Source organism: Paramacrobiotus metropolitanus, unplaced genomic scaffold (assembly GCF_019649055.1).
Source record: "Paramacrobiotus metropolitanus isolate TYO unplaced genomic scaffold, Prichtersi_v1.0 Parri_scaffold0000027, whole genome shotgun sequence".
NCBI lineage: Eukaryota > Metazoa > Tardigrada > Eutardigrada > Parachela > Macrobiotidae > Paramacrobiotus > Paramacrobiotus metropolitanus.
The window spans coordinates 768,279-910,433 of NW_026570247.1; the positions used below are offsets into that span (position 1 = coordinate 768,279).

Here is a 142,155-nt window from a genome sequence, read left to right on the forward strand (position 1 = left end):
TGCTGAGTCTTCGAGATTTGATTGTGAAAAATATGCGAGCAGTGCTTCCAAAGAGTGTAAAATGGACTCCAGCAAATTATACGTATGCTCAGCAAAACGCACTTCAAACGTTTCCGGAAAATTCTGAAATTGTAATTGCAATGCGTCACTTACGTTGCTGTGCATAATTAACATTTGAATACAGTATAACAATAGTACGAAGTATTTTAAAATTTAGGATCAAGTAGTTTAGTACCGATACAGTTCTTACTTTTAATCCTAAGTTCTTCGCCTTAGCCAAACTCTTTAATTCGCCACTACGGAGCCCCGAATGATGGAAGAAGCTGGCTAAATCGGTGCACAGCTGGAGAATTGACTTGACTTCCGGAACTGATTTGGCAACAGATTTAAAGGCCAAATTAGCCCGATGAGCAGCGCACCAAATGGTCAGCAAAGGCAGATCGCGTGTATTCGCTGTTTTTGACCTTTCGTTACGAAGAAGACCCCACAAGCCGCCCTTTTCGCCGGTATTCATGCTTTCTCCATCAGTTACCAGAGACGTCATTATGGCTGATAGAACGTCCCACGAAATCACTGGCGAGCATGCGCTTTTGATGGCTTCAAAGTAGCCTGTGCAACAAGTGAAAAAACTCTGATTCCCATGTGTGTGCACTTCCGGCTACTATACGGTATATCCTGAATGAATTCCAGCCACTATATTATCATATTAATGTTGATACATACAGTATACAAGCACGCACGTACCTTTTGCTTTGCGCTCTTTTGGCTGATCGTATCCTAGGAAAATTAACTCAGAATTTCCGGAAGACGTAATGATTTTCAACATTACGAATTTATTGTCTGACTGAGTTTTGTCAACGCTTCCATCTACGCGCATCGACACTGCCAAAGACTGGTGCAGCTTCTCTTGAAGTTGTGGCAAGTCAGCTTTTACAATAATTTCCAATAAATACTGATGTTCCTTAGGGTTAACATACTGCAGTGGTTTGTCGGGCGCGTATGGAACAAATGGCTTGTCCAGTTCAAGTGAACTTCCAACAATCTGTGCAACTTTACGAGAAGGCCAAGAATGGGCGGATAATGTACCTCGTTTCGCATCATTGTAAACATCCATCATATGGCCTGCAACTCTTTCTGCCGCTTCCTTCATTTTCGCACTTACGAAAATTCCAATTGGGCCTTCAGCCAAACGTTGCGATGACGGAAGCAACGAGATCTGGTACGCTTTAATACATTCGCGATGGTATTCGGTCTGGAGGTGGAGATCAACGATGGACTGAGTGAACTTCTCGCCAGCCTCCGTGCATATTCCGGGAATTTTACCGTTATACACATTTTTACCTTTCTTCACAATCGTTGGAAATCGGTAACAATATTTACAACGGGTCATTCTCCTGCCCACTGCCCCAACCTTCTCAAAATCTTCATGCAAATCTGTTTTCGCCTTTTTAAGCGGGGGCCCTTTAGAGGCCATTATAAGCAGAAATCGCGCCGGTCAATTTTTAAATCATCATATACAGATAAATTTACTGGTAAACATGGTAGGAAAAACGCACTACCTGTATTTCATGCAGGACTGACGAAAACGGAGTTGTGTTAATTTGTAGGTTAAACGATTTTTAATAAAACCCGGAATATTCTCCGAACTAACAGTCCCATATTTTGTCCGCTGTGTGCTTTTCAGTAACACATAAGGAACAGGCGCGGATACTAACACACTGCCGTCTGCCTTCTTTATAACTTAAGATAGCTGACAGGCGGCAGACAACACGGAACACGGATGCAGTTAGGCGCTTAATCACATCGTGAGGTCTGATCGGCAGTAGTTATTTAGTTGCCGGCTTTACATTTTTATCAATAAATAAATCATTATATAAAAATTTTTTTGCCTGACAGACCCCCCTTAATGTTTCTCATTTTTTTTGAATTTTACAAAGATGGACACTGTTTTGATCAATAATGGACAAAACTTTTTCAATGATGGACACAGTGTCCATTAATGGACGCTATTTCAGTCTTTGAAGGCTTTGGCAGCCGTAAGTTTAAAATGTCGTTTTTGGACGGCAGGGGATAAAAGGTGGCAGTGGCACCTGCCACTGGCAATTGCCACTGGCAGTGGCAGCTCACTGGCAAGCGATGAAACATGGCAGTTGCCACAAACACGAAATTCCAATAAACTGATTCGGGACACCGATTTAGACATTACTGTAACTTAAACCGTGTCATCTCATGGCCAGAAAAGGTTCAAAAATTGCTTGGCTATATTGCCGAACCCAAGTCGTGTATAACCGACCAGTAGACTTCCGCGCGGAATAAATCACGGATTTTTAATGAATGAAACCAACTCAAAGTCATTGGTAACTGTAATTTACAAATATAGGGAGGTTATACCGGGTGGCCCAGCAAAATGGCGGCCTCGGTTTTTTGTTGCTGTTCGTGAACCGGTTGTCGTACATCAATGGTTTTGTATTCATTAAATTACAAATTTTGTTAGCTAGTAAACGTACAAAAACGTTTTAGGAAAAGTTGGGACACGCTCGCAAAAAGCTGCGCCAACTGAAATCGTGGAGAAGCGTACTGTGACCCAGCTTTTGAACTCTAAAATTTTGTGTCATTTATTATCCATATGAACTATTTTAATTTTTTTAACTGTTTCATGTAGAAAATGACGTACTCTATCAGCATACAAAATTGGTTTCCATAGTGCTCGCAGTGGAGGAGCAATGCACTCGACTCACTTTTGGCAAAAATGCCGATTTTGTTTATTAATTTTTGAGCATTTTTACTAATTATTTTTTGCTGCATGGCAGGCTGCAACAAAACAAGATAATTTAGGTGTTATGTGTAGCTGAGATATTACTCTTATAAAAGCAAGTTTAATTTAGATCCATGTTTGCAGCGTTGGTGAGAAATTGATTTTTGAAAATGCTGGTGGGGGATTTCACGAAAATTAAATGTCCGACGCTCCAGCTCTCCAGTTTCTGGACCGAACGCAGTGACCGGAATATCGTGTCTCTTTACAGTAAAAAAACAAGAAACAATCCCTCTACCTGAAATATCAAAGCGACAAATTTTAATCTACCAAGCTGAATAATAGCAAATTTTAAATTGTTAAGAGGGAGAATCAAATTTTCGATTCTGGGTCACCGCCAAATTATACCTATTTTATTAAAATAATTCACTAAAAAGTTAAATCTTTGTTTACGTTTAATATGATTAAGCAGTTATATGTTTGAAGCATTTCTCTTTCGAATGAAACTAATGCGAAGTGAATCGGACGTTGGGCGGGGCCAATTTACAATGAAAAGCTAGCCCGCCATTTTGTTGAGCCACCCGGTAATTTTGATGAACGGACCGTAGAGCAATAATAATTTAATTTTTCTGGCAAATACTTTATAATTTTTGATCTTTTTGAATATTTACGTTAATTACACTGTAGTGCTTGTGGCTTATCGTGCTTCTGACAGCTCGAATTATCAAAAGTTGCTGTCCATAACTGTGGTGCCGGTTTTAAGTGTCTTCGCTTTAAAACTTAGAAAAGGGATACAGTAACTGTCGGTCAACGTTTGACATTAGGTAGAGCTGTTATCGAAACCTATTTTTTGTTACGAATCGTAAAGAAATTCTCTTTTGGATACAATTCTGAATGCCACCAATCGAGCTAAAAAATTTAAACGGTTACGTAAAAGCCGGTTATACCTTTAAGTTTCTCCTCAGAACGTTACAAGCTAAAAATTGAAAGGCCTGACGAAACCTCCACCTAATTCGAAAAACAGAAAATTAAAGACTGAATACATAGTAGCAGTACGAGGCAAGCGACAACTCTTTCCCATCGCTTTAGTAAATTTTATCACTTTCCCTGCTGCATCTTACCGTGTGCAGGCGCTCACGTGATACTTGATTTCAGCCGTTTCACGTCGGTTTGCAGCTATAGTTGATTGTGCAAACTGATAAAGAATACAGAGAAGAGCACGGCAGGCGAGATTTTATCGCCGGCTCATTAAGCGCTGATTGCAATGGATACGATATCAGTATCACGTGAGCGCCTGCACACGGGTAAGATGCAGCAGGGAAAGTGATAAAATTTACTAAAGCGATGGGAAAGAGTTGTCGCTTGCCTCGTACCATAATCTCTTCCAATCCCATTGCCCTATCGGTACCAGCACTACTCAGTTTACCACTACAGGCACGGTGTACCTACCAGCACTATTACCAACACCATTTACTAGGATAACGGTTACCCCTTTCTTAGTTTTGTCAAATTTCTTGGTCTCAACTTTTCGTATTACTTTTCGTAAAAAGTACGCATAACTGTTTTTGGCAATTGCCACGTTTTATCGTTTGCCAGAAGCATAATGGCCGATGCCATTGCCAGTGGCAATTGCCAGTGGCAGGTGCCACTGCCACTATTTATCCCCTGCCTTTTTGGACAGGAGCCGCTACTCAGATCAGAAGCGGCTAATCCACAAGCGATCCGTGTGAAGGGATGATCGATTAAAGTCATTAAACTGACGCAATTGTGCGACCGACACTACTGTATATCGTCCTTTGTATATGATATCTTTATGTTCAAGGTTTCTGTGCCGAGGCCATGTTTAGTACAGTGTACTACTGTCTGCATTTTCAGTAAGGTCAAAATTAGACCTGATATGCTCCCAAATGCGGCCCAACCCGTTATGGTTGGTGTTTAAATTCGTTGCAATGGAGTACTTTAGGCTTGTTGCTCTGAACGAAAAAAATCACCCTTCACTTTGAAAGCTCTCGCGGTCTAACTGCAGTTAACGGTCACGCAAGCTTGAGGGAATAGATTGATGTCAAGTCTATTCCGCAGACGTTTAACATGAATGGCAAGTTGAATTGGCAGCTGTAGTTTACCACCGCTAAACTACAGTCTCAAATAAAAATTTAAAAAAAATTATTGAGTGTGAGCAAAACAACACTGCTGTGCAGTTTCATTTATTAGCCCCGGCTTGTGCTCTACGCGTCGCAAAAATTATCATTCTTAAGTAGCAAATCAAACTAGGCTCGCTCTCGACCGGTTGTTGAAAATCCGCTGTTGCCACTCCATCGAGAACGAACTTTTTATGCGCTTTGTGTCTGTTTATTTGTTTTCTTTTATGTAATTTTCACCAGCCACACAACTGTAGGTTGAACATTGTCAAGTAGTGACAGTGCTCTGCCTTTCCCAGACGCCTGCGTACTCTGTACAGGCCGTGCAACATACGTACTGTACTTGCTGACGCTGTTGTTGTTGTTAAAATTATTACTTCTATACAGTGTAGTTCTTATAATGACCATTGTTTCAACTAACTATGATGAAACATAATTAGAATCGTCAAGGTAACAAAGAGGGCATGTAACAGCACACCAATTATCCTGGATTCGTAGTTCGCTGTTTCCATCAAAACAGGTACAACAATAAAACATGAACACAGTCTAATAAGAAAATATGAGCACAACCAAAACAGATTTTCTGTTACGCAACAAGCTGTGCAGTGTGTTGTACATAATTGAAACAGAAGAAAAATCAATGTGTTCTAACTGTTCTGTTTTGAAAACAGAAAAATATTTCCTATGCCGAGGAAAACATTATCAGAGTGAATACTAATCACTGAAATCCCATAGAAAACCCCAAAACTTTAAAAAGCAGTGGGAACAGTCTTTTTCCGTTAAGGATTCCTATGTGCAAGGTGGCCGTATGTACTCCAACCCCCCTTGTCACTCGTGCATGGTGTCCGCAAGCGCGCAAGTGTGGATTCCCGTACATTTGAGAAGGTCGGGAGGCAATAAATCTGGAATGATTGATGATCATTGATCCCTTTGAATGAGTGATCCATTCACACATCCCGACAGCGAGTGCGTGCCGGCGCAGTTGCTTTCAATTAGCTGCTCCTATTAGTCCGGGCATCTGAACGGGAAGGAATTAATGCCATATTTTTCGCTGTGCAGGGTGACGACTGCCACAGTATTGCCATTCGCCTTGATTGCGTGACCATATGCAGCGCCTGCTACGGGCCGTAGCCAAGTACCTGCTCGTGGTCGGGGTGTGCTGTCCTGCGGCTGTCCACGGCCTGGAGTGCATGGTGGGCATACAGGAATGCCACTGCGGATGGGCTTGTACCGGCGGTTTGGATGAAGCCGCCTCCAGGGACCTTGACGCGGCGCACAGGAACCAGACGTGCCAGCGTGCCCTACCGCTACTGGCTTATCCCCCGGCGCGGACGTGCCCGGGTAACGCGGACGTGTGCCTGTACTATACCGATATACAGCTGGCGCCCTACCTTAACGGCACCGTCGTGGGACGGGCGCGCTTCGGGAACTGCTACCGTCCGGGCACCGGCACACCGGCCAACCAGTCCACCTACTACCCGGTCTTCACGCTACCGGACACGGTCCGCCACATCGACGGCATAGGCGCGCGCGTGGGCCCGCAGGGCTTCGCCGGACAGAACTTTCTGTGCAGCCGTGTGGATTATGAGCGACGTCCTAGCGGCGAGGATGAGTACGCGGTGTACTGCCTGTGCCGGCTGAACAAGTGCAACCTGGACCTGCAGACCATGGGCGCGCTGCCGGTGGATCCCGGTAAGGATGTTGATGCCCGTATCGTGGACCTGTACAAGAACCCTAATACCAGTGCACCGACGCTGACGCCGGTGGAGATCAACAACACACCAGCAGCGAATGCCACGCGGCGTCCGGATACGATGGACGCCGCGTGCGGAACACATCCCGACAGCGAGGACTGCAATTCACCGGCTACACGTTCCGGGGCGACGCAGCTGCGCCATCAAGCTGGGCGTCTGTGGTGTGTGCTTGCTGGATGGACTTTACACCGCGTAATATTATGTAAGCAGTCTTTCCCTTGTCATTTTATGTAATCCTTTATGCGCCGCGCTTTTTGGAGCTTATAATGAGGAGTTATGCAGGCCTTAGTGTGATGGCTGCACTGCCGCTCTAGAATACGTAGTTTATCCGGAGTACTTAAAAATACTATTAAATTTAACAACAGTATAATATAAAATTTTAGTATCGTATCTTATTTTAGCACTGTACTGTAATCACTTATATATGTAAAATCAGCAAATAAAAAAAATATAAAAAAAAAACAGGAAACGGTATTTAGCGCGAATTCTTCGCAATGCACGATTGCTACTACACTACGTCTACCACAGTGACAAATAAACTCCTCTGAGTCCTCTCCACATTTAAGGAATGTTCAAACTACAGATCTGTACTTATAAAAAAAGAAAATACGAGTATTTTATTATTTACATTTATAGTTTCTAATTTAGATCGATATTTGATATGCGTTTGTTAAGCGTGTAACGCGTAAATGTGGCGTGGCGCGACGTAGCATGCAGTTTGGCGTAACCCGTGAATTTATATTGTCGCTTTGTTCATGTGTCAAGAATTACGGGGCACTCTTGTAACCATGCTGCAAGTTTACTGTTAGAACTAAAAGGACAACAACAATTCCAGCTTGTCATACGTACACAATAGTTAAGTAAGTCATAATAATAAAAATCAAAACATCACAGGATATAACAAAAGCACTTCTGCTGTGTATTCCTAATCCGGCAAAGTGGCCATAATATACAGCGGATCCTCACTGAATTTGGATGGGAAAACACCACCAGAAAACTCTTTTAAACTTGGCTGGCCAGGAAAAGAAGCCTTTCCAGTAGTCGCACCGGCCGGTATATTCACATTTTACCTCACTGGAACTGTGAGCGGCAAGCCATGGGCCACGTTAAATATCAACGCCGACCATAAGGCCTACGACCTGAAAATGCATAGGTGCACATTAATTTATCAAGTAGCTCTCCGACAGTGCATATTGCGTGCACAACCGCAACTCACCGAGCTTAAAAACCGTAGAATGCTGTTCCGAAAACTGAGTCACCGTTGACGCTAGCGTTGGGGTGGTTGTGGGCAGCGACGAGACAGACGGCGTTTCCACGTATGCCTGTGCAGCGGTGATCACAGTGAAATTGACGGTCGTCTGGGCACTGGGTGCTGGTGTGGGTGAATCTACGGCCAATGTTCCTGGTAGTGTGGTTGTGGGCAGCGACGAGACGGACGCCGTTTCTACGTATGCCTGTGCAGCGGCGATCACAGTGAAATTGACGGTCGTCTGAGCACTGGGTGCTGGTGTGGGTGAATCTACGGCCAATGTTGCTGGTAGTGTGGTTGTGGGCAGCAACGAGACAGACGGCGTTTCCACGTATGCCTGTGCAGCGGCGATCACAGTGAAATTGACGGTCGTCTGGGCACTGGGTGCTGGTGTGGGTGAATCTACGGCCAATGTTGCTGGTAGGGTGGTTGTGGGCAGCGACGAGACAGACGGCGTTTCCACGTATGCCTGTGCAGCGGCGATCACAGTGAAATTGACGGTCGTCTGGGCACTGGGTGCTGGTGTGGGTGAATCTACGGCCAATGTTGCTGGTAGGGTGGTTGTGGGCAGCGACGAGACAGACGGCGTTTCCACGTATGCCTGTGCAGCGGCGATCACAGTGAAATTGACGGTCGTCTGGGCACTGGGTGCTGGTGTGGGTGAATCTACGGCCAATGTTGCTGGTAGGGTGGTTGTGGGCAGCGACGAGACAGACGGCGTTTCCACGTATGCCTGTGCAGCGGCGATCACAGTGAAATTGACGGTCGTCTGGGCACTGGGTGCTGGTGTGGGTGAATCTACGGCCAATGTTGCTGGTAGGGTGGTTGTGGGCAGCGACGAGACAGACGGCGTTTCCACGTATGCCTGTGCAGCGGCGATCACAGTGAAATTGACGGTCGTCTGGGCACTGGGTGCTGGTGTGGGTGAATCTACGGCCAATGTTGCTGGTAGGGTGGTTTTGGGCAGCGACGAGACAGACGGCGTTTCCACGTATGCCTGTGCAGCGGCGATCACAGTGAAATTGACGGTCGTCTGGGCACTGGGTGCTGGTGTGGGTGAATCTACGGCCAATGTTGCTGGTAGGGTGGTTGTGGGCAGCGACGAGACAGACGGCGTTTCCACGTATGCCTGTGCAGCGGCGATCTGGTGAAATTGACGGTCGTCTGGGCACTGGGTGCTGGTGTGGGTGAATCTACGGCCAATGTTGCTGGTAGGGTGGTTGTGGGCAGCGACGAGACAGACGGCGTTTCCACGTATGCCTGTGCAGCGGCGATCACAGTGAAATTGACGGTCGTCTGGGCACTGGGTGCTGGTGTGGGTGAATCTACGGCCAATGTTGCTGGTAGGGTGGTTGTGGGCAGCGACGAGACAGACGGCGTTTCCACGTATGCCTGTGCAGCGGCGATCACAGTGAAATTGACGGTCGTCTGGGCACTGGGTGCTGGTGTGGGTGAATCTACGGCCAATGTTGCTGGTAGGGTGGTTGTGGGCAGCGACGAGACAGACGGCGTTTCCACGTATGCCTGTGCAGCGGCGATCACAGTGAAATTGACGGTCGTCTGGGCACTGGGTGCTGGTGTGGGTGAATCTACGGCCAATGTTGCTGGTAGGGTGGTTGTGGGCAGCGAGACAGACGGCGTTTCCACGTATGCCTGTGCAGCGGCGATCACAGTGAAATTGACGGTCGTCTGGGCACTGGGTGCTGGTGTGGGTGAATCTACGGCCAATGTTGCTGGTAGGGTGGTTTTGGGCAGCGACGAGACAGACGGCGTTTCCATGCCTGTGCAGCGGCGATCACAGTGAAATTGACGGTCGTCTGGGCACTGGGTGCTGGTGTGGGTGAATCTACGGCCAATGTTGCTGGTAGGGTGGTTGTGGGCAGCGACGAGACAGACGGCGTTTCCACGTATGCCTGTGCAGCGGCGATCACAGTGAAATTGACGGTCGTCTGGGCACTGGGTGCTGGTGTGGGTGAATCTACGGCCAATGTTGCTGGTAGGGTGGTTGTGGGCAGCGACGAGACAGACGGCGTTTCCACGTATGCCTCGTGCAGCGGCGATCACAGTGAAATTGACGGTCGTCTGGGCACTGGGTGCTGGTGTGGGTGAATCTACGGCCAATGTTGCTGGTAGGGTGGTTGTGGGCAGCGACGAGACAGACGGCGTTTCCACGTATGCCTGTGCAGCGGCGATCACAGTGAAATTGACGGTCGTCTGGGCACTGGGTGCTGGTGTGGGTGAATCTACGGCCAATGTTGCTGGTAGGGTGGTTTTGGGCAGCGACGAGACAGACGGCGTTTCCACGTATGCCTGTGCAGCGGCGATCACAGTGAAATTGACGGTCGTCTGGGCACTGGGTGCTGGTGTGGGTGAATCTACGGCCAATGTTGCTGGTAGGGTGGTTGTGGGCAGCGACGAGACAGACGGCGTTTCCACGTATGCCTGTGCAGCGGCGATCACAGTGAAATTGACGGTCGTCTGGGCACTGGGTGCTGGTGTGGGTGAATCTACGGCCAATGTTGCTGGTAGGGTGGTTTTGGGCAGCGACGAGACAGACGGCGTTTCCACGTATGCCTGTGCAGCGGCGATCACAGTGAAATTGACGGTCGTCTGGGCACTGGGTGCTGGTGTGGGTGAATCTACGGCCAATGTTGCTGGTAGGGTGGTTGTGGGCAGCGACGAGACAGACGGCGTTTCCACGTATGCCTGTGCAGCGGCGATCACAGTGAAATTGACGGTCGTCTGGGCACTGGGTGCTGGTGTGGGTGAATCTACGGCCAATGTTGCTGGTAGGGTGGTTGTGGGCAGCGACGAGACAGACGGCGTTTCCACGTATGCCTGTGCAGCGGCGATCACAGTGAAATTGACGGTCGTCTGGGCACTGGGTGCTGGTGTGGGTGAATCTACGGCCAATGTTGCTGGTAGGGTGGTTGTGGGAAGCGGCTCTTCTCCGGCTGTAGTGAAAGTGTTAACGGCCCATGTACCTGGAATAGTTTCGGTCGTTAAAAATGGGTTTCGAGCTGTGGCCGAACCGTTGGAGAGGAGACCGCTTAATCCGATGCCGGCTGAAACTGATGTTGTCAGTATAACCAGCACGATGACGACCAGGATGGCGGCCCATAACAGTTGGCGCTTTGCCATGACCCCTTCTGTTTTCAATAAGAATCTCCACAGTGCGTTCATTGTATACTTTCGCAAAGTAACTATTGTAGCCAAACAACTAAAACCAATTAACAAGATACAGGTACGTCCTTAAGTAAACAAGTAATCGGAATTCGCGAAAACAGTAAAACATTTTGCATAAAATGAACGGTTGACTGTGTACAGGTAAAGACTAGTCGGCATACAGTACTTCCGCATTGTGCAATCGACAATTGAACCGCTGTGCCGAACTATGACTTATGTTTGATCTGCATCTGTGGTTGCATATATTCTCCATGGACCACAGCGCTTAATGCGGAAAGCGGAATCGGGTACAGTACTGTACTTGTTGATAACTGTAATGGTGCATCCGTGCGGAACGTTCCATTAGGTACTGTAGCCGCCCGCACAAGTTGCCCCACAGAGTGAGGTATACGGATATTTGGCCTCACATTGCTCGCTGTTCAGCGCAGTGTGTGCAGGGCGAAGGCAGCGGCCGGATCTGCCAATGGAGCAACTTGTGCGGGCGGCTACAGTATCTAAAGCATTCGACAACCGACATGAATTCTGATGATTTAAGTATGATCATCAGGAGAAACGGCATGCGAACATACCTCATTGACTGCCGACAGTGCCGTGATTACAAATTAACTGCGTATGTGGACGCTGTAATAAGTGTAATTCAGAAGAAAAATAGCGGCTGAATTGGTTCCGGTACCTCGTACCAAATTCGTGTACACACACATTCACGGAAAATTTCACTTTCGCGCACTTACATACTCGTTTCCGCTTTGTTTTGCGATATTTGTAGCCAGATGATTTGTATGTATTGGATTTAAAACCGTTCTGCGCGCAACATTCGGTTCGCGAGTTGAGGTTGTAAGAAAATTCTGAAAACCTTAAATGCATTCAGTTGTACCAAAAGTCTTATTAAGGACCAGTCTCCTTCGGATTTCGCCTGGAAACGCACAAAAGCATGAAGATCGTTCTTACACCGATCCAGTATTATAGGATGTCTAGTAAATTTTAAAACGAATTTTTAATTTTAAAAAGAAAATTTTAATATTTCTTTAAAAATTTGAAAAAAATCGTGGAATTCTGTTTTTTTTTTTTATTTTGAATGTCGTTATACATACGTTGTAATTATATACGTTATCGAGTTATACGTACTGCAAAGTCTCGTTGACAGACGTGAGAACATCCTTCTGCATAATTTGTATGCGATACTTAATACTTCTAAAGTAGAGTAGATAACGGCGTCATAATTTAAAATGCATCAGACCTGCCAACACTTTCTGGCACACCGCGGAGTGTAGAAACCATGCAGCCTATCCCCGCTGATGGGATAAGCTGACGGCGTCAACTCTCAAAGTATTGGATTTGTTGGTGATATCGGCGCTGTTCGTGTTGCATCAAACCGGGAATCGTCACCATTCTTATTTTCGCTTATGATATTCGGCCAAATTTATTTCCGCTTCGGATTTGCGGCCTCAAGATAAACGCACAGTTTGTGCAACATTAATAGCAAACCAATACATACTTGAAAGACAATAATTACTTAATTTTAATTATTCAGTACATTCTGAGGAACCTCTCCTGTACTGGGGAGATCCTCTGCTATACGATCTACCGGAAATGAGAACAACATGACGATTAAAAGGAACGTTGTATCCGAAAAATAACCGCAAACATAACACCAAAATGTCCAAACATGACAACTGACAAAATCTATGACTGCCGATAATCCTGCGCTAAGGCTGCTCTCGCATAAGCCACATGCGTAAGCCTACCGTAATCGCCGAATCGAAGCGCCGTTGGCGGATGAGAGCGGAAGGGGCGGATCGTAATACTGCGATCAGGTACACACGATCCTAGGGTGTCAGTCACTGCACTGCATCAGAGCTGCTGAGACAAGGGCGTGAGTCCCTCTCGTGGTAGCAGATGGTCTTTCTCTGGTTATCTCGACGATGGGTATGAGTTCGGTACGCTGTGCGGTTCCGCTTAAGAGTCTTATGTTGTATGTGTTGCATAGTATACAACCGCGCGCGTAGTGTGCTCAGGCGTGAGGAGGTAAAGTCGATTGAGAGACCTCGCGATTTTGCGATATGTGAGGAGTATGGTATGTGAGGAGCGGCGCGCGGTCATTAAGCGTTTAGGCGTATAAAATCTTGACCGTTATACCGCTAAATGTCCAACGTGGTCTGGCTGTAAGTGGTTCGCATTAAAGCCTGGTGGACGAGGTATCGATTCCTGCGTTAGCAAAATTTTTCGGAATAATGATCAGATTTCAGGCTTTTCAGGCTCAGACCGCCGCCGTTAGGCGTACTCCCCTTACAACATTTGTTTCGTCTTATGCTAAACCGGAGACGCTGCTACCGCAGACCAAGCGGTACGAATGGACCCCGCTACCGATGCCAGTCTTCTGCCAGTTCGTTGATGCTGCACATTAGCGTTGAACCGCTGATTCCCTGGATTTATACTGATACCATGTTATGAAAAGAGCAATAGAGTATTGTACATTTGCATCTGAATCAAAGACAACGTAGGGGCTATGCAACGGCTGATCTCCGAACGACGTCGTTGTGCCAGTAGACGCGCGCTAGAAGAGACTGCCGGAAAATCACGCCCGAAAAATACGACCTCACAGTGAAAGCGTTCCACAGTTATTCTTTCCGCATGAACACGTGTCGGCCGTTGGCGCGTTTGTGCTGGACATTTTCCGCATTCCATTCCGACAACGGACGCTCAGCATCCAGCGTTAACACCCGGATACAGCGCAATGTATCACTGCAGGCAATCACGGCCGTCTGTAGGCTACCATAATATTAATGCGAAATGATGCGTGTAACCATGTTATGCCAGAGCTAAATTCTGTGAAGAACACATTACAAAGATGCCGGCAGGCGTCTGATCAGCCGCTCACACTAGCTACTGGCATTGCGCTAGCACGTTACCACAATTGAGCTGCTGCATTTTACATGCATTCGAGCTCATTTCTGTATACTTATAATTATAAGTACTTTACGCATTGGCTTGTCTCGTGATTCGTAGCAGTGTGCAGCCGCTTTCATAAACAACATCTGCGAGAATGCCGTGCATTTCTGGACTTATTCCAGGGATTGATTCACTTGGCGCTGCTCATCCACTGCACGTCCATCGAAACTGCGTTTACACCGAAATTTGTGTCAGCTGCCCAACAGACTCGCGCACTTGGCGAAGTGTTCGTCGCATTTCCACTGTTCGCGACGCAGCTGATGACGCGCGGCCAGTGCATGCGGCAGTTCACGGCCAACTGCCGCCCGCCGGGGTTCTCCGTCCACAACTGCAGCGAGCAACAAGGCCTGCTCTTGAAATGCGACAAACAAGTAAATTCACGCGAGGTACAGCAACTGGCCGTGGCTTTATCCAAGCCACCCCTTAAGGCGGTCCGCGTCGACCTCTTCGACGGGGAGGCAGTGACCTTTGACAACCTCTCCCCGGTGCGGGAATTAACCGTGACATTCCGGCTCAGTCACTGTATTACTGCGCGCGCCATCAGCAAACTGTCCAAACTGCGTTTCCCGAATTTGCTGGAGTTCACAGCGGCCGACTGCTTTGATTTGGACATCCGACGCGGCGACCTCTGGCACTCCGCCAAGCTCCGACTGATCCAGTTCGTCAATTTCGCGCTGCATTCCTTGGAAGCTGGCACTTTCACGGACCTTCCCGCGTTGCGGTTGTTGACGCTGGAGAGCGGTTGGCGAGAAAGTGACTGTTATTAGGGACGCGTGCGGGATTACCTGTCGCGACTGCACTGCGGCTGTCAATACCGATGGTTCCGCCAGCGGTGGGCTGTCAACGGCTTAAAGCGTAACGCTGGCGAAGGGGAAGTGTACGAGATCCAGTACGCTTCTTGGGCCAATGCCAAATTTACCAAAGAAGACGTCTTCGTGCCCGTTAACTGCGCCGCTCCTTTCCTTAACGGATCCGCCTCCGTCGACTTCGCACAAGAAATGTACTCTATCAACGAAGAACACTGTAAGTGGAAAACAGCGAAATGCTGCGACTTGAGCCAGTCACATATCTACACAACTGGGATAGGGTAACTGTGGGCAGACTGATGCAGTAGAGTGTGTTTGCACTCGCTGCTTCTATTGTATTACAACACAGTACTGTAGCCGCTGCACTACAAGCCGCTTTCAACGTTATTATACGGAGCTTATGAATCGCTGGTTTAGTGTTCGCTCGCCTTGTGGGGTTGTGTATCGGCGGAAAGGAATACTGTTCTTAATGTTCAGCTTAAACTCTAGACTTCCTAAATAACACGATGTGGTTGCAGTTGCCAAAAATTGGCATCCCGAATGCAAGAACGACAACAGCGTCAAGCGCAGTTTCCCGGTGTGGTCCAGCGACCCACCCACCGACGAGGTCTGCCGCGTGGCGTCCGATCAAGTGCTGGGACGCGCTGGGCCTGCCGTACGGCGAGTGTGACCATGGACGCTTCAATTTCACGAATGACTCGGACAACGATCATTACTGCGCCACGCCCGACGGGATTGTTCAGGAACTGCGGGAAGTGGCGCCCGCCATCGCCCGGATACGGCCGCTACCCCTCCGTCTTGGTCTGACCGGCGTCCAGGCCGCCGCCGTAACTGCGCCCGACCTGGAGCCCATGCGCCACCTAATCACCTGGTTCTGGAGCGTTGAATGCGTCGACGACCGTATCACACACAAGCTGAACGAATACGACCTCTACAACACGTTGGCGCACTGGGTGGGCGACTGCAAGGACCTTGACGTCCGCCGCGAGGACTACCAGCGCTCGCCGCTGCTGCGCGATATCGTCTTCCGCCGCAGCATCATCCGCACGCTGGAAACGAACGCCTTCAGTGACCTGCCGCAGTTGCGGATGGTGAGCTTGGAGTACGGCATCTTCCACCCGAGCGGGGAGTGGCACCAGCCCGAGACGACGGTCTTCACGAAGCCCGTGCGCGACTACCTGTTTGCCGTGCACTGCGGCTGCGAGTTCGCCTGGTTCCGGCGGTGGCGCAGCAGCGCGGCGCTGGTCAACGGCTCCGAGCACGATTACTGCCTGACTTACAAATTTAAAACCGCCTGGGGCGGCGTCTGCTTCCCGGTGCCGGACCTGTACGTGCCCATCGACTGCGCGCGGGGGATGCCCACCGGCGCAGCGAGTGTGGACCTCAACCAGACCGCGTTCTCGCGCAACGAAGGCGACTGTGGACCCATGACGGCATGAACAGCTGATGCCCGGGAGTCAAGGGCCTGAACGGTTGCCCATAGCTTTTTTATATGCAGTTAGTTTTCTCTGACCTGAAAAACGAAGCACTACTGCCTGCAGTAGTAATAGAAGGACGCCGCAATTAGCGAATTTCATACTTTTTCGTTCAGCTTCACATTTTACGAGATAAAAGTTACCCAACTTACTCAGTACTCAGTAGGTATCGAACCCAGGACATACTCGTACAATCTTAAAGCCTGGCGTGTTGTACTACAAATTACCATACCTTACTTAGTAATAATAGTACTGATTCTATACATGATACGAGGATACGCAAATAGAATTACCTATATGCAAAATGCGTGAATATAACTGGAGAATGGCGTTTCCTTTCCTCAGCAGCGCTTCAGTTTGATTGTAATTTGTAATTAAAGGAAACGCTACGCTACGAGTGCATCACCTTTTAATCCACGGAGGATGGGGATTTTGATGTTTTTGAACGTTGAAATTAAACCGTAGTACAGTGTGTCTGCGTTTACACTTTTCGCTATTTGATGGGCTTTTGCCGAATAAAGTGAAGTAGTTTTATACATTGGTAATATTTGTAAGTACAGACTGTACTTAAACTAAAGAAATTGTGACCAAGAAGTTGCGGAAGATTATCAAGTGTGTTTATGGTTCGTTTTCGAGCGAGAAAAAAAAACAGGGAAAACTTAAGTGGAGTGAAAAATGTCTAAACCAAGAGCGTCGCCACTCGCCAGTTGGTTTTCCGTTGCGAATTATGGTTACTGTGGAGGTAGCTGTACTCACACTGGCGACTGATATGCATACGCGGACACGCCAGAGTTTAATATGGAACCAGTGGAAGCACATTCAATCAAGCCGCGGCTGTAGTGGTACGAGAATTAAACAGCGGTACATGAAACCCGAAGGCGCATGGGGAGGTAAGGGCCGGAGTGGAAGAGCGTAGTGGAAGCGGGCTGGGCTGTTGCTGGGTCAACCGTTACGACCAGATCCACGTCGTCTAGTGGTCGTTGTCGTTGTGGTTGTTGGCGTCGGCTTCTTTCTGCAGCAGCCGTATCCACCAAGACAGCTCTGGAACAAGTTGCAGTGATAACGGTTTGGGTCATTGCCACAGTAGCTGTCGTTTCGGCAAGGATAACCATCCCCGTAACTGTAATGTGCGCAGGCATGCATTATATATCCGTAACCATACCTAGCCGCTAGTGGGTGTGTCAGCACGCAGCGAACATACTTACTTTCACTTTTTCAGCCGCAACAGCTTGAGCAGCGGGTTGTTTCGCTGCACCATTGGTGTAATGCAACACGGACACTCCTAGGACTGCAATGGTAACCCAATAATACATTTTTACAGACACCAGTGAAAGTGAAACTAACTCGCCCAACATATGCAGAGCACTCTGTAGAATAACAATGGCAATGGACACAACTCACGGAATACAATTTCTGTAACACTCGCTTTTATGGGCTGGTCGTTTTATCCTTGTAAGCGGTATTTTATCAATTTTCATTTGAAGTGCATAGTGCCGACTCGTGCAGCCTGGGAATTCCAAAAGCAGCCGCTGCAGATGCGGCAACGCAAGTTTACCTAGGTTTCATGAGACTCTCTGCAACTTCTCGGGAAAAGGTCCGCATTTGCGCGGACGATAGGCAGCTCTTTGAGGGCATGTATGAAGAAAATGAAGACAACTTTCAATGGAAACTCTCCAAAAATAATGACACAGCACCATAATATTACCGGCAAAGCACTCCAAACGATGAATGTGGTGAGTCACTGGTGACGATGAATCAATGCCCATAAACTGAATTGCCAGTAGGCAACGGCTACTGAAACCACGTTGATTCGAGAAAATCAAACCGCCACTAGATTGTGTACAAAGCACTGTGTGAGTGTGTGCTTTATCCCACCAGCAACCGCCTTTCCCTCACCGTATATATGGAATATCGTCAAAGTCCATGCGGTGGAATTTCCAAACACCCTTCGAATTTCAAACTGGTTAACAAATTAAGCCAATCAAGTACTAAGCGAGTGTCAATTCATTTTTTGGCACTGAATTAAACTGGAAACGTTTGCCATTGTTAGCCGACATGGCACAGTACATCTACGAAATAATTAACGCTGTAATAGTCGATCAATTAACTAATAGTCCGGTACTAAGATGATCATTAAATAGTATTAATTTATAATACTGGCTATAAGCAAGCACGCCGCCAACACAGATAATGCTTTCTGTTGCGAACTGAGGCGAAACGCTTAACAACCTGTTTGCTGGGTTCGTCTGCAACATCAACATGTTGGCACACGATCGTAACACTTGCAGCAGGGACAGACAGTCACAGACCACGGCCTTTTTAGAAATATTGGTGGTAAATTTGATTAGAAAAGATTGATGCAGTTCTTTTAAAATAAATTACTTTAGAGGGCTCGTGAAACTACGAATTATGTAGCTGATCTACTGATTCTGCTGCGATAAAACCCATGGCAGCTAATCAGACTTTTTGTGCCGGCAGCTTGCATGGGTTTGTCGTTGTGCGGTGGTTTATAACTTTATGTAGGCGGTTTGTCGGTTATATTCAAACAGCGATGCCGACTCGATGTAGTCCCAGATTACCACAAAGAGCAGCGAAAACCGCTCCAAAACAGGTTTACTTTGAACGTTCGCTGTTTGCCACCAGCTTTCCTTTCCTTCTTCATACAAAGTGAGATAATCATTTATTACGATTCCTAAATCACGCGGCTACAACCAGATACTAAGCCGTCCTTAAAATTTGAATTACCAGGTACATAAAACCAAATCATTTACATCAATATCGCCTTTAGCATTATCGAGCGGTTTTAACACGTAGCAGATCAGTGACACTAATGAATGGCTGTTCGAAGAACGAACCTAAACGCGCTTCCCCTCAAAACCTTTACAACCGGCTAACTTCAAAAGTTCCTCTGTCGAATCGCTTTCATTAGCATTCCCAGGATCGCTATACGTACAACAGGATAAGAAGAAAACAGTGATTTTAAGTCTGTAAGAAACGGTTTATGAATTTCTGCTGCATGTGCCGCTGAGCTAATGCGTCTAACCGACAGGAAGGTGGGTTAGTACATAGTGGACGTTCATTGAAACAACATCCAGCTGCCTGCCGAACTTCGGCAGAGTGATAGATGAGTCGTCCGCCTGTCTACCGGACAGCATCCACCTTCCTGCGGAAATAAGCCAGAATGGTGGACGACTCGTCCACCAATCGGCCGAGCTAACCCGTCGGTGTCGTGTCGTCAAACACGTATTACAAAATAATAGCGATGTTTAAGGGAAGTAGCCCGTTACATGGTAACAAATTCGTGTACATGCACGAAAACTTTCAGTGTCTCGCAGTCTCTAACAGATTTTTGTTTTGTTTTGTGTTCTTCTGTAGCTAGACGACTAGCATGCACTGGCGTGAAAACCGTTTGTGCGCGCAACATCCGGTTCGGGAGTTATGGCTGTAAGAAAATTCCAAAAAGTTTAAATGCATTCAGGTGTACCAAAAGTCCCATTATGGACCGATCTCTTTTAAATTTTGCACGTAAATGCATATGGTCATGAAGTTTTTACACGTATTATTCATGACGTATTATTCGGTTTGACCAAAGGAGCACTTTTTAACCCTCGAGCATTATTTTATGATAGCCAAGCTATGCAAATAAGCATTCCGGGAAAATGCAAAACACGATGTGTTCCACGGCTTCGCTCGTATTCGTAAACCCTTGCGCACTTCGTACGTAGCTACAGGTTCGACTTTGGTTTGACAAAACTGCTCTTCGTTTTCTATTGAAAAAATAAGGACACAGTCATTCTCCATGAATTACACAGGGCACCGCGACATTTCGCCGCGGACAACTAGTCGCGGGACGTTTGGTCGCAGACATTTCACCGCAAGGCCATCTCGCCGCGCGACGTTTCGTCGCAGGACATTTCGTCGGTAGGACCTTACGCCGCGAGACTTTTCGTCGCATAGCCGTTTCGAAGCAAAGCAATTTCGCCGCAAGGATATCTCGACGAAGCGACTATCAGATAAACAATTTACTAAGATAACTAAAAGAGTCAGGAAATGGAAAACTGAAAAACAAAACCAAACGAACAACCTAAGAATCCCAAGAAACTTAAGAAACCTTAGAAACTTAAAAAATCTACGAAATTTAAGAAAATTAAAGAAGACCTAAGAAAAAATCAGAAAACCTAAGAAAACCTAAGAAACCTAAAAAATCTAAGAGACCTAAGAAACCTATAAAACCAAATAAAATTTATGAAAGCATAAGAAGACCTAAGAAAGTCTAAGAAAGACTAAGAAAACCTAAGAAAAACTAAGAACAAGGCTAAAAAACTGAAAAATTTGTGAGAATTAAGAGCGGTGAATTATTTTGCGGTGATTAGTCGCATCGTTCGAAAAGTCCCAAGACGAACTGTCCGCAACCAGACGTCTTGTGTCGAAATGTCGCAAGGTAAAATGTCTCAAAGCATAACGTCCCCAACCGAAGTGTCCCAGCGTCCGAATGTCCGGCGGCGAAATGTCTGCGCGGCGAAAAGTCGCGCGTCGAGTTTGAGTGCGGCGAAATGTCACACTCCCAATTGTCCGGGTGCGATTACACAGGCAGCTCTTTGATTTTGTTTTCTTATGTTTTCGCTTTACAGTCCTGTCTCTTCACAGTTGACTCTTAACCGTTAACTAGCTTCTGTTCAGTCAGAAGACTCAGAACGCATATCTGTAGCTAGGTAAGAAAGAAGCTTAGTTAGGACAAAATTGTTTTTTCAATGTGTAAATTCGAACTTTTTAATTAGTGTCTTTTGGCGCAGGCTTTTTGTTACAAAAGAGAAGATCGTTGCTATGAAGACGGAAAAAACTCAATAAAAAAGGAGAGAAAATTCAAGAGAAGCCAGAAGCCATACATCCCAAATGACAAAGTACTGCCCCAACATGCGAAATGGGTTCGTCAGTGAACTGCTGAATTGTTCCCTACGGCTACAGCTGTGAATCAAGCCATCGACTTTCTGCAACCGCCAGTCGTGTTGTCCATCAGCCGCCGTTTCGAACGGTTGTACTGCCCATCAGCTCACAATTATCCTCGTTGCGCGAGAACTCAGTCTGGTTCAGGTCAACAGCCGCTGCGCCCGTAGGCATATCCACCGCACAATCAATTGGCACGTATACGTCCCCGGGCAGGAACAAGCCCGCTATCCAGGATATCTTGAATTTGAATACAATGTTGAAGTCCTCCCATCCCTCGCGCAGCAGCGCGGAATTCCTCCACCAGTGACGGAATCCGGCGAACTCGCAGCCGCAGTGAAGGCGTCTCAAGTAACTGCGATATCGTTCCGAGAACACCGGGTTCTCCACCCCGACTTCCTTGTGATAGATGCCGTACTCTAAGCTCAGCACGCGCAGGTCCGGCAGGTCACTGAAGGCATCCGCCTCCAACGCGCGAATCGTCGTCTTTACAAAGGAGATATCGCGCAGTTGCAAGGAACGCTGGAAGTCCTCCCGGCGGACGTCCAGATCGTCGCAGTGTTCCACCCACATTTGCAGCGCGTTGAAGAGGTCGTATTTGTGGATTTTGTTGGTGCTGCGATTGTTGACACAAGACACTATACTGAAGGACGTGATCAAGTGGCGTACGGGATCCAGGTCCGCCGCGGTGACCACAGCCGTCTGGTTCCCGGTCAAAGTGAGTTCTATGGGTCGTGGCAGCAGCCGCGCTAGGGCATGCGCTTTTCGTCTCAGCTCCTGCACAATTCCATCGGGCGTAAAGCAGACTCCGAAGGCCGCTTCCTCGTCTCGCGTGACATTGTCGCAGTGGCCGTAATTCAGATTGACGTTCTCCCAGCATTTCATCTTGGTCACGACGCGGCACACTTCCTCCGTCGCCGGATCACTCGTCCACACCGGGTAGCTTCGTTGCGCGCCGCTGTCGTTCTTGCATTCGGGATGCCACTTTTCGCCAACTGCGAAGAACTCGCATAAACTAGACAGTTAAGAGTTAGCGCTGTAACCGGTGCACTTGGCGAAGTGATCGTCGACACAGATGAGGGCAGACAACCGGCTGGTTCAGTGTTTGTAGCCTTCCCGCCCTTCGTGACACAGCTGATGACGCGCGACCAGTGCATGCGGCAGTTCACGGCCAACTGCCGCCCGCCGGGGTTCTCCGTGCACAACTGCAGCGAGCAACAAGGCCTGCTCTTGAAATGCGACAAACAAGTAATTTCACGCGAAGTGCATCAGTTGGCCCTGTCTCTATCCAAGCCGCCCCTCAAGGCGGTCCGTGTGGACCCCTTCGACGGGGAAGCGGTGACCTTTGACAACCTCTCGCCGGTGCGCGAACTCACGGTAGCATTCCGACTAAGCTATTGTCGTTCTCCGCGCGCCACCAGCAAACTGTCCAAACTGCGTTTCCCGAATTTGCTGGAGTTCACAGCGGCCGACTGCTTTGATTTGGACGTGCGACGCGACGATTTCTGGCACTCCGCCAAGCTCCGACTCATCCAGTTCGTCAATTCAACGCTGCGATCATTGGAAACTGGCACTTTCACGGACCTTCCCGTGTTGCGGTTGTTGACGCTGGAGAGCGGTTGGCGAGAAAGTGACTGTTATTAGGGACGCGTGCGGGATTACCTGTCGCGACTGCACTGCGGCTGTCAATACCGATGGTTCCGCCAGCGGTGGGCTGTCAACGGCTTAAAGCGTAACGCTGGCGAAGGGGAAGTGTACGAGATCCAGTACGCTTCCTGGGCCAATGCCAAATTTACCAAAGAAGACGTCTTCGTGCCCGTTAACTGCGCCGCTCCTTTCCCCAACGGATCCGCCTCCGTCGACTTTGCACAGGAGATGTACTCCCTCAACGAGGAACGCTGTAAGGGGCTGCATAATCTATAGAAGTATAAACAATTCAGTTATGTTTAATATAAAGTTATTATACGGTCACGTATTGAAAGATCACATGAAATGCAAACTACTCCTTGGGCAAGTTGTTTATTAATAATACGAGTACATTAACGCTAATGTATCGAGAAACGCTAACGAGGTGTTGGGACATTGGCCAACCCAATGCTCAACTGCAAGGTCTCAAGGTAGCTGCAGAACATGCTCGACCACCGGAAGGAATGCTTGCTGGCAAAGAATGCGGATTTGGGGTATGCAGAATGCACCTGGTGCGCGCTCGCTCCAGGAACCCTGATTCGTGGCCAGGGTGTATATGAGAATGCGAATGCTTGCTGCGTTTCCTTCCGGTGCGGTTCCGTGCGTACCGTGGCGGGAGAGAGCAGTGAGATGGGTTGTGCCTTTAATCAATGTACAAGTTGCTAAAGGGTGGGATGGTGGGTAAAGAAACACACCAAAGGTCACTCACAAATATTGCAGGTGGAAAAAACAGAAAAGAAATTTACCGTACAAATTCTTCAGCAAGAAGAAAAGAAACCACAATTATCAGACGCGACAAAATGACTTCAAATCGCAACTCTGCTATAAAGAGAGATATATGCACAACAGCAACAGCGTGATGAACAAAGGCAAGATGGCGTCTGGCAAGAGGTCAGCCAATCACTTGCATTGGGAATGGCTTTGCGGATATTTTGGGAACTTTCTATAGGCCAGCGTTTCTCTCAACAGCGTTAACCTAAGTTAGCGATATAATCGCTAACTTCTATTAACGCTAATGTATCGAGAAACGCTAACGAGGTGTTGGGACATTGGCCAACCCAATGCTCAACTGCAAGGTCTCAAGGTAGCTGCAGAACATGCTCGACCACCGGAAGGAATGCTTGCTGGCAAAGAATGCGGATTTGGGGTATGCAGAATGCACCTGGTGCGCGCTCGCTCCAGGAACCCTGATTCGTGGCCAGGGTGTATATGAGAATGCGAATGCTTGCTGCGTTTCCTTCCGGTGCGGTTCCGTGCGTACCGTGGCGGGAGAGAGCAGTGAGATGGGTTGTGCCCCAAACAGTCAGGTATTGGGAAAGGGCCGAATGTAGCGTTGAAACGATGCGGATTTCCATCGTCCTTTCTTGCAAATGGCATCCACTGGTTGACCGTCCGCTGCTGCCGCAGTCGCGCCGCCAATGCGAAAACTGTGAGATGAATAACGCATGCGGTCACAGCTGTCCGGCAAACATTTTTTCAGCGCTTCGGTAACATCGGAGCGAGTGAGGAATCGTCCGGATGCATGCATGAAAAAAGGAAAATTGGCAGGGTAGAGGAGGCGGCGAATTTCACTATAACCGGTGCAAACGTCATGAACAAAAGGAGATTCGGCACGCTGCATCGTCAGGGTGACTCCGTTCCGTCGCTGATCCGTTTTCGACTGCTTGATAGTGCAACGAAGCATGGTGCGATCATAATGCACATCGTCCAAACACAACGTGGCGTCCGGATTAAATCTGGCTGGCGAAATGCTCGTGTATTCGCTTACACGTAGGAGAAAATGATGGGCTAACGTAAAAGCGGCCCCAAACATGCGTTGGTCGATGTGTTGATTCGACGTAAGATGAAGGCGCGAGTGTAACTGCCGTAGGAGATCTGGCGTTATGGGTAGCCGTTGATCTTGGTGCACTCCGTTCATTCTGCGAGCACCTTCAAGAATCGCTTTCAAACGAGCTGACTGCGTGGGATCCGGCCAGTTGTGCATCACATGGTAACGTGCAATAGCGGACAGATACACTGATAAGGTGGAGGAGGCGATGCCAGTGTTAAATAGATGCGTCACGTAATCCTCCACTAAATCTGACGAAGCCGGCCACGGCGAGCGATTCATGGATTGGCAGTAGCAGGTAAAGCTGCGCTCTCCGGTTGCATAAGCTCGTCTGGTAGAAGGAGCCATTCCGGCTGCGAAAAGGTCATCGGGAGTGAAAACGGACTTGGATTGAGCCCCTGCAGGAGCGGTTGGAAGCGGCTTAGCAGGTCCGGTAACTTGAGTCCTTCCGGCTGAGCAGTTGGAAGCAACTGTCTGAATCGGTGCTGCTGAAAACGAGAAAGCGCACCAGCTAGTTCATTTTTTACTCCGGGAATGTGCACTATCTTAATAGCAAAATTAAAATGCGACGTAACGAAATGAATGCGGCGCACCAACTCCATCACAGCCGTGTTTCTACATTTACCACGCGACCATACCTCAACAGTACCCGTATTGTCGCTATGCACAACGATTCTTCGCGTACTCAATCGTTTTTCCCATACAACGCATGCTACGTAAATTGGGTAAAGCTCAAGAAACGTTATCGAAACTCGTAACGTTAACAACCACCTTGGCCAAACACCCTGAAACCACTCACTTCCAAAAACGCCTGCATAACCGATAGAACCCGCCGCATCAGTATATAAATGCAAAGATTCTGCTTCTTGCCACACCGGTGTGAGAAAACTAGCCGAACCATTCCATAAAGGCAGGAACTCTTGCCACCAGTAAACGTCTCGCCGAAACTCAGTTGACAAATGTATCGTGTGATGAAGCTTTACTGCAGTACAGCTCAGTTCAATCATGCGTCTGAGAAATATTCGACTTGCAGGGATGCATTTCGTAACAAATGACAAACAACCAACCAAACTCAACAAGTCCCTTTTCTGACACTGCTTCCGATCTGCAAATGACTGCAGTAATAAACTCAGTTCATCCATACGGCTGTTTGATACCGACAAGGTAAAGTTAACGCTGTCTAAAACTATACCCAGAAATTCAATTTTTGTGTCCGGCCAAACTAACTTTTTTGTATTTACCGGAACGCCAAGGTAATTGCAAACAGAAACACACTGCATGACACCCCTCCTACAGCTATCACTTCCTGGCTTATCCACTTTAAAAAAGTCATCCAAATAATGCAAAAACGAATCATTGCCCGTACACTTACGAAAAATATACTCTAATGCTGTAGCGAAAATGTCAAACAAACGCGGACCTGACCTTAAACCGAATGACACCACTGTATCGAAATAATAATGACTTTCCCAGAAATATCCTAACAGATGCCACTCGTCTGGTCTAACGGGCAAATTACGAAAAGCGCTATCAATATCAATTTTAGCCATCAAGGCGCCTCTTCCTGTCTGAATTATTAACTGAACTGGGTCATCAATTCCTATATAAGCCATAGAATACTTATCTTTCGGTATAAAGTCGTTCACGCTGAATCCAAAAGGCTGGGATAAATCCATAATGATACGATGGCCAATGGGCTTTTTTGGTCGCAAGCCGAGAGCATTGGTTACAAAATCCGGATGCGGCGGCTCAGTGAACGGACCGAGACAATGGTGCGCGGCTAATTCTTTTTCTATCATGGATGAAATGACGGATGGGTTTGCCAAAGACGATTGTGCATTAGAGGTAAACCGCCGGATCTGCGGGCCTTCGTAACCAATGCTAAAGCCGTACGTGAAACCCTGCAAAAGGAAGTGCATAGCATCAGTATCTTGATACTCTACCAATAGCTCCGCCAATCTATCGACGTTGACTGGTGTTGTTATGCGCGGATCCGGTCCCGGACACAGTGCTCGCGCCGGCATTTGCGTTGCGTTGTCCACAATGCTCGAAAGAAGTGTGATCGGTAGCCCGGCACTCCCCGCACCGATGCTTGAAACGGCAGCTGGCTCCTTTTGTGCAATTCCCGTAACTCCAGTTCCTGCACACGTCTGGCGGGATGTGTCGAAAGGGCCGACCCGCAGTCGCCGTGTCGGCGTGACCGAGTGCAGGTAACTGAAGAGTCTTCGGGCACTCTTGCACAGTATGATCCGCCAGTGGGCAGGTGTGGCATAGAGGAAGATGGGCACGATTAGGCAGACGGGCAGCACAACGGTCGAGCAAGCTGCGGTCTAATCTGCTCCATTCGTCATGGTTTGTGGTATCACGGATCCGGTTGGCCCGAAAAGTCTTGTCGTACTCAAGCCAAACGACTGTAGAATAGACACCAGCCAGCTCATTTACAATGGTCTGATAAGCATCCAGCGGGTCTCGTAGTCCAGGATAATAGAAAGAGCGCACACGTCGAAACACGATAAACGCTTCGTTTCATTGGTTCAGCGACGTGATGGTGACCTTTCGAGGCTTTGAATCGGATAACACGTAACTTCCATCCTTGATCTCAATCTTTGCTTCTCCTTGAATGGGAGACATGATACTGTTTGCCCGCAACAGTTTGTCGAGATCCACATTGACCGTCAGGTCATACAACTCTTCAAGGCACTTATCATTCACAAACGGGAAGCTGGCTGGCAATGGCGGAGGTTTCTTGGCCTGTGCTCTAACAGCATTCGCTGATCCAGACAGTTCTGGCTCCATAACCTTCTGGGTTAACTGCATCAGCTGGTTCTGTTGATTCAACATCAATTGCATCAACAGATTTGCGTCAATCTGCGGCGATATCTGAGCAACGGTAGCGGGAGGTAACATCACCACATCTGGCTCCGAGCGGGTCACCGCATCTCTACGGGCGATCAGTTCTTTAAGGTTTCGCTGGGCCGCTGCAATCTCGTCTTCAACACTCCCTGCCGAGGGCACCGATGATGCAGGCGACTTCTGAACTGGGCTGCTACGTGCTGCAGGCTGAACTGCCATAGGAGCCTCCACAATCTCCGCCGGATTACCCGCATTTCTGGAACGCGTTACTCGCTTGGTACGTGGCACCGCAGCCCTTCGCGCCGCTCGCTTTGGCGGCATTCTCACGCACAGAGTCTTCAGAAAGAAAACACACCAAAGGTCACTCACAAATATTGCAGGTGGAAAAAACAGACAAGAAATTTACCGTACAAATTCTTCAGCAACAAGAAAAGAAACCACAATTATCAGACGCAACAAAATGACTTCAAAGTGCAACTCTGCTATAAAGAGAGATATATGCACAACAGCGTGATGAACAAAGGCAAGATGGCGTCTGGCAAGAGGTCAGCCAATCACTTGCATTGGGAATGGCTTTGCGGATATTTAGGGAACTTTCTATAGGCCAGCGTTTCTCTCAACAGCGTTAACCTAAGTTAGCGATATAATCGCTAACTTCTATTAATAATCACTAATAAGTAAAATACAAAAATGGTACGAGTATATTTGGTAGATAGGTAGGACGCTTCATCGCAGACGGTTACAATTCGCGGCCGCTACTAAGCAAATCTTCCTCTACCGTTCAAATCACTTCAAAAACTTTGGAAAGCGAATTGCGCAGCCCATTGGACATTTTAGCGCATACTAACTGTAGTGAGGGTGGTTGTGTGCACGCTCTACTACCGCTGCTTACTGGTTTTAAAACTGAATGGATCGAATCAGTTGTGACCGCACAGCGCCTTACAAGCTTCGATTTCTGTAAGGCTGTGTATAAGCCACACCCATTGTGTTCACCTCTGCGCTAAAAATTTCTGAAGGAACTGTAATTGCACTGCCGAGCAGAATTTGTTGGTCGTCTAATCAAATCGGGTCGTTGCAGTTGGCGAAAAGTGGCATCCCGAATGCAAGAACGACAGCAGCGCGCAACGATGCTACCCGGTGTGGACGAGGGATCCGGCGACGGAGGCTTTCCTTGCAACTGCGCGATATCACCTTCGCTAAGACGACGATTCGCGCGTGGGAGGCGGATGCCTTCAGTGACCTGCCGGAGCTGCGTGTGCTGAGCTTAGAGTACGGCATCTATTACCAGCAGATCGGGGAGAAGAATCCGGTGTTCTCAGAACGCTATCGCAGTTACTTGCGACACCTGCACTGCGGCTGCCAGTTCGCCGGGTTCCGACGCTGGTGGAAGAATTCCGCGCTATTGCGCGAGTGGAATAACTTTCACATTGTATTCAAATTCAAGATATCGTGGGGTGCCGGCTTGTTTCTGCCCGGAGACGTTTTCGTGCCAATTGATTGTGCAGCTGAGATGCCTGTCGGCGCAACGACCGTTAACCTTAACCAGACTGAGTTTTCGCGCAACGAGGATAACTGTGAAGTGATGAATAAGACGACTGTCTGATGGTCTTATCCACAATGGTCTTATCCACAGCCATAGCTGTTATGCACACACACAATTCGGAAATACAGTAACGATCCCAGTTTGCACGTTGCAGTTGCACGCCTGCGGTTTGAACCTGCAACAGAAACATCACACTCATATTTTGCGCGGACATCCAGAAAACCCAACTGTTTTAAAAAGGCATAGTGATGAATGAATGAGTACATGTCATTCGAAGGAAAATGTTTGCTGCGAATCAAAATTTATAATAGTGCCATTGCGGCTTTTATGTCCGAAGAACTGGGGAGTGGTTTGGCCTGATTCGCCTGAATATATTGAATGTAGGAGCATATACGCAAATTGTGGGAAGAAACGCAAGTAGCTAAGAAAAGAACTGGCGAATAAGAAGCCACAATTATTTACCGGACGGGTTAACTGTTTCTAAGCGAGAGAAAGCCATTAAAAAAGAGACAAATAGCTAATGTAAACTGACTGTAAGAGATGCGCATGCACGGTAGAGTATTTATATAGATGTGGACCTAAGGGATGCACTGTCAAATCGATTAAGCAATGGCAGAAACTGGAAAGACGTTACAGGAAAAAACGTGAAAACTGCGAAGCGGAGGGCCATGTTGGAGCAGACGGCTGGAGTGGTGGGTCAATAGTCAGTAGTATCAGCTCACTGGTGGCCTGCTGCACGTCGTCTGGTTGGTTGTCGTTGTTGGAGTCCGTTTGGGTGGCTGGAGCCCGGGGGAATGACTGGAGTCCGTTTGGTGGTCGTGGTAGTACGCAGACGCGATGCTGTCCCGAATTCCATAAAAAGGGGCAAGAAAGGCTCGAAAACAAGTCTACCTTGTTGGATCTTCCGCTGTTTGCCACGAGACGTTTCCTGAAACTTTGCTGTTACGCGTCGTTGAATTACTGCTGATAGTATGCAGTTTCTGGAGAGCATGCGTGCAAACGATGAGAGCGACATTTAATGGAAGCTCTCTAACAGTACTGACACGAGGCCCGTTATCGGGAAAGAATTCTGCTGAACACTCCAAAACGGTTGTGTTACTGGAAGCGGCTACTCAATAACATACCGTAAAACTGCGTTCTGACTCAGCTTTCGCAAACTTGTCCATGCAAGTGGAGACGAAATTCTCGATAATCCGTGTCTGCAGACGAAGAACGATGAGCTCGCTCTTCAGCACTATACGACTCCGTGGCACTTCAATTCTGTCATCGGTTCATTCCTTAATCCATTTTATTCCTACGCCGTTGTTTTTTAGACCGCTTCGTGATATGCAGGTCGGCTTGGCTTTATTTTTGCGGTGCCAAAATGTTGCCTTGTTGATAATTACGTTGCGTTAAAATTTGCTTTGATCGTTTTCGTGAAACTGTGAACTACATGTATTGACGATCTTGTACTGTACAAACCAATAGGACAATAAAGGCTGAAACACATGTTTCTCTCTACGAAGGGCATACCGAAAGTAAATTTCCCTATTTTGCCTCCTCGCCGTTTGACGTAATACACCAGTGACGGGTGTCTTTTAGCAGAATCGTTCTTTACGTAAACCAGTGAAACAAAAATCAGAAGGTTCCATGAAGAACTGGAATAATAAACAAAAACAGCTGGGCGTAAACGACTTAAAGTGTGAACCGGAAGTATTGTTGTATTATGTTCCTTTTATGATCAACTAAGCACACCGTAGGTTTCGATAAAGTTTGTACTGCACGGACAAGGACAATTCGTTGTACCGAATGTCGACCGCAATACCTCCACGAATGCGACGACAAAGAACATGAGAAAACATTGAATACTGTATATACATAAGAAAACATAGGAAAACAAAGACAATTTAGCTAAATAGTAAACTCTAGCTCCACGTCGTGGCGGGTCGGCATCGTGTGGGTTCGAAGGAATGGCGGAAAGTTTTGTGTTTTTTGCCGTCCGGATACTGATTGGGCTGCTTTCGATTATTTGTGAAACCTAGTTCAAACAGGTTCCTAATTTTCTGAGAAAGTGTTTTGAGAAGGGCATTTTCTTGAGCAATTTATATTGCTAGAGGAGACAAAGTAGGGAAATTGAGGCAACTGAGGAAAGTTTACCTTCGGAATGCCCTTTGTAAAAAGAAGCAAGGGAATTAAGGAAAGAAACGATGACAGCACTGCAGTGAAATGGTCTCGTATAGTACTGAAAAGGGAGCTCATCGTTCTCCCTTAGCAGACACGAATTGGCGGGGATTTCATCCCAACTTGCGCAGATAAGTCTGTGAAGATAAGTCAGAACGCTACTTTTTCAGCAGGCTATGAGCAACCGATTCCAGTAACTCAGCCTTTTTGGAGTACTCAGCAGAATTCTTTCCCGCTAACGGGCCTTCTATCAGCCCTTTTGGAGAGCTTCCTTTCAATGTTTTTTGGAGAGCTTCCATTAAATGTTCATCTCATTTTCACCACGCTTGCTCTCAAGAAACTGCGTACCGTCAGCTGCAATTCAGCGCTTTAATAACTGCGGAGTCTCAGCAAAGGTCTCATGACAAACAGCGGAAGGTCCGAGATCAACTTGCTTCAGACCGGTTTTTGTGGCTCTTTGTGGAATTCTGAGACTGCGTCGAGTCTGCGCCAGTCCTTCGACAAAACTAAAACTAGAAAAGTGCACTCGCTTTTGGCGGACACTGTATGAACGAAGCGTAGCAGGAATATACGATAAAAATAATATTATTTTATATTTACATGGTTGCCGGTACCATTATATGATGTTTACAGTTATCGTATTAATTGTAGTAGTACAATGTACCGTAGTTAATCTTTTACAGAGCAGCGCTGCAGCAGCACATTTCGCTGTTCTGAGAACTGCGTAAAATTTGCTTGGCCAGTTTCTTCAGCTGTGGAGGGCAGGGAGTAAAACGTGGCAGTGGCACCTGCCATTGGCACTGCCAATGGCATGGCAAGCGATAAAACCTGGAGACTCTGGCAACTGGCAATCGATAAAACCTGGCAGCCACATAAAGTGTGGCATCACATATAAGAAGCAGATTCGGAGTATTTGGTCAACTATAGTTGCTGGAAGCGTTGCCAGCATACGGTCAGTTTCACATGTATAGATTTAACAGCACTGACCATTCGCGAAGTGCGTATGTAATCGCCGGCATAAAAACTTCAAAGGTCACATATTGACCTTTAGAAGTTTTCGTACCGGCAAAACTCCATGTGATTTTATTTTGCCGTCTGCACAAAGTGCCGCAGTATAAAGAATGAGAGGACGTGTTAAAAAGACAATCGCCGCACTTTCAAAAGGCCTCCGCCCGAATGTGCCAACTGCGAACAACGTGCTTTAATCGGTAATACCGGTAAATGCGGTTGGTTAATACACAAAGAGATACGCCACAGGCAATACGCATGTTGAAGGTGCTTTTCTTAAATTTTCAAAATTTGCATATATTCGTTGAATTTTCATGTGCAAATCGCTACCGTAAGTTAACGCCACCAATGAAGCATTTATTTATTAAATCTGCCAACCGAACCCGAAATACAACTAGCAGGATCCTTCATGAAAACAGCTAGGAATGAAAAAGTTTAGAACAGTTTTACCAATTTATCAAGTTAATTTTACCTATTATCTTTTGGATGGCCGCACTGCGGCACAATAGCATCAGCAGACTACATAATATAATTAAAACACTTTGTGGGCAGCATTTACAGCATGTACTTGCAGTATGTCATGAACTCAGCTGTACTCTAGGGGTTAACCCCCAGAATACAGTCTTGACTAAACAGATCGTTTGTTAACTGTAAATAGGTAACAGAATTATTCATTTATGACGGTACCGGTACTGGATAATTACCAATCAAAACCAATAATTGTTAGACTAACGATACTTCTGGTACTGGACCACTAATTCACATACCTTTCTTGTCATATAATTCATTTATTGATAATATTAATCGTAAGCAGTGTAATGCTAATTCGACATATCTGTACACAGAGTAGTACTCCACCTCATGCCCAGTTTTGAACGCCAAACAATTTCTGAGGAAAAAGACTGAGCAGTTATAGTGTCATGATTGCTTGTAAAACATTACGAAATCATCTCTGCAGAGAAAATGGCCGTTCTCGTGTGGAACAACGCTTTTCTGTCATGCTCTACAGTCGTGTTTTGACTACAGGGTCAACTACTACAGGCTAGGTCCGGCGTCGAGAGCTTCTTGTTTGGTGCCGGTTCGGCTCGGTTGCTCGTTATAATGTGAACTTTGATGCTATTCCAAAAAAACCGGCGCCTTGTTTACACATCTTTACATTCACAGGGTACTGGTAGCTCCACAAACACCTACCCTTATCTTCTTGTTTTGGTAGCTTATTATTTGACCCGTTTAATTGCCCACAACGGCGAAAACAAAATAATATACTAGTACTACGACAGAAGCAGATGAGCTCGAGCGGTAGAAGTTAGCATACTGTAGTAGTATTCCGCTGGGCGGTGTGTGACAGTGCTGTTTGTGTGCACTGTGCAGTACTTACATACTAGTCACTAAGTCAGTAGCCAACTAGTCAGTTGCGTTGATCCGTTTTACCATCTGAACCTGGGTGCGACCTTATTCTTTGTGAACCGAACAATTCCGGCACCTGCCGTTACCGTCGAGTTTATGAAAATTACGGATTCCAGCAGGTTGGATGGGACCGCAACGGGACGGGCTACGGAGAATTATTTCGTCTTAGTCTATATAATAATTTTTACATTCTCAGCATTCGACTATTATGCCAATTTACGTAAGTAATAAGTATGTACTTTGTACTATGCACTACATAGTTTAATGATTAATCTGCATTCTGCACCTCTTTTAGTATTATGTGATTATTATTGAATTTCAGTTTTTCAGCCTGGCGTTTACGTCTTACGATAAGCTTAAAGATATCTTATTTTATATTTTCAATTCACTATATTTAAGACAACATATTTTAATATTTTTATAAGATATAAATATGTGTATTTTTAAAATACCTATCATAGCCTCAGTAAGAGTACACAGTTATGTTAATTAACTACTCAGTTAAAAGGTTCTATGCCCAATAAATTTTGAAAACATTTTGCGAATTATGCGTACTCCTACTTGTACAATCGCCCTGATATTTGCTGTACATTAACAGCGGCTTTATTATGAATCCATAACTTTAAAATAATAGCTATGGCATTTATGATTTTAGTCGCAGCACTGTACAACATTAACTGAATACAAAAAGTACGGTATTACTGTAATTAACGTAGAGAACTTGTTTGTAATAATCTTTGCACTGACCGCAGCGAGATCCTCTGGTTAGCAACCGCCCGCTAGTTATTACGTAAGTAGTATTATTTTAGTATTTATACTGGTAACACCAACTGACGCGCAGTAACACTTTTAAATGACCTTTATATTCTATGGTGTGTAGTCACAGTGTACACAATAGATTCTTATCGCAACACAAAATGGACCTACGATAGACGGTACGATATACGGTAGGCTCTTCTACGTCATCACGGCGTACCCTTACCGGACCGTTTGACGGTAGGATTGACGGTAGAAGGCTGAGATATCGTAATGCCTACCGTCGACATCTGCGATATAGCAACCACCTCAGTGGCAGTGGCATGAAGCACAACGTGCAGCTGCCAAATCATGCAACTTTAAAATTGTTCTGGTAGATTTTAATTGTTTTGATTCATCAGAAAAGATATTATAAGATAAATAAAATTCTAAGAAATTTTTGATACCAAGCGAGTGCAGTTTATCTGAAAACGAACTATTCTGCAGCCATGCGAATTTAGCATGCAAAGCTTACGGAGCCGTTGGTGTACCCTGCGCGAGCTGTTACTTACTTAAACTCCATAGGCGCCTGTGTTAAAATTTAAATGCTCGTAGAAAGATTCATGGGCTGTTAAATCTGGCCGTTTTGGTATTGAAAAATAGTTTAGCATTTTAGTTTTCATCGAGTTTTAACCTGAACGATTGTTACCATCTGCCAAAGTCTTAAAACCGATCTGAACCGCAGCATGTTTCACGTCAGAGGCAGGATTGGACCGTATCGTTTACCGTCTGCGCGTTGCGATCACTTTAACTTATCAACGGTACGGTCACGATACGGTGCCCCACCGTATCGTATACCGGACCGTATATCGCGACTGTGGGGCGATAATAATCTAATTAAAGAACACGCAAAATGTTAGATGCATACGGTCTACATAATAATAATAATAATGGAAAAGCTTTCTAATAGCGAGTGTTGCACGGCTTCCTTGCATTTTAAGAGTTCTGCTACGTGAGTACCAACACATCATTACAAAATCCGGCTAATGCACGCTACGTTACTTTACTTCGAGACTCAGAACATAATATTTCGTTTATTACTTCAAACTTTGAAGCAATAAAACAACTTGATTTTTGCTGCTATAAGTTAAAGCTTCACCGGTAGACACCATGTAGTTGCACTTTTAACATACTCTAGGATGTACCGCTGAAGACATGGCTTTTCAGTTTATTTCTAATTTTTCTATAACAGTTACAACCGGGGGGCTTAGTAAGTGATGCGTCGGCTGCATCTTCTACCGCGCTAGCTAGCTGGCACTGTACCCTACTCAAGAGTGTACCGCACTTAATTAGAGGATTGCAGCACCATATTCCATCGCAAAGCATATTTTAGCGGGGATCTTTAGGAAGTGCGGCGATTGCATTTTTCGCACGTCCTGTCATTCTTTTTATTGCGGTACTTTGCGCAGACGGCAAAACACATATGCGACCTTTCGAAGTTTTTATGCCGTCGATTACATACGCACTTCGTTCATGGTCAGTGCTGTTAAATCTATACTTCGCCTTGCCCATTATTTCAATCAGTACCGCTTTAGGGATCAATATATTAATCACTTTACCGAATTGAGAGCCTTTGTGGCGGGCGGCTACATGAACAACCACGGCTGACTGAAATGCAGTCTATGCATTACCATTCAGTCTATGCAGCCTACGCAGCTTATCAGTGTGCAATCTATGCAGTAAGACCAGCACTGCATCTATGCAGTAAAAGTGATTAATATATTGATCCCTAAAGCGGTACTGATTAAAACAATGGGCAAAGCGAAGTACATGTGAAACTGACCGTATGCTGGCAACACTAAATACTCCGAATCTGCTTCTTATGTGTGATGCCACACGTTATGCGGCATCTGCCAGGTTTTATCGATTGCCAGTTGCCAGAGTCTCCAGGTTTTATCGCTTGCCATGCCATTGGCAGTGCCAATGGCAGGTGCCACTGCCACGTTTTACCCCCTGCCGCTGTGGAGTAATGTTCTCCATGTCGAACACTCATTGGCAGACATTGAGCTGCCTAACGCCAGACACACCTGGCAGCCTTTTTGTAATACTGTCTCACATATCTCAGTGATAATTTTAACCAAAAGCAATTTCCCTATTGTTTTGATTATTCTTCTGTGTTTTCTTTCTGTGGCGTATCGTCAACGCCTGTTCCAGCTTCCGCGTTCGAGACGGAAAGGTTATGGATTTCTTTAAAGATCCCCGTTTTCGTGCAGAAATGTAATCTCACCATTCTTCCCAAAGGTTACCTCTTTGACGTTGGGGCAGGTGAAGCGAAGGGCAATGCAATAGCTTTTGAGGGATATTTCTACCGGTCAATGCCGCAAAATTTGAAAAACCTAAAGGGCAAAATCTATGGGCCAAATTACGACAGACGTTCTTCTTAGCGAGCAGCAAGCTGTGCCGGGTTTAGAGCGAGGCATTGTTAGACAGATGTTTTCGGATCCATTCTACAGAAGGGCAACGGACATTCATCTGACTTGTGTTTTTTTTTGCCGCACACGTTACTGTGCATTTTTCTCCAGCGGCTAAAGTATTCAAAAGCGTTTTTAACAAAATGTCTGCATGGTGAAATTCTACCAGTTAACACATATAACACTGGTAGAAAAGGCATCGGTACCAAAAACAAGACGCCACGGCTATTACAAGCCGTGAGTATAAGCAGATACAGCCTTCCCCTTTTATATCAGGGGGCGGTGACCGATGGACGGACGCCACCGCCTATTTGGGGTGTGAGTATATAGGGCCATGGCGCGTATATCCATTTGATAGGAAAAGCAACCAAGTCTTCTATGTTCAGCGATTATGGAAAATGTGGTGTCCGTCACTGCCATAATATGCATGTGTGCGTTGGCTACGCTTCGGTTCAAAACCGTTAGCAAAACACAACGACAAAGCCATAAAATCTGCCGATACCAAAAGCGTGCCAGCAGTACATGGTTTTATCATAGTAGATCAACCACAGTACATAACCCGCAGATTCACAATACAAAAGTTGTATTCTTGCAGCAACTGCCTCAATCTTCTCTAATCAAATCTACCAGTCTTTCAAAAAAGGCTACGAAACACATGCTACATGCTTTGGTTCTTCATTGATGCAAGCGCTACGAAACATATACAGCTTAGGACAAAATGGTCGCATACCCAACATCTCCACATTCAGTACGAATGCAGCGCAGTGCACTGTACGACTGAGTTCAAAATATCCGTTTCGTACAAGTGCATTGCACCGCTTGCGTACAGAATGCTGGGTATGGGGCTATGCGACCATTTAGTCCTACATTGTATGAATGATGTCTGGTGTTAAGCATGCCTGAGCACTTCGCAGATTCAGGGATCTTTAATCAAGGCTTCTCGCGCAAGGAGCACCGGGAATGTGGTACGACGGCAGTGCATTTCGGCACTCCTCGTATAAGTGACGAAAAGGGCTTCGGTACCTGCCACTGGCGGCCCGTCCCGACAACCGCTCTCACGAGGTCGAGACTTGCAACACCGACATGGATGCCAACACTGACAAGCACGACAACTATGACCAGGACAACACCAACGACCCCGACAGGGACAACCACGATAACCAAACGGACTCCTCCAACCAGACGACGTGCCGCTGGCCGCAAATGAGCCGATGCTGCTGACCCACCGTTACTGGCCGCTAGTACGGCACGATTTTAGCAACTAGCGCGTAACTGTGCTTCGGAAGGTTTTATTTATTCAAACAGTATTTACGTTTGATGTTTTAATAAGACAATTTTTTGTCCGGATCACTGCAGGAAAACTTGAGCGTCTTGCTGTTATTATCTAACGCCCTTGATCATTAATTCCATAAACGATTATACGATTATATTAAATTTTAGTCTTGTGTCTAAGGACTGAAAAATTGGTATTTACTAAAGGCTTGGTGTGACTTTGAAGAAGAAAGAAGTTAGTTCCGTTCTGTTGATTAAATATTTTGGAAGTTCATCCTGTACATTTGGGAAGTTCATCCTTGGTGTACGGAAGCCGCGTTGCGACTTTCGTACAGCAAGTGTACTAATGAATATTACTGTATGTATATTTGTTGCATAAGTAAACGCGATCGCTTACATCGTTCCTCGTTGATGGAGTACATCTCCTGTGCAAAGTCGACGGAGGCGGATCCGTTGGGGAAAGGAGCGGCGCAGTTAACGGGCACGAAGACGTCATCCTTGGATACATTGGAATTAGCCCAGGAAGCGTACTGGATCTCGTACACTTCCCCTTCGCCAGCGCCGCGCTTTAAACCGTTGACCGCCCACCACTGGCGGAACCACTGGTATTCGCAGCCGCAGTGCAGTCGCGACAGGTACTCCCGCACGCGATCCTCGTAAAGGTCACTAGCTCGCCAACCGCCCTCGAGCGTCAACAAGCGCAACGCGGGAAGGTCTGTGAAAGTGCCGGCTTCCAAGGAACGCAGCGTGGAATTGACGAACTGGATCAGTCGGAGCTTGGCGGAATACCAGAAATCGCCGCGTCGCACGTCCAGATCGAAACATTCGGCCGCTGTGAACTCCAGCAAATTCGGGAAACGCAGTTTGGACAGTTTGCTGGTGGCGCGCAGAGAACGACAGTGACTCAGCCGGAATGCCACGATTAATTCCCGCACCGGCGAGAGGTTGTCAAAGGTCACCGCCTCCCCGTCAAAGAGGTCAATGCGGACCGCCTTGAGGGGCGGCTTGGATAGAGACAGGGCCAACTGATGTACTTCGCGTGGTTTGACTTGTTTGTCGCATTTCAAGAGCAGGCCTTGTTGCTCGCTGCAGTTGTGGGCGGAGAACCCCGGCGGGCGGCAATTGGCCGTAAACTGCCGCATGCACTGGTCCCGCGTCATCAGCTGTGTCGCAAAGAGCGGGAAGGCCACGAACACTCCGCTAGGCGGTCGTTGTGCGTCATCTTCCACTGTCGACACCGATTTGTAATTAGGCCCTTTTTCGGCGGACGTGGAATATACTAGGTGCGCCAGGATGATGCACTGAATAAGGCCTGTCTTACACAGCATTCCCTTCGATGCCGTTTCTGAAATCAGTTTGCAAAAAAAAAGCTGCTTGCGATTTACGACACCAGCCAAAGCAGAAGTGGTTATGTGCGAATGCATGCCAAATGTTGGTTGGTTGCGGTAGCTGGTCAGCGCAATGCCTGCATGAGCTGCTGCTCAGGCGCCTTCCGGCAAAATTTTTTTAATGCGTTCTGTAAAGAATCAAGCACCGGTGTACCAATACAACATAATGTAACTACGTTAGCATGATTTCGCGTTATAACAAGTACGACCTGTAACTGCCATGCAGCGATGCCTTACGTATACGATGCATCCGGGTGCTAGCGATAAAAATTGGGCGACCGTTTCAGTACGGGAGTGGACCAATGCCGAAGAAGCGCAGAACAATATAGCCTAGGGTCAGTAGAGAAAAGAGATGCCAAAAACCAAACCGAACCGTTTGTAACCGCGGTTAAAACCGGTTCGGTTCGGTTTGGATGCCCCATTTGCAAGTCACAGTTTATCGGTTAACCGAACCGTTTTGAGTCGGTTAAAGCGGCTGTGGAGTAAAGTCGAGTTTCTCGTCTAACCGCACCGAACCGGTCAGACCGTTAGCATCTCTTGGGGTGATTACGTGTCGTTGCAGAAGAGTACTAGTAGAGCGTTTGTACTCTAATTTCGCATACGAAGCACTCGTTTGTACCCGTTTCGCATACGAAGCATCAGCCCGCATGAGCAGCGCCGTTCAGTGCGCGACTACTTACTGCCGGACGCTGCATGGTCGTTTTTTCTAATACGTCTATGTTATCATTTGCTGGGCCTTTTTCTGCATCCGACTGTCTCAGCAGTTAACTCATTCATCTCCGTAGCTGTACGAGTAGTCTTATACACATAGCAGAATACATGACTTTTCCACGTGTGAAAATAAAGGTGAGTGGCAGATGCTTTTGTGTGGTGTTACTAGTATTTGTCTGTAACAAGAGCGGTTCCATTCCGAAAGCACCCAGATACAGTAGAACTTTTAACCGTTCTCTAACAAAGGGCCCCGGCCGGACACATAAGGATTTAAAAATTCATAGAAACGCTGTATTTCGTCAAACCTTAACCTATGACGGTAGAATTGTTATTCTATCTTGTCTTAATAAAGCCAGCCGATATTTGACCAAGGGCCAGGGCTGTGGATGATATGAGAGATTTCGGGCCGTATTTCGACCCTTCAGCCGCAGTTGTCGGTATTTGTTAACCCGTGCCAAAAAAACAAAATAATAGACCATAAAACCGTTTCTCGTAGCACAGAAAATGTGTGCCGTGAAACTAAATAGTACGCGAGCAATAAAACGGGAAAACTCTTGTCCAGAATACGAATTACTCGAGAGCGTTTCAGTTGCTCTTCCAGCCAGCAACTGTTTCCATCCAAACGGTTTTCATACCAACGTGTACAAATCGTTTGGCAACAACATGCAGTAATTCGATGCCAAAATAATGTGTATGACAGTGCGCTAAAGGGAAAGTTTGTGTGCGCGTCCCGGAATTTGGCACCATACACCAGGTCACTTCGCTTAACGTACAATCAGACGGACGTGGACGGTGTGACGCATGTTAGTCGTTAAGCTGCATTCTGCAGTGGAGAACAAAAGGTCATCTCCTGCGCAATTAAGAAAGCGCTCAGATTGTGCGTCGTGCCGGCTGCAGAATATCCTGCGACATGCTTGATTGGGCCACTTTTGACCTTCTCGTGGGCTGTCGTCTGCACCAGCGGGTGACGTGATCAGACAGGCGGTGTGACCGTTAACCGGATCGTCTTCCGCTGCTTGTGCTACTCGTCCCTTGTCACATCCGAACAACAATTTCACATCAAAGTCGTCATTTCCGCTTCAAAGTCTCCGTTTTGGCTGTCTTTCGAGATACAGCGGAGAACGTTGCGCATTAAAGTTACTAAATAATTACGGGAAAATTAATAATAATTTCACCGTCCATGCAGACAGATTGTCGTTAGTGAAATTTAGCGATGTTGCTGCTTTTAAATATTTAATCACCGTTTGCACTAACAAAACGCATAACAGTTTCCAATTGTTACCATGAATTAAAAATTAATTGCCGGCGGTTATTAAAACAAAATTACTTTACTGCCTGATTATGTAATTATGTACCGTGTGTACAGTGTTGTAGCTATTCACGATCAGTAATCCTCCACAACTTCGCGTTTCTGTAAAGAATAGGGATCGTCTCGTACAGAGTACACGCAGCGCTTGTTCTCACGCATAATCCCCGGCGACATAATCGTTCTACTTTAACTGTTTAAACTACGCTAGTTAAACCAGGAATTTCTCCCGCTGATTCAGGTATCGGATTCACCGGCGCATCAGCATCCCAAATGCATCACCCAAATAACACTGTAATTCGCCGGTGTGACGCTGTCAGCGGAATCCGATCCTATCAGCGCAGCCAACGCACCGGAAATTGCGCGCGTCCCGCGCGATTACTTTGGATAAAAACCGGGCAACCGCCATGATGCCATCCCGAGCAAACCATTATAATGTCGGCCGCCGCAGGAATCCCGCCGCATTTCCCAGTCGGCTGTCAGACGATTTGTCCATTATAATTTTTGACAGGTTTTCAGCCGTCAGTATGAATAATGTAGTTTGCCGGTTTTTGAGAAATTCTCTTCCGCAGTTTGTGGGTATTTTCGTTAATTCTGTAAATTTATTTATGATGAACGATCATTACCATTTTTATTAGAATTACAATCTTCGGGTGTATTTCGGTTTCATTTATCTCCATTTCTTCTTATTTCTTGCTCGATTTAGCGCTTTTTGTACCGTCTTAAACTTCGCCAGATTTTGTTCTTATTTATTGCGGCGATAATTTACGTCACCTTAATTTTTACAATTTTCGCAAGTTGCTGAATTTCCGTATTTTTTGTTGTCTCGTCAAATATTTCCCAATAAATTTTCATTTGTTATCGAACGTGATTTTTATATAGAATGGCGCCTTCATTGCATATATTTTTTTAGAAATCATTTCTCAGTGGAAAATTGGAAATTCATATTTTTATGTTCATATTAAATATTTTCTTTTTGTGTTTTATCATTACTAAGAAAATTTTAATTACTGAGAAAATTAAATTTTAAATTACTAGCAGTGAAAAATAATTATTTACGTTTGAAAATGAACGTCAGCATCGCCATGAACGCCACCCACTTAGTGGGCCCGCCCACCTGGCACCCCATGCAGATCTGCGAACTGGCCGCGTGCCTCATCGGCAGCGTATCCAACCTGGTGATCGCCGTGGTCCTCCTGCTGGACAAGCACCTCCACACCCCCTTCACCGTCTACCTCTTGCTCCTCCTCACCTCCAACCTCCTGCAGGCCTCCGTCTTCTACCCGCTGGACATCATCAGCCATTTATACAGCCACGCCTGGTGGCTGGGCGAACGGGCCTGTGACCTTTTCAACTACTTCATCTTCGTCTTCGGCGGGGTGTTGATGCAGTCGCACGCGCTGATCACCTTCAACCGTCTATGGGCCATCACCTTCCCGCTGTCTTACCGCAACTACCACAGCACGCGGGTGGCGCTGCTGTTGTGCGGGGGCTGTGTGGCGTATGTTCATTTAGTGTGCCTGCCGGGGGTGGTTATTGATGCGTTGTATTATCGGCCGCCGGTGGACCGGTTTAAACTGTGTAGTCTGGATATCGGGCGGCAGTTCCCGTGGGCGGTGGCCTCGGAGGTAAGCAGTATTTATTTAAGTATTATTGTTTTTATAATTTTTAATTTTAATAATATTATCTCTGCAGCAGGAAGCAGATAAAAATGTAGGACAACAACGGTTCAGAGGCGTATAGTACAGAGGCGTATAGTATTAACGCGTACTGGCGCAGGCAAGCACTTCTCTGTTCGAACCCGGTGCCGGCAATTTATGCGCATTGGATGTGTTTCTGTTGCACGCTGTTTATTGATTTTATTATTCAGTTTTTGGAACTGCGGACCGGCTGGCGGATTTTAAATCTTTTTTCCGGCATCGTAATAATATTATTATTTTTATTTTGCCATTTTAGGCCTCGTCCCGAATTCAAAGCGAATCTCGTTGCGATACAGCAACTCCACCTCGCGAGGTGGCTTCGCGTACCGTATCTGTAGGCGTGGCCACTGCATACAGCCACCTCGTGCGGTTGAGCAACCGTACCATAGCGAGATTCGCTTTGAATTCGGGACGAGGCCTTAGTTATTGTTTCTATTCTAAAGGCGAGAGAACTCCTTTAACAAAGATAACTTTATTAGGCAATCGGGAATTTTTTTGTTTGTTGTTGCAAATAATTTCGAAATACGTATTAGTGGTAATTTGCAAATAATTTTCAAAAATTTTAATATGGTAATAATTCTGGAAAAATGATTAATTAGAAGTTCCGAGATTTTGAAAATTTTACGTATTAATGATTGATTAATTTTTCGAGATGAAAGTTAGCCATCCTAGGAATTGAATTCTAGTGATTCAGTTCTGAAGTCACACGGCACCAACAAGCTATGGGCAGATTAACATAGTGTTTTTTTTTATCTTCATTAGGTAATCATCTACATCGCCCCGATTGTCTTCGTGGTGGGCGCCTATCCCTTCCTCTTCCACAAACAGCACCAGCGCAAAGGCGCCGTCCACGGCTCCAAACAGGACTCGGTGATGGATTCCAAGGTCACCGGCGCGCACCCGGCCCGCAAGGAGCATTCGCACGGGTTCGTCGTGCTGACGTTATCCTCGGTGGGGATCATGGTATCCTTCGCGCCGGGGCAGATCGTGGCGCTGCTGATGCTTGCCGGTGTGGGCGGGGATCTGCGACAAGCCTCGCTGGTCACGGCGATCCTGGCATTGATCCAGCCGGCGCTGGATCCCATCTTCTTCGTCCTGTGTTTGAAGGATCTACGCTTGGCGATTGTGCGTATCGCCCGCAGCTGTGTGGATCGTGTCTTGATGCGATAAAACCTTGGCGCGGTGAGGTTCAACCGTGGGAGAATGTTTCCGCCAACCTCGGCTCGCTACTCCTGTTCTGCGCAAATAAATATTATGTGGACCAAAAAATACAGCAAAATGCGATGGGAAAGCTTTCCGTGAACTTTAGCGCGCTACTAAATGTGGCGTAATCAACGCAAGCTTATGACTCGTGCTTACTGGGAATTCCTCGTTCACGAGCGATATTGACAAGACTCGATCCCAATCACGAAGGGGATTAAATTTCCTTAATGCGCAAATATAGCTGGACCAAAATTTCTCGCAAAACTCCGCGCCGCGATGGAGTATCACCGTGGGAAAGGTTTTCCACCACACCCTCGGCTCGCTACTGAACGATGGATAGACTTTATTGTGCGAAAATATTTGGACCAAAATTATATTGATAATTTATTATAATTATTGGAATATTCGTACGCCGCTGCGAGGAATTACCGTGGGAACGTTGTCCCGCCAGCCTCGGCGCGCTACTATATTTCGGCTAAATTTGCCGTCAGCGCGTTGAGCGTGTGTATCACGCGATGGCTGATTGGAATTTCCGAGTGGCTGGCGATTTTTGAGCATTGCCGGGCACTTGAGAAATATGCCGGCACCGGCGATTTTTTCATGCGATGATGACGATGGAATTTCCGCTTTCATAAAATATTGCCAGGCTTCCTTGTCAGCGGCATTTGTTACGAGGAGAACGGAGCGTAGAAAAGGTCAAACGCGGACGTGGAATTATTGTCACGGATTTCTTTGTTTTCCTTCCAATCTCGCCATGGCCAAGTTTTTCACTTGGATTCTTGTCCTTGTCTTCGCTGTCGGTAAGCTCGCAGAAGCTATCAAATATTAATTAATTATTTCTATGTACTCTGCTCCGACTTATTTAAAAATGATTATATTTATTTATTTATTTAAAAGCATGATTTTTCAAAAATTCTGCATATTTTTTATCTAAACTTGTAACCACACTATTTTTTAATAGAAGCCGGAAATTGAACCGTAATAATGCGCAGCTTGCAGGTTTAGAAAATTTCAGCGACGAATTAAATTAGAAAATAACAATAATATTACGATTATTTCAACGAGTATTCTTACCAGTATTATATTTTGCTTTGCTGTTATAATTATGTCTGCTAGGCGCAGTTAAAAATTCTGCATTACAATTTTTTTAAAATTTTTTTTAACAATTTTCTAAATTTATTTTTTTACATTTTTATTTATATTTTTCCTTATCGTTTCAGATGTTTGTTGTACGTATCGGGAGATGTAAAATGTTGTGAATTGTCTATAGGTTTGTTGGTGGCCGACGCGGACGCCAGCCGTCGTCGTGAATCGAACCGCCGCCTGAGCCGCGAGAAGCGCGACAGCCGCTTCGCCGTCCACGAGCAGCCGGCGGCCGCGCGTTTCGTGCGCGACACCGCCGACGGCCAGCCGGTGGAGCAGCAGGGCAGTCTGCGCTGGTGGCCCTGGTAGAAACGCCTCATCCACATCCGCAGCATATCCGCCGACGTTCATCCTTCCTCTCTAATTATTGCCGTATATATCCGACATCTTTTCACAAATGTTAGATTTTTTTGTTGAGATACTGCAGTAATGCTGGTCTTTATTGTTCAGCATAATAAAGTATTTATTATAAAAAAGCTTCATACCACACACAGATATTTAAAATGCTGTTCCTGTACCGTAAAAAATACTTGCATGCTCCGCTTTATGTATGTAATCCGTGATTAAAACTATTATCGAATTGTTATTTGCAGCGCTGAATGCCAAGTCGGGTACATGTCAAAAATAAAAAATACATAATAAAAAACGATCAAATAAAATATATCAGGAATATTAAGGCATTACGGCGCATCCGCATAACAAATATGTAAATTGTAATATTTTCCTGTCATTTATCTGACACAGAAGGATTACGTATTAAAATAAATTTCGTTATAAAAATAAATTTCGTTTAAAATAAATTACGTATTAAAATAAATACATTAAAATTTTTCGTTTTCGAGTCATGAATTGTTTACATTACTGGTTCTGAAGAGGTGCACATAGGCGGCGTAATCAGATGATATAAATAAATTCGTCAAATTCGGTCTTCCAACTTGAAACAAATGCGCGCCTTGACTGGCGTATCGTAAAACTTTACCGTATTATGGGTACTTCGAATAATAATTGTGAACACCGGTTTAAAAATGGCAAGATCTGCAAACTTTTTCGTGATAAATTATACCCTTCGCCGCATCGCGCAGTAAGGTTTGATATCACACACAAAATAACGCTGACCAGTCCCGTTATGAAATTCAATTCACCCAGCGGCTAAAATCATCTGACGTTTTTTTTTTCTGATCAGCGTTTTCACATGACACTGCGTCAAATAAATTATTCTAATAAATAAAATAATTTTCCTTTGATTTGCCAATAATCAGGATATGTATATTAAAAACAGCGTTTTAATGGCGATGGTGATGGTGGCTATGATGATGCGACTGCTGTCCGCTGGCCTCCGCTTGACCGTTTTGTCCGCTGCTGGCTTTAATCGCGCCCGCTTAAACAGCCGCATCAAGCCGATATCAGTCTGGCCGTAGCCGGTGTTGCCGGTGTTGGTCTGGCGCTTGGAGCGCCCGGCGAAGACGATGTGGCCGTTGAGCTGGTTGGCCTCTTCCGGTTCCGCCTGGCGACGCCGACGTCCCTTCCCGGCCACCGGCGTCCCCACGAAGACGCTCATCATCTGGCCGGCCGAGCGCGTTTCCCCGGCGCGGTTCGATTTGTTCTGGCTGGCCGGCGCCGTCGTCGTCTTGCGGCCGGCCGGTTTCCGCGAGGAAGTTGTGCCACCGGCCGCCAACTCCACCACTAACGCCAGAGAATGCCGTTTGTTATTTTTAATTATTTTTACGCTATTGAAAATAACTGCTAGGCTTTTTAACTAACAGAATCGATTAAAATTAGTTTTTTTTTCTATTTATTCATTTTGCAATTTTCTTGGAAGTTTTTATCAATGATAAGACTGATGCCAGAAAATGCTGTCTATTATTTTAATTTTTCACTATTTTTTTCTATTATTTTAATCATTCCTGTCTATTATGTTAATTTTTAATTTTAAAAATAATTATTACCGTTTTTAATTCAAGCAAAATACTATTTTATTCACTTATTTCGCAATGCTTCATTAGTTTATGGTTAATGATAAAATTATTCATTTGAGAAAAAAAGAAAAATTCATAGTATTATAACAAAAAACTAATTAAAAATTTTAACGGTGGAACTTTAATAAATTTATTACAGATATACATTTTTCAATTTTTTTGTTTTGCTGTCTTTAACAGATTCTTGATAAATGATGAAATCGTAAACAAGAGATCAAAAACATTTCATATTTTAATAAAAAAACATACATCAAAAATTTGAAACGTGGAAATTCTTATTGAATATAACATATTTTACGAAAGTTTATAATGTCCATTTTTTCGTTATTGAATTTGTGTTGTTTTATGGATTCGCAATAAATTAGCAAAAACATGAGCAATTTTAAAAAAAAACGAAGAGCATAAAGTATAATGACAAACCAAAAGGTAACAAAATTTTGAAAGTTAAATTAATTTCGCCACACAGTTGTACTTACCGGCAATGATCACTACAACGCATGCGAATAATTTCAGCGAAACCATTTTACTTTTCGTATAATGTTCAATTCACTATACTGGATCACTATAATTCTGTGAAACAGCGACTGTATCGATCGCCGAATGATCTTCGACCAACACATCAGCCGCGATTTTTGTTGGAAAAGTGTACTTCGTTAATTATGCATTATTTCTCGAAATTCCATTAAATAACGCTGTGCAGGCTTTATTGCAAACCGCTTCGCCTGTCAAATTTCCCTGTCTTATTTTCCGCGGAGAAAAATGCGAAGACTGTTGAAAACTGCTTCGTAACTGTATCGCCGTTAAAACGACACATTTAACGTGGCGAAGCTGATTTACATTTGCACCATGTGAGCACTTTGCCGGCAGTGACAAATTGACTTAAATAATGTCCATCGGAAAATCCGGGAATATCGTTTATAAGCGAATCGATACACCGGATAATGTTGCATGGAAAAAACATGCGATACCGGCAAAACCAACAAATCTCCATATATACGCAAAACAAACACACGCGTGCAGCGAAAAGTTTGTTATCCGAAAAACCGACAAGAAACGGTACAATCAAAGACACTTTTACAAAACTCGAGAATGCCTTTTCTCTTTAGTACTGTAATTACCGGGAAAGGTCACTTTTTTTATAAGCATAAACGCGGGTACCGACCATAATGCGATCTTATGTCACAAACTGATTTTTAAACTACATTTTTATTGATTTTAGTTTATATTGCGTTTTTGTATAGTTCATTTTTTTTTATTTATTTTTGTTTAATTGCTTTTTGTTTACATTGTAAAGGTAATGATTTTGTTGAAGCATACACGCGACTTTAACTTGGAAACGGAATTTTTAACTACATTTTTTATTGTCTCTGGACTTAGTTTGAAATTGTTTTTTTAAACGGTTTTTACTTACTTTTGTTAAATTTTTTTTATTTGCAGGTAAAAATTCGCACTTTTTATAGAAGTATTTTAAGTTGTTTATACATGATAGTATTGTTTTGATTGCGGTTTGTTTAGTTTGTTTGTCATATCTAGGTACCGTATATTTGCCTGTAAAGGTCACCGTCTTCTAGTTGCTCATATATGCGGCTGCGCTGCAGTATACAGATACGTTTAATTCGTCAATTTGTTTTGAGATGTTTAACTGAAACTGGCATTGCACGTAACGGTAACCGATGCAATGTCCCCATGTCTTAATTGCGGGCAAAGGTCATCGCTTTTTATTTGCATATATGCAGCGCCACGTTCGCCGCCCTGATTTTCTCCCTTAATTGCTTAATTTAATTTACACCACACGATGAACGTGACGGTATCGAACGAATCACTGGAATTCAGCCTGGTCAACATCAGTCTGTCGCACTCCTTCCTCCGCGCCTGGTTCGGACTGACCGTCAGCCTGAGTATCATCAGCAGTTTTCTCTGCATCCTCCTCATCGCCAGCATCGTCCTGACGCAGCACAAATGGCGGAAGGGAGCCACCGTCCTCATCGTGCACCTCCTGTGCCTGGATCTGTTCGCCTGCGCCGTGACCTTTCCCGCGGTGACCATCGACGTCTTCCTCATGTTCAACGGACGCGTGCTGCATTCGCTGTGTCCACTGGACGCCTTCCTGCCCATCGCGGTGTGGTATACGAACTGCTGGGCGACCGCGCTGCTGGCGCTCAACCGCTTTGTCGCCATCCTCTTCCCCAGTTTCTACCGGTAATTATTTAACAAGCACTAATTATTTAACAATTATTTAACGAATTACCGGCGATTATTTGATAATTATTACGATTAACAACGATTATTTTTGGTAACGATTACCTTTATTAAATTGACGGTTTAAATTCACTTGCTACAGTGTACAGCTAGTATCTGGAGCTCAAACATTCTTCTAATCCTTACAAAATTTTTTTGTTTCGAAATTCTTACAATAACCCAAGTTTTCAATAATACAACAAAATTATTCTGCTTCTTTTAAAATGCATTTTGACATAATTATTTTGAAAACTGGAGTTCATGGTAAATCAATGCAGTTAAATAAGATAACAATTAAAAAGCACATGAAGGTACGATTAACGATATAATATGTGCCGATTATAATCTTACTTTCCGTACATTTAAAAAGTATTTTCATTAATAAATCTTTTGTCGATAAATAAATCAATAATCGTATTTACTCTGTAATACTGTATTTAGTTTTGATTACCAATTGATTATTAAATGTCATGATATATCAACTGCCATTGCTAAAATACTTGATGTTTGTGTCTCATCAAAACGTTCTCACATTTTCTATATAAGAAATATGCTATTTTGTCTGGTAACAAATAAGAAAACCATTAAATTACAAAAAAATTTTATATGATTATATTTGCCATGTATGAAGACTGAAACTAAAAATAATTCAATTATTTAATAAATTGTTTCTCTGTAATTATATTTTGAAACGATACCCAATTCTTGATCGGTGAGTAATAATTACACTTTTGACCTGAATAATTAGTGTGTGACCTTTCACTTCCGTCAGGCACTGACCACTAACATTACTGTACTCTCGGCTCAATATGTCCCGGTTTTGTAAAGTATAGCCAGTCAAGCACTGTACGCGGTTCAAAAAATTCGCTGAATCAGGTGAACATAAATCCACCAATGAGCGTGATTGACTGTAATACTCGTCAATGTAACGGCTAACGATCGGTTTTCGAGCGCGTTGAACAGTAACGGTTCAGTTTTTTTTCGTCAGATATCACAGTTTAAACTTCAGTTTCTTAAATCCGTTCCACGACGACAATAATGAATTTTATTTCGCAATGTCGAAACGAGTTCAGAAAACTAATTAAAATTTAAATCAAAACAAAATCAAATTTGGGACTTTAAGAAAAAAGAATAAGTCTGGCTTTCCAAAGAACCGTCTGATTGCGATTACTGGAGTACCCAAAGAAGGGTTCGAGCTGTTCAGACGGTTCATTAGGCCTAAAAGACCGAACTCATTGAATTACGTGACGTCCCTATAGTGTTGCATGGAAAGACTATACAAAACGGAGACATCGTGAGTCGAGAGTACTGTAACATCCGTTATTGAACAGCAATTCATAAGTCTTATATGCAAACGAGCATTTTTCAAATAGGTAAACATTATTATTAAAACATTCATTCGTTTGGCTAAGTTTTGCGTGACCTTTCATTTCCGGCAGGTACCTGACGACCCGCCGCGCCTTAATGCTGACCATGTTGACCAGCTGGCTGATCGGCAGCAGCGCCTACGCCCCGGCGCTCTTCGGCGTGGGCGCCCGCTTCGTCGTCCGACCTCCGTACAATCTGTGCACGGTGGTGCCCTTCCACGACCACGCCTGGTACGCCATGGTCAGCGTGGGCCTGGGGGTGCCGGTGATCCTCGAGGGCACCGCCTACCTGGTTCTCTTCATCGTATTAACCAGCCGCCCCGCGGGGGTCGACAGCCAGGCGGCGGGCGGGGAGCGGGCGAAGAAGCGGCTGCGGCGCAAGATCAACGTGGCGCGCATGCTGTGTCTGTCGTATCTGTCCTGTCTGGTCTGTTATGCGGTGGTGCCGCTGCTGACCGGCATGTTCGGGGTCAACGCCGCCGGGGAGAGTATGGAGATTGGATTGCTGGCCGTGACGCTGGAGCTGTTTGGCTATATGATCGCGCCGGTAATTTCTTCAGTAAATACGAAATTAATGATACATACGTACTGATTTCTTACACAGTAAACGGAAAATTAAAAAAAGAAAATTAAAATTAGTATATTATGTACTGTTAATAGTAAGGAATAAATTAGCGAATTGTATCAATAAAAATATTTAATAAATTAGATGTATTACCTACACGACGAAAAATGAATGAAAATTATTAATAAATAGTTCAGAAAGTATTCGATACAACCAATAAATGAATACGAAGAAAATTAAATTAATAATTTTCACCAACGCAGCTTTATTGTATGTGAGCCTGCTGGTCGATTTAAGAAGGTCACTTCGCTCTGAAGTAAACTTTCCTACGTATGTGTACGATTATGGTTATTCAGCTACCTACGAGTACATACTGTCGAGCTTTGTTTACATGGAATACTTCAGAAATGTTTTATAATATTATATTTTTTCAGTCATATAATTCTTTTATAAAATAGTCAGAATGAAATTAATTGACCTTATTACTGGCGTCTATATAATCAAATACCTAGTATTCAATGTATTAATATTTTGGTGTATTAATATGAGGAATATATAAATCTATCTAACGAGCCGGGTGCTGTATCTCAGTATCTATATAGATGGTGTATCTGGCGTTGAACGAGGAATACCGGCGCGGTGCCCGGCGTATTCTATGCGGCCGATTGCGCGGGATGCGCGTGGCAGATGCCGAACTCTTCACCATCACCAACGAAAACACCGCCAAAACCCGCGTCGATCCCGACACTTTATAACCGGCACACAATCCTTCCCCAGTTTCTAATCAGAATAATTCGCCAATTAATTGCGAATAAATCTATCACTTATCGGCAATTTATGGAACATACCATTCAATAAAAATCCCAGAGTGATTCTGTAACAATGGTATGGCCGTTTATAAGGTACACGAGTATTACTTTTTCTTAGGATTATGGTTGTAAATTTCTGTAGTTTAATTTCTCGGCATTTATGGTTTTGTGGTTTTTTATGGTGTTTTTATTGTCGTTATCCAAATAATTTTGTCTGTTTTATTAAGTTTATTTATTTGTGTTTATTTATTTATTTGTTTGTTTATTTATTTGTATTTTGTGTTTTATTTTATTACTGTATTCATTTATTATTGAATATGTTTACATACTTATAATTATGGCTTTTTTATTTTTCTTTAAAAACTTCCCGACAACAACGAAAAATCATAAAAATATTGTACTCGTAGCCAATCGTCGTTGGTGATCGCATAATTCGGACATTCTATTACGGACAGAAATAATTGGTTTAATCACGTGACTCACGTCCACCATCAAAATAAATGGCCAATGAATTCATAAAATTGAAAACAAATTCAATAAAAATATTTTATAAATTCCATCTCTGAAACACCGGTCTATTCATCTTTTTTTAAACAAATAAAAAATCCAAAATTGACTAGCAAGTCAAACCCAAAAAGCGGCCAAAAACATCGCGAATAATAAATTAGAAAAATACTCTGAAAACAGCACCGAGGCGTGATAATCCATAAAAACCGGATAAAAATCAGGGCGACTCCAACAAACCGCGTTTGGCGTCGGAATTGACCGGGGACACACCAAGGTCGTTGTATTTGGGCTTGAAGATGGGCGCGGGGGTGCTGCGGGAGGGCGTGGTGCGTAATGTGGCCAGGTCGACGCTGTCCAGGTCGGAGGCGCCGCGCACCTCTTGGCCTTTGACTAAAAGGTCATCCGGCCAGTGGGCGGCGATGAAGAACTGGTAGATAAGCACGCCCAGTAAGGCGCCCAGATGCGAGCCCACAATGGGGATCCAGAACCATTTATACGTGCCGTTGAAGTTCGGCGTACTGTTCGAACAATAATCAATTAAGCAAAAAATTAAATAAAGAAAATTAGCGGAAAAAAACTAATTTTATAAAAATAATTCAAAATTAATTACAATAATTTAACAGCGATCACACTGTGGCTGGCGAATATCCAGCTGAATTAATCACGATGAAATGCAATTTTAATTAAATACAGTTTCTTCAGATACAGTTTTACGTATACGTTTTACGCAGTATTAATCCAAAATAAAAATTACATTTTTTTTGAAAATCAGATCGACAGTTTCAATTAAAATCAAAAATAAAACAGACTTATATTCTGAAAAAAAATATTTACTCGTTTACATAAATAATTTCGCCAGCTAAAGAATTTCTCAAAAATTTCAAAAGGACGTCAATAAATCAATATATGCAAAATATATCGGGTCGACAAGCAAACTCGAAAAGAAATAACAAAATAAATCAACGAAACCCCACAAAATCCACCGCCGAATATTTTGGAATCAAACTGACAATTTGTTTGCCACGAATGAATACGCCCCTTGGAACGCGGTCAGTTGCGGCACCCACCTGAAGGTCTCCTCGCCCCAGCCGGCCAGGTAGGTGAACAATCGCGGCATGAGGTCCCGGGCGGGGTTCATGGCCGCGCCGGTGTTATAACCCAGACAGGCCACGATGGCCGAGATCAGCAGTCCAATGTACAGCGGGACCATGCTGCTGGGAATGTGCCACAGCTTCTCGTCGATGATGGCCAGCACGCCGAACATCAGCACCGACGTCGCCACGATCTATACAGCAATCTATTTCTACTGTTCATTCTCATCAACAGAAAATTAATTCAACAAGAATAATAATCAAACAAAACACTGGGATCAAATAATAATTAATACTATTAAAATAATAATAATTCTTTTAAAAAAGGAATAATGCCGGGTGTTACCTGGTCGAAGAAGGCCGTCGTCCAGCTGATGTGCGGCGTGGGATAGGTGGCGAAGATGGCGGCGGTGATATTGCTCTGGCTGGCCGAGAACAGGCTGAATGTATCTACACGACATGTGCCGGCAACATTGACAATTGTTTCGCAATTAAACAGCATTTCTATAATGTATTCGATCAAAATTATGCATAATATAGAACGGCCCCAAGAAAAATAACAATTATTTTTCAACGAATTTTCCTGACGAAATGTGGGCACACCACATCTTCTTACATGAAAAACGACATAAATACATAGTTATCGCTAATGGTAAGCTTATTTTTACGGTAATTAGAGCACAATAATTCAAATGGAATGAAAAAAAATTAACCAAAACCTGAATAAAATCAGCACTATTAAGCACACGTATGTTCTACATTTATTGCTTAATTACATATAAAAAAACGCAAATATACAAAAAAAATCACCACAAAATCCGCGGCGGAAGTAGCGCAATAAACGTGAAAGAAAATTTTGACGCGGTTTAAACCGAATTGGACAGCGGACAGTACTGACCGACATAGATGACGTAGATGCCGGCCGAGGCGACCATGGCGCCGATGTACTGCGCGGCCATGTACACCAGCATCTTCTTCCAGGAAATGCGCCCCATCGCGGCGAAGGCCAGCGACACGGCCGGATTCAGATGGGCACCTGCACCGAACCGTCAAAGTAATTACCCGCTATTTTTAAAATGCGCCTGCCTTTTCTGGAGACACATCCACGATGAAATAAATAAATTATTTCCAAATTAAAAATAAAATTAAACTACTGTTTGTCACATACATACAAATTATCATCGAAAAAATAAAATAAAATTTAAAATTTACTAAAATAAAATAAAACAAAATAAAATTAATAAAATTTAATATATTAAATATAATATATCTTATATATTAAATATAATATATTTAATAAAATAAAATTTACTAGGAAAATAAAGCGGGAATTACTGGTTACGGTTATTGCCAAAACAAAATTAAAATAAATAATAATCGTAAAAAAATTCATAAAAAAATAAGTAACACTGTAAACCGGAAGTGTGTACGAACCGGAGACGCCGCCGCACACCAGGACGCCCATCATGACGGCCAGACCGGCGCCGATGATGAGATGGGTGTGATCCGGGCCGGATACCAGCTGCACTGGTTGGCGTTCGCCGGTCACTGACGACACCCGCAGCCGGTTGAAGGTGGCGTGTGCCGCCATGGCGTCAATCATGTACTACGAGTACAAATCGGAAAATTTACTCGAATTATTATCGTTATATAAATTTTTAAAAGTATTGCCATTTCCTGTACATCCGGCTTTGTATTAATTCACGACAGTTAAAACATAAAAAAATAAGGCAAAGAAAAAAGAAAATAAATAAAGAAAAAAGTTTAAATCACACAAATTTATCGAAACTAACCTACCGTATTCACAAAAATCAATTTAAAAACCATTAATAGCATCAAGTTAATATAATGCTGTAGGTAGATTAAAGAATTTTTCTGTTATGAAATAAATTTCGCAACACATATAAATTTAGAATTTAACACCATACTTCTACTGTATAGGAGCGAAACAGCCAATAGCGGAGACTTTTTTAATGGTTTTCCGGTTTACCCGTATATTCTCATAATATATTTATTATTCTATATTATATAATATTATTAAATCGCCAGCACTATGAAAAATCCATGTTTAATTATTTTGTAACTTAATTACACTCTTAATTCGGCATAATTTGGCGCTTTCAAGTTTCAACCGTTTGCGATTCCGTTTTCCAGACAGACTGAAGACTGTGCAATATCTCGTAAATTCTCAACGAACACTGTCTGATACTTTCACCGCAAACAGCAAGCTTAACAATTTATCCGCGAGCACAATTCAGAAAATAATTTCATCAAATTGCCCGAAGCAATGCGAACATCTTAAAGATAAAAAAGTATCGTTAAAATTGCAGCGCGCCAAAAAAGTCCCGGTAGTAACCATTACCACTCAACTGCGTTTTAAAAACTCGGCTCACTCTGCGAATATCCTGTATGTCCAGGCTTAACACAAAGGATAATTTTCACGTTCTGTCGCGTTATAAATTTTGAAATTTCCGCTTTTAGTGAAAAACTTCAAGCACGTACTTTAGGAAAACCGGAAGCGCAGTCGAGTAAGTGCTCTAAAAATGTAAATTGTTGACTTACCACCAGAACCAATGAACCGAAAAACTCCGCCAAAAAGCACCGAATATACTCATGCTGGAAGCCCACAGCGCGCTTCAGTGTTCGCCGCCAGGAAACGGTCATTTTCAAAATAATCAGGCCAAATACTGCACAATCACCGGTACAACTCAGAAATCCCACTGCACGGAGATCCCAGCACTCTCATCCGGCCCGCGTCGACAAGGAAGAGGAAAAAACCACAACAAAAGTTGCAAAACAGCCCAGAATATCCTTTTTGTTGTTGAAGAACTGGCTAAAAATATCGACCAGCGCCAAAAATCAGTGAGTCATGCGGTTATTATTCAATCTAACCCGGACCGAAACCGAGCTGTCGAATCAACCAATCGACGTGTGTATCGCTTACACAATCAAGCGGGCGGAGGCGGGGTCTTGTGCAAAGTGCGAACCGACGGCTTTTTTCAAAATTTCTCGGTCTGGTACTGAAAAACTTGACTGGATTAGCCGTTACGGAATAATTGCTGGGTAATGATCGCTTAGAAAAAATTTCCCTTGTGGCGATTGCATAAGTCTGTGCTGTTTTACACGATACAACCTGTTTGCTTTTAGATAATTTTCATCAAATTAAACCGATGAGAAATAACATTTATTTTCAGTGATCGGGTGCTGGACACGCGAGTGGACAGACAAAGGAAAAGTTCGGAAGATTGCGCGTGCTGATAAGGGGATTTAAATCCGTCTTTTGCTCTCGCGGTGCACTCGCTGCACCGTGGCTTTAAAAGTTACAAGACGTACGAACAAGTTGTACGAGTTGCGTACTAAAATTTAATGGTATTAACGATAACTCGTAAAGTGCAGTCTGCACCCGCGTACGTACAAGCGTTGTGTGGTGTACGTTGTTCGAAGCCGATGACGTAAAGCTGATTTTACCGGGCCGATAACACTTATGCAAAAATATGCCTATTAGATCATTCTCTAAAAAAGTGTCAAATAATTCGCAAATAAATGCGCGAATTAATCAGAATATACTTGCATCGAGTGGCTGTGCCATGATGCCATCCATCACACCTTGTGTGATGCGCCGCTCCGCGCCGAACCCCGTGTTACGCACCCGGCACAAATAAAAAGTCAACAATGCCGGGTCCGAGCAAACACTCCGCGGAACACACACACTCAAAACAGCCGCTGCTGCAACAAGCGGTAAATTTTTCTCGCCTGCTGACTGTGTATTACTAATGAAACATGAGCTATAACTTTTGTACAAACCCGGTAATTTTCCTGTTTTATGGCACTTTACGTAATTCGTCATCAATATAACGGAAAATTTTCAATGAAGCGCTTTACACTTTCGCATTTCACGACAAATAAACCGGCAAGACGCAAAATGACGATTGGAAAATACTTTGTAGTACAATTTGTAAATTTTAAAATAATATTATAGTTACCGGTGCTTCCTAATCGTTACAATTTTAGGGCATAATTGTGGTACGAATGGTTTATTTTACAGAAATGTTCCAAGACTATTCCCAACATTTCTCAATTTTTGGGAATATTTTATCCAGTATCAGTTATTGTAAATTATTTTTATTTTTTTAAAAATTATTTCGAATTATTTTTTAATTTATAAGTTTCATATTTTTTAAAATTTATATGTTGCTATTTTTTCAAGTTTTCATTTTTACTATGTTTTGATAAAATTAGAAATTACTACTATCATCATCTAAAAAATTTATATTTCCTAAATTTTTTTTAAATATTCCTTTCGCAAACTTTTCTGATAGCCACATAAATCTCAATTCCTGATAATTTAATCGGTAAAAATTTCACAACAATCAACCATTAACATGACATACTGTACAAGACACACTGAAAAACAACCAAAACTCCACTGCAAAAAACGCCACACAAAATCAAAGCAAAAAATCACACACCAACGATAAAAACAGCCCTGGGAAGGAAAACGAATAAAAATAAAGGATTTTAAATTAAGGCAGTCTCCGCGCCCCCCACTCCCCCGTCGACACTCTCCGGAATGCGCCAGCCACATCCAAAAAAAACGGGAAAACTAACAACAACAACGGGACGTCCTCCCCGCCTCCACCGGGACTTCCGGCGGGCGTCCCTTTGGTCCCTGCCCGAGCTACCCTGACTACATCATGGCGGACGTCCCTCCTCAGAACATCATCCCATCCCCGAAGGCGTGGGTGGCCGGGAGCAGCATCTGGAGGTCCTCCAGACGCCCCGACTCCTCCTCCTTGACGTTCTCCACCCGCTCCGGCTTCGGGACCTCCGCGGGGACCATGGTATCCTTGCTGTTGCGGCGGAAGGTGTTCTTCCACGAGCTCAACAACCCCCCGGGCTTGGGGTCGGTCCCACCGGGCGGGGAGCCCTTGGAGACCGTCGGGGAGGCTTCGTTGGTCGGGCTGAGCACCGACTGCATGCTGTTGTAGATTTTTTCCGTAGCCTTGACCAGACTGATCTGGAAGCGGCCCTTGACGACGGCCGGACCGCCCGGGAAGACGGAGGCGGGCGGGGCGGGACGCAGGGGGAAGAGCTCCTCGTGCAGGCGGTCCTGGACGGAGAGCGGGCCGGTGGCCATGACGCTGGTGATGGAGAAGCGGCGGATCCCGCCGGCGGGGCGACATTTCTTGGGCACGTCGATGTCCAGGGAGGAGGGTGACGCGGAGGTGGCGGTGTTGCCCAGGAACTCCGGGAAGTCCCCGGCCGGGTCCTCCAGGTCCAGAATCGGCGCCGGGGGCTCTTGTTCTTCCTCCAGCTCCACCACGTCGTCCACCAGCTGGGCTTCTAGAGAAAGAAATAACAATTAATTTTCATACGAGTACACAACAAAAAAACACGCATAAAAAATCCAAATTACAAAAATTTCCAGAAATTAGAAAGATCTCATAATAATTTAACGTTCTTGTACGCCAAAATTCTACTAAAATTCACAAAATTTTTATACTTTTTATTAAACTATTCAGTATAAATATCACACCGGAAATTAATCGTTCGCGCCTTAAATCACTTTCATTATTCCTGCATTATAAAAAACAACGGTGTTTAATGTTATTACGAGTATTTTTCCGTTTCTTTAATTTATAAAGATCAACGTCTTCCCAATATAAAGATCGACAACAAAACGAGGCCAAAAGGAGAAAAAATTCAACCTCACAACAAACAACATTTTTACATTTTTTTAAAATTTTTACATAAAAAATCTCGATATTTAATCGGTGACTGACCGGTGTGGGGCGGCGGCTCCTCCGGGCCGGCCGGCTGCCCGTCCAACGGCTGCGGCGCACTGCCTTGCTCGAATTTCTCGATGTTGTTGATGCAGGTCATCTGGATCATCTTCAGCGCCTCGCGAATCGTCTCCATGTGCTTGGCGTCCTTCACATCATAACTCATGTCCAGCCGGATCAGTCCGGGGCACAACTTCGTCGCGTGGGCCAACGCCAGCCACCCGCCGGCGCGGATCTGCTCGTTATTGCGCAGATCCAGTCGCAGGAAGCGCGGATGATCCGCCAGGTACTCCGCCAGCGCAATACACCCTATCAACACCGCATTTTCCCCAACTTTCTCGTTACACCGAGTTTCTTCGCATTTTTCTATTCAATATTATTATCATTATTATCACTCCACAGAAGACAAACTCCGTTAACGCAGATATCTTACCAGGCTATTGGCTTTTTTAGGATAATTTTGAAAATTTTTTACTTTTACAAATTTCCTTTAAAGTCTCCTTTAATGGAGTTTGGCTACTGTAGTTGCAATAATAATAATAATAATAATAATAATAATAACTAGCCGGTACTGTACAAATACACCCACCCGGATTTTATAACTAATTCAAGTTTATCAAGTCTAAATTTAAAGCACTGAACAACATCCGTAATTTGTTAACAGCTGGAGAAGAAAAAAATTTATAAAATTTAACTGAATTAATTAATCAACTGAATTAAATCCCATTCAAATTTTTTCGATTTACTGTTGATACAGTTGGTGTTACCTTCGTTGGAAATCTTGCAGGACTGCAGACCGAGACGGCGCAGCGAGCGATTGCGCATCAGCGCGTCCTTTATCACAAACAGCGCATCATCCGTCAAATCGTTCATCCCCATGTTCAGCGTCTCCAGCGAGCGCGTACGGTTCTGCAGTAAAAAAAACCGCCGTTTAAAAAAACAATCAACCAACCTACTGAAAAAAGCAATAAAAAATATACCACTAATTAAAGCGCTAATAATACAAAATATTTCAAATTCCCATACTGGCTTGTAAAAACGTTAACAAATTCTATCAAGGACAAATTACCGACATTTTCTCCGATTTCTCCACGATGAGAATTATGAGAATTTATTTTTAAAAATATTCTGGTACGTCAGCAAACCGTAAAGAAAATGCAGAAAAAATACAGAAAAACAGGTACCTACGTCAAAAAAATGTAGAGAAAATATATGGAAAAATACAGAACAAATATAGAAAAATTATAGAAGAAATATAAAAACATAATAGCAAAAACAACAGAAAAAAATACACAAGAATAGAAACATTCAAGATAGAAATACAAGAAAATTACTGAAAGCGCCCATAAAATATGCATTTTCCATCGTCCACCACGCAGGCAATTTTCTAAATTTTACAAATGCCGTAATTTTCATAAAAATAATCTCCTTGTGAAAAAATATGCGATGACAATTACCAGCGCCGAGGCGAGGCTTTTGGCGACATTCCCGGTCAGATAATTATTCCACAGCACCAGCGCGCGCAGTCCGTAGTGCGCGCCGTTCCCGTCGTCATCCAGACTGTCGAAGAGATGACTGGCGCCCACATCCTGCATCCACAACGTCCCAGATCGATCGATTAATTCAATTAGGATAATGCGTGCGGAATGTGATGATCGCACTTGAGCACAACAAACAGAGAAAACACAGAATGTACCGCGATGGAATTATTCCGCAGATCCAGCAGTTTAATCCGCCAGCCGTGTTTCAACGCGGAGGCCACGTGGATCATGTCGGTGGGTGTGAGACGGTTGTCGGCCAGGAACAGCTCCTGCACCGTCTCACTGAACTGCAGCGCCGAAACTAAACACAGAATAAAACACAAAAATATTCGTCAGTAGATTTACGCTGTTTTATATAAACAATTAATTAAAAAAAATTCTCCACGCATATTCGTACTGGATTTTTTCATCTTCTATCCATTTTCTCAATAAATTAATTCAACAGCAATATATAAAAAAAACAAATAACTCATTATTTACCAACACAAAAAAGTTAAAATTCACGAAGTGACTCAGTAATAAAGTCAGAATTATTAATTAATAAACATAAGAAATGGAAAATAAAAATGATTTATTTACGAATTCTAAATAAAATGGAAAAATATACCGAGCAATTAGAATAATCAGTTTGAACAGAAAATTTTTAAAAAGGAAAAACAATTCAGCAGATGATGAAAACAGAATTCCGAAGTAATAAGAATAAACCTAAGAAATCTAAAATAAAAATACTTTTATACAAGAATCATAGGCAGCGTTAAAGGCAATACAATTTAAATTGAAATAAATAAAAAAATAAAGGAAAGGAGAAGAGAAATTAGAAAAAGATCCAAGGAAATTAACGGCATTAGGACGTACTGAGGAGGAAGGTGCCCCGGCCACTGAGGTTGCAGTTTTCCATGTGCAGGGTGACAATGTTGCTGCCGCAACGCAGCGCCCGCGTAATCAACGACGTATACTGGTCCTGCAGGGCGTTGTTCCGCAAATCCAGGTAGTACACGCAACACTGCGAAAGTCCCATCCAACATTAACAATAATAAAAATGAAAACTCTGGTGCCAATGCCGGCAAATAATTGCAACAGTCCATGGTAACTAGCTGTTAAAATATTGCCAACAATTCACTAAGTACTGGAAAAACATTAAAAAATAAAACATAATAAATATTCAATGCTCAATGCAACGGTAATTCAAGAAAACACCCGCGGACCAACGCAGTTATTATTGTAATTATTATTTGCTATATCAGTTATTGTTATTATTTATTTGAATAACTATTATTATTTATTTGTAAATAAAGTGCGCCAAACAATTTACGTCGTAAAACTACGACAACATATCAAATAAGCAGCAAAACGTAGTGCAGTGGCTAAAAACTGAACATATGACCACGCGCAAAGCCAAGAATTCGCTAATAAAAAATCACAACGTACTAGCATTGTAAAACTGAATACCTTTTTGAGGATTTTGGCGAGGGCTAGCCAGCCGCGGAACTGCAGTTTTTTATTGCCGGCCATGACCAGCCGGTCGGCGAACTGGTAATACTCCAGCATATCCATCAACGCCACCGCCAGCTGCAACACAACCGATAAGCAGCTCATCCCGCACTCAAAACAAGCCGCGTTTCTGTCACGCCGACGGCGCATTTATTTGCGGCTCATCCCCGTGTAAGCCGCCGTTTCCGGTGGCGTGCTGTATTTATTTTACCAACATCACTCAGTCGACCGCAAAAGCCATTGCAAACTAATCATAAATGCCGAGTCTATCCCAGTTTCCACACGCGAAAACACCTCATCCAAGTAAACAATAATTAATCCAATAAAAATTGCTTCACATTTTATAAGTAAATCGCATTCCAAAATTTATCCGCTGTTCTGGTAAAAATTCAAGAAATAAAATACAGGCTATTTTATTGAAGAAAAATCACGAAGCTAATTCCGCGATTAATGAAAAAAATTTCAATACAATCCAGAAACAAGCGACTGACAAGGACGAATGAAACAAGAAATAAATCAAGAATAAAATTCACATTTTTTTCACATTAATAAGATCAATTAAAATTAATTAAAATCTCGGCAAACACCATAAAAATTCATTAAAAAATCAGGAAGCTAGTTCCGTCAGTAATGAAAAAAAAAGACATATGAAAATAAATCTGCTCCCGCGCTTGAGAAATAACAAAGAAATATTACAGAATTTAAAAAAAAATAAAAAATGGAATACATAAAAATAAAATACACAAAATACATGTAAAAAATGTAGAAAAATGAAATAAATAAAAATTAGCTGACCTCATCGTCGGTGAGGCACTGGGTGAGGTTTAATTCCTCGAAGCACATACGCTGGAAGATGGACTCGAGGGTGTCGACGGTGTGGAGATCGATGTTTTCCCCGGACAGATCAAACACACCGACACGCTGCCGCCGTCCCGGATTGCGCTAATGGACACAACAAACACACGCTACACAGGCCACCCGCCGGAAAAACCGTCATTTAATCAAATTAAAAAGGCGACCACAAGTGCTGCACACGCACCTTGATGGATTCCAGCACTTTGGGCAGCGGCTGCACTTTATTGCTCAGACACATGCGCGCATACGCCTCCAGCACATCCTGCATCGAGCTCTCATCCGCTACAACCATCCCACAATTATTGACATAATAAAATTAAAAATATTCAGAAAATAATAAGCCTTGTAAATAAAGAAAATATTAAGCCGTGGAAAATTAAGTGTATACAATGGGAAACGCTGTAAAAAAAAACCAAATTTACCAACAGAAAATTGGTCACACTGAACAACAGCAGGTCTGATTGGCAGTGCGAAATAAACAATAAATCATAAATTAATACATAAATACATAATATGAGTAAAACGTCACAGGAATATAACGGCAAAATTAACAGCAAAATAAATAACAAACAGCAATATAGAGACCAAATTAAATAAGAAAATCAACAACAAAATAAAAAATGGCAGCAATATAACGGTAAAATTAACGGAAAAATAAATATCCAGTTAAAAATCCATCGCAATAATATTATAGCTGCGCAAATTAACAGCAAAATAAATATCTGAATTAAAAGTCAACAGCAACGACTTCAAGTTGCGTAATCACGGTACAAGAAATCAGGATTATTATTAATTAAGAATATTCATGTAGGGCAGTGTAAGGATTTAATGGAAATTTCTTGGTAATATATTTTGGTTTTCGGCGGACAAAATAAACACGAAAATCACACGGTTATTAAGCAAGAAATCCCGCAATAAATGCGGCAAAACTAACGGCATTAACGATTACTGTCATAAAAAGACGAATAAATAATGATGAAAACTAATTCCATTTCAATTATTCAGGTTTAACGTCAAATCAGCAATTGTAAAAATTAGTCAAGAAACCAAACTAAATTAAACAACGTTATCTGCTGAATAATTCGTACGCTTTAACCCACTGACCGTGTCGCCAGGGATCGGGTGCATCGACGAACTTCGTGACGACATCATGCTCGTTCTCCCCGCAGAAACTGACGCGTTTCTTCCGCTTCTTCCGCCCCGACCCCTCCGCCATGCTGCCCTCCCCCACCACCGTCTCCTCGCAACCCACGGGACTCTCCTCCACTGCCTCCAGGGGCGCGGGTCCGTCCACGGGGTCCTTCATCGCCACGGCCTCCTCGAAGACCTCCTCTTCCTTCTCCTCCTCCCCGCTCTCCACGGGCTTATCGGCCACCCCGTCCAGCACATCCTCCACGTACTCCTGGGCCTCCTCGGCGGCGGCGGTCAGGCGCTCGACGGTGGCGTCGCGTTGGAGGACGGCGCCCTCCTCGGCGGGGGAGGCGGGCGGGGAGGGGATGGGGTCGAGGGGCGGCTCGTCGTCGTCATCGGGGTGCGGGTCGGGGACGGCGGGGGGCTCGTCGTCAACGGCGGCGGGGGATGGGGGCGCCCCCTCGGTGGAGGGGGCGCGGGGTTTCCGTTTGGATTTCTTCACCATGGTACATGCAGTTCCATCAATCCACCCAACAAATGCCCAAGACAGTACTGTCAATAACACAAGCAAGACTAAAGAATTATGAAAACATTAAAATAACGGAGATGAGACGGTCAGTTTTTCATCAAGGAGAAGCTTTCAATCTGACATGAAAAAACCTGAAAAGCGAACATCGTATGAGAGCAGACATACAGTATTATAGTGCAGGAGTATCGTTTATAAGTTTATTGCAATTTTTATCTCGAATTTGCGTGAGCTGCACGACCGGATCAAAACACGGAGGCGGTGAGCAGGCGACGGGCAGTCTGGCAATACTTTGTTCAGGGTGACTGTTGCCGAATTTCATGCAAATTTTAAATATTCGAAAATTTGTAAGTTTGTGTATTCTTTAGAAAAAATTGTATCCATAGGCTTGAAAAATACATAATAATATATATTTTTTGACAGTATAAATGAAATTTTTTATTTCGATTGCAACGTAATGATAGGACTCTCTGCATTTAACATGATTCTCTATGAGAAAATGGATTAAAGCCAACACCGGGTTTGCCATAGAGGAGTAATACGAGTAATACAGTACTCGTACTTACTCACCGTCAGTGTACTGTACTGTACAACAATAATTTTGTTTGTGTTTGTAGATGTTGTGTAACTCGCTTGTGTTGTAGCTTCTCACGATTTATGTAGAAAGTGTGAAAAATTTTGTTGCTACTAACGCGAATAAAAAGCAGATGCAATAATTTTGTGTGCGGTGACAAGCTGCGCGGTACAAATATGACGCATGAAAAATTAATAATAATTATGAATCGTATGTCAGAGGCCCACGACTGCGCCTGGTGCGTACGGCCCACCATGGACGTACTTGCACTCATGCTTGCCGTTATCGCCTCTCTCGCTGTACGTACGTGTGCTGCTGCACTGCACTCATATCCGCTGAAGCGGATATGCGCGGCGCACACACTGAGCATACTTGCTCTCTCGTCCCTCTCTCGCAGTATGACTCAGCGTTCATACGCTCGCGTTGGATTGAGTCCAGTCTGCGCATCATCACACAGCTGATGGCACACACCACGTGCTTGCCGCCAGTTACTTCTTTCACGCCTTGACAGACGCTCAAGAACCCACTTAGCATCACTTGCTATTAGCCATCAGTGCTTTGTTCTTGCTTTCCCTGCTATTACGCAGCATTGTTCCCACTTTATTTGTACAATAAAGCATCACTCGTGATCTCCTCGTGCTTGTCTGTTACATGGTAGCAGCATCTTACGGTTTTCGATCTTTCGGAATCTTTGAGGAGACGGTGAAGGCTCAATTTACGGAGAACTCGTGAGGAACCTGAAAGTCACTGTCAGATAGATTGCTGAAGCAATCTCTGCCCTGACTTTGATCAGACTGATTGCATCGTCTTACAGCTGAGGAAAACGAGGATCACTGAAGTGATTCTTGCCCAGCTGGTGAGCACAGTTTCTTGGTCTCTTCCACATTGAAGAGCATCCCAACAGCACGGACTTTTCCCTTCCCAACTGACGGATCAGACTCGAACGAGAGTCTGCAGCGCGATAGGATTAATCCAATTATACGGGGACCTTCGCTTTGAACAGCGACCCGCAACTTTACTAGCGGATTTCAGCACGGAAACGACGGATTTCCGACCTCGGACGGAGGAAATCGAGCGGAACCGACACCGACACCGACACTGGTAAAGTCACGGTTGTAGGTCGATTTCAGCCGAAACTAGGTCGGCTTTTCACTTTTTAGCGGTAGAAAACTATTTCTAACCGTAGATTTAAACTTTTGAACGGTTAAAAAGTAATTTCTGACGGAGAAACCGACTCGGAATTCTGCTTTTGGTCGAGAACCGACCTGCTAGGTCAACGAACCTGTCTAGACAGATAGACAAAGGCTAACCGGCAACAGGTCGGAAATTTTCTCAGTTTTGATTTCTAACGGTGTTTCGACCACCAGAAAATTTTCTTAACTAATAAAACTAATTTCTAACGGTTAAAAACTTAAAAATCCGACTAGATAAACTTTCTAGCCGACCAAAAATAATTTGTTTTTCTCGCGGGGAATAGCGCGAAAATTCTCGAACTTCCTTGTGACGTCATAACGACCGCTTATCAGTACTTTAGAGACAGCCAATCAGCGTGCAGGGGAAAGTTCCCATAGCTTAACATAGGCGTGATTCATCGTTTTTTGTAAACACGTGCAAGAGATGCTCGACCAAGGAGTCATCGAACCGTCATCGGCAGCATGGAGCTTCCCCGTCGTCTTAGCCAGGAAACGGAACGGAGACGGCACGGTAGGAACACGCTTCTGCATCAACTATATCAAGTTGAATGCCGTCACAAAGAAGAACGACTACCCACTACCGAACCCGGACGAGCTACTGGACCGATGTGCCGGAATGGAATACTACGGCAAGGTAGACTGTCAGTCCGGCTTTTGGCAAATTCCCATGGATGAACAGTCCAAAGACTACACGACCTTCGTAACACCCGAAGGCATGTGGCGATTTAACCGTATGCCGTTTGGAGTCTGCAACGGACCCGCAACTTTCCAAAGGCATATGGATAAGATCACAGCATCAGCCCGGAAGAAGGGTGTGTTCGCCTACATTGACGACATCATCTTCTTCGGTAAAACTTTCGAAGACTTCCTCGAGGCTTTCCGAGCGACTCTCTTGAATGCCTCCGCGATGCTGGATTTACGGTCAAACCCTCCAAATGTGAGATCGGAACGGACAGACTGCTGTTCCTAGGACACGTCCTTAGCAAGAACGGAGTCCAGACCGACGATGAGAAAGTGGCCTGTATTGCAGAACAAAGCTGCCCGAGAACCGAACGGCAACTCAGGTCGTTCCTCGGATTGGCCAACTACTACCGGAAATTCATCCGAGGATACGCTCAGAAGACATCGAAAATGTACGAGCTCCTACGGAAGGACAAAAACATCAAGCTCGATTGGACGGAAGCCCACACGGCTGAGTTCAACGACATCAAGAAGGCGCTAACAGAAGCACCGGTACTGGCGAAGTTCGACCCGACTAAGAAGACCGTCATCGAATGTGACGCAAGCGGAGCCGGACTTGGCGCGGTGATCTCACAAGATGATCATCCAATCGCCTACGCCAGCCGAGTCCTACGCCGACCGGAACTCAACTACGGAGTCACCGAATGGGAATGTTTGGCCGTGGTATGGGCGGTGCAGAAATTCAAGCACTTCATCGACCACGGACTATTCACCGTACGAACGGATCACCGAGCATTGCAGAATCTGCTCCGATGCGAGTCGAACCGACCTGGCATCAACCCTCGACTAACGAGATGGGCACTGGCTTTACAAGGACGGGACATAACCATCGAGTATAAGCCGGGAGTTTTCTGCGACAATGCGGACGCCCTGTCGAGATGGCCACTCGAACGTAGTGACGACAAAGATCCACACGAAGAGTTGGACCAAGTCCTCAACTTCGAGGACTTTAAGGACAAAATCAAGGTCTGTACAATACGGACTCTTAGACGTCTGAAGGCAAATGCTTCAAAGAAAAGGAAGAAGGATCTAAAGGAACCACCGAAAATCCCTCTTCCACCGGTTCTCCCCGGATGCAATGTCATAACCGACTGGCATGACTTGAGTACCACAGAGGTCCGAGTCATAAACATCCCAGCACCGGAGACACCGGAACAACACGACGAGTTGGAAGTCGAAGACCACCTCAACAACGGAACGGAGGATGACCGACGTAAAATCATTTGAGAAATGCCGACAGTGCATCATGGCGAATAAACAACGATGTCCACCACCGGGTAAACTCCAAAAGACGGAAGTCGGTGAAGCTTGGTATCGCATCTATGCGGACTTCAAAGGTCCTCTTCCTCGGACGGAGACGAAGGGATACCAGTACATCGCAGTGGTAACCGACCAGCTGACGAAGTTCACCGTAGCCCGGGCAACAAAGACGAACACCGCGAGGGAATTCGAACGGTTTTTCGTCAAGGATGTCCTTTTGAAGTACGGAATGCCGACCTTCATCCACTCAGACAGAGGGACTCACTTTACAGCGAAAACGTTCGTTAAGGTCGCACGGATTTTCGGCATCCAACACACACTTGGAACTGCCCACCATCCGGAAGGACAAGGACAAGTCGAACGGCAAATGCAAACGATATGGGACGGAATAAGGAAGTTCTGCGATGTAAAAGACGGACACCGATGGCACAGAGCCTTGGATTACGTCGTCTGCGGAATGAACTGAGCCGTCCATGCCGCGACTAAATTTTCACCGTTTTATATGATGTATGGTCGAGAAATGACCATGCCACAGGACATTGTGGCCGGAACGAATACACCGGAAACCTTCACGGATAAGGAACACTACATCCGACGGATAAAAGAACGACTTCAACGCTCGCACGAGATTGCTCGCATCAACATTGATGAAGCATTCGAACGGAATGCCGAGCACTATAACAAGAAGAAGTCGAATCCGACCTTCAAACCGCGGGACAAGGTAACGGTGGAATTTCCGACCAAGGACCCAACTCGGAAGGAACGCTACGATGGAGTTTGGACGGTCATCAACTATGTGGGCCCAAATAACTTACTCCTTCGATGCGAAGACGGACGTGAAGATACGGTAGCCGTCGACCGAATAAAACATTGCCGAGTCGAGACAAGTCGACCAGCAACTCGGTCAACTGGCCCGGTAGCCGACCCGACAGAAAGGGAAGCTACTCGGAAGCCGGAGAAGAAATCAAGAGAAACCGTCGAAAAACCTTCGGATCCGAACAACGAAACGGATAAAACCGAACCGACGGCGAAGAAGAAACGAGGTCGACCTCGGAAGAAACCACCGACCGACTTCGAGACACCTGCACTGAAGGAACTTCAGAAGCAAGATGTGATAGCTGCTGAACCAGCACCGACCTCGGAAGAAGTCGCTGGGGACAAAGCTCAGCCGACCACCGAGCAACCGAAGAAGTCGGATGATAAGTCGGAAACGCCGGTCCAGCCAGCCAACCAATCAACGGAAGAACCGAAGCCAGCGACAAAGCCAGCTCGGAAGAAGAGGACGGTAAAGCAAACCGACTCGTCGGCACCGACCACAGAGGTCGTCGTAGCCGACTCGGCAGCCCAACCGACCAAGCCAAAGCGCAAGTATACTAAACGGAAGGTCGACTTACCGGACACATCGGCGCCGACTACCGAAGTCGTAGCAGCCAACCAGGCAGTCGAACCGACTAAGCCGAAACGGAAGTATGGGACAGCTAAGAAACCAAAGCTGACAGCACAACAGATGCTGGAGGAAACTGAAGTCGCTGAAGACGAAGCCCATAAGGAAATCCTCGAACGAATATCCGAAGGACGGGCGGACTCGGAGAAACCAGTCAAAATAACAAAACAGAAGACACCCAAAACAGCAGTCACAACAGCACGGACTCAGTCATAGGGCCATAGGTGTAAAACTTAGAATAAGTTTTAGGTAGCTTAACAGTAGCTAGGTATAGATGGACCTTTGGTGTCGAAATGGAATCTCTTCAGTTGACCGGAACACCTTCAGTTGAATACACGGGAGTTGGTAGAATTCTAACGCGCCGTATTTCCTTTCCTTAACAGCAAGCAACAATGTCAGGTCGTCACCGACACGACCCACCTTCCAGCGGATCGAACAGCGACGCAACGGCGGCGGATCGAACCGATCCCCGTCTTACCCGACTCATCGCTCGACATCGCGATCGGATAATTCGCGGTCGGCCACACAGACGCCTTTACCGCAGGTAGATAATCCTAGCGCTAACTTAACAGCTAATGTGTTAGCAGGTCTTACGGTCGGGCCCCAACGAGGAGCCATACCGCCACAGATTTTGCCACCGAACACAGCAGTCGATAACACAGGCTGTCTGTGGAACCTCGGAACTGGAACGAGTCAGACGACTCCGGTAACGGCAGCAGACCTACATGGTCAAATGCCACCGTATCAGTGGTCGGTACCGACTACAATAGTCGGACCAACCAGCTCGGCATCAACAACGATGACCGGAGCAGCTTACCCGACACAGACAATGGTGATAAGGAATGGCGAACACGCCTGCAACTTTTTAAATGGTGCCCACAATGGCGCCAGGAATGGCCACCACGGCTGGTCCGATCTATACGACGCCTACAATGGCGCCGACCAGCTTCCCATATAGCCCACCGGCGATGCGGTTTGCATCAATCCAGCCAACGTCTGGAATGCCACCCCCACAAATCCCAACAATTAGCATGGTCAATCCGGATGGCACAGTTTCGCCACCAAGGCCGATATTGCTTACGCCACCGACTTCGCCGACCCATCTCAGACCACCCGGACAACAGAGTTCCTGGATGGATCCGAATGCGACAACCCACTTACTGAATCGGCTTAACCAGCACAGAAGCCAGGTCGGAGGACAGAGCCAACAAGTGCCTGTCTCGACGGCGACCACACAGGTCGTTACGTCGATGCCTCCACCTTACGTGGTTGTCCAGGAAATCAATACGAATGGGAGAACGGACGAAGAACTGCGCCAACAAGCAAAACTGGCTCGTGCTCACATAGACACGATTACCCAGGCGTTGACGCAGACTTCTCAGACGAATCCGGCCCATGCCTCGTATAGAGCGAACCTGTTGGCCGAATTGACGTACCAAGAGAATCGTCTGAACGACACCAACAGGACGCTCTATGAGAGGGAACAACAATCCCTCCGACTCTGCCAGCAGGCGGCAGCCCGACACGTCGCTCAACGACTGGGAGATCCTGACCCCGGACCGCCGCAGATAACCACACAGGTTGTCGCACCGACGACCCAGCCGACTCCGTCGACTTCGGCAGGCCAACAAGTGCCTGGCCGAACACCGTCGTTGGAGATCGGAAAACTCCGTGCCGAGAAGGAGGAGGCCATGAACGAGGCAGTAAAACTCAGAATGAGTTATTCAAAAATTCCCCACACAGCGGAGAACTACACTGCCGAGGTGGGAAGGATACGCCGAGAGGAACAACAACGTACCGATCAGGCAGCCCACTTAGAAAGAAGGATAAGAGCTCAGGAACAAAACTTGCGCTCATCCGGAATCTCGGCACCGACCACGCAGGCGGTGATCGATGAAGAAATCCGACTAGCTCGGCTGGATGCTTTACGGCAAAAGCGCAACGAATACCTCCACGAGATCGATGTGGTGAAGCAACGCCTGCCCACTCTCGATCCGACTGAGGAATATCATTCCGAACCGTCAAGGGCAATCTCGACTTGATGGACCATTGGACGAAGAAGCTGATAGAAAAGGAGAACGAAATCCGAGCACTCCAGCCGACGACAACCCAACCAGTGGTTGTCCCGACGAGCCAACCCCAACCGATGATAACGGTCAACGTAGGACAGGGGTTACTACCAATTCAAATTCCGGCTATCCAAGTGAATCCAATACACCAAGTCCCACAAGGACCACCTGTATTGCCGCTCCCAACATTGCAGGAGCTACGGGCACTTCTACGGATGACTGGAATAGTCGTAGAACGAATGGGCGCGGTTATGGAAGATACACAAGCTGGAACCCCTGAATGGCAAGCCTTCGAACACGACGGGAAAGTCATTCGTGACTTCATGGCAGGACTTCAGTCATACTTGATTACCGGACTGCCAGCAACTCCGGCGGAACTGACCGCCATTCGCAACCGAATGCAGAATATCCAAAACCGAGCCGACAAGCGTCATCACCTTACCCAAAACTTGTAAGCAGCGGAACGGAGGTCGTCAGCCGTACCAATGCCCTTAATGGCAGACGTACGAGCCGCCATCGAGGTCGGAAACCGAATCCTTGACGGCATAAGGATGACGCAAGGTGGAGACTTACCAGCTATCGCCAACAGAGCTCAGATAGTGAACGACCTCCACCGAAGCTTGCGCATCGCCCGTCAATTACTCAAACAACGAGAGGGTATAACGACAGACGACCAGGCCGTCCGACTGAACATGCATTACCGAAGGATTCAACAGATAATCCAGAGCCAGACGGGTGGAACCGAACAACAGGTTCCCCAGCTCCGGTATCATGCTATGGCACTTCAGATTGGACAGGATGACCAGACGACAGAAGTCTGGAAAACCATCCTCGACGGCAAAGAAGCCCTTCAAGCCATCTATGGACGAATAGCCAACGGGATTCAGGATCTCACTAACGCAGATCCAGTTCGGAAAATTAACGATCTCATAGCTCACATAGGGCTAACGGAAGATCTTACTCGGTACGGTTTGCCCACCACAGAGGTGGACAAACACCGACTCCGAACAGCCATGGATCAGGTGAAGACGGCTATCCTAGCGGAAAAACCTCCGACCTCACAAACGGATAACGTCCAACTGACGACGTTACAACCGGGAGCCGTTGTGACCTCACCGATATCATCGCCCCCACCGCCGACCACACAGGTCGACAGTGGAGCACAACCGCCGAATACACAAGTGTTCGACCCGGCTCGACTTCGGACGCTCGAAACACTGAAAAGGAAGCGGGATAAAGTGATCAATCAGTCGAACGCGATTAAGGAACGGATGCAGAACCTCCCAACAAGTGGAGCCGACCATCCTCGTGAATTCCAAGCCCTGCTCAACCAGTATAAGCAGGCGTTCGATCGCCAAGCGGAGCTCGACAAAGTAATTCACGTCGAGAGACAAATGATCCAGCTGACCGCAACACCACGGTCTCCACAGACGATGCGGGCACTAGCAACGCCAGCCACGAACGGTGAGAAGACAATCACCGACGCCAGGAGAGCCCTACGAGAGGCAAAGCAAATCCTGGAGAAGATATGCGAACGCTCGCAACAAGGTTTGGAACGCTATGCCTTACAGAAGATCGAAGACTTCACGGCTTACATAGAGCTCGTCGAAAGTCTAATCCAAAGCGGGACGCCACAGACCATGGCACATCAACGGATACTAGAGCCAGGAGTTGCGCTACTAGCCAAGCTCAACGAGGAACATCGAAGCTTTTTACCCGCATCATCGACGATGACCACACAGGCCGTAACGTCGAACACCCCACCCGACAGGACGATCCTCTACGCCAAAGGCGCCATCAAAGAGGCGGAACGCGCACTGAGACGAATCAGGCGACGCGCTGCGAGGGGAATCGAACCGAATGTACAGAAAATAGCATCCGAGTTCGACACTCACATACAACTAGTGAGAAACCTGATACAACCAGGTACAGTCGAACCGGGAGCTCATTTTCAACTCGTGATGGACGCCATCAACCGGCTACAGGACTACAGTCGAAATCAAGGCCGACTACCCGACTCCGACACGGAGACTTCGGATGCATTAACGTCGACCTCATCGGCGGCGGAGATGCACTCGGCAATGCGGAAAAGCCGCAGGGAAAAGATGGCTTCCATAATCGGCGATGGATGGAATCTACTGAACCACCTCCAGAGATCCTTTGTCAACGACACCAACCGACGCCGAAACGCTCAAGGTAGCGAGACAGAAAATGAACGACTTGACGGCCTACCTGAAGAGGGCGGACCATTTAATCGTCAAGGATGAACCGACCGAGGTAGAAGAACGACAACTCAGAGCGGTAGTCGAGCGAATCACAGAGATCCTCGATGCGGAACCCGCATACACTATACGGATTCCGTCGCCGTCGTCACCTCGTCGAGCAGCACCGACTACGACAGCGGAGCAGCACCGACTACGACAGCGGTGATGACTCTAGTCGGCACGACGCCGGTGGAAAACTTAACCGCCAACATGGACATAATCTCCCAAGCCGGACAAGACTTGGCCGATATTTATTACCACCGACTCAGTGGAACCCTAACGGAACAAGAGGAAACTGACCTCACCCGGATCGACCAAGCACTACGACTCGAGTTGGATTGGGCCGATACTCTAGGCTCATGGGAAATCCTACCGCCAGGTCCGAACCGCGACCGGCTAAATGAAGCACTGCAGTCGGTGATCGACCACGTCAAGCAGTACTTGGCAAACCCAAACAAAGCGGGAGCGCCGGTACATCCTGGTGAGAGAACACCTTCTCCAGTCCCATCAGTCGGACTGGACGTCGAACTTCCGTCCACGGAAGCGGTTGACCAAAAGGAAGTTAACATTGGCGAAGTCGAGGACCAGTACCGAGAAGCGGTCGACGTCATGGAGAAGCTCGGAAAACAACTCCGGGAGCTCGACCCCAACAAGGCGGCGGAAAGGCAGATGCGTGACGCCTTGGATCAGCAGTATACTATCTGCTCGAGGCGGGTCGAAAACTTGCGGAAAATTCTAGAGGCTAACCCACAAAGGGTTCAGCCGACCTCCACTCAGCCGCAGCCAACTACTTCGCAGCAACCGCCTGAGCGCACACTGGCCGAACAGCGGGAAGTACTCAACCAAAGGTTGGCTCGTGCCAAGAAAATTGCCGCCGACTTACAACGACAAGTCGACAGTATGGACGGAACAGATCCGACCATACGCAATATCTGAACAGCAATTGGAGATCAACTCAAAATCTCCCAGATGCACGTCCAAGACATAGAAGCGGAGTACGACATGCTCCGACGTAGATGGATGACGGATAAGACACGCCTGGAACGACTTGAAAGATACCGGAAGGAAACGCAACAATGCGCATCCGGTTCGCAACAGTCGACGACTTCAAGTCAGCCGACCTCAACGACGAGCTTGGCTCAACCAAAACCGATGGAAATAGCTGACCGGCCCATATCTCCGGCCACAGAAGCTCGGATCATGGAAGCCATACCGGACACGGACGAGTTGCCGAGTACGGTCGCGCCACACATAGTCAAACTGTTGGCTCGAGTAGCGGAACTCATCACAGAGATGCGAGCCCGCCGAAATTTTTGTGTCGACAACAGCCAAGAAGCGAACGACTTGGACCGAGACATCCTGGCATGGGGAAATAACGCTCGGTTTATACGACGACTTTGTCACCCGGACGCCCCACAAACTACCAGAGCTCGGCAACACTTGATTCGAACTACGTCATGGCTGGAAACGAGAGTGAACGAGTATGAGGAAGAGAAGGAAAGGGACAAAGAACAGGAATCGACCAACCTGGCAACAAACGCCATGGCAGAATCTCGACCGTCTCGGACCACAAAGATCCAGACGGCTCGGAAACCAAATTTTGATTCTGTCCGACTTCCACCTCCAGCCCCACCAGCCAAACCCGACCTCGAATGGGTAATAGCAGTTAACACACAGTTACTGCGAGCGGACGCCGTCATTGTCGAACTTCGAAAAATGATGGACGAAACGGACCAACGGAGTCCCCAATATTGCCAAATCGATATCAATCTCGGACACTTGGAAAACGACACCAAGGAAGCCCGATTCATCCTCCGACCAACAACAGTTTGGTCGGCTAAGAATCAGGAACGGCTACAAACATTAGTAGCCATGATTCAGTCCTTCGTAGACGACTTCTACAAACGGAAGGAAGCGGAGGAACAGAGGAAATCGAAGAGACCGCCATCAGCCAAGAAGCCTAAGGTACAGCCTGTCAAACCGACACAGGTAGTTCCACCGGTGAGTCACCAAGACGAGCCGATGGACGAAGTACCGGTACCAGGACTTGAAGGCGAAGATGAACCGATGGATACGTCGGAAGAAGTCGGAACAACCGAAGTAAACCGACCTAAGCCTCTCGAACGACCGACAACCCTACCTGGGCTCCCACAAAGGGAACCTCAGAGTGAACGGATAGAGGAACACGGTCCACGTAGACGTCTCTTCCCGACGAAGTCGCCATGACCAGTTAGGACCAAGGAACAACTCTTGAAAATCCTAAAGGCGACCCCACCTTCCGTACCACCGGCCGAAGAGAAGCCGAGCCCAGCACGGAAAGTGATGGGAGCGAAGGCCTTGTTTACTCCGGCCGTCCATAAGAAGTTAGTCGGCCAAGCTAAAACACTGGACCTTCAACGGATACTCTACGAAGCACAACTTCAAGGAGGCATCCGAGATCGGACCATGACGGACGAGCAACAGACTCAGATGGCCCAGAAGATCCACGCTACCGTTCAGGACAGAGACAAAGTCCTTAGACGGCTAGTGACTCTGAGGTGCGGAAAGCAGGAGTTACGACAACTCCCACTGGATTCAACTATGATCCAGACGATTCAACGGCTCCGCAACCCGAGCATCAACCCAGGCGCCTATACACTGGAAATCCAACCTCGGCCCGGAGAAGAAGTGACCGAGAAGATTCCAATAACAATGTCGGATAGTAGTGAAGAAGAGGAGAACGCGGACAATAACGACTCCGACGACTCCACTAAACAAAAGACAGCGGGACCAGCGAAGGGATCTACACCAAAACGCGGTAGATCACCGGTAAAACAGATTTCGCCGACCCGATCGGCATCCCAGCCGACGAAGCTGCCAAGTCAACCGACGGTCGAGAAACCACCTAGGTTTACACCTCGGAATACTCCGACGAAACCGAAGAAAACCGAGGAAGCGATGGACACAACATCCCCTTCGGAAGCGCGAGTCGAAACTACGGTCGAAACGTCACCACAAAGGGACGAACCGACCTCCATCCACTCCGGCCCCCGTCTAACAATAGACGAGTCTCGAACGAACGAGCCGGCGAAAGAGTCAGGTAACATACCGACCAAACGGAGCACGGCTAAGGAAAAACCACCTCAAGACTCGTCGCGCGAATTCCATGACGACCCAGCTTTACAACACGTAAAGGACCTGACGAGGTCGGAACAGGATGCCTGCATCGACATGGCATATCCGGAGGACAGGGAACTCTGGCACTCGCTGAGAATCCGACGTGCCAGCATAGTTGGAAACACCACGGAAGCTCGGCGCGACCATGACCGACTTACCGAGAAGATGGCCGACGTTATGAAACGAATGGGAGAACATTACCGAACGGAAAGGAGCCGACCTAAAGCCCTACAAGCGGCTATACCGACTCCACGTAAAACCACCGCCCCGGAACCCAAGTCGACCAAAAAGACGGTACAACAACCCGTCGTTAAGATGAAAGTTCCCCCTCCGACCAGACAACCTTCCGTTCAGATCGACGACGATCAGGACACCAAGGTCATCAACTCGGCCAACTCCGCGAAATCCCACAAGGATAAACGGAAGGCCAAGAAGGAAGCAGCGAAACAGCCTGCCAAACCGCAACCGACGGAAACCCAGAAGAAACCCGTAAAGTCGGAGGCCAAAGAACCGACCAAACCGAAGTCGGATTCAACGGTCAAGACGCCTAAGCCTAACCCGGCTAAACGACACAAGTCGTCCGACGACCTGGATATTTCGGATGCCGGCCCACAAAGGACCGAGCAGAAGGAGAAGGCACAGGAACCGCACGACAAGGAGGCGGTAGAACGAAAATTCCAAGAAGTCATGCAGCGAGCAGGCACAAAGCCAGCTAAGACTTCAGGAGGTCGGTTACGAAACCCACCGAAACCGCCGACTCCGACCGAACAACCGCAGCCTTCCACATCAAAGCAACAGTCGGATGTGGAATCCGATCAGGTCTCGGACACTGAAGAAAAAGACTCGATCTCCGACCACGGAGACGGCGATCCTTACGAAGGATATAATGGTGACCTGAAGGAAATGTTCGACCACGGAGCGGTCACCGATGAATCACAGTGGCCAGCCCCGGACGATGTACGCGAACGCCTCCCGGACGAACAGCCGGACGATCCGGTCGATACATTATTCCGCAAAGTCCGAGTACACGTCGAAGTCACCCGTAGCATTCGGAACGCCAAGGAAAATGCTAAGGATATTTACGAGTCCCTAGTACATGGCTTGTCGAATAACATACAGGTCGAAGGCGAAACTGGAAAATGGCTGACGCATCAACTTATGATGCAGATCGTCGCCTGGACCCTTGACTATGGATTAGCAGTCGCCGTTCACCGACAATGGGGACGGATGGCTGAACTGATCCAACCTGACCTCATCAAAGCACTCAAAAGTGCAGCGGCAAGGAACGCGGACGATACACCGACCAGAATCGCACGGTGAATCGGATACATCCGAAACCCTCGCGGATCGACTTTGGTCCAAATCGCCCGTGTATATAACGTAATGTACATGGACAAGAAAGGCAATATCGACGATATTATAAGCCACATAGAGGGTCGGACTGAAGAACTGGTCGCGGCACATACCCTTCAGACGACCAACGCGGAACGCGACGTACCGGTAAGGTACACCGTGCCCAACTTCATACCGGAACAACATCGGCGTGAATTCAATCTCCGGATGTCTTACGTCAACACGGACAAGCCTCCGGCTGGCACGGAACCGACCGAAGAGTACAGCGATTCCAACGAACAACCGTCGGATGATGCAGCCACCTTGCTGCATATAGCTCGTACGGCTGGACAGTCATCACAAAGACGAGTCCAAGCTCTCAACCGACCTCGAGCACCGCATGAACCGACAACATATGTCGGCACAGCATCGGCTCCGGCGGGACGAGCAAGTACCGCTAAACCAACTCGGAGCGCGAAAGGACGGTTTATACCGAAGGACGTTCAATCACTTCCACCGTCCTCGCCTATGGAAATTTCGCCGGAACCGGAGGACTCGACACAACAGAAGGCAAAGTCCAAGTCGACCAGAACGAAGTCGACTAAGCCGGCCAAGAAGAAGGAACCGAAGTCATCCGAGCTGATCTCGTCATCCGAAGAAGAAACTGAAAACGACGATGATGACGACGACGAGGATTTTCGAACACCTGGAAATGGCTCACCTAGGGACGACGATGATGATGACGATGAAAACGGCAAACCCCCACCACCGTCGAGCTCGGCACCTCAACAGCAGGCCGAACCGGAGATACCGGATAAACAGCCGGAAGAAAAGGATAGCGGCGACAAAGCCGACGAATCCAAAGGCAATGAAGACGACGGTGGAGTATACGTCCCACGTCAGTACGGTAAACGAGTACCGCTGACCCCAGATACCGACGAGCGACCACTCCTGGTGGAATGGACCGAGGACCAAATGGAGGTGCTACCGGACGATATTCCTCCACTCACCAACGTCAGGCTGAAGTACACAGGCATTAAGTCGGCTTCGAAACCGAAACCGAGCGTCTCGGAATACGACGCCGGATGGATGTACACATTCGCCGCCCTGAAGGCCTTGGCTACACGTGGACCGAAATTCGCCACACCAAGAATCGCCTTCAAACTCCTCCAACATTGGAAGGTAGATGAGACGGGCGATTGGCGACAACTTAGTCAGAACAACGTACGACACTACTGCGACCTAGGATACCATGCTGGGAAGCTGATACGTACATACACCAGCGGAAAGCGGATGGATGTACTACGAGTTCCCACCGGCTAAGAAAGACCCGGCTCCTTCAACATATGAAGGATGGATACACGCCATCGATGCGTGCATGGAAATGTCCTGGCATCCAGAGGGACTCACCCGCGGAGAAATACTCCACCAACTCACAGCGCGGTTTGAGTTCCAGTGGACAACAGCAGAACCGCAGTTGGTCGACCCAAAATACAAGGCCCAACCGGACACAATCGCCGGACGGAAGAAATACTCCCTGGAAGATGAATTGGAATTCGTCTTGTCGAAGGCACTCTATCAACAACGATTTGCCACAAACACCGACAAAGTCCAGGGTGGTCAACGATTTATTGCTTTAAACCCATCAACCCACCGATACGGACATTTACCGAAGGAACGACCGACCTCGGCACAACCGACCGAGTTGGCTGATTCGCACCAAGCAAATCGGCTCGAGTCGCCAGAAGTACCCACACGGGAATGAGGAAACGCAGAACGCGTCGGGAGAGAGGCATAATCGACCTCCTCCCATTGACACCACATAGGCGTCATCGACCAACAGAAGTCGACTTACCTCATTAGACGACCACAAAGGCGTCTGGGACCAGCTCGAGAACCGACCTGGCCCGACCGTAGTAATCATAGGATATAACTCACAGGGCGCAACCGAGAAACGGTTTGCTGACTTTTGTTTTGACAGACTCGGACGGAAGCCTACACGGTGGACTGCCGACAGTGTAGGGATAACGCGACGCGGGACAACAACAGATTGCCATGCGCGGAATGCATCGTCTCCTTCACCAACGAACGGGTCACCGGCACCGGAGCACAAATGCGAGCTCAGGCAGCGGCACTTTACATTAATGTTGTCGCCGGAAACCTGAGTGCATACCGGTACATAGCTCGGAACGAAACCTTGGTTGACCAGCTACAGGCTCACGAACAGGACAACCTATCGGTCATTCAACGACAACGAATTCAGGACCCAGGTTGGGTAGGAACCGTACCACCAGTCCTAACAGATAGGCTGTGGGTGTACCGACAGGGGCAAGACTTACATCGGCAATTGGAGGACCAGAAGCGAATCAAAGAGGTCGACGACAGAATCGCCTCGATGAGAGTCCATCCACCACCGACCAGCTACGAACCGGAAATAAAAATTCGGTTACCGGCACCCACACAGGGTCGCTCAGACACCGAACAACTGGTCCATGACATACGCGACGTCTTCGTCGGAGATCCACACCGACCAATGACGGGCGCCTCGTTAACGAAGATGATGAATATGCCGGACGGAACTCAACAGCCAGTTACTTTTACACCGGCAACTCGAGAACAGTTGATGGCAATCCCACACAGGGCAACGCCAGTGGTCACACAGGCCCGTCCAACTGTTTCTCAGCAGATTCCCCAACAAGGAACTCGGACTCAACCGACAGCCCAACAGCAGCAGCGCCGACCGAGTAAGAACCTTGCGGAACACGACCTCCGACATAGGATTGGCCCGGTTGACCTTCGAGACAGAATCGAAGAGCAACGAGCCGTCATTCGACAAGCCGGAAAAGAGCCGACCAGGGCTCCACCAGGAAAACGAACCGGTTCTGGAGAAACGGAAATCGGACTTACGGTCGACTTAACAAGTAAGTCGAAACGTAACTTCGTCCCCCCCGAACAGCAGCCGGAAGCCCCACAAGCGGAACCGGCAGCTGAACTCCAAGCTGAACCGGCAGCTCAACAGGAGCAGATGGACGTCGATGTAGCTGATCAGATGGCACAACTACCACAAGTGGAAGTGCCGATCCGAGAAGACCCTCGTTATGACCGAGCTCGACAACAAGGAATCGAGGTCGTCATGCTACACCCTACCGAACGGACGAACCACATCATGAATGTTATGAATTACGAGGAACGGAACCGACCACAAATCTGGCGAATGGTAGAAAACCTCCGTCAATTCCTCGTCCGATCCGGATATCGGACGCTGTTCGAACAACATCAGTGGCAACCCGACTTCAACATGAACGCGCACACAGCGCCGAATGTTGAACATCCGTATACCAGATCGAATGCGTTACCGTCGATGACCGACCCGGTCTTGCTGAATGTACCACTGTACAGCCCGGACGGAATACGTGCGAGCCAACTAGGAGCTCGGGAATACTCCCACGACGAGTGGGAGAGTATTGCCCAGTTCGTCATCACGGACGCCCACCCAGCCTTCGTAATTACCGCGGCTCGGGCAGCACTGGACTTAACCCAGTACCTTCCAGAAGGGGAAGTCGACATGGCCCAAGACGGAATTACGGCATTTCTGCGATTCATCTTCGCAGCCCGGCTTGGCAACTACTTTTGCCATTACACCTTGTACGGACTGTACCAGAACGAAATGATACCAGCGGCAGTGGAAACCCTCGTAGCCCAACTCGGCACACCGATGAGAAGTGTTATCCTAGCCGTCTGGATGCGCGATTTGCTGTACACCCACGAACGGTATGCGACAAAATATGCCTTTCGTGAGGATCACATAGATCCCAGCGACGACGCGACCAGATTTATCAGCTGGTACCGACAAAAGAAGACTCTGCCTAGCGGATTTAACTCGTCGCCCTACGAACCTTGGATGTCGGACGACATTGCACCCGGCGCACGACCGTATGCGCTTCGGCTCCGAAAACAGGCGGCCAAGGAATCGAGAAAGGGCAGAGCGGAGCGTTCAGGCCAGGAAACCGATGAGACTGATGAGATGTCTCAGCGGGGTGGCTCGGCGACCTGCAAACCAAAGGACCCAACCATCCGACCGCATAACCGACCTGGCCCGGACGACGATGAAGAAGAAGATTACTTCGGCGGCGATAAACCCGTCGAAGTCCCACTCAGTTAAGGTCGGGTTCCCACACTGGAACTCGATCCCCCATTTGGAATAACTACGGGGACTTAACGCCGAGAAACGGCATGGTCGAGAACCGACCCGACTGAGAAACAGTCTAGCTGAGAAATAGAACCGTCGAGAAACGACTTAGGAATGGACACTCTTCTTTAGTTCTTTTCACAGAAACTGACTAACCATGTACGCGGTGGACGTCAACAACGACTTTGCCAGAATGCTGAAGTCAGCCGGATTCTTCGGTTTGACCCGGATACAAGTGGTTAGACCTGACAAGCCGGCCGTTTCCACCGCTCCGGTACGTCTTCCGAGGAATCCCCTGGACAGAACTGGGCAAACCGACCCCAGTTCCCCAGTACGGCAGGAACAGATCGTAACCACATCTGCTAACATAGCAGATCAACCACGTTCGGCGACCATCGGAGCCAACAGAAGCCCCAACCCGCGCTACATGGAGCCGACCGAGAGTTACATGGTACAGATCATGCCGGTAACCAAGGTCAGCTGTGAAGATTACTCCGGCCAACCGACTCCGGAGCATACACTGAGAGGATTACGCTAGCATGTTGCGAAATGCGTCACTGCGCGCGTTTCACAACATGCTTGCCGAGCACCCGTTGCCAACTACGGAACCGGGTAGCCGAGCAACCTTCACCAGTGTAAACAGCGGAAATCCCTCGGCCGAGCCGCCAACAGCGCAGGAAGACTCGGATTTGACTAGGTACTGGAGCCGACCACAAAGGTCGACTTCGTACTTTACCTACAACTCGGAAACATAACGGATACTGCCGCACCAGCCGACCACAAAGGTCGGTTGTGCAAGCCGATCACAAAGATCGGTTATGGAAACCCAGATTGTTCGACCTGCAACGACGCAGATCGTTAAACCACGATTCGCTACCTTTAGTCGACCACACAGGTCGACTGAGTAGATGGTAGCCGACCAACGAGAAGTCGACCATGGACGGGAGCTGGCAGTAGTAACGTGGCAACTTAACCGGATTCTCCGTTTGAATCCAGACTTACAGGCTCTGTACCTGGAGATCAACCGCAGTCTCCCCCGGAGGATATCGGGTAAACCAGCCGATTCACCGGTGACCACGACTACGCGCGTCGCGAACGCGCTGCCATTCCCTGAAGAGGAACAGCGACGGTGATTTGGATACTGGTGTACCAACGACTGCGCCGCGACCTGCTTCCCCATGTCTTTAATGGAACATCCTAGGCGGACCGTGTTAGAATACGCGATCTGCACCCCTTGAACGAACCTCGCTGACAAGGACCATGCGGCCGCAACACCAGTGGCAGCATTGCCTTTGTCAGCGGCAAAGAAAATTCCCCTCGTGGACGTGAGTCGTCTACCCCCAACAGAAGCGGCTAGGCGTCACAGGTTCGCGACAAAACAGAATGGAAGAAACGGATCTGACGACCTCAGGGACTTGCATGTGCATGAAGTTTAAAACCAAAGAGCTCGCCTTGGCAACCGGGGCCACAAAGACCCTTGACGTTGTAAGCGAGCAGCATTGCATGATGGAACGCCAGTCACTCGGCCAACAGATGCCAAGGAGAACTACCTCACAGGACTCGGCAACCCAGAGGTACGACGGCCAACAGTAGCTTGGATCCGACCCAGAGTTCACGCTAGTTCACACAGAACGAACGGAGTTGTGCTGCTGAACATCCTTCTGCCAGCCGGAGCTGACCGAAGGATGTCCAAACAACGGAAACCCGGTCAACTGTACCCGAATGCACGGAACTCCTAAGAGTGATCCGACTTGGAGCCTATGTCAGGGATGTAGCCACAGAAGAAACGGAGTTAGACTGCCGAATGTCTTTCAGCCAGTCCGAACTGACCGAAAGACATCCTGACAATGGAGACCCGGTCAACTGTAGCCGGACGCACAGAGCTCATCGGATCACGACAACCCGACAGGTGCCGACTAGCCCCACATGGGCGTCAAGGCGCAAGTCGTCTGGACAGACTCGGAACAGAAGTCGGACATCAGCAGATGGAGGTCGGAAGTATGCGACAACAGGTCGGCAAATCAACCCGAAGTAGCAAATCGACCTCCCACTGGAAGAACTTAGCTTTTCGTCGGATAAAACACAAAGTTTTTCCGACCTGAGGAAGTCGGAAAATAGCCGACCTCCCACTGGACACGGATATCCGACCTCAAGCCGAGGTCGGAAGTCAACGCACAGAAGACGGAAGGATATGACAACAAGTCGGCAAAGACATTTAGAAGTCAAGAACCGACCTTCTAACGGAAAAATCCGACCTTCGAACGGATGAAGACTTAGTTCATCCGACCTTCCGAAGTCGACCGTAACCGACCACATGTTGGAAGTCGGCGACATAGTCAACATGACGGAAGAAGAACGACAACTGTCTGCAGTGGACGAATTCGACTTGAAGGAACTTGTTTAGCCCCACATGGGCATGTTATTGCAGGTTAACCCTAGTCGACCACTGATGGATAGGATAACCGACCTCGACAGAAGGCCGGATAACAACGCAACAGATCGGATGGAAGCCGACCGAATACTTCCATCGACGAAATTCGTGAATTCCGACCGGACCTTCGAGCCAGTTCGACTCGGATTACTCCAAACCAGGCTCGTGGTAGCAGATTAAACGGTTGTAACCGACCACTTTTTGAACGGAACGGCTGTACATGACGACCACACAGGCCGCATGACTTACACACAGCTTTTCCGACCTGGACTTTCACAATTCGGAACATAGCCGAATTTTGCCCGCCACCGGTCGACATACCGGTAGGCCGACCTTGGTCAAACCGACCTCGGTCCTATTCCCCATTCAGAGAGGATGCCTCGGCATTCGCACAAGCAACAGTGCCTCTCTATCCCTGACGGACGGATACGAGTCGGAAGTAAGTGTTTAACCGTGCTTATCCGACCTCGGTGAATTTAACCGGTTACGACGGGTAACCCGGGAACCGATGCCCCGGACCCAACTTACCGGATGAAAGGGGACAGGAGACCCCGTGGACGTCATCCTAGTCGGAATAGGACCCCCGGACAGATTTTTGCATTTTTTTTAGCATTTCTCCTAACAAACGGAATTGTATTTTTCTAGTTCGATCTCTTTAACAGATCTGTTTTGTAACCCCTTTTGCTCACTGGAATTGTGATTAAACTTTATTTCATACTTTCTTTCGCGCTGTATACAACTTTCAATACATTTTTCTTTCACATTGTTCTCCGCTGCCAACAGAAGCAAGAAGCCAGCCAACAGAAGCATCACCGGTCCAACGAAACGCCCAAGCGGCTTCCGGATTTCTCGGCCGTGAGTGGTTTCCACTCATGGGTCTGGAAGTGAAGAAGGGACGGTCGACCAGACACCGGACTCCCACTGCTAGAGGACGCGTACCAGCGACCCCACATTGGGTCCGACTGGAGAGTTGTGCGGTACTGGTGCGGTACCGAGTCGGAGCATCCTTCGCAGGAGCTCGGATTCCCGCCCAGAGGCATGTCAGAGGCCCACGACTGCGCCTGGTGCGTACGGCCCACCATGGACGTACTTGCACTCATGCTTGCCGTTATCGCCTCTCTCGCTGTACGTACGTGTGCTGCTGCACTGCACTCATATCCGCTGAAGCGGATATGCGCGGCGCACACACTGAGCATACTTGCTCTCTCGTCCCTCTCTCGCAGTATGACTCAGCGTTCATACGCTCGCGTTGGATTGAATCCAGTCTGCGCATCATCACACAGCTGATGGCACACACCACGTGCTTGCCGCCAGTTGCTTCTTTCACGCCTTGACAGACGCTCAAGAACCCACTTAGCATCACTTGCTATTAGCCATCAGTGCTTTGTTCTTGCTTTCCCTGCTATTACGCAGCATTGTTCCCACTTTATTTGTACAATAAAGCATCACTCGTGATCTCCTCGTGCTTGTCTGTTACACGTACCGGAAATTCAAAATTAATTTGCTCAACTGCACTTGTCTATTTATATAATTAATTTCTATCACGCAGATTTTCACACTGCATAATGTAGTAAAAAGGTCGTGTTATAATTTAATGCTGTTCGTTATTTCGAATTCTGATAAATTTAATTTATGCGATCAAATCGGTTATAACTGAACACTGTTATTCGATCCGTAAAAAATTAAATTTGCTAAAAATAGAAGCTTTTTTAACTTTAACTTATCTCAGTCAGAAAAGATTTTATTTTCTCCAATTTAAAATATGCTGATTTCCCGGAGAAAGGTCTCACACCGGTGTTTTCATCCGGCAATACGAGGACCATTGGGTGCTGTGAACATACCCTGCACGATTAGGCTACGATGAACAGCCGGCTAAAGTTAAGCCGTTTGCATTCAGACTGTGATATCAGTGGCGTTGCGAGCTACGGCTGTTCATCGCAGCCTAATCGTGCAGGGTATGTTCACAGCACCCAATGGTCCTCGTATTAATAACGATACCCGTATTCTGTTTTTTAAATTAGTATCTCTCTCTATAACACATCAAAGGCCACCGTAGCTGCGGGGCAAAAGGAAGAAGCAAACACACGACCAAATTAAGCAGTTAAAGAATCTACCAGATTGAAGATCTGCTACATGAAGAAAAAACATCGGCAAACAGCAAACAAGCGAACAGCTACCCGACTGCGGATGTACGAAGAGGACATTCCTTCTCACTCCTATAAGAAACGCAAAACATGCCGGCATTCCGCATAATAATTACGATGTAACACACCAATGCAATTCTAACGGAAGAAATTACAGTACCTTTCCTTAGTGGAAATTGAACCTGAACCGAAAATAGCCATCGTATTCACCGGCCTGGACCACCCTGAAAATTACAAATTCAGTCGACTGTCCGACGATCTACATTCCTCATGTAAAAACAATCATTCACATGTTTTTCAGCTTTCCACTTGCAAACTGTCTATTTTTATATTGAATAATTTTCCTTATTTAATCGACATTTATGGCCGCTTTACTGAGTATACTGCACCATTACACTTGTTTACATAATATGAGTAAACGAATACGTAATTATAGCAAATTAAGTAAATTGACATTAACTGCCACACACACTTACGCGAAAACCAGCTCCATATCCTCACGCACTCCAACCACATCCATTTCAATATGGAAAACGCCCGTTTCAATCTCCAAAAAGCTATTCAGATTGGAATATTCGAAGTATTCCAGCTCTCTAACGGGAGGGAGAATCGCGATGATATTCGGAATGTTTTCGGCGGAAACCGCAGCCATCAAGCGCCCATAGTTCGAAAAGTTATCCGCTGCAATTACCCGAAGAACAAGCGATAAAAACATGCGATATTATTAGAAAAATAATACGTGAAAGTTGAAACTAACCTTCAAGCGAAGAAAATAAAGAATATATGTCTGACAAAATTTAGAATGACGGATTATATATACATATATTATATAAAGATTAAGAATATATATCTGACAATTAAATACAAGATAAAACGCTAAAAATGGAGCAGAACACTTCTTATTAACCGCACTTATAATCTACAAACTGAAAACAATATTGGAAAAACAAACATTTTTCTAAAATTTCCGTTTGCTAATTTCCCAAACTGGCTTATATTTTTCGCTTCCGTAAACGTGCCAAAAGACATTCGACATCATAATCTAGTACGATAAATAATTGTCTTGAAGTCCACAATCACATACCGACTTCAATAGTCAATCGGCCACCAACCGTCGTCCTCAGTGACCACTCGTCTTCCCAGACTCCTACAAGTACATGAATGCCTAAACAAATGTCCTGTAAAAAAATGTCCCGCCGAAAATTGTCGAAAGTACATTAAATAAATCGGGCAACAAATAAATCAAACGCATAGCAATCTCGATAATTTACCAGAATAAAATGGCAATAAATTAATAAACGTCTAGAATTATTGATATTCATCAAATAACTTGGGCAAGAAATAGATTAAACGTCTAGAATTATCGGCAATTTACCAAATAAATTTAGCAGTAAAAAATTAAAAGTGAAGATTTATTGATAAATCACCAAATAAATTGGGCAACAAATAGATCAAACGTCTAGAATTATCGGCAATTTACCAAATAAATTTAGCAGTTAAAAACTAAAGTCAAGACTATTGACAATTCACTAAATAAATTGGGCAACAAATAGATCAAATGGCTGGAAATATCGGTAATTTACTAAATAAATTGGGCAAAATAAGAACAAACGTTTAGAATTATCGGCAGTTAAAAAAATAAATTTAGCAATAAAAAGAATAAAAGTGAAAATTTATTGATAAATCATCAAATAAATTGGACAACAAATAGATCAATCGTCTAGAATTATCGGCAATTTACCTAATAAATTTAGCAGTAAAAAATTAAAGTCAAGACTATTGACAATTCACTAAATAAATTGGGCAACAAATAGAACAAAAGTCTAGAATTATCGGCAGTTAAAAAAAAATTTAGCAATAAAAAAATTAAAAGTGAAAATTTATTGATACATCACCAAATAAATTGGACAACAAATAGATCAATCGTCTAGAGTTATCGGCAATTTACCAAATAAATTTAGCAGTAAAAAATTAAAGTCAAGACTATTGACAATTCACTAAATAAATTGGGCAACAAATAGATCAAATGGCTGGAAATATCGGTAACTTACCAAATAAATTGGGCAAAATAAGAACAAACGTCTAGAATTATCGGCAATTTATCAAATAAATTTAGCAGTAAAGAACTAAAGTCAAGACTATTGACAATTCACTAAATAAATTAGGCAACAAATAGATCAAACGTCTAGAATTATCGGCAATTTACCAAATAAACTTAGCATTAAAAAATTAAAAGTGAAGATTTATTGATAAATAACCAAATAAATTGGGCAACAAATAGATCAAACGTCTAGAATTATCGGCAATTTACCAAATAAATTTAGCAGTTAAAAATTAAAGTCAAGACTATTGACAATTCACTAAATAACTTGGGCAACAAATAGATCAAATGGCTGGAAATTTCGGTAATTTACCAAATAAATTGGGCAAAATAAGAACAAACGTTTAGAATTATCGGCAATTTACCAAATAAATTTAGCAGTAAAAATTAAAGTCAAGACTATTGACAGTTCACCAAATAAATTAGGCAACGAAAAGAACAAAAGTCTAGAATTATCCTGTAATTTACCAAATAAATTGGATAACAAATGGAACAAACAACTAGAATTATCGGCAATTTACCAAATAAATTTAGCAGTAAAAAATTAAATGTGAAGAATTATTAATTAAATCACCAAATAATTGGGCAACAAACAAATCAAACGTCTAGAATCATCGTTAATTTACCAAATAAATTGGACAACAAATAGAACAAACGTCTAGAATTATCGGCAATTTACCAAATAAATATAAACAAATAAATATAAATAAAACGTCAAATAAATATAAATAAATAAATCTAACGTCTTATTTTTTAATTTGTTTATAACAAATTTATTTTACTGTTAACGCAGAAACTGACTGACCATGGCGGAGACCGTTCAGCAGATCCTCGGCCGGCATCTCCTTCATGCACACGCGGTGGACGATGGTGAACGGGAAAGCGGCTGATCTTCGCGGCAGTGGCAGCTTACACTCAGAAAATATCCTAACGGATAAACTCACGCTTACACTCAGAAAATTACAAATAAATCATTATAAATTTATACACAATTACGCATGCATAAAAATTAAAGCTTGTTCGGCTTGCAAGGGATCGGATCGGATTAGGTTCGGCTTGCAAGGGATCGGTCTGATAGCCGGCACGCGCACACCCGATCGTGGGCATTTGGGGCTGCTATACAGAAAAGTTGAGTGCACGGGGTGTGCCTCAATCACCGCTTCCCGCACAACCGGAAAACGCCCAAACAAGTCTCTGTTGCTGCCTTCGTACAATTAGCGAAAGAAAATTAAACACATAAAAAAATAACAAAAATCTTAATAATAAATTATAATATTTATCAAGTTAATAGAAGCAAAATGACACGAAATACTGGCGAAAACACAACATTGGGCCGGTCTGAAAAATATTTATTCTAAACTAGAAAGTAATTAGGAAAATAATTATTTTAACGTGTGGGTTACCTTTAAAATAAAAAGAGAATTAAGGAACAAAACTGACAGCCATCGTACTACAAAATTTTCTAACTTTCACCGTATTTGGAAACTGATAAGTGATAACCTTTAAATTGTAACCCTTTTCCAGCGATTATTGCAACAAAAGCTACTGCAGATCGATTCTGGACAAATAATCAGTAACGGAGTAACCACACAAAAATGTAAATATTATATTTTAATGGACAATTTAAAAAATAATTTAATATCGTCGTCATAACGTAGATGTTTTTGTGCATATGAATTGCAAACAGAATATTGTATATTCATTATCTCAACAAATAAAAAAAACTTCCCATATTTTTAAACTTATTTCTTTACGATTATTATTAATTACCAGACGACAAAGAAGCAAAAAGAAAAGATTCAAAAAATTTTGTATTCAACGTTATGTCGATTCGCATCTTGAAAGTTCTGAAAAGCTAAAACTACCAGCCCTGAACCGTAGATACAGCCAGTGCACTACGATTTTCATCTGCACAAAACAGTAGTGTGAAATGTAGGATAATATTACAAGTTATGGGCTATAGCTGCCAGAATAATTCAAACGAAATTATCATAAAAATCACGAAAAAATTGATTATTTTGCAAGAACAAGTTGCTAACTTTATGCGGCTGTTTGGCGAAGGCTTCCGCGCATTTCCGGTTGTGTCCGCCGAAGGACGACGTAATGACGTCGGCCACACCGCAGCTCTCCAGGAAGGTGTCGCGGGATCCGCCCGGGAAGAACTTCTCCGCGAAATCAATCATCTCCATGATACCCAGCCGAATCACCGCCGCTTTCGTGGCGCGAGCTTTTTCTCCATACAGTCCGTCAATCAAGCCCGCCGCGAACGCCACAATGTTCTGTTGTAATCAAACCATCAAAAATAAATGCTCGTTTAATTGTCGATTTAATTAATCCATTAAATATCCATTTAATTGATCAGAAATGAGTGTGGTGATGGATTAATTGGAAATTTAGGTAATTACCTTTAATGCGCCTGACAATTCTGCATTGGCCACGTCATTCACCACCGTCACGCGGAAGTTCTCCGTCTGAATCGCGTCGCGGAATAATCGGCCATGTTCCACATTTTTAAAGGCTGAAAAATCCAAACAACGCTTAAGTAGCAGAAGCCAAAAATGCAACTTAATATTAGAACTCAGTATCTAATTGTTTTTTCATATTAAAAAAAACTGAAATTTTAACTGACCTAAAATGTATTTTCTAATTTTTTTTAATTTTTTAAATGTATTTTAATTTTTTTATTAAATGTATTTTTGACCGGAATTTTAGACTACATGTACGTTCACAGAAATAAATAAATTGATTTTCAAATAAATTAAAATTCTGACTGATTTAAAACGTATTTTTTTTAATTTTATCTGATTTCAGTTTAAAGTTTAACGAATATTATTTTAAAAATAAAGTACGGCGTACCAATGGTTGCTTCGCAGAAGGATCCGGCGGCCACTTCGTTGGCGATATTGGCCCCCATGAGCACACCGACCTCAACGCCCAACTGCTCCCTGAGGATGTCGGAGATGAGCCCAATCTTCCCCGGTTCGGGATAATTCAACCCCTTCACAAGAGACAACGCGATGGCGCCGCTCTTCACCTTCCCGACCAACTGCTCGCAACTACGCGCGAAAATCTGGTTCGGCAGGACGAACACCAGCAGATCCGCATCCTCCGTCGCCTTCAGTATGTCCGGCTCGGCGATCTACCCAACAGAGAAACGCTTGCATCAGTTAGTCAGTACACACAAGGAACGGGGCAACTGTATGGAATTCCTGAATTAATTTAAATTAAAAATTATTAGTCCCTTCTTATAAATAAAAAAAATTATTTAATTATTAAAAAATGATGTAAACGAATTATTATTTCTACTTATTATAACTAAGTAATCATCCTAACGGTATCTGAACGACGGCGACCGCAAGTATTCTGACATTGACAGTCTCTGTCAGCCGTTATACTACGATTAGTACGATACAACGATGCATAAAATTTCAGGCAGTGCTTCCTACATGATACCATGCATAAAATTTCATTCTACTGTAACAGAGAAAAAATCGAAAAAACGAGAAGCTCGTACTCTTACCATAACAATATAAATGAGATTTTGTTCAACCGGAAATCAACTAACGATACAGAAAAAAATTACGAAAGACGGTCATACAACAAATAATAAAAATCAAACAGAATAAAAAATTAAATAACGAGACGACGGCCATCACATCAACAAAAAATCAGCTGCTCCCTTAAATATTATAAATAAAAATACTAACCACATAAAAACAATTAATAAATTTTTATTAATAAAATAATGACCGAAATCTGCGAGGTTTTTTCTTTTCATAATTATTTTAATAATCTCAAAATTCGTAGGAATTCCACATGTCGATTTTGTCCCAGTTATTCTGTTGTCATTTTTCCACGTTTTTTAGGTTCCCTGCTTTGTAGATTTTTTGGGGTTTTTCCTTTCACAGCTGAAGTTAGCAGATGAAAAGAACAAACTCACCTCGCAAATTTTCTCATTATTATTATTATTTAATCAACAAATATCACCGCAAAGTTTCCAGGAGAAATTAAAATACGTATTTCTACACTGACATACCACATTTTCAGGGAGCTTGTGCCCAGGCAGGTACTTGACATTCTCATGATCCTGATTAATAATATCCGTCAATTTTCGCCCATTGATAAGCTCCTCAAACGTCCACATGCGCACTTCCCGGTAGAACTTGCTCTGCTCCTTCTGCAGATTCCCCCCGATTACCGCCGCGATGGCGCTGCCCCTGCATTACAAAACCACAAATCTTCAACCCACAATTATACTAGCTCAGAAGCAGACGCTTGCGAAGAGCTGCACGCCAAGGCAGAGGTATCAAAATGGGATACAGGATGCACGAAAAGGATTTTTCCAGCAAAAAACGTCAACTCACCAGTTCCCGGAGCCAACAATGGCAACGCGCCTCTGTTCTGACATGCTGCTGACGAAACAATTGCCCGAACGAAATAATACACGACTAAATACTGGAAAACAGCAATCTAAAAGACAGTCGTGCACAAAAATGAGAAGAGTTTGACGACGGTGGGCGCAATATTCCGCAGTATCTGGCAGCGCAATCACGATAACTAGTGACGTTGCGCAAACACGCTTCTCGTCGCAGTTGCTGGTAGCTCGTAGCTTTTACGAGTTTTATCCTGTCTGTGCTCTATCTACATCTAGATAGAGCACAGACAGGATAAAACTCGTAAAAGCTACGAGCTACCAGCAACTGCGACGAGAAGCGTGTTTGCGCAACGTCACTACTTTTGACTTTTTCCCAACCTTCCAAAGTGGCCTAGCGTCACCACCGTAGCAGGCGCGCCACGGGGGTGATCGGGTTGCTAGAGGCGGATTATTACAGCTGGTATGCATTCGGTAGCGGTATGTTACGCGCTATGAGCGCGGCAACTACAGGGAAACAGCAAGAAGCCGACAAGCCGTGTTGAGAATGCGGAAAGGCCAACCGCCCGCAGTGGTCAGTGAAATTGCATTCCTTAATCTGTTCGCTGATCTCCCGTGCTCTTTTTAATGGAATCCTGCCCCTTTTTCCTCAAACTCTCCAACCTCGCGCACCGCGCGGGCGATATCGTCGGCCGGAAGTAGGCGTTGCGGTTTGTAGCCCGTCCCCCGCAGGCGAACGCCAATGCCCTGCTCTTAGATGGCCGCCCCGATCAGTAATTGGTCGGCCAGCATGGGGAAGGAGACGATGGGGATGCCGCTTTTTAGGACGTCCAGCGTTCCGTTGCAGCCGAGTTGCTTAGGCTGACCGCCACCGCGGGGGCGGCCAGCACGCGCTTCTGCGGCACCCACGGTAAAATGAGGAAGTCCAGGTGATCCACGACTTCCGGTGGGACGTACGCTTCGTTGCCGGCGGGCAGCGACCACAGGACCGGCTTTTTCAGCGTGATCAGCGCTTTTCCTAACGCGATGAAGAAAGGGGAATAAGAAATTCTGCAGTTACGATTCGGTATCAATTAAAATCGAATAGAAAAAAAATTTGACGTTTGAAAACAAATCAACCCCTATAAATCAAGAAATGGCCAGCCTCCGATTTGTTGCCCTGGAAGTCTGAAACAAAGAAGAAATACATGTATTACAAGAAAACTTTACAAGTATTTCAGCTAAGAATTTTAAAATAAATAAAGACATATAATAATAAACAATAATTTTTTCTGGAAACGTACTTAGTACTAACCTGACGTGTACTTGTATCCGAGTGAGTTGTATGTACAGAGTACAATACGATATTTCTAAATATTTCTAAATATTTCTAAATATTTCTAAATATTTCTAAATATTTCTAAATATTTCTAAATATTTCTAAATATTTCTAAATATTTCTAAATATTTCTAAATATTTCTACATATTTCTACATATTTCTAAATATTTCTACATATTTCTAAATATTTCTAAATATTTCTAAATATTTCTAAATATTTCTACATATTTCTACATATTTCTACAAATTTCTACAAATTTCTACAAATTTCTAAATTTCTAAATATTTCTAAATATTTCTAAATATTTCTAAATATTTCTAAATATTTCTAAATATTTCTAAATATTTCTAAATATTTCTACATATTTCTACATATTTCTACATATTTCTACATATTTCTACAAATTTCTACAAATTTCTACAAATTTCTACAAATTTCTAAATATTTCTAAATATTTCTAAATATTTCTAAATATTTCTAAATATTTCTAAACATTTCTAAACATTTCTAAACATTTCTGGATATTTCTGAATATTTCTACATACATCAATAAATATTTTTCTTTTATTTTTTAAGCTTATTTCCGTACCTAGAACACCACTGGTCGCGCGCTAGAGCGAGCAGCTGTGTTGATAGACTCATCAATGCGGGGTCAGTTTTAGTCCAGCTTGGTCTTAAATAATTCCATATTTGTCGTAGGTCTGCCAATAGATTTTGGTTGTTTTTATTAACCAGTCAGAAGATGGTTTCACAGGTCTTAAGTATTAATAGGGGCCAGTGCCGTGTACTATATGACTGCGTTATATACTCGTACTTGTAATGTAATGTAATGAAGTTTATTGTCCTTGCAACGAAGCGACTGCCCCCTCTAAGCTTCAGACAGCGGAGAACAAACCAGAATGTTAAAATAACATCGAAATGCGATACCACGAAAACATGAAAGCCAGCAGAAACAAGTATACACCAGAAAAAACATCAACACATGCAAAAACAAACATCAGCACATGAAAAGCACTTAAAACTGCATGTTGTCGGTACGGTTGCGATAAGTTGCGTTTATTGTGGAAAAAGGGCGGGGAGGCGAAAGTAATAGTGCTTAACGGAAGGCGAAAGTAGTAGTTCTTAACGATAACTTTAATCACACAACAAGGAAGAATAACAATGAGATGGAAAGCAACATGAAATGGTAGACCGATTGCTGGAATGATCGATACCATACACAGCAAAGCAACTCCTTATACATATTCAAATGCAACCGTGTTGCAACGATTGTATGTAGAAAGTTCGGTAACTTTCACGGTGACAATAAAAACAAGAGAACAATCTCTTTTAAATTGTCAAGCGTTATGGCCAAAGCCATAACGTGCTCATCCATGCACACCTGCATGCAGTTAAACAATCTGTAATAAAACGCATCATGCACAAATACAAGTTTAGCAATAAATTATAAAGCTCATAAACATAGCCGCCTTTCAAATGACCGCTATGCGTATACCGGCGTGACAGTATAGAAAACGTAAAGAGCACTTGAAGAAGTATTCACTGCACAGCAATAAAGAGTGTTTCAACATAATGACTGTAACCACGGTCCACGGAGACTATAGCGAATGCATAAATACTTGCTTTTTAGTGTGGATGATAATTATTGTGTGAACAGTAAACTAATTGGTAAACGTCCATAAAAGGTGAACTATAATGCCTCTTATGTCGCATACATAGATACTGCATATAGTGAAACTTCTCTATAACATACACCCTCCGTTCCAGGCTTTCTGAATGTCACAGAGAGGTGTATATTATACAGGAGCACTGCCCCCAGGGGCACTGCCCACAAGGGCTCAGGGGCGTAGCCGCCGGGGGTTTTACTTCAACAAAAATTTTACAAAATACCAGAGTGTGGATATTATTCGGTCTGAATGTTGGTTTTGCTGCCCTTTTGTATGCGTGGAGTTGGAAGATGCGGTACTGAACGGATTACAAAATTAATAGAAGCCGGAACTTTGTTTTAGAGTCTCCGAAATGGTTTTTTTTACCAGCGTTGCCAACTGTATGTTATGCTGGGGTTGAAAAAGCTGGTCAAACTGTTACCGGTTTCATAAAAGGTGTATGTTATGGCTGTAAAGGGATGAATGTTATAAAGAGAACTGCCCTTGTGTTAAAGTCTACCGGACGGTTTGGTTCCCACCCTCATGTAAGCAGTAAAGGGGTGAATGTTATAGGAAGGTGAATGTTAAGAGAAGTTTCACTGTACGCGACAATAATTATCATCCACGATAGACAGCAAATATTTACATGTATCCGCTATAGTCTCTGTGGTAAGTTGCAACAGTCATTATGTTACTACTTTTATTGCTGTGCAGTGAATACTTCTTCGAGTGCTCTTTACGTTTCCTATACAGTACTTAAGACCAAGTGAAACCATCTTCTGACCACTGGATAATAAAAAAAAATCTATCCGCAAACCTACGGAAAATATGGAATTTTTCAAGACTAAGCTTGACTTAAACTGGCCACAATATATATATACAAGAATCAGCCTCGGCTTCGCCTCCGCGTTTCTTGTGATCCACGGACCAGGGCCACTTTATTCAATTTTGAATGAATATTTATTGGTATACATCTACATTTCGTCGAAAAATGATCGATAGGTACATCACAATAGGGCAAAAGCACGGATTTTATATAAGAATAACTTCATGATTCTCTCCAGGTCGGAAGCATTCCCTTTGGCTGTACAGAAATTTTTTTTTATATCCTCTACCCGAAAAGAAACCCGAAATCTCACTGTCTATTAGGTACTAAATCTGAAATAGTGCAAGTGCACTGGACACTATCACTTGTTCGGTCACTCGGTCACTTCGCAGTTCGCTTTTATCACTGGCGAAAGATTTGTGCGCGCTGGTATATGTCTGATCAGTAGTGATACCTTGCTTATCTAACAGGATCTGTGCACTGGACAGTAGTGGCAGCTCGGTCACCCGCTCACCTAACGGGCTCTGTGAACTGGACGGTAGTGTCAGCTCGGTCATTCGTTCAGTTGACAGATTCTGTGCTCTGGGCAGTAACGGTAGCTTCAGAAGCAGCTTCTGCTTTGCCTCTGCTTTTCTTTTGGTCAACTGCCGGTCTATTTCAATAATTTCATAGGCTTATTTTTAAAATCTTATTTCGCCAAACAGCTGGAAAACGCAAATTTGGTATAAAATTCGGTTTATCGTTTTTGAGTACTGGAAGACATTCATTCTGGCTTTTAGATCTACGAATAATTTATTTTGAATTCTCGAAACGAACTTACCCCTGTCTTCCACGCACAAATCTACAAACTCCCAGAATCTTTGCACTGGACATAGTTTAGTCACTCACTGACAATTCGGTTACTCCCTATCCAAGCGGGCTCTGGTAACCGGACATCCGTGGACGTGGTAGTTCGGTCGCTCGTTCACCAAAGGGTCTTGTTAACCGTGGTTCGGTCTTGTTAACCGTCTTAACCGGGTCTTGTCAACTGCCCTTTGCACCGGACAGTAGTGGTAGCTCGTTCACTCGTTCCCTAATGGGCTTTGTGCACTGGACGGTAGTGACAGCTCGTTTACTCGTTCCCTAACGGGCTTTGCACACTGGATAGTAGTGACCGCTCGGTCACCCGTTCACCTATTGAGCTCTGTGCACTGGACAGTAGTGACAGCTCAGTTAATCGCTCGCTTCACGAGTTCTTTGCACGGGACAGTAGTGACCGCTCGGTCACCCGCACACCTACCGAACTATAGTGGTCACTTACTGGCCTAGCGGGCTATGTCAACTAGACTATAGTGGTATTTCCGTCACTCGCTGAATTAACAGGTGTGTCACCGTGTGTGCACCGAACAGTGGCGGTAGTTCGATCACTGATTGAACAGACAATCATGGTCGTGACTAGTGATAGTGTGGCGATAGCTGCTCGGCCGGCACTCGTGCAGAAATTGTCCTTGATGACAACTTTGCATACGTAGTTGTTATTGCCGTAATAATGGTCTGTGAATACTATCTGGCCGGGTTTTCGACTACGGGCTTTCAGACTTAAACTGGCCACAATATATATAGATATATATATATATATATATATATTGTTAAGCCCAGCATTGTGAATGTTGACTACCTTCCCACTGGAAATGCACCTCGTCACTCCATGTCGCAGACTGCTTGGAAGTTGGAGCGCATTCTGCTTACCCTACGAAGGAGATCTAAGAAAAAAATTATAGGAACAAAGAGAACCAAAAAAATACGAAACCCAGGTAGAGTAAGAAATATGAGAAATCGAAAAATCTAAGAAACATATTATAAGAGCATAAATAACAAAAAAACCTAAGAAATACGAAACCTAAGAAACCATAAGGAATTAATCGAAGAAACATAAGAAACCATAAGGAATTAATCGAAGAAACATAAGAAACCATAAGAAGTAAGAAAACCCGAAAAGCATAGGAAATAAGGAAGCCTAAAAATCTTTAAATGGCGGTTGCGCTGGCGACCGCCAAAATCAGTTTCTTAGAAGTGCGTGCTGCTGTAATATTTTGCAGTGTCACGTACCTGTACGAGTACTGAATCTGTAGGTAAATAAAAAAAACCTTGTTATACGAACATGAAACAGATGATCAGGACGGGAGTGGCAACATTCTTAACGAAATTGCGTTGATAATTTCGACAAAATGTTTAGGGTTGCGATTTCTGAGTTCGCAGGAACGGGAGAACGCTGCAATAATTGTACGAGTGTGTGCCCGACTCACTAGCGGAGTTCTTGCTGTTGGAAGCCGACACTCGACAGTATGGCAGTGCATGCAACAAGCAGAGTCAGCAGACTATTATTGCACCGAGCGCAACTGAGCTCAACTGCACCGGGTATAACAGCAGCGCTGTGATATCGACCATAAACAGACGGAAGACATCCAGTTTCAGCTCAGTCAGGAAAGCGCAGTCATATCTTGCCCGGTGGGTGTCTGTGCATCGATCAGCACATACATCAGTACATGCTTAAACCGTATTCAAACTGAACAGAGGAATGAGCACACGGAAACAGCGGAAACTGCGTACGTACAGATATATTAATGCCGAATCGCTAACACGCATAATAAAGCTACTCAAGTAGTCGCTATACGGTTATATTACCGTATACGCCAGTCGCCATAATATTATTACAATCCCTACGATCGTGTTCCTGTTGGTCCATACTTCATGTATCTGTAACTGCATATGTATATATGCAACATTGGGAAATGCCGTATATAATACATTGATTCTAGTCTGTTTGGATAAGACTTTAGAGGGAAAAAATACAGATAAGCTGTGTAATTATGATAAGTTGTCGATAACCAACATTTTCAGAGGCGTCTGTGACCGGCAGTATGTAATGTCCGCCATACCCACATCTAACATTTGATACAACACCCCGCCGCAAAAATATGCCTCCCGTGCCCACCCTTAAAATCGTACTCTGGCAATAATATCACTCATGACCACCTATTTGTGTGAAGGTTTTCGCTCGGTAGCGTTGAGGTAACGCTGGTGGCAGTTTTTAAAGGTCGCTGATTGATCTAAAACCAGCTGAAGAAGGCCGGTTTTATCAGTTTTTTGAAATCGCATCTCTGTCTCGATACATCTGTCTGCCCAGTTTAAATCGAGAAAAATTCACAACTTAAAACTGGTAAGATCGGTTTACAACACACAGTAAAGTTTGAATAAAAAAAATCACGCTTAAAAATTAACTATAGTCTGCAGGAAACCATACAGAATTTTAGATAAACCTACATAAGCGTTTGTAATGGTGAGCCGGGGCCAGTCACTGCTTGCACTAACCGTGCAGTTTTATAACTTTGATAATGTTGCCATCTACATAATAGAGCAGTCTGCAATCTATATAGCCGCTTCTTTTTGCAAAATGGCACCTTATGATTAAAGCCGGACCAGTCATGGCCTTAATTGACAACGGCACAATCGCTAATGAGGTGTCATTTCGGCTCTATTGTGTCATTTAGGCCCTTTGTAGCAAACGGTAACACTTGGAGGACCTCCCCCCTCCCCCTACTTGCGTGACGTAATTTAGATGCCCCCTGAACACAATTCAAAAATATGAGCTTTTCAATTTCATAATCTGCAAGCATCGCACAACTGCAGAATATAACTTCGATGTTGAACGCTTAAGCAGATTTGCACAATGTCAGCGTAAAAGCATGGTTAGATCACTTCCATAGATAGGAAGTATTTATGACTTTATTTAGATGTTGTTATAGTAAACGACATTAAAAGGAAAACGACATTAAAAGAAGTTGTTTGATCTGATTCCGAATGGAGTTTTGTATATGCTTGTAAACCAGTCCCATATGCCTCGCGTTACTGTCTCATCTGAAATGACAATGGCTAGGCACGCTACGCCTCGTATAATCTCGGCACGCCTGATTGTGCCGTTGTAAATTCTGCTCCGTGCCCGTAAGTCTATAATGTACTAATGGCATGGGCTTCGTTTTCTCCCTCTTGACCACAGGCTCATTTCACCGACGTTTTTTTCATGACTCCGTGACATCGTTATTTACGGTGACATGACATCGTCATTTTATGGGTAACATGTTACAGAAATAGCCAAAAATGCAACCAAACAAATCAGTACATCAAAAATTATTATGTCAATAAGTAAAATATTTAGTGCTCAACGTGGAATCAAGACGACAACGGAAAGATCGGCACATGTACCGGAAACTAAGCTACGCGGTTCGTGTATGCGATCGACAGCTTAATAATCGGGGCTTTGCGTTGCTACTTGCATGCTACACAACTAAGGACCCATCAATACAAGTTACGCCATGGCCGAACCCACAATACGGCTATTCGCTGCCGCGCGAATTAGATGTGTGCTTGTGTGAGGGCGGTGCCAAAAATGCATAGTCATCCTATATATTAAAGCAGAGCCGTTATTCCGGAACGCTCCTGCCTCCAAAACGTTCTGATTCTCCAGAACCAGCCTAATCTTTCTGATTGGCCAGAACCCGCCTAGCGGATTTTAAGCTTTTGCGGCCCCTTAAACCTGTGCTGTTGCGCGTTTGTCCTTACCAAGTTTCCGAAACTTAGTACCTTCACCTGTGAAAACCTTCGCCTGATAAACCGGATCCCAGCTTCAGCATTGCTCCTTACTAAGCTTCCAAACATTAGTTCTTTAAGAAACCTGATAACTTTAATTTTCTTACCGGTACCGTCTTTTAAGTCTTTAATTACCTTGCGGTACCACCTTTTAAGCCTTTAGTAACCAAAGGTCACGCGTGCGTCACCCGCCTTTTTGAGCCTTTGGCCATCGAAGGGCACGCGTGTGGTACGTTGGCCACCGAAAGCCTTTTAAGCCTTAGGTCACCGACGGTTTTCCAAGCCTTTGCCCACTGAAGGCCTCTTAGGCTTTTGGTCACTGAAGGCCTTTTAAGCCTTTGGTCACTGAAGGCCTTTTAAGCCTTTGGTCACTGATGGCCTTTAGACCCACTCTTTTAAGCCGTTTGTAACCGTGGGCCGCGTCAGCGCGGCGCGTAAGCGCCGCGCGTCCTGCTTGTCCGGTTTATTAAAGCAGGACTCTCTGTTCGAACAGATCCCGCCTCCAAACGTCTCTGACTGGCTAGAGCCGGCCCTGCCTTCTGATTGGCCAGAACCAGCCTTACGGCTTTCAGGCCTCTACAGCCTTTTTACCTTCGTTGTCATCAGCCCAAAGCTTTTACTCAGCTTTGGAAACCTTAGTTCCTGTACAAATTTTTACCCGATTAACAAATTCATCTGTAATAACTTTAGTCTTAGCACTTACTAAGGTTTCGAGACCTTAGTGTCTTTCACATGATTAGTCAGGACCACCAGATCTACCAGATCAGCAAAACTGCCAGATAAACCATAACTACCAGATCAGCCAAAACTACCCGAACCACCAGATCAGCCAGATCTACCAAATGAATCAAAATTAGCCGGTCAGCCAGAACTATAAGATCAGCCAGAAAAACCAAAACTAGCAGTTCAGCCAGAAAACCAAATCTGCCACATCAGCCTAAAAACCAGACCAAACAGAATTAACCAGCTCTACCTTTCACTCTTATTCCTAAGCTTCCTTTGGCTAAGCTTTGGTGACCTTATTATTTTGATCTAACATGACACCGGTACTCATCTATATAAGTTGGGTCAATACATAACCCGTTGTTCATTCTGCATAAGCCCGTGCGAAATGTGGCATTTCTTTTTAAACATTTTGTCAGCAGATTGTTTAGATATTTGATGTGTTTTGAGAATGACAGATGCTTCGCAAACTTACGTTTTGGCCGGTCAGTTGCCTTCCCAGATTGGTAAGCATATTAGGTTAATCGGTGAAATTACTAAGACATCCAAAGAAAACTGGACGCTACATGTACGCACCCCGGACAATATTGTGATATTTCTCAATTTGTCAGAAAAGGTAAGAAAGACTCACATCATGTGCTTGGTTCGGGTTCTTAATATTTGACAATAGTTCGAAGGACCACAATCCGGATTCATCGAAGCAAGTGGAGTTGTGACAGGCGTGAAAACAGTCAAATGTTTTTACATGAAGCGCGAGGGTCAACCGTCGGAGCTTGCTGAGCGCTATGGCAAGTATTTCGTTATTAAGGGTAATGGCCCGGAACATAACTTAAAAAATGGGATACATACACTAAAGATTTTGAAGTTCATTCATACACTAAATTTGATTTTGATTTTAAGATTTTGAATTAAGATTTTGAATTTCATACATACACTAAATTTTTGAAGTTCATTCTAAAATCGGAAAAAATGCGATGGATCTGATATTGGTTCCATTCCGACTTTATGGCCATTTGTCTTTTGCAGCAAAGTTTCAAGAAGAGTGGGTAACAACCAGGCTTTTGATAAGTACACAATAATGCTTTTAAACTTTTTTTCCATTTTAGTACACCGCATCTGGGCAATCGGATTTTGCGCGCTCAATCGGTTTTTAAAACAATGTATACTAGATAAATTCACGCTGGGGTGCATTGACAGACCGGAGCGGAACTTAAACGAAATGTCCACTACGAAAAAACTGACAAATAAAATGCTAATTTTTTTATGAACGGTTTATTTTATTAGTTTTTAATTTTTTAGTCGCTTAGTTTTGATGAACGGGTTCGTAAGTGTTGAAGTTACGACTGAGGCAGTTAGAATAAGGACGGAAGTCTCCCACAGGACTCAGGGAAAGCAACTGGTAAAATTTCATTGGTTTAAATGAGAAAGATAGAGCTCAAAATGTTACAGTCAAACCTTACAGTTAAGGTGTGACAAAACAAAAACATTGTTACAACGTTTTGTAAGGCTTTTAAAAAATTGCTTGTCTCGCAAAACCCCATTGGCACTACAACCGTTAAGAGATATCGTTTTAAAACAATGTGGTCAAGAAGGAAGAAACATCAAGTTGGGCGACAGGACTTCAAATTTGACATGTAGCATACAGTAACCTAAACGAAACCCAAGGGTTACTTAAGTTGAACAAGTGGATTGTAAAGATCGGGAAGCGGAGGTAGCGTTAGGCCTGTTAAAGTACAGTACTTGGTGGGGTAAGCCGCAAGTTTACTGAATATTGGATGAAAGATTATGAACACGCGAACTTCAAAGATAAAACGGTTTTTTGAAAAATATTTTATAAAGTCGATATTAACCACGGGTATGGAAGTGCAGCTATAAGTTTTCATCTTCTAATGGGCAAAGAGGAATCAAGTTACCGAGGTTTTATCGTGTAGGTCCTTGATGTCGCAGATTATCACCAAAAAGTGCAAGTGGAGATATTTTTGCCGGGGTCATTAATGGCGGTCAATCGTGCGTGCAAATAAATGAGATGTATCGACAGTTTATCGTTGCGTAACGGTCAAAGTGTATTACTCGACGGTCCATCGTTACTTGCGTAACGGTCAAAAAGTATTACTGCAACAAACTTACGCCTGGGCCCGCAACAGAAAAACACCCACCAATGACATCACGGCGGTTATTTGCGATATCTAATTCCGTAATGAACTGGCAGAACGAGCGCTGCATTGCAGCTGTATGAATCCGTTGCGACCCGGCAGTCAGCCGTGTCAGCCATGACAGCCATGACGTCACAGACAACGCATGCAGCGACGTCATAGCGGTCAGCTGCGTGACGCGCTGTGCACTACGCGGTTTCGAAAGGGACAAAAATCAATGGTTGCAGTGCCCATCTGTAAAGCCATTACGTTACAGACTTACAGTGGCCAGCTATAACATCACTGCTATCGGTGACTGTTACTTCCGTAACGCACCTCCGTAACGAATTTCCGTAACGGACAGAAATCAACGAATGCATTGGCCTTGAATTAAGAGGACCTTCGCTTCGCTCCGGTCGATAAATAGTTTAGCTTTAGAATGGCATAAAGTATTACACAAAAGTGATTCGGAGCTTTTTCGGAGTATTTAACACCATGTATCGGGCCATTTCCCTTATAACGTGTTACGGCATGTAACTCACAATTTTTGGGACCAAACATGATACTGAATTTAAATGAAAAGCGTGAATCACGGGCTGTCGCTTTTGTACTTTAGGAGCGTTCAGAGCTGAGCAGCCATGCACCTCAAGAGTCGGGATGTCTGAGGCTCTAAGGCACCAGCAGCGGCGTTCTATTTTGACTGAAGCAGAAAGGTCGCGAGAGCAAAGCGAAAGCGTAGACCGAATGCGACTGAAACGGCTAAACGAGACCGAAGAGGAAAATCAGGCCAGGCTTCTTACAGATGCGTTGCAGCATAAGAAGCGTTACAAACAAAATCGCGCTAACAACAAAAACAGGTACGACGCTCTGTCATTTTCCGAAGAGGAAACTCTACTTTTGGAGTTGGGTGTACCGGATCGTGTATGCTCCGCCTGTGAAGCTCGGCAATTTGAAGCAGAACTTACAGGAAAGGACAAAGATGTTTTTACTACCTGTTGCCAGAAAGATGCTGTTGTGATTGACCCAACAGTACCACAAAATTTTCCTCTACTTCAGAAGTCTCTCTTACTCGGTGAACATCGATCAAGCCCCAACTTTCTCCAGCACATACGGAAGTACAACAGCGCGCTAGCTTTCGCGTCTATCGTTGCGAAGACAGATCATCTACCAGGACGAGGCCCATGCCCCTACAGAATATCTGGCCAGTTGTATCATTTTCTTGGCCCAGCAAAAGCAGACTCGGACAAGGAACCCTCTTACGGGCAGCTATACTTTCTGGACAGCGATGACGCGGCTGAAGCCCGAGGTATTAATCAACAGAATAGACAACTGGACTTAAACTGCCTGGCAGAACTGGAAACCGTATTAAGATCGGCCAACCCCTACGCTGCAGCCTACCGCATGATGAAAGAGGTCGAAGCTATAAAAGTTCTGGAAGCACAGCAAGAAAACCGCCCGCCTCTGGACGTAAAACTGTTGTTTGACAACAATCGTCGAAAGCTAAATCGCAGATACGCAGCACCTACCAGTAATGAAGTCGCCGCAATAATCGTCGGCGGAAGCGAGGACAGCTTCCCAAAGCACTGTTTGGCAGTGCATTGCCGATCAACTGGACTGAAAGCAATCCCTGCGCTAAATGGCGACTGTGATCCCATGTCCTACCCAGTATTTTTTCCCTCGGAACAAAAGGTTTCCACCCTGATCTGGAACGGACAAGAGGGCGCAATGAAGTATCTCAGTTGGAGGTATGGCCGCACAAATGTCAACGGAGCAAAAGCTTTTCCTGCTTTTTTAGTCTATTGTTCGCAAGGCTACTATATCTCCAGTTTTTAGAAAGCTGAGTAATTGTTACTTTAAATAAGTTTTCAAAAGAGTAGTAAAACAAAGATTAGTAAAACTAAATAAGCTTATGAATGCTTAGTAAAACTAAACGTTGGTAGATCAGTTAATTAATAAGTTTTAGATAGCTCAGTTAATCGGTCTTTCTATATGTTCAACAAACACCACGCAAAAGAGTAACATATCGATTTATTAGTTTCCCGCTGTTTGCTTACTCTTACTGATCATCGCTTTTGTCTCTTAGTTTTACAGTTACCGCATTGCAGACCGTGGAGATTTCAATCCAATTCTGTATGGTAGAAAACTGTTTCAGCAATACTTGGTTGATTCATACGTGAAGGTTGAAGGATCCCGCCTTCAGTATCAGAGACTGCAGCAGAAGAAACTTCGCGTTGAAACTTATCAGGGCCTGTCCGATTACTTGGCTTCAGCAGCATCAGCACGTGGCGCCAAACCAGGCAGAACCGTTGTGCTCAGTTCAAGTTTTCCTGGGAGTCCACGTGCAATGAGACAGAATTACCAAGATGCAATGTCGCTTTGTCGCAAGTTTGGGAAACCTTTTATTTTCTTAACCATGACGTGCAATCCAAAGTGGGGGGAAATTAAGGATTACCTATACCCAGGACAACAAGCCACTGACAGACCGGATTTAGTTTCCAAAGTGTTCAAGCTTAAACTGGACGTCTTGCTCGAAGACATCGAAAAGAGAGAGATTTTCGGCCGAGTTGAGGGTTTTTGCATGGTAAGGTTTTTTTCACAGCATAAAACAAGTTTAGGTGTTTTTGATGCAAGTTTGCTAATTTATTTTAGACGATTGAGTGATGAATAGTACTCAAACCGGTGCTGTTGGCGTCGCCCCTAACCCAGGGGCACAGACGGGCGGTTACCGTATACGCCCTATGTTATAAGTAGGGGCGCACTGCCCCTGGCCCTTAACCTGCGCCCGGGCCGGGTTTTATATAAAACCCGCGCTATAGCAGCAACTTACATATTATACAGGAATAAAGCACTTCAGCATACAGACGCTCATTCGTCTTGCCTCATTCTCTCTCTCGCTCTCTGTTTGTATACTTATACATTGCTGCCAGCAGGTGGCCAGCATGCAGGCTTAGTTTCAGCGGCTTAGTCTCTCTCTCTCTCTCTATCTCTCTATTCGCTCTCATGTGCATGCACCGAATGCACTTTCGCATTCATGAATGCATCACTGGACATCTGCTTCACGCTCGCAGCACAGTGCATAGTCAGTCAGTGATAAGAAATCGATTTAGCATTTATTCCCATGCTCTTCACCCTGCAAATGTTTACAATTATTTTTCATTTTTTATCCATTAAAGAGGCGCCTTGTATGTTGCGGTTGCTGTTTTTGCCCTTATCAGAATTTCATATGCTAACACGTGGACTTGTACGATGAGGTGAGTGAGAATGTGCGCGCCAGCGCGCCGTTATGCATGCATTCATTTTCAAAATTGCCACATATGCAGTGCACATCTTCATCATTTTACGAAGAGAAATACTTGCGCATGTTATGCAGCTTTTTGTAAAGATGCCGCAATTAATTACGCAGTTGATTGTCACGGCAGCCGGAATAACAGTTTGTGCTGCCGTTGCATTGCAGCAACCTCTGTTAGCGAATGCCCACGGTCCCGCAGCATACATTGCGTGTCCCCATTTTTGCGTTTGCCGTGAAACATTTTGGAAATGCTCTGACAGCAAAGCAAATCTGTGGCCGTTGGATAATCAGCCATCTGCAATCGTAAAGGGAGTGCAGATGCTGGATATGACCGGATCGGACGTCAACGTTCTCCCCAACTGGCCGCCAACCCACAACTTCCCTGATCTGCAGATGATTTTTCTGTCTCAGACTGTGTTTGACGGCTCTCGCCGCTGTAGAGAGTTGGAGTGTCTGGAGAAGTTGGGACTGCGAATTATCGCCAACCGCTGCCCGGCAGGTAGAAACAGTTAACACGCACCAGCAAAGGCCCTATTATGAATGTGCCAGTCAAAGAATTATATTGAATGCTAGTTTCCTGATAAATATGACATAAATCGAACAAAAATTGTTTTAAAGGATATTTTCAGATTTACGCAGTGGATGCGGATTTCCTCCATGCTGTTCGTGGACTTCCGCTCAACCGCCTTCTCAGCCGCCGGTCTCGACGGTTACTGAGTCTTGGTCAACCACCGCGATTCCACGGGATAGAGACTTGAGCACCCGGGCCATGACTCCATCCGGCGCTGACGCTAGCGGTAAGACCACAGCAGCAACAACACCTTTATCAGCGGCAGCAGATGGCGACACATACAATATTAGTAGCGTGACTGCCGCAGCAGAGGCTGTTGCCAATACTACATCAGTAATAACGGGGCAAAGTACAGCAGCGTTATTATTATTGTTTTCCACTACTGCTACACTGTTGCCGTTGGCGCGGCCGCCGCTCCCGTCCACTGCAGCGGCTATCACTCGCCGGTCCACACGACGATGGACATTGACTACCCCCACTACCGCCGTCACCACCACCACAACAACGGCAAGCGGTGGCAGTAAGCTCGTGAGTGATCTGCCAGTGGTTAAGCAGCCGCCTGACACAGCGACTTCTCATTGGCAACAGTCAACCACAATGCGCAACCTCGTGACGCCCCCTTTCACATCAATTAGATTTTCGAGAAAGATCACACCATCAACAACGTCGTCATCACCTCGCCCGCTCACCACCACCCCCACCACCACCGCCCCTAGCTCAAGCGTTGCCACCACGATAACAACAGCAACGCAAGGGCCTAGTGCAACGGCGAAGGTGTCAACAAGAGCCATCAGTGACGGCTTCAGACCTACGGTTCCGTTGTGGTCACCATTTGCGTTATGGCTTACGACAACGACGCCGACGCCAGTTTTCATTAACGGTAGCACCAGTGCCAGGCTTCCGCTGCACGCGCTGACATTCATACATAATGACAGTAGTGGCGACGGGGGCAGCGGAAATCATGTTCTAACTGATTCTAACGCAACATTGCTGTTGTCATCTGCTGTGGCATCCACCAGCGGCGACTTCAGCAGCAGCGCCACCACCACCACCACTGCAAGCACTACCGTCACCACCACCACTACCACCACCAACAGCACTACTGACACCACCACGTCCAATGCATGTAATACTACCTGTCCACCTTGTATGCTTGTAGGGAGTGAGGTGCAGCGTGGACTGGCCGTAGATCCGTATACTGTAGCAGGCATAACGGTCGGCATCCTATTCCTGATCGGCCTGACGGTGCTGTGTATTGCGTGGAAGCGTGGTTTTCGCGTCGGTCGGACCGTCAACAGTGCCCGCAGCCATGATGGCGGGGCAGCACGGCCGACTGCTCCCCATGGTCGCCGAAACCGCCCCGGTCGAGATGCCGAAGCCGGGCGTGTTCCACCCCACCAGCAGCCACGCACTCCAATTTTTAGCAGAAATCGCTCGTCGGTGTCGCCGTCGCGATCAGAGCATCACTGGTTTTCACCAACAACAACCAGGAGCACGTCAAGGACACGCCATATGCCGACGCCACGTCCCAGTCCATTTGCGTCTCTCTTCGCGGCCCGTCGAGACAGGGACCCTCTGCCACCGCCTCACCCGCATGAGGCCGTAGTCCATCACAACCCCGAGTACAATGGGCTGCCGCGGAACGACGCTGATTACATGCACCACCGCGACCATAGCCAGGACGAAAGGATTCACCAGAACGTGGACCTTGGCGGCAACAACCCAATTCCAGCGGACGGCGGTGAGTTTTTGTGTGTTATCAATATTCGATAAAATAAATATTTTCGCTTTTTAATCATGGCTGCAAAATCGCCATCCTATAAATCTGCTGGATTTTGGCTACGAGAGCAGCAACAGCAACAACCAGCACCACGGCATCAACGACCAAGTTGCCCAACGTGATATTCCACCAGGTAAAGATTTTTAGCAAGCGCGCCTATGACAAACCACGCATTAATCGAGAAGTTTATGGGCTAGCATCGTTGCCGGCGGAAGAGTCGTCGTCGTCCTCTTCGGTTTCCTTTCCGCGACAGCATCGGCAGTTGTTTCGTGTTAGCGAAGAAGGTAACACCCAAACGAACAGTCTGTAAATGTCCAGATAATTTTAATTCCGCTATTTGAAAAATTCTCTGTGTAGGTTATCGTCTGCCGCTGCAAAGTGGTCCCGGTTTCGAACGGGAGATTGAAACCATCGACGAGAATGATGATGAATGGGAAGAAGAAGAAGAAGCAAATGAAGAGGAAGGAGACGATGACGACGACGATGGTGAACAGCACGAAGTCGGCGATGGCGACGGCGACTACGGTAAATGTAAATAATTATAAAAGTTTTTCTTTTTAAAAACACATCACTTGTATAAACAGGACGCGAAGTGTAACCGGTGAGTGGTGACCTGGGCGTTGCACAAGGCGAACAGCAACAACACCCGTATGATTATCCCCTGCCGCAGTCGGAGAGCGAACATCCAGCTGGGCGCCGTGGGCGCGGAGGGCGCAGAGGACGAGGGGGGCGAGGACGCGGCGGTCGTGGTGGAGCGCCCGAGTGGAGCTGAGAAGCCGGAAGTCGCCTGTCCAGACTGGAGTGAAATGGCTTATAGTTTTGGGACGTAAGGAGTTTCTTCTTCTCTCCTGAATTCGTCTTTTGTTATAGAAATGAACAGCTTTTTGTTTTTTGTCGGGTCGAAAATTATTATGAAAATTAAATCCTTTGTTGTAAAATACAAGTCTTAGGAGCGGCGTCGGCTTTATACGCTGTTTTTACTTTAGCCCTAAATGGTAACTATGATTTGTTGGTTGAATTTTTCAATAATAACCAGCAAACGGAAGTCATGGTCAAGTCAGCTTTCCCATTAGTTTTTATTTCCGGTAACAACACGTTAACAGAAGCAGTTCATTGTGCAATCAAGAAACGATGTAAGAAGTCCCGGATGTTCATGCACTATTAATTGGGACGGGTGGGCTGGAACTAGTTCCCATGCGCTTGCTAACAACTACTTCCATCTGACAATTTAGGCATAACAGTCGTAGTTTTCCACGTTTTCGAATAATCAGAGTGCAGCAGCTAGCACAGCGCGGACATTGTACAGAACATTTGAAGTAGTTTTTCAGCACTTGTTGCACATGGCGGACATTGAAGTGGCGATAGATGTCAATATAGGTGTATTTCCGGTAAACATCCGGGACGTATGTAGTTGGCGGTTGTGGCTCTAGTCCTGGGCGCGAGATAACAGTAGCGCGTAGTGATGTTTGAAAATAAACATCGAGAGGTATCAGAGGCTGCTCCATGATGTTTTGAAAGTGGTAAAAGTTAGACAGGCGCGTCAGACATACCAGGCTGTGGTGATGGATAACGATAGGTGTTGGAAGCGGCTGTAAAATATTTTATGTATATATTGTAAAAAGGAAAAATGATGTGATCTACATACCATAAAAACAGTACGACACACCCGAGTACGGTGATGACTAAGAATAGGTGTTGGAAGTGGCTGCAATATGTCTTCTATATATATATATATATATATATATATATATATATATATATTATAAAACGAGAAACGAGGTGATCTACTTACCAGAATAAGCGACAAAGCCAGGTGAGAAGGTACTGGGGATGGTGTTCTGTCGGCGGTGCTAGTGCTGGTGGACATATTTACAGTAAGAGAAATGTTATCCTGCTCAGCGGTATTCTCGTAGCTGCCGCCGGCGCCGTTTTCGGAGAAATGGACAGGCGTGGGTGGAGGAACGGGTATTGTCGGCGGTGTGTTTTCGCGGTAGTCTTCACTATTAGCATTGTTACCAGCGACGTATGGTGGCGGGGGCGAGGCAGGCGGCTGCTGCTGTTCACAGTTATTTTGCCGCTGACGGTTGTCTCGAAGTGGGGCGACTGACGGCAGCTGGCGACGACGGAGTGAAAGAGGCATTGGGCTGGTTTTGTTGCCCGTTTGGCAGAGACGGCAGAGATTGTGGCGGCGGCGGCGGCGTTGCCTCTGGTGACGCGGGGGAGTAACTTGGGGAGGAAGGGGTTAGTAGCAGTGACGACAACGGCGACGACGACGCCGGTGCCGATGGTAGAGCAGGTATTTTGCTCTTGTTGCTATAATTAGTGCATGCGATATTCGGAGGACACTCTAGGATTCCCAGCAGCCGCTTGTAATACTTCTGAAGAATTGTCCAGAGAAGCTGTCGGGCAGCGTCAGATTTTGCAGAGGAAGTTGTTAGTCCACAGCCGATCACGTATATATCCTCGTTGGCAACGACAGCCTGGCAGTTCCAACGGGCGGCCTCTGCGGAAGGGACGCGGCGATATTCCACGTCAAAATTTAAAACAGTGGCAATATTGTCCAACAGTTGTGTAAGGCGTAGGGGACTGAGGTTACTGTCACTGGATGTTTCAGTGTATGCGCCCGTAGCGGTGGCAGCAGCGGGGGTGGCAGAATTCTCCAATAACTTCAGTAAAACGCTGTGATAATTACGCAGCACCAGTGCCAACAACTTCTTTGCACTGTCCTGCTTAGCCGTAGCAAATGATTTCCCGACACCTTCAGCAAAAATCTTTTCAACAATTATGGCCGCGCGATACCTGCAAATAGCCTCTTCGTTTTTCTTCCGGGGAATAGTTTTATAATCTAGGTCAAATGACAAAATTTTGGCGACAAGGCTAAGTATCGTAGTAAAATGACGCCGTACCATTTCAAACGAAAAGCGGCCCAGGCTGATATGCGCTTTTAGTCGGTGGCAACATGCGTTTATAAAAGCCGCGGGTCAGCAGTGGGCGGAGAGGGCGGCGTGGCCTTGGCACATAATAATTTAATTAGGCAGATGTTGTTGTTATTGTTGCACGTGCGGTCCCTCGGGATTAGGCATACGCACACCCCTGCGTCCGCCTTGTATATGGGGGCGGCGTAAATATTGCTTTCGTGTCTATATAAATGCCGTTCAGCTGGATTTCGCGCCCATTTGGACTACTCGCTCAATTTACTGCTGGCTTACTCGCCGCCGCTGCCGCTTGGCAATAACTTGTGCTCGCTTGCCATCTGTTATCCGGACGCCGTCGCCATTTTACTGCTACGCTGCTGCTGCTGCTGCTGCTGCCAGTGCAGTTGGATTACTGTGGAATACTTACACTTGTTCTGCTGGCACTTGTTCTGCAGTTGCATTGTCCGTTTGTTAGCTTGGTAAGTGTTGCGCTGCTGCTGCTGCTGCTGCTGTATAGAAGAGTATGGTGAGAAGAGCAAGTAAGCGGAGGGAGAGCGGTGCAGGCGATGGCCGCGGTATGTCTGTAGTTGCTGTTAGCCGTCGCAAGGTAGCGTTGTTGAAAAAACTTTATACGGATGTAACATCTCCAGCTTACCTTGCGGGAGCTGCAGCGCTGCATCGCTTGGCCAAAGAGAGAGAAAAAGAAATACATGTCAGAATAAATTTGCGTGACGTGAAAGAATTTCTTTCTCAGCAGACGATTCATGCACTTCATAAGCCGGTTCGTTTCAAATTTAAAAAAATAAAAAATTTCTGTGTGGGAATTGATAATGTCTGGCATGCGGATTTGGTGGAACTGCAAAAAATTAAAAGATTCAACGATAAATACAGATTTATTTTGACAATGGTTGACTGCGTCAGCCGTTTTGCTTTTCCGCAACCGCTGACTAGCAAGTCCGGAAGTAACGTTGCAAATGCTGTGGAGAAAATATTTCAGAATCGTCGCCCTGTTGTTCTAGGTAAACTTTCTCTCTTAGTTGCAAATGTTTTGCAGTTTCCTTAACAACATACGTTCTTTTTTATTTTCATGGTTGCTGCTACAGTAACCGATGCAAGGAAAGAATTTCTGAATGAAAAGGCGAAAGAAGTTTATATTAAATACGGTATTCGGCATCAGGTGTCTGCGTCGCGCTTCAAAGCAGCCCTAGCAGAACGCTTCAATCGTACTCTGAAAACGACACTTTTCCGCCATTTTACGTTTACCAAGAGCCCAAACTGGTTTTCATCACTGCAGAATATTGTCAGCAATTATAACAGGAGCGTACACAGTGCCATCAAGATGAAGCCAGCTGAAGTGTCAATTAAGAACCAGTCCCAACTGTTTAAACTAGGACAGGAAAAAAGATTTATCAGGCTGGAGAAGCCCGCGTTTCGGCTAGGCGAGTCCGTGAGAGTGATGCTAAAAAAAGCCCAATTCAGCAAAGGCTATACTCGAACATTTTCTGATGAAGTGTATAAAATTGCTGATATTGTTTACGGACCGGTGATAATGTATCGACTAGAAGATTCTGATGGCCGTCTAGTAAAAGAACGGCAGAATGGGCGGGCGTCGCAGTTGTTCTATGAAGAGGATTTAGCAAGTGCTCGAAGATCATGAACCGACGTGCAACGCGCGTATGTTATTGTTGTTTTCACGGCTGACGGACACTTCATGTTGTTATTTGTTTTTGCAGAAAGCAGAAATGATGGACAACGGGTTTTACGTAACACTGCACAGTGCGGCCGCCCTGGCATATGGAACCCAAATTCTGCACTATACCGCAACCCATTTTGCCAATAAGCTGCAGTTTCCGCTGCTATCATTTAGGGAACAAGAGAAACCCTGGGAAGTAGCTCTTGTTCGTGCTCATTCATCTGCCAAGTTCACTCGAATTCCACTGGAACAACGCCAAATCTCCATCTTTCACGGAAAGTGTGGTGAATCGTTCATCGATGGATTTCTCGCAGAGACGGATTTTGACTTGCCGCCGGCCGAATTTGTAGCCGCGGTTAATAAGGTGGTGGAAGCGATGGTCGTTAGCTGTGGAACCACAACATGGACCGAAGAAAAGCCGCAGATTCAACTCGTGGACGGAAAATTTCAATGGATTAGCAAAAATTATGGCTATCAATTTGTTGACCGCGGCAATTTGTTGTCGGCTGCTCTTGGCCTGACATACGACGAAGCGCTGGGGATATCCCGTCAACATGTAACCACATCCTACGTTCACGATCAGTCATTTCATAAATACGGCGATACACGCTTCATTAGACATCGACTCCCGGTTGACCCGACACGCGGCCGACGTCAGATTGCGCTCTTATTAAATCATGTTATTCCAACAGCATTCGGAGGCAGGCTAGAAAACATCTTGGCGATAGCGACTGCCGAAGATATGAAAAGCGGCTATGAGCCAAAAAATCGAATTTACGTTCCTGTTCACAACTGGTTCAGCAAATCAAATCCGGAGGTTACCCTGAAGTCAGACTGGCAAATGGAGTGGACGGACGAAAGCCTTGGCGAAACAACGATTACACTTCACTATCGAAAATCCCGGCGACAAACACAAATGGATTTCTGAAGATTACTGTGAAGTGTGTATGTGGGCGTGTCGTGAGGTGTGGCCTAAATATTTGGCTGTTTTTATGCGTGCGGGGGTGTTGTTTCGGTAAAAAAATGGATGATATAAAAGAGCAGATGAATGATGCAGAAAGTTTATTCTGGTTGTTGCGTGGGTAGTGCATAACAGTAGTGTTTAGAAACACTACGCGTTTCTCACAGTTGATCATTGTCGCAAGAAAAAACGGCTAAATACAGCAAGAAAAAAAGAAGGCGCAGCAGTCGTCGAGCGGTCATTAAGCGAACGATAGTTCAATCAACAGTGATTGGTAGATATCGAAGGCGAAGACGAGGACGAGGAGGGCAACGACGTCAAAGACGAACAATACGCACAGGTCTTTTTCAGAAAATTACCCGAGGAAAATCGTTGGCCTCTATTGTTTAGAAGTTTTTCTCCAAAAAATGGCATTCATAGCGGCAAAAACACAAGCGACAATAGAGAAGTTTCCGGACGAATTACAACTGTTCGATATACCAGTTAGTCAGTCCACTATTGAAAGTAGCCATACAATGGAATTCCTGCCTCTAAATCAAGTTGTAAACAATTCCGTAGTCATAGAGTTTGTGCTTCCTTCTACGGAATACTATTTGGATTTGTCAGACGTTCAGCTGTTTATACGGTCACAAATTTTGGAAAGAGACAGTAGTAAGCCATTAGGTATAATTAAGCCTCCCACTACAAGTGTAGCAAGCGCCGACGCAGCATCGGCTGCTGCTGCAGCAGCAGCAGCTGCAGCACCTGTCATCAACCGTGCCACTGGTGTCGCTGCTAATGTCGCTGCAGAACAAGGGCAGGGGGGCGGTGTCAATCCCGCCGCCGCAGCAGCAGCAGCAGCAGCTACGCAAACAGATGGTCAACGGCAGCAGCCACTGCAGTCGCAGCCGCACTACACTGCAGATCCGTTGCGCGATCCAGTAATTGCAAACATCGTAAGAAATATGAATCCAGAAGACAGGCGGGAATACATTAAAATGCTCAGCCAGATAGGAATTCGAGATGCGGCACCTGTCAATTTGCTTTTCTATATGATGTTTGAAAGAGTAGAAGTAGAACTGAATGGCACACCGTTTGTGGTCAGCTATGGAAATTATGGATATAAATCATTTTTTAATATTCTCCTAAATTATTCACGCGGAGTTAAGAAAAACCTGTTAAGAAACGTGATGTGGTTTAAAGATAAATTAAGCGATATTTTTCCTGAGGATAGTCTAGATAGCGTAGATTTGCTAAATGCGGAATCAAATCAAGGACTTGCAGAAAGATACCGCGAAACAAAAGAGGGCCGACCCTTCGAAATGATTGGAAGGATAATGCACGAGCTGTTCTACCTTGAACATTATCTACTGCCTGAGGTGTCAATCAGAATTCGCCTGTTTAAACGCAATCCATCATTCTTTCTAATGTCCGATGACCCGATGCCTAATTATTACCTTAACATACTTGACATGCGCCTGCTGGCAAGGTTTGTGAAATTGTCACCAAAGATTCATGACCAGATCCAAAAGAGGCTGTCCACCCAGCCAGCCATATACAAAATCTATTCGGCCACAGACGTCCGTGCTAGAGCTATCATACCCGGCCAACGCCTGTATACCTTTGACAATTTTTTTGGCTCGGAAAAAATTCCTAATCGGATTATTTTTGCCCTTGTTACACATGAGGCGTACTTGGGCAGTTACCGAAAAAATCCGCTCAATTTTCAGCATTTTCAGCTTGAGGAAATAAGTTTGGTTGTCGACAACCAAATTATTACCTACAAAATAGATTTCGCAAACGGCCAGTATGCTCAGTTATATAGCGCCTTGTCATGCCAGTTAGGTAATCGACGGTTTGACTGTTCCTCCGACACATCCTATGACGAACTGAGATACGGCACGGTAATAAATGTTAATATAATGATCAAATTTTTATTCATTCATCATATGCTTTACAGAGTATTTATCCATTTGACCTCACGCCTAATCACAACTTCGATGACATTCCCGTTGAGCGTTTTCTAAACAGATGGCTTCTGCTCTGCTGTTAAGATGTATTATATCATAAATAGCGAACTGTTAAACGACGGATTTTTCTGATGTTTAGCTGCTGCTGCTGCTGTCAGAGATATAAGATCAAGACAAAGGTTAGCGGGTATAGATATTGACTAGAAGACGACGAAAACAATTCACGATAAGAGCCGTAAACTTTTCCTAGATCGTCGACAGCCATTGACGAGGTGTTAGCGGCCGCCGTCGTTTGACTGTGTCTCTTGAGCATGCGACGCAAGCCGTCCATTGGCTTCAATTCTAAATAAAAGGTCACATTGGGTGTAAGGCTTGGCAGAGCGGATTCCACTGCTGTCATCCACTCCATACTATGACCACGCGATAATCCGTAAGCAAAATCAGAGATTAAATAGCGAACCAGTATTATAATTTTCCCATCGGCCAATTCTGCCGATATGGAATCGTTGAGATAGGCACGGCAAACAGTAAGCAGCAGATAATTTTGCGGTAGTTTATAGAGAGAGCTAGAGGCCAGGACGGTTTTAGTCAGTCCAGTGACTGAATCATGGGCTGAAGATGTCGAAGACGGATGGCGATAAACAATTACCTGGTATCCCAGCGCTGTTAAATTATGGGCAAGGCGGTTCGCCTGTTCAGCTTTTCCGGAACAGTTAATCCCTTCAAAAACAACCAGGAAAGGTTTTTGTGGCGTCGGTGGTAATGAGGGAGACTTCGGTAGCATTTTGGCAACTAGTCTTCAAATGGCATGTGTTGAGTCAGTGAGTGAAGGATATATACATACAGCGAAAAAGAGGTGGTGGTGGTGGTGGCAAAATTCGAAAAAACAGCTATTGCAAGCGAGGCCGCTTTGTTTGTGGCTGGATGATGTCACCGCTCCCGCCGCAGCTGCTGCCGCCTCCTCCTTCTGGGCCCACAGTTTGACTGGCAACGTGCTGCTGCTGCTGCTGGTCTTTCAGACGATCGGCGATTCCCAGGATAATTTTGTTGTAGTAAAATCCATAATGGCTGTTCATTCTCAGAAACTCGCGTGCAAAAACCAAGTGCGCAATTCACAGAGCTTTCTGCCGCAGCGACCAAGTCGCCTGAGAAGTTGTTTCTGGATCCGAGAAAGGTTCCCGCAGTTTTTGGAGTGTACGAAAAGATTCTCGCGCGCGGCCACGCATAAAAATGCCATCAGGATCAAGATCCCTGCGACTAGCAAACAAATCGTACGGGATTTTGTCGCTTGCTGGTGGTGGTGGTTGTGGCGGTGGTGGTTGCGGTGGTGGTGGTGTCGGGAGCGGAGCTGGAGGTGACGCTCTGCTGATATCATCGGAGCAAACGCTGCTGCTGCTGCTGCTGGTGAGGCTGCTCATGTTGCCAACAAGTTGGGCTGGGACGGCGGCAGTCGCGGCGGGTGGAAAGTGGTGCTGAGTAGTGCCAGACAGAGAGATTATCTGTTGGCTGATATTTCCCACAGCGCTTTCGGGCGGCAAATAAAGCTGTGCTGGATGCAAAAACGTCACGCCGGGACTCTGGAGCAGAAGATGAGCTAATGCGTGTGGGGGCGGGGTCGATGCTGCCGATGAAGGAGTTGTCACCGATGAAGATGCAAAAGTGCTCACGGACGATGGTGTTGATGCGGCGGTGGAATCTGTGTAGCTGGTGACTGGAGAAGACATTGAGATAAACTGTGACTGAGACGTATGAGGATGCTGATACGCATGCATGGAGTGAAAGTGATGATGCAGTGGCTTTTGCTGCTGCTGTGTGTAATGATGACCCCATGACCCGGAGGCGGCGGCGGCGGTGCTGGCGGCAGTGTTAGCAACAACGACAGGTGCATTAGCGGCATCTGCGGCAGTAAATGCGATGTTTCGTTGTTGTTGCTGCTGCTGAAGCGGTGGAGGAGAGATGTCTTGGAAAAATTCAGCCAGAACGGCCGCGTCATTGTCGTTCTGAAAGTGCTGGTGCTGTTGCGGACGCAAATCTGTAAAACACGACAGCAAGGTGTGTACAATAGTGCACATAAAAACGCAGTGATATACACATTCCCGGTTTTTTATTTGTATAATATAATTCTCTTACTGTTCCTTACCATTTTGACTGGCAAGCAGTCGGGCCATGATTTGATGTGGTAACTGTTGCTGCTGCTGCTGCTGCTGCTGCTGCTGCTGCTGTGAAGTTAATCCAGAAACAAACGGCAGTGAATTTCCCGCTGAGAAACCGTTAGCCAGCGGCTGCGTAGAACTGGCCATACTCAGATCGTAACAATTATTGCACGCCATTAGAATCAATCCGAACCAATTTTGAGCTTGAATAAAAAAGAATAAACAGTCCGAGCGATCAATTGCGAATAAATCAGTTAAACGCGATGACACACACCAGTTTATATACTGACCTCTGGCTCCGCTCTGCTGTCTGGATAAAGGCGGGCGGAGTCTTCGTCCATCACTTCACAAACATACGAGTGCAAGGTCCCTGGGGACGACGACGCTTGCACTCGCGTGACATTGGAACAGCAGTCAGGCGGCACTGTTGTTTCGGTCCCCTATATATATATGTGATGCGTGCATGTCCGCGCGCAAACAGATGCGCACATGCAGAGACCATGAACACCTGCACCACTGATAAGTTAGCCTTAACTGGCGACTCTGAAAGCATTAAATTAGATCATAATAATAACAATAATACTGCTACTACGGAGCCGTTATTAGAAGCCTCGTGGAAGCGACTTGTATTATTTCCAATAGAAATCGATGATGCATGGCAAATGTATAAAAAGTCAGTGGCCTGCTTCTGGACACCTGAAGAGATTAATTTCTCTCATGATGTCCGTCAGTGGCCAACGTTAAGCCAGTTTGAGAAATCTCTACTAGGGAATGTGTTAGCTTTTTTTGCTGCGTCGGACGGAATTATAATGGAGAACCTGGCAGAGAACTTTCTTATTGAAAGCCAGTGTCCTGAAATCCGCGCGTTTTATACCTTCCAAATATTTATGGAAAATATACATAGTGAAACATATTCACTTTTAATTAATACCTATTACCAGGACACGGAAGAACGTTTGCACCTACTGCAAGCAGTGATAAATAATGAAAATGTTATAGAAAAAGCAAACTGGGCAACTCGTTACATCAGAGAAAATAAGGAGCGGCCGTTTTCTGAAAGACTGCTGGCATTCGCATGCGTTGAAATGATTTTTTTTTGCGGCGCTTTCGCCGTTGTATTTTATTTTAAAAACCGCGGCATCCTGCCGGGACTCACGTTTAGCAATGAGCTGATTGCTAGAGACGAATCTCAGCATGTAGAATTTGCATGCTGGCTTTATGGGCAGCTTAACAATAAGTTACCAGACGAAACGGTGTACGCCCTAGTAGACGAGGCAGTGGACATCGAAAGCCGGTTTTGGGACGCTGCATTTGAGCATCCTTTACGTGGACTGAATGCAGCACTGATGAAAACGTACGTTCAGTTTGTGGCTGACGTGTTGCTTAAAATGCTTGACCTCGAACCGCTGTACAACGCGGCAAATCCACTGCCCTACATGGAAAACATTTCCCTGGAAGGCAAAAGTAATTTTTTCGAGCGCCGAGTTTCGGAGTATAAAAAGGCTCACGTCGGAAAAACTCAAAAAGAGCAGAACCAGCAACACCTGTTTCGCACCAATGTTGAATTTTGAATTTTAATAGTTTTCGTTTCTATTGATGGGAATTATTGTTTGTCACTGCTACTACGGAGAATATAAAAAGGCTCACGTCGGTAAAACTCAAAAAGAGCAGAACCAGCAACAGCTGTTTCGCACTAATGTTGAATTTTGAATTTTAATAATTTTCGTTTCTATTGATGGGAATTATTGTTTGTCAAAAATTTTCGATTCAAAGAGAATTTAATAAAATACAAACAAACAAACAAACAAACCAAACACCACAACTCAGCATCATCCGTTTTAACAACATCAACAACAACAGCATTTCACCACAGAAACGGTTGTGCAGCATTGTAACAATGCTTGCGTCCGTGACTCTTTTTCCATAGAAAATTAACAGATCCAATTTCTTCCCAATTACCGATCCATGTGCAGCCAGGATGGGCGCACTGGATCTGGTTCGTAGGGTAAAAACCGTGCTGTATAAGAAATTCAATATCGCTGTCGTCCGGAATTTCCTTGAAGGTTCGAAACCTGCTGTAACCGGTACGGCGCCTGATGCTGTGCCACTCCACGGGGTCCGTGTTAAGCATAGGGTACGGTTTAATATCCTGACATTCCCGCTCCGAATGGGTGATGATGGCGTCAGTTTGCTTCCAGTAGAATTCTTTTTGACAGCGTATGCACTTTACTGTGCCGCGATGATTATATTCCATTATGGCTAATAAATACCGATCATTGATGATTATACTCTTCATGGTCTGGTTCTTTTGGCGCAGCAGGGCGCTTTCATGGTTGTTTAACAATGTAGTAGCCGTTGTTTCGTAGTCGTTGATTTCGTCACTCTCATCAAAAAGCCAATCAAGGTTATCAGGCGCATCGCAATTATAATGTACATGACAGCTGTTGGTGATTGCTCCTTCCATCGTGAATGTTAGAAAATCAGCGTTACTGAGACGCGCGACGCCGACGAGGTGACGAGCACACAAGCAGTGACACGCATATTTGTATTCATTAGGAATTTATATACTGACATGCAGTAAACAGTAGTTGTAGTGGGGCGGGCGCTGGGTGGGCTTTAAGTGTGCATGCAAAATTAGCTCCGCCACGAGGATGTCCGGTGGGCGTTAGATAGGAAGAGCTGATGATTGCCATGACTCAGACAAGGGTATAAAAGCGCGTGCAGCACCGCAGACCAGCTGTTTGTGCACACTCGTGCATTATCGCAGGCTTATTATGCTAGTCGTACTTTTGCCGGCAATTGCTAGAGCAAATTGCATTAGGAGCAAAAGGAAGTACCAAAATCGCGGTTTGATTAGCGTTGCCAACACATTCCTATTCACTTTCTTTGTCTGTCATGACGCCCCCACCACCGCCACTACAAGCAAAGAAAATCAGCAACCGCCGTGTCTCAGAAAAAACAATCACGAAGGCGACCAAAAAACCGCAGCAAATTTCCGAAGCAAAATTAGCCAGGTTGTACGAGAAGCGAAGAACAATTCAAGATGTTTCACAGTTATATCGTCAAACGCGCCACATTTCTTTTTCTTACAAATTGTTTATGCGGCGAACAAAAGAACTGACCGCGACAACGAAGACGACAACGGCGGTGACGACGACGACGACAACAACGAATAACGCTAGAAGAACAACAACAACCACAACAACCACACAACCTTCATCATCCTCGCCAGTGAATAAAGTTATACAGAATCCATCTGAATTTTATAATCTCAAAGCCATTACATCACGCCATAGTAAGAAGTACGGTGTCTGGGCGGGAAATTTTCAAATAAAAATAGCAGAACTGCCCTTGCATGGTGTGGACACGGTGCTACCGGTATTTCTGTCTGTTTTGGAACATATTTTCAAAAAACTTCGTGATTTTGTGCCTAACAAAGAAGATTTAATTAGTATATCGTTGGAGTCATCTCAGCTCTCTCATCCCATCCAGCTTAAATTATCCACCCAGGATCAAGTGAACGCAGAGATGTTTCTGTACTTGATTGCAAATACTCTAACTTCGAAAACGGAATTCTCTTTAGGTTTACCGGTTTACATTAACCTACTACGCGTGCCCCGGCAACCGACAGGGAAAGGTGCAGGTGCAACCGGCGCCAACATCAACACCATCACAACCACCACCACAGAGAGTAGAAGACAAGACCGCCATTTTCGTAACCTTTTGAAAGCGCCTCGAGGCGGCGGAATTGTTAACGTAAAAAACAACGATAGTCTCTGCTTTGGCCGAGCGCTAGCTATTGCCATTGCCCATGCGTCACAACTTCACAAGGTTGACAAGAGGAAGTGGAAAGAACTCTGTGACAGCAGGAAACAGCTACAGAAAGTGGAAGCAATAAAGCTGTACCAGGCAGCAAAAGTACCGCTCGGAGCTGTGTCATACAGTGACTATTCGGCTTTTCAAGCCGTACTTCTTCCAAATTACGCGCTGTACGTACATAAATGCCCTGATGCGGAAACGGGATTGTTATATAACGGCACAAACATCAAGTGTCCAAAAAGCTTGCATCTTCTTTTATCTAACAATCACTATGCGGCAATCACCAAACCGGCGCGATTTTTTGGAAAGAGAAAACAATGCAATTTTTGCGACGGCTATTTTACCAAGCTTCACCGGCACCGATGCCGAAAAGCTTGTTTTAACTGCCAGAGAAAGGATTGCGAATTCGAGAGAGAAATAACTTGTGGGGATTGTCAAAGAAGTTTCAAAAACTCAGAATGCTTCCGCCTACACAAAACACAAAGGTCAACAGCAGCACCAACCACGGACTGTGAACTCCGTCGAAAGTGCGCTGACTGCAGCCTGATCATCTACATGGATAAGGGGCGACATCCGGCCAATCCCGTTCACCAATGCGGCGAATATTATTGCCGCAGCTGCAAGCTTGTTGTTGATCCCTACCATCGTTGTTACGTGCAAGTAAACGAGAGCAAGCCGAAGCCCGAACGCCAGTTTCTTTACTGCGACTTTGAAAGCGATATAAGCAAAGAATATCATATCCCAATCGCTGCCGTAGCCGTTGATGACGCCGGAAAAGCGACGCGATTTTTCGGGAAGAATGCCGGGGAAAAATTCTGCAATTGGCTTTTCCATCCACGGCACCGCAATCACATTGTTGTTTTCCATAACCTTATGGGATATGACGGGAACTTCATTATGCAGCACCTTCACCGTAAACACTTATGGCCGCACGTCATCATGCGAGGTCTGAAGTTTCTTCAGATTAAAGTAACCGCGAATAATATCATCCTACGAGATTCCCTTGCATTTTTGCCTATGAGTTTAGCCGATATGCCGGCTGCATTTGGTTTCAACGCAGCCAAAGGCTGTTTTCCCTTTCTGTTTGCGCGTGAAAAACATTTCAACTATGTAGGACAGATTCCATCAGAGCACTACTACCTGACAAGCCAGATGAAGACCAAGCACTACAAGCAATTTAAGGAATGGTACGACGCGGAAGTTACCGCAGGGAAAATGTGGAATTTTTCTCAGGAGATCCTAAAATATTGTACCAACGATTGTCATGTACTGCGGGAGGCTTGCCAGAGATTCTGCGAAAGTATAAAGGCACTTTGTGGAGGGTATAACCCGCTCGTAGAGTCGGTTTCACTCCCTGGCTACGTAAACCTCGTGTACCGAGCTCGTTTCATGCCGAAAGACAGCATTCAATATTTTACTTATCGCGATCTCCAGACCTACCGCACATACTCCTACGAAAGCATGCAGTGGTTGCATTTTGTCATGCAGAATGAGCACATTGAAATTCAACACGCTCGAAATCATCCGGACGGAGAAAAACGAATAGGCCGCTACAAAGTTGACGGATTTTACGAAGCAGCCAATACGGTTTTCGAGTACCATGGGTGCTATTTTCATGGGTACGTTGTTGATGTTGTTTGTGTTACGTTTGTTCTTGTTAAGCGATAAAACGATAAAACATTTGTATAGATGTCCAAAATGCTACACGGCAGACGCGGTAACAAATGGGAATCAAAATATGGCTCAATTGCTACAGGCAACGAAGCATAAGCAGCGCTACCTGGAAACTCGTGGCTATTCCTATCGCAGTATCTGGAGCTGCGAATGGAAATCCTTGAGGCAAGGGGAGGAGATAAAAAAAGCTTTAAAAAGTTTCTGCCACACCGAACCCATGAATGTGCGTGACGTTCTGTTCGGTGGGCGGACGGAGGCGTTCCGCCTGCTTAACCTGCCGGACACAAGTAGTGGCCGGTACATCTCCTACCTAGACAAGAATTCCCTTTATCCTGCCGTATGCAAGCAGAAGAATACCCTCTTGGGCTGCCTGACCGAATCCTCAGCGATTTCAAGCCCCTTGATCAGTATTTTGGAATCGCTCATGTGAGAGTGCTTCCGCCCAGCAATCTTCCCCTCCCCCTTCTTCCACAACGCATCAGTGGCAAATGCATGTTCGCCCTGTGCTGGCGGTGTGCAGAAGCAAACAATCAAGAAACGTCCTGCACGCACACTGACGAAGAGCGAAGCTTTAACGGTGTTTATACGACACCGGAAGTTAATCTGGCAGTCTCCTTAGGCTACCGTATAATGGCGATTCATGAAGTCTGGCACTACCCGAAGAGGGGAAATCTGTTTGCCGATTACATAAGCACATTTATGGCAGAAAAAGCAGCTGCAAGCGGATTTCCCTCACACTGCCAGTCCGATAGTAAAAACAGGCCTACCTTCAGTCCCTTAAAGACAGAGACAATGTTGTTGTCGACCCGGTGAAGGTGGAATTCAATCCCACACGACGCCTTCTCTCGAAACTCATGCTCAATACATTATGGGGCAGGCTGGCAATCAAGGAAAACAAACTGAGTTTTGAATATGTCAAAAGCGTCAAACGGTTCAATGAATTATTCTACTCTGGAAAATATACAGTTAATTACATTGATGTTGTTAACGAGGATGTTCTGCAGGTGCAAAGCACCAAGTTAAGCGACTTGGACGGAACTGATTTGCGCGCAAATGTAATTGTCGCCGGTTTTGTCACTAGTTACGCGCGTCTGGAGCTATATGCTGGCATGACCTTTGTAGGCATCGAACGCCTATTATATGTTGATACTGATTGTGTAATTGCGGTGGAAGGACCCGGTCTGCCGAGCCTCCCCGTGGGCGAATGCTTAGGAGAGTTTAAATCGGAGATCGATGATGACAGAATCACTCTGTTCGTCTGTGGCGGCCCGAAAATGTACGCATACCGTACCGAGAAAGGCATGTCCGTTTTCAAGGCGAAGGGAATTACAATCAATAAAGGAAACATCGATTTTTTTACACCAGCATTGCTGGGAGAGATGGTCAGAAATCCAGAAGAAATTCAGTATTTTCTCAACCCGTACAAAATTTTTCGTATACGCGGCACCTGGCAGCTGACCACGCGAGAGGAGACAAAAATGGTCCGATTTACATTCGATAAGCGAAGAATATTAAATTCCACTCCGAGTTATGAAACGCTCCCATTCGGATATAAGATATAAAAGAGCAATACCTTTGTTAATCCTCTCTTACAGCCGCAGTTCATTCAGATGGAATGTACGAAACCATACAGAACTTCAATCCGCTCCTTGTTCACCCTTTCAACCTGGTCTGCAGCTGCCAGAGCCAGGGAGGTAAAACCTTTTGGATATGCCGGTTGCTTGAGCTGCGCAAAATTACCCCATTCCCAAAGAAAGTGTACTTTATCTACTCTTATGAATCACCTGTTTTTAAAACCATTAAAAAACATACAAAAAATATTGTTTTTATTAAAAATATTCCTGAAGATATTGCGGAAGAAAGCTTCACTAATAAAAACGACCCTTCTTTGATTATTCTGGACGATCAGATGCAGGAAATAAACAAAAATGTGGTCTCTCTTTTCACAAGAGGAACTCATCACTTGAACCGCTCTGTCATTTTGACAGTGCAAAACGTATTCTTTCAAAATCCACTTATGCGTACAATTTCTTTGAATGCTCATTATCTCGTGCTGTGGAAACAGCCTCGAGACATGATGCAGATGGAAATACTTGCACGGCAAATGTATCCACGGTGCTCGACGCAGTTCATGGAAGCGTATAAAACTGCCACGCTTCGTGATTATGGTTATTTATTTTTGAATTTCAAGTGTTGCACGCCCGACATTTTGCGGGTGCGGGGAAATTTGTTAGGCGAGAGTGTTGATAATTACCAGCGAGTTTATGCGATCACAAATTCTACTATGGACGAATATGCCCTCGTTCCCGTAAAGCATATTGGGAAACAGGGTAATTTAAACGTGAACGCCCGGGCTGTCCGCAGTAACTGTTTGAAGAAAAAGAGGACGAAAAAACCCGAGAAGAAAAAGAACAAGAACAAGAAAAAGCAGAAGAAGAGCGAAAGAAAGAATAAAGTCAGGAACAGGAGCAGTAGCAGCTCAAACTCAAGAAAAAGACAACGTAAAATAAAAAAAGGAGAAAATCGTAGCAATGAACGGATGACTGTAGAGCATGAAGAAATTTTAATTTGAATTTTACACGTTTCTTGTTGTTTGGTATGCTTCTTCTGTGTGTAATAACAAATAAAAATCGCTTTATTACGAAAATGTCAGAAGTCGTTTTTAAGCATCGTTTAATTAATCTTTCATTCATTGATCGTGGCGGCCGCCATCTTTGTTATAGTCATTATCATCATTAGCATCATTATCATCATCGTCGTCATCAATTAACAGAGCACTCTCGTTAACGTTACCATCGTAGTCAATATCATCTTTTTCGACTCTACCACCACCACCACCAACACGAGCACTACCACCACGATCACCACGTACATCACCACCTTTACAAGTGCGCAAAAACTTTTTCGCGGCCGCCTTGGCAAAGCTATTAACGCTTCTCTTTTTACAGCTTCCATTTTCACTTGCGCGGCTTTTTTTCACAGAGGCTTTATTGTTGCTACTACTACGTGAGACAGACGAGGCGGGCTGCAAGGCTATTGGCCGCATAAACGCGTTTGATTTCTCCCACTCACTGACACGAAATGCTAGGGTTTTTAAGGCGGCCAAAAATTCAGGAAGATAGCAGGTGGGAAAATAGAATCCACAGCGAGTGGCAGCATATGAATCATCCTGTGGAATGTGCTTGATCAGGCGGAGATCGATACGCGGCTCGTGTGGTTGGTAGAGGCTTACGCTGAGCATGATGGACGTAGGTTTGTGCTAAAACACAAAAAACAACGACCGGTAAATTCTTGTTTCCATTACAAGCAACATGTGAGGTTTGCCAATATATATAAAAATATATATTAATATGCACAGCTCAAAACTTGAGGCTCATCCAAGATAAAGGTACTGCTCCGGTTGTATTCAACGGGAAACAGAATAATATCGAGTCTTGTAGCTCCTGCCTGAAATGTCGACGGCAAAGCCGTGATATTCAACCGATAAGCAGGCAGTAAGAAATTATTGCCATTCCGTCTAACATAAGCTAGAACTTCTCCGAAAAACCGATTAAAGTCAAAAGCGCCGCGAATGAGTAATGCCCGTGAACTTTTCAGCAAAGGTAGCGTATCGTTAATAAACTGACTTATAAGAAAACCTTTTTCATTCAACACTGTCCCTGTACGGTTAGCTAACGCGCCGATTGCAACCTGACTGCGCGTCAGCATACAAATTGTTGTAACCTGGGAAATTAAAATCAAAAACAGTAAAGCTTTGCCATTATACTGGCGCCGGTAGGTCAAGATGTATTCGTGAAAGGTCATTTCTGAATTCAGTTATAAAAATTCGGTTGGAAAGCACAACTAATGTAATGTGTTTACAGTACGCTTTTATATACCTAGCTGATACTTACAATCAGAATAAAAGGGCTGTTCTTAACAAGTCGAGCATATTCCGTGTCGACGGCATTTTTCTGCGTGTAAATTTCCAAGTTTTTGGATAAATTCCGAGCCATAGCGGTGGTGAAGATGATAAACTGCCAACTGATTCTGCCAACAAACAGATTTAAACTCTGGCTGGCTTTGGCTTTTATGTGCCAATGCCATGACTCATAGAATGGTAGCAGATGGCAATGATATCATCGTCAGTGGATGATCACGCGAGGATGAGAGGAGGCGGTCAGTCAGCAGTCTTTGGCCGCTGCCTACTGAACCTCCCTTTCCCGCCCAGTATATTGTAGGTCAGAATAACAACAAGCTGCAGTGTATGTGTGTGTATGTGCTGTATAAAAGGACGTAGCAGTAGTCATCAGAGAAGTCAGAAAATCACTTATTTCCTGAAAGCAAGATGTCTGCTGCTACACAGTTATATGAGAGCTTTGAAGCCGGTGTTTATACGGAAAGTGATGATGGACTATATCGTTTAATCTGCTCAGACAATTTTCCGGCCCATTCGATAAAGTCACTCGGAAAGCTGGGATTTCGGCCCGTGAATATTAGCGAGGCGTATTTTTGTTTGTTCTGCAAGCGGATAGATGTAACACTGGCTGGCAAAGAAGATCCTCTGGATTATCATCTTCGCTGTACACCCTGGTGCGCTGAGATACGAAAACGCTTCAAAGAACAGGGAAAGCCCGATCCCACCGACAAAGTGGGCCAAATACTGACAGTGGCCTGCCCTCTTGATTTCGCAAATGCGCAACTTTATGAGAGGCTAAGATCTTTTACCAATTGGCCTTCCCAGCTACGGCAAACACCTCTGGATTTGGCCCGGGCGGGATTTGTCTATACGGGTAAAGGGGACGGGGTGGAATGTTTTAATTGCGGTCTGCATGTCAGTCAGTGGACACCGGATGATGTGCCATGGCACGTTCACACACGGGATGCCCCCAGCTGCTTGTATATCACTACCTGCCTTGGCGAAATTGTACGTGACCGTTATAAGGAGCTCTCCTGTCTCACTCTCCGGCCCCGACATCAGCAACCTGTTGGTGATGAGAACGAGAAGTGCAGTAATAGCAGTGGCGGAGCAGAAACAACTTCGTTCGTATCGGTTTATGATGAGAACTTTTTCGACGAAGGTATCCGGGCTTTTGTGGTGTCACGCGCTTTAAAATATGGATTTAGTGTGGAGGAGATACGGAAAGCCATCGCCAGTGTCAAACGGATAAATCCTCCCGAAGCTGAAATCACTGTGAAAACACTGCTCAGCCATTTGGAGGCCAGGCGGATTAAATGTGGGCAGAAAAAACGCCGCTTCTGCCAGCTGCATTGTTCTCGATGCGGCCAGTACACGCAACATCGATCTGGAGCGCGTAACCGAGTGCTGAAAGATGGAAGAGATTCGGTGCAGAATAGTGCATCCGCTTCTGGATATGGAGTAGATTATTTTGAATGCACAATATGTGGCCCATGCCTTGAATGACTGACTGACTATAACTCTCAACTTCCTTGATTACCACCTAAAGTGACTATCTGATTACCGTTTGAGTGTTTATTAATGTTTTAACAAAAACTGAAGCACGTCCGTTTACCAGTGATTGAAAAAAGTCGCTGCTGATATCATTCCTGGGTATATTCCATCACAAGTCACTAAGTACTAAACAACCAAGAAACGGAAATTCAAGTATTCCAAAAAACAACAATCTTTAACCATACAGGCATACAACTGAAACGTCATTTAGTGCTGCTAGCCAACAGAAGACGCGGGAGAAGGTGAACGTGGGCTTTTCGTTTGCTCAGTTTCCAGAATGCGGTCTTCATTGGGATACACATCGCATGGCGGGAATCGATGTAGGTCGTCTGTCGCCCGGGGAAATACAGGATAAAATTTCGACCCGTTGTACAGAAAGCGCAGTGGTTCGGTTGCGAGAGGTTCCGATTTCCGAAACAGCGAATTAAACACTTGCCCCTTGCTTAAATCGTCCAACACCGCAGACAACTGCAAATAACTAATTTGTAGCGTCAATACCATTAAGAAACTCGCTGCAAACCATTACCTGTGAATCGGTGTAATTCTTTTTCCACTCAGTCGGGTTCTTGCGACTCGCAGTGCCAGCAGACGAGTCATGCACGTAAATGGGACGGGCGGGCGCTGTGGCCAGGATATAAAGGGTTCTCCAGTGTGCGGCGAGCGGCTTGACGCTAGGCACATCTTTGACGGCGTGCAGCACGATGCTTGTAAAGGTTATGCCCATGTGGTTGAGACAGTTCAGCAGACCCGCCGACTCGCCAGCTACGTGAAAGTGCTTTTCGAGCATGACAAGAACAACGAAGCGTACATGGCACTCTAGGTCTGGTGTTCCAGTCAGGGCGACCGACACGGCTTGGTAGAGACAGTTGCCCTCCTGTATGCCGGAGCTCGCGACGGCAAATCGATTCAGAAATGCCGCAATCGAAAAGCGGCCCAGCCATTAGCGGAACGTCCGCAATGGCCTCCTCGCCCACCAAAGGTATCTTGCTGCGGAGAGCAAACGTGAGGTGATACGCCAAACTCTGGCAGCGGCTAAAAGCTTAAATAAACGGCCCGTTATTGCCGGCAAACTGTTCGAATTAAATGAAAAAAGCAAAGGTCACCGACACCTACCTGCTGGCAGCAATGTATAAGTATACAAACAGAGAGCGAGAGAGAGAATGAGGCAAGACGAATGAGCGTTTGTATGCTGCAGTGCTTTATTCCTGTATAATATGCAGGTTGCTGCTATAGCGCGGGTTTTATATAAAACCCGGCCCGGGCGCAGGTTAAGAGCCGGGGGCAGTGCGCCTCTACTTATAACATAGGGCGTATACGGTGTGTGCGTCTATATATCGTAGTGCCTTGCTGCTACACTCTATGTGGGTTATTGCTACAGAGCGGAGTTTTAGTAAAACTCGGCCCGGGCGCAAGTTAAAGACCAGGGGCAGCGCGCCCCTGCTTATAATACGGTGACGGTGACCAACCATTAGTGCCGTTTGGTCAGGGGCCACGGCAACACGCTCTCTACCACAATGGTCTTAGAGAGTAAACGGAAGGCGCAGCAGTGTAGTACCGGTCTAGTGGAACGGAGGCCGGGCATAGGCTGTATGCAGAGGGGTAGCGCCCGCCTGCTGATGACATAGCGCAGTATATAGCACATATATCCATTACAGCTCTTGTGAGGCATCCCACACATATAAGCTTTATCGATTTACCACAGGAGCATTAGTATTAGGTTACAGCTGTTGTTTTCTGCATAACTGGATTAGCTTGATAGACGAAACCATTAACGTAGACCAGAAAGCTCACGTGAGAGCGAATAGAGAGATAGGCTAAACCGCTGAAACTGAGCCTGCATGCTGGCCACCTGCTGGCAGCAATGTAAAAGAATACAAACAGAGAGCGAGAGAGAGAATGAGGCAAGACGAATGAGCGTTTGTATGCTGCAGTGCTTTATTCCTGTATAATATGCAGGTTGCTGCTATAGCGCGGGTTTTATATAAAACCCGGCCCGGGCGCAGGTTAAGAGCCGGGGGCAGTGCGCCTCTACTTATAACATAGGGCGTATACGGTGTGTGCGTCTATATATCGTAGTGCCTTGCTGCTACACTCTATGGGGGTTATTGCTACAGAGCGGAGTTTTAGTAAAACTCGGCCCGGGCGCAAGTTAAAAACCAGGGGCAGCGCACCCCTGCTTATAATACGGTGACGGTGACCAACCTTTAGTGCCGTTTGGTCAGGGGTTACGGCAACACGCTCTCTGCCACAATGGTCTTAGAGAGTAAACGGAAGGCGCAGCAGTGTAGTACCGGTCTAGTGGAACGGAGGCCGGGCATAGGCTGTATGCAGAGGGGTAGCGCCCGCCTGCTGATGACATAGCGCAGTATATAGCACATATATCCATTACAGCTCTTGTGAGGCATCCCACACATATAAGCTTTATCGATTTACCGCAGGAGCATTAGGATTATTAGGTTACAGCTGTTGTTTTCTGCATAACTGGATTAGCTTGATAGACGAAACCATTAACGTAGACCAGAAAGCTTATGGACGAACCAGCAGAGTGTAACAAGCGCAACACAGTACTGAAATTGTGGCAGATATAATTCTGCAATTCGGCGAATTCTCTTTTCGTGTGCGACTATCCGGCCAGTGAAAAACAACAACCCTGGTTAATATTTATTTGAAAAATAAGGGCTTCTAAGAACTAAAGCGGCTGGCTAGTAATCAACGGCAACAGATTTTGCCTGCTGTTGAAACATTTCCGAAATGTTTCATAGCAAACCCAAAAATTGATGCAGGGTATGTATGAAAAAGCGCCGACGACGGCTTTGGATAACTGCGGCTCCTGCAGTGCAACAGCAGCTAACGCTGTCTTTTCCGCTGTTGATTTGCAACATTTTTGTTAACAGAGCCGGTGTAGCACGCAAAAATGTTCTTTTCAAAAAAAGTTAAGCTGATGTTCACCATGCGCTGAACTTTTGTAAACGAATGCGTGCATACTAGTGCGCTTACACTCACTTAACCAACAGTTGTATTTCATGAGCGGGGCAATGAGCTGCTGATAAGCTAAACAACAACAACTTCCATGGCGACTTCGTAATAGGGAAAAAAACGAAAAATTATTGTCAATATTTGGGATATTCCGAATATGAGAACATGTACTGAATGAGTTTTTCATCATTGCGCAGCCCGCGGTGTCACGGTATACTGCGCGGTGAGACTGAGGACATCTCCACTGATGAGCCGTTGGCTCTGTGTAACTGTAATGTTTCCTCATGCCAGAGAAGTAACGAGGCCTGAGGCGTATCTGTGTATTAATAGTAAGCCACGCCCCCGCACGCCGCGCCGTGCGCGAGTAGTGTGGTGAAGCTACCCAAGCGCCAGAGAGCTAGAGACAGAGAGAGAAAGGCCCAAGTGTGTGTGTTGCAATTATGCGCACCTGTCTGCTGCAGTGGCTTATACACGCCAGGGTAATGTGAATATAATTTGCTTAACACAGAGCAGGAAAAAAAGCCAATACGATGCTAAAGCTTTACCTAATTTATACAGTTGCTGCGTTTAATTATACCGTACAATAAAAAACATCTGCTGTATATAATTTCGGCCGGTAAGGATAAACAAGATGTGCCGTAAGGCGAGCAGGCGCTTGGCGAGGGGATGACAGGCGCGTAGGGGAATTCACGGGCAGACGGGCAGGCGACGGTTTCACACACGGGCGCCAGGGGCGGGGGGACACGATGGCGACGGTGGACCGCTCGCCGCAAGGACTTCCGGCGCTCAAAGCAGTGGCAACCGTCCGATGTGGTAACGTAACGTGAACGTAATGTAATGTTTGCACGGTGCGGCATTCTCCGACTATGTGTACTTTATTATCTTTTTTTCCAATAAATAAATATAATTTTTGATTATAAATACGCAGAGGTAATCATTTCGATATTTAAAATTTGCACGTAGTTTGGCTGGAGTCACAAATAAACATAGCACCAGCAGTGCTACTTGCCGCAAGCTCACTCGCCTTGGTCTTTTACACCGATGGTGTAATCCAAGTAAGTTTACAACAAAAATGCCATTTTTTAATCTGTCCTTCTATACAAATAACTAACTTTAATTACCGAATACAATTTTATTGCTTAAGTATTAAAATAAATTAAACAGCATAAGAATTACGACAATTAAATACAAACGCTGTATTCAAGTGGAAATTTTGAAAATGAATGCATGCATAATGGTGCGCTGGCGCGCACATTCTCACTCACCTCATCGTACAAGTCCACGTGTTAGCATATGAAATTCTGATAAGGGCAAAAGCAGCAACCGCAACATACGAGGCGCTTTTTTTAATGGATGAAAAATGAAAAATAACTGTAAACATTTGCAGGGTGAAGAGCTTGGGAATAAATGCTAAATCGATTTCTTATCACTGATTGACTATGCACCGTGTTGCGAGCGTGAAGCAGATGTCCAGTGATGCATGCATGAATGGAAAAGCGCATTCGGTGCATGCACGTGAAAGCGAATAGAGAGAGAGACAGAACCGCTGAAACTGAGCCTGCTTGCTGGCCACCTGCTGGCAGCAATGTATAAGTATACAAACAGAGAGCGAGAGAGAGAATGAGACAAGACGAATGAGCGTTTGTATGCTGCAGTGCTTTATTTCTCTATAAAATGTATGTTACTGCTATAGCGCGGGTTTTATATAAAACCCGGCCCGGGCGCAGGTTAAGGGCCAGGGGCAGTGCGCCCCTACGTATAACACACAGGGTATACGGTAACCGCCCGTCGGTGCCCCTGGGTTAGGGGCGACGCCAACAGCACCGGTTTGAGTACTATTCATCAATTGAGTTTCAAAAGCGAGGTCTCCCACACTGTCACTTGCTTTTGATACTGGATAAGCGAGACGGAAAAACCGAAGCGGAGACTATCGACAAAATAGTTTGTTGTGAATTTCCAGACTCGGTGCAATATCCGCGCCTGCACGATGCCGTGAAGAAATTCATGATACATGGGCCCTGCGGTACGCTGAATGTTAATTCCGTCTGCATGAAAGAAACCGGAGAGTGCCATGCAAAATTTCCCAAAGCATTTTGCACAGAAACGAACCCCAATAAGGACGGATACCCTGAATATCGGCGAAGGGATTCTGGTAGAACTATTACTGTTGGTTCTCATACCGTGAATAACCAGTGGATTGTGCCATACAACCCTTATCTGCTGCTCAAATACGACTGTCATATCAACGTGGAAATTTGTGCTACCATCAAGAGCTTCAAATATTTGTATAAGTATATTTTTAAAGGTCACGATGTTGCCCTGATCACAATGACGGATGCTAACGGCAATAAAGTTCTGAATATGGACGAAATTCAGGCTTTTGTGGAGTCGCGATATATTAGTGCTCCTGAGGCTTACTGGAGACTTTGCAAGTACTTAATGCATGCAATGTGGCATTCCATCTGCCGTTTGCCAGTTCACAAGCCTAACAAACAGGACATATATTTTGCCGCGGGAGAAGAAGAGGCCGCAATGGAAACCGCGACGACAAAAGACACCATGCTGACAGCGTGGTTCAAACTAAATCAAAAAGATGAAGAAGTACGATCTCTTCTGTATCATGACATTCCAGTTAACTACCGCTACGAAAAAGGGGTGTGGAAGAGACGCGTCAATGATAGTGGTGTCAAGGTGATCGGTCGAATGTACGCCGTCAATCCAAGAGACTGCGAAAGGTTCTACCTTCGTTTACTTCTCCTACATGTAGCTGGCGCAGTGAGTTTTGCAGATCTGAAGTCGTTTGACGGAAAAAGTTATGCGACATTTGAAGATGCTGCGCGCGCGCGTGGGTTACTTGAGAGCAGTGACCATTGGGTCCAGTGTATGGAAGAAGCTTCCGCTACAGCCATGCCAGCTGCGATCCGAGGCTTATTTGTAACGATACTGATCTATGGTAGCCTTTCTCCTGGTGATGGTCGAATGTTGTGGCAGTCATATAAAGATTGCATGTGCGAAGATTTTAAACGGAGCTGTACACTAGAAGCAGCCCTGTTTTTGGGATACACCGACATCAATAAACGGTTGGAATCGTTTGGGGTTAGCCTGCACCAATCTTACCAAATCCCAGAGCCAGCCCGACCATCTGATTTTGAAGAAGAAGTCGTCAACAAAGAGGCTGAACTCAAACTCGGAAATGAACTGTTTGCCCGCATGAATGAGGCGCAGAGTAATGTGGCCGACGCCGTTATGAATGCCGCGCATGTAAATTTCAATGAACGCTGTATCTTTATTGATGCACCAGGTGGAACCGGTAAAACTTTTGTGTTCTCAGTAATCGCACACCGGCTGACGGGGGAGGGAATTCCAGTTATTTGCATGGCAAGCACAGGAATAGCTGGAAACCTACTGCCACGTGGAACAACTGTTCACACTGGAATGGGTCTTCCCCTAAAACTGGACGATAGTTCGCGTCTTTCAGTAACAATTCGAAATAACCTTGGTCTCAAGCTCCGGAACGCCAAAGTTTTCCTATGGGACGAAGCACCAATGTCTTCAGCCGCGGCATTAGAAACTATTGACGTCAGCTTGCGAGAACTAATGAAGAATAATCTGCCTTTTGGTGGAAAGGTATGGTGCTTGGCGGTGATTTTAGGCAGGTGCTACCGGTAATCGAACGTGGAAGCAAAACCCAGCAGCTAGCCGCTTCTTTGAAACGGTCTCAATTATGGCATCACTTTAAGACTCACAAGTTGCACAAAAACGTACGAGCAGAAAAGGGCGAGGATGAATTCTGTGACTGGCTAATGAACCTGGGCGGAGGCAAGCTGGCTACAGACGAGAACGACGAAATTGAAATTCCAGAGTCTTGCATCAGTTCAGGTAACATTGCACAAATATTAAGTATATAAATTATAGTTGGTTTCATTTTGGGCGTTTAACTAACCTTTCAGAGGCAGGTAGCTTCTCTGGAAGGTTCCTAGGGTTTCAGTGATTCAAGCAAATTTATCGTAGTCTGGAACTCAAAACTATTCAGAAAAATTTCCTGCAGTTTCTGTTACTTACGAGTGTCTACTGTTACACAGGCAATATCATCACGGAAATTTTTGGGGATCGTGTGCCAATCGATGATACAGAGAAGTTGCTAGGAAGCGTCATTCTGTGTCCTACTAACGAAGAAACATTGGACAGCAATAACGAAATTGTTACGAAGATCCAGGGAGAATCAGTTACGTACGAAAGCATTGATAGTATTGTGTGCGATGAAGGTGAGGACCCTACAGAGTTTCCGGAAGAATTTCCAAACACGCTTACTCCAAATGGTCTGCCTTCTCATGCACTGACCCTTAAAGTGGGTACCGTAGTAATGCTGCTGCGAAATCTGGACACCAAGCACGGTCTGTGTAATTGTTCAAGGTTAATTATCCGACGTTTGCTCAACCACACACTGGACTGCGAGGTGTTGACAGGAACGAGCAAGGGAAAGCGTGTTTTAATCCCACGAATAAAACTTCAACCAACCGGAGACTTCTTGCCGTTCCGATTCAACCGATTACAGTTTCCTGTTCGAGTGGCTTCCGCAATGACCATCAACAAATCCCAGGGCCAGACATTTACTAACGTTGGAATTGTATCAAGATCACCGGTTTTCTGCCACGGGCAGCTATAGGTAGCATTTTCTCGAGCTAGAAAATTTGCTGCGATCAAAGTTTTGCTGCCTACTGGAAAGCAGAGAACTAAGAATGTTGTTTACAAAGAAATTTTATAATCACCGTCGAAAAATTGTTTCGGCTTTTACTCTGCGGAAGTAAGTCAATGTTTGCGGTTGTAGTAATGCACTGATGGGCACATTTTTCTTTTCGTTGAAGCCAGAAATAAAGGAATCTTACGCTGTTTGTGCGTTTATGGAATTTACGTCTATGGTTTGAAAAGATTTATTTACTAACGGATTCAGTTGCACCGTACTGACCGTATTAAAGAACGGAAAAGCAATACACAAAGTGACAAAACAGCATGCGCCTTATTAAAAAATTACAGTTTTAATATCGCAATATGTTGCACAACCACCTGCAGACCTTGAAGAGCTGCCAGATTAAACTATGGAAAACTTAGTACCATGCTTTCAAACAATTACTGCTGTCACGAATTTAATTAATCGGTCCTTCAGATCGCCTTGATCTAACAAAACCAGCACTTTACGATTGGCAGCGCGTTACTATGCACAGAATTTGCTGCTGAGTTTGAAGTTACAGTTAGCATTACGAGCCGCATACAAACTAAAACCGCAACAGGAACGGCAGACAGCATCGGCAACTGAAACAGTTAGTTAAACGAGAGATGTTATGAAGTTGACCCAGGCAGCATCTCATAACAGTGATGACAAAAAATAAGCAAAGGTGTCAAGCTTTTCGGAAAAACGTGTTTGAGGTTGCACACTAACATTTTAAACTCTTCCTTAGTGCATCGACAACGATGAAACAGTTACCGGGCACTGGTCATACTTGGCACAGCTCATATACAGAATATTTCACTGAGTTTGCCAGTTCCCATAGATGACCAGTTTGCTCAGTGAGCAGATGTCCAACTGCCGCAGTTCCGCATTGTCCCACCTGCGCAGTATCCCGCCCGCGTCGCTTAACCGGCACCGCATTAAACTGGATAACTGTTGTCTCAAGCAGAGATAACCTGTTCCAACCAGCTTATCGCACAGCTCATAACTGCGCACATTTATCAGAAGCCGCATATTCTTTTTTGTAGCCTTAATTCTGGTTTTCTTTTCGGTAAATGGTTCGCATAGGACGCTTGAATAATCTAAGCCTGCGACCTGCCGCACACTAAATAGAAGTTTCTCGATTCTGGTAATCGTAATCACAGTTTATCCGTGACTTTGCATACTTATCCACCATGTACAGTCGTTTGCATCTTCAAAGCGCTGATTAAGCATTACAATTTGAGATATAACTCTGGTACTTCCGTTTACGTGTCCAAGGAATGAAATCATGGGAATAATTTATTCAATAAAAATTACCAACATTTCTTGGTACAGTGCAAACGCCAGAACATACAACGGACATTTCCTGAGTGAGGGCAACAGAAACAACGGAAATGAGGACGACAAGAAAACAGAAAAGCAACATCAAATCGAAGTGTTAGGTCGATGCGCCCGAGCCCCCAAGAGCAAGAGCATTCGAAACTGTTTTACCGAACTGTTGTCGAAGTGCATCTGTACGAGATACATATTTCTCGAAACAATTGCTGGACCAGTTTCCTTGTGCCTTAAGTTCATCAATCGAAACACCACAAGAAGCGGCAAATGTGGTACCCCCTCTGCGAAAGGAGTGCACCGAGAACTGTTTAGAGTCGTAACCCGTTGCTGCTAAAAGTAAACGCAGCGTATTCACGAAGCGAGACGAGGTATAAGGAGTTTTATTTCCGGAGGCGTCAACGTACATTAATGCCGGTTCCGAAGGAGACAAACTGATATTCTTGCGATACGATGCAAAAGCAACCACTGGGCACAGAACAGAGCCAGGTACCGCGCGAACTGGAACTGATACAAGTTTTCCTAGGAAGTGAGAAGTTTTTAAATGCGGCACAGTAAGCAGAATGCTGTTATTTGACAGCCGAACATCATTAAGGCGAATGTATTTCGAGTTCGACTTGCTGTAAAAAATATTACTTTTTCGTAATAAAGAAAAGAATGCAAACAAACATGAAACCCAGAACACATGCCGTTCATTTGCGTTCACCAGATTTAAATTGCAGTAGATTTCCTGCAGATGCTTAACACTTATACCTGCTTTTGCGTTTGGGCACTCGTACCTACTTCTTTTCAA

General features: G+C 45.4%; 13 protein-coding genes across 23 annotated transcripts; 6 read left to right on the top strand and 7 right to left on the bottom strand.

The window, feature by feature from the left end:
• The first annotated feature begins 5,408 nt into the window (after nt 1–5,408).
• On the top strand, nt 5,409–7,157 carry LOC129587978 (uncharacterized). The gene is made up of 2 exons (XM_055481964.1): nt 5,409–5,856; nt 5,950–7,157. Exon 2 carries the CDS (start codon nt 5,997–5,999, stop codon nt 6,876–6,878), a length of 882 nt encoding a protein of 293 aa, XP_055337939.1. The 5' UTR covers nt 5,409–5,856; nt 5,950–5,996; the 3' UTR covers nt 6,879–7,157.
• Nucleotides 7,158–14,818: 7,661 nt separating this feature from the next.
• On the top strand, nt 14,819–16,370 carry LOC129588001 (uncharacterized). Its single transcript, XM_055481993.1, has 2 exons — nt 14,819–15,051; nt 15,353–16,370. Exons 1-2 carry the CDS (start codon nt 14,935–14,937, stop codon nt 16,271–16,273), a joined length of 1,038 nt encoding a protein of 345 aa, XP_055337968.1. The 5' UTR covers nt 14,819–14,934; the 3' UTR covers nt 16,274–16,370.
• Nucleotides 16,371–23,486: 7,116 nt separating this feature from the next.
• On the bottom strand, nt 23,487–28,123 carry LOC129587968 (uncharacterized). Of its 3 annotated transcripts, none has more exons than XR_008690419.1 (3): nt 28,027–28,123; nt 24,201–27,956; nt 23,487–23,882 (listed from the first exon to the last, which is right to left on the bottom strand). XR_008690419.1 is itself a non-coding variant. In XM_055481947.1 (2 exons), exon 1 carries the CDS (start codon nt 25,113–25,115, stop codon nt 24,243–24,245), a length of 873 nt encoding a protein of 290 aa, XP_055337922.1. In that variant the 5' UTR covers nt 25,116–25,264; the 3' UTR covers nt 23,487–23,882; nt 24,201–24,242. The 3 variants fall into 3 exon arrangements, 1 of the variants encoding a protein (XP_055337922.1); XR_008690420.1 differs by having other exon boundaries at nt 28,032–28,081; XM_055481947.1 differs by lacking the exon at nt 28,027–28,123 and having other exon boundaries at nt 24,201–25,264.
• A 14,565-nt stretch (nt 28,124–42,688) lies between these two features.
• On the top strand, nt 42,689–44,539 carry LOC129587955 (olfactory receptor 1-like). The gene is made up of 2 exons (XM_055481934.1): nt 42,689–43,249; nt 44,084–44,539. Exons 1-2 carry the CDS (start codon nt 42,689–42,691, stop codon nt 44,489–44,491), a joined length of 969 nt encoding a protein of 322 aa, XP_055337909.1. The 3' UTR covers nt 44,492–44,539.
• Nucleotides 44,540–46,723: 2,184 nt separating this feature from the next.
• On the bottom strand, nt 46,724–48,271 carry LOC129588000 (uncharacterized). The gene is made up of 2 exons (XM_055481992.1): nt 48,120–48,271; nt 46,724–47,350 (listed from the first exon to the last, which is right to left on the bottom strand). The coding sequence occupies exons 1-2, from the start codon at nt 48,163–48,165 to the stop codon at nt 46,923–46,925; spliced, it is 474 nt and encodes a 157-aa protein (XP_055337967.1). The 5' UTR covers nt 48,166–48,271; the 3' UTR covers nt 46,724–46,922.
• A 1,004-nt stretch (nt 48,272–49,275) lies between these two features.
• LOC129587956 (rhodopsin-like) lies at nt 49,276–52,568 on the top strand. Its single transcript, XM_055481935.1, has 3 exons — nt 49,276–49,842; nt 51,321–51,795; nt 52,416–52,568. Exons 1-3 carry the CDS (start codon nt 49,439–49,441, stop codon nt 52,566–52,568), a joined length of 1,032 nt encoding a protein of 343 aa, XP_055337910.1. The 5' UTR covers nt 49,276–49,438.
• Nucleotides 52,569–53,082: 514 nt separating this feature from the next.
• LOC129587974 (aquaporin-3-like) lies at nt 53,083–57,431 on the bottom strand. Its single transcript, XM_055481957.1, has 6 exons — nt 56,783–57,431; nt 55,655–55,826; nt 55,119–55,256; nt 54,567–54,670; nt 54,197–54,414; nt 53,083–53,647 (listed from the first exon to the last, which is right to left on the bottom strand). The coding sequence occupies exons 1-6, from the start codon at nt 56,882–56,884 to the stop codon at nt 53,347–53,349; spliced, it is 1,035 nt and encodes a 344-aa protein (XP_055337932.1). The 5' UTR covers nt 56,885–57,431; the 3' UTR covers nt 53,083–53,346.
• Nucleotides 57,432–58,563: 1,132 nt separating this feature from the next.
• On the bottom strand, nt 58,564–65,897 carry LOC129587927 (protein phosphatase 1 regulatory subunit 37-like). The gene is made up of 10 exons (XM_055481901.1): nt 64,995–65,897; nt 64,075–64,172; nt 63,831–63,977; nt 62,994–63,113; nt 62,400–62,547; nt 61,700–61,845; nt 61,461–61,592; nt 60,771–60,912; nt 60,004–60,312; nt 58,564–59,563 (listed from the first exon to the last, which is right to left on the bottom strand). Exons 1-10 carry the CDS (start codon nt 65,524–65,526, stop codon nt 58,932–58,934), a joined length of 2,406 nt encoding a protein of 801 aa, XP_055337876.1. The 5' UTR covers nt 65,527–65,897; the 3' UTR covers nt 58,564–58,931.
• Nucleotides 65,898–88,198: 22,301 nt separating this feature from the next.
• LOC129588006 (uncharacterized) lies at nt 88,199–91,315 on the bottom strand. The gene is made up of 5 exons (XM_055482007.1): nt 91,251–91,315; nt 89,429–89,491; nt 88,821–89,025; nt 88,505–88,568; nt 88,199–88,416 (listed from the first exon to the last, which is right to left on the bottom strand). The coding sequence occupies exons 1-4, from the start codon at nt 91,294–91,296 to the stop codon at nt 88,511–88,513; spliced, it is 372 nt and encodes a 123-aa protein (XP_055337982.1). The 5' UTR covers nt 91,297–91,315; the 3' UTR covers nt 88,199–88,416; nt 88,505–88,510.
• Nucleotides 91,316–92,406: 1,091 nt separating this feature from the next.
• LOC129588005 (glycerol-3-phosphate dehydrogenase 1-like protein) lies at nt 92,407–101,026 on the bottom strand. Of its 9 annotated transcripts, none has more exons than XM_055481999.1 (8): nt 100,698–101,026; nt 96,727–100,351; nt 95,199–95,984; nt 94,810–94,915; nt 94,482–94,662; nt 93,302–93,584; nt 92,851–92,963; nt 92,407–92,724 (listed from the first exon to the last, which is right to left on the bottom strand). In XM_055481999.1, exons 4-8 carry the CDS (start codon nt 94,851–94,853, stop codon nt 92,422–92,424), a joined length of 924 nt encoding a protein of 307 aa, XP_055337974.1. In that variant the 5' UTR covers nt 94,854–94,915; nt 95,199–95,984; nt 96,727–100,351; nt 100,698–101,026; the 3' UTR covers nt 92,407–92,421. The 9 variants fall into 9 exon arrangements, with proteins under 9 accessions (XP_055337974.1, XP_055337977.1, XP_055337973.1 ...); XM_055482002.1 differs by having other exon boundaries at nt 94,810–94,981; nt 100,267–100,338; nt 100,698–101,025; XM_055481998.1 differs by having other exon boundaries at nt 94,810–94,981; nt 96,727–100,338; nt 100,698–101,025.
• A 7,505-nt stretch (nt 101,027–108,531) lies between these two features.
• On the top strand, nt 108,532–111,723 carry LOC129587957 (uncharacterized). The gene is made up of 5 exons (XM_055481936.1): nt 108,532–108,671; nt 109,264–109,341; nt 109,545–109,878; nt 110,009–110,176; nt 111,110–111,723. Exons 3-5 carry the CDS (start codon nt 109,698–109,700, stop codon nt 111,721–111,723), a joined length of 963 nt encoding a protein of 320 aa, XP_055337911.1. The 5' UTR covers nt 108,532–108,671; nt 109,264–109,341; nt 109,545–109,697.
• A 4,233-nt stretch (nt 111,724–115,956) lies between these two features.
• On the top strand, nt 115,957–117,266 carry LOC129587958 (uncharacterized). Its single transcript, XM_055481937.1, has 2 exons — nt 115,957–116,319; nt 116,379–117,266. The coding sequence occupies exons 1-2, from the start codon at nt 116,299–116,301 to the stop codon at nt 117,264–117,266; spliced, it is 909 nt and encodes a 302-aa protein (XP_055337912.1). The 5' UTR covers nt 115,957–116,298.
• A 2,872-nt stretch (nt 117,267–120,138) lies between these two features.
• Nucleotides 120,139–121,548, bottom strand: LOC129587959 (transcriptional-regulating factor 1-like). Its single transcript, XM_055481938.1, has 3 exons — nt 121,389–121,548; nt 120,524–121,280; nt 120,139–120,325 (listed from the first exon to the last, which is right to left on the bottom strand). Exons 1-3 carry the CDS (start codon nt 121,546–121,548, stop codon nt 120,139–120,141), a joined length of 1,104 nt encoding a protein of 367 aa, XP_055337913.1.
• Nucleotides 121,549–142,155: the final 20,607 nt, after the last annotated feature.

Bases quoted from the DNA above. Each gene is read 5' to 3' on its own strand.
- LOC129588000 (XM_055481992.1), bottom strand. From the start codon at position 48,165: ATGGTTTCGCTGAAATTATTCGCATGCGTTGTAGTGATCATTGCCG. The intron at 47,351-48,119 runs GTAAGTACAACT...CTCTGGCGTTAG, and splicing joins CGTTGTAGTGATCATTGCCG to TGGTGGAGTTGGCGGCCGGT.
- LOC129588006 (XM_055482007.1), bottom strand. From the start codon at position 91,296: ATGAAGGAGATGCCGGCCGAGGATCTGCTGAACGGTCTCCGCCATG. The intron at 89,026-89,428 runs GTATGTGATTGT...GGGTAATTGCAG, and splicing joins CCGATTGACTATTGAAGTCG to CGGATAACTTTTCGAACTAT. The intron at 88,569-88,820 runs GTAAGTGTGTGT...TGTAATTTTCAG, and splicing joins GATATGGAGCTGGTTTTCGC to GGTGGTCCAGGCCGGTGAAT.
- LOC129587955 (XM_055481934.1), top strand. From the start codon at position 42,689: ATGAACGTCAGCATCGCCATGAACGCCACCCACTTAGTGGGCCCGCCC. The intron at 43,250-44,083 runs GTAAGCAGTATT...TATCTTCATTAG, and splicing joins CGTGGGCGGTGGCCTCGGAG to GTAATCATCTACATCGCCCC.
- LOC129587956 (XM_055481935.1), top strand. From the start codon at position 49,439: ATGAACGTGACGGTATCGAACGAATCACTGGAATTCAGCCTGGTCAAC. The intron at 49,843-51,320 runs GTAATTATTTAA...CATTTCCGGCAG, and splicing joins CTCTTCCCCAGTTTCTACCG to GTACCTGACGACCCGCCGCG. The intron at 51,796-52,415 runs GTAATTTCTTCA...GTATCTATATAG, and splicing joins TTGGCTATATGATCGCGCCG to ATGGTGTATCTGGCGTTGAA.
- LOC129588005 (XM_055481999.1), bottom strand. From the start codon at position 94,853: ATGTCAGAACAGAGGCGCGTTGCCATTGTTGGCTCCGGGAACTG. The intron at 94,663-94,809 runs GTGAGTTGACGT...TTTGTAATGCAG, and splicing joins ATTGTTGGCTCCGGGAACTG to GGGCAGCGCCATCGCGGCGG. The intron at 92,964-93,301 runs GTACGCCGTACT...TGGATTTTTCAG, and splicing joins CTTCTGCGAAGCAACCATTG to CCTTTAAAAATGTGGAACAT.
- LOC129587958 (XM_055481937.1), top strand. From the start codon at position 116,299: ATGAACCGACGTGCAACGCGC. The intron at 116,320-116,378 runs GTATGTTATTGT...TTGTTTTTGCAG, and splicing joins TGAACCGACGTGCAACGCGC to AAAGCAGAAATGATGGACAA.
- LOC129587959 (XM_055481938.1), bottom strand. From the start codon at position 121,548: ATGGCCAGTTCTACGCAGCCGCTGGCTAACGGTTTCTCAGCGGGAAAT. The intron at 121,281-121,388 runs GTAAGGAACAGT...CGTGTTTTACAG, and splicing joins ACTGCTTGCCAGTCAAAATG to ATTTGCGTCCGCAACAGCAC. The intron at 120,326-120,523 runs GTACGATTTGTT...CGAGTTTCTGAG, and splicing joins CCAGCAAGCGACAAAATCCC to AATGAACAGCCATTATGGAT.
- LOC129588001 (XM_055481993.1), top strand. From the start codon at position 14,935: ATGCCAAATTTACCAAAGAAGACGTCTTCGTGCCCGTTAACTGCGCCG. The intron at 15,052-15,352 runs GTAAGTGGAAAA...ATGTGGTTGCAG, and splicing joins CTCTATCAACGAAGAACACT to TTGCCAAAAATTGGCATCCC.
- LOC129587974 (XM_055481957.1), bottom strand. From the start codon at position 56,884: ATGACCGTTTCCTGGCGGCGAACACTGAAGCGCGCTGTGGGCTTCCAG. The intron at 55,827-56,782 runs GTAAGTCAACAA...TTGTACTCGTAG, and splicing joins TCGGTTCATTGGTTCTGGTG to TACATGATTGACGCCATGGC. The intron at 54,671-55,118 runs GTCAGTACTGTC...CATGTCGTGTAG, and splicing joins CATCTACGTCATCTATGTCG to ATACATTCAGCCTGTTCTCG.
- LOC129587927 (XM_055481901.1), bottom strand. From the start codon at position 65,526: ATGGTGAAGAAATCCAAACGGAAACCCCGCGCCCCCTCCACCGAGGGG. The intron at 61,593-61,699 runs GTACATTCTGTG...TTGTGGATGCAG, and splicing joins TGCGGAATAATTCCATCGCG to GATGTGGGCGCCAGTCATCT. The intron at 59,564-60,003 runs GTCAGTCACCGA...TTCTTTCTCTAG, and splicing joins GGAGCCGCCGCCCCACACCG to AAGCCCAGCTGGTGGACGAC.
- LOC129587978 (XM_055481964.1), top strand. From the start codon at position 5,997: ATGCAGCGCCTGCTACGGGCCGTAGCCAAGTACCTGCTCGTGGTCGGG.
- LOC129587968 (XM_055481947.1), bottom strand. From the start codon at position 25,115: ATGGCTCCTTCTACCAGACGAGCTTATGCAACCGGAGAGCGCAGCTTT.
- LOC129587957 (XM_055481936.1), top strand. From the start codon at position 109,698: ATGCTGGATATGACCGGATCGGACGTCAACGTTCTCCCCAACTGGCCG. The intron at 109,879-110,008 runs GTAGAAACAGTT...GGATATTTTCAG, and splicing joins CGCCAACCGCTGCCCGGCAG to ATTTACGCAGTGGATGCGGA. The intron at 110,177-111,109 runs GTAAGACCACAG...GTATGCTTGTAG, and splicing joins ATCCGGCGCTGACGCTAGCG to GGAGTGAGGTGCAGCGTGGA.